The 122,322-nt window shown below is 39.6% G+C and overlaps 1 protein-coding gene and 1 long non-coding RNA gene across 4 annotated transcripts; one reads left to right on the forward strand and one right to left on the reverse strand.

The window, feature by feature from the left end:
• Window positions 1-41,924: 41,924 nt before the first annotated feature.
• CENPF (centromere protein F) lies at window positions 41,925-105,561 on the reverse strand. 3 transcript variants are annotated; one of them, XM_072831068.1, is made up of 21 exons: window positions 105,430-105,561; window positions 102,136-102,337; window positions 100,478-100,674; window positions 94,694-94,815; window positions 94,228-94,322; window positions 90,975-91,266; window positions 89,633-89,835; window positions 80,442-80,567; window positions 79,130-79,258; window positions 74,159-74,281; window positions 67,729-67,864; window positions 62,750-66,000; window positions 58,601-61,447; window positions 57,802-57,837; window positions 57,160-57,312; window positions 54,517-54,693; window positions 54,022-54,183; window positions 51,421-51,583; window positions 49,524-49,997; window positions 47,833-47,990; window positions 41,925-42,887 (listed from the first exon to the last, which is right to left on the reverse strand). In XM_072831068.1, exons 2-21 carry the CDS (start codon window positions 102,295-102,297, stop codon window positions 42,693-42,695), a joined length of 9,201 nt encoding a protein of 3,066 aa, XP_072687169.1. In that variant the 5' UTR covers window positions 102,298-102,337; window positions 105,430-105,561; the 3' UTR covers window positions 41,925-42,692. The 3 variants fall into 3 exon arrangements, with proteins under 3 accessions (XP_072687169.1, XP_072687168.1, XP_072687170.1); XM_072831067.1 differs by having other exon boundaries at window positions 47,833-48,011; XM_072831069.1 differs by lacking the exon at window positions 57,802-57,837 and having other exon boundaries at window positions 47,833-48,011.
• A 266-nt stretch (window positions 105,562-105,827) lies between these two features.
• On the forward strand, window positions 105,828-117,007 carry LOC140634762 (uncharacterized). The gene is made up of 3 exons (XR_012032144.1): window positions 105,828-105,922; window positions 116,363-116,392; window positions 116,585-117,007. It is a non-coding gene; the product is annotated as an uncharacterized lncRNA (long non-coding RNA).
• Window positions 117,008-122,322: the final 5,315 nt, after the last annotated feature.

Here is a 122,322-nt window from a genome sequence, read left to right on the forward strand (position 1 = left end):
TCCAACTTTGAAGTTCATTCCACTTCAAAAGCTTTGCCTTGAAGTGCGTTAGGGAGAGAAATGCACACCAAGACATCCTGAATTTTAAGGTTTATCGAGAATCACTTCCTGTGGTGAAAAATAAAAGCAAAATAATAAATGCAGGGGAAAGTCCGTCTGAAAGAAAACTTGAAGAGATACAGAAATCAGATTTTGCCCTTATAAAAAAAATGTTTATTTTGCAAAAGTTTTAGCACGCTTTTTCTTCATGGTTTATTCTATGAGTCACCTTCAACCAAAAGATACAAGTTGTTCTTCTAAAGAAGTAATATTGTAGGGGATCCCTGGGTGGCTCAGTGGTTTAGAGCCTGCCTTCGGCCCAGGGTGTAGTTCTGGAGTCCTGGAATCGAGTCCCACATCGGGCTCCCTGCGTGGAGCCTGCTTCTCCCTCTGCCTGTGTCTCTGCCTCTCTGTCTCTCTCTGTGTCTCTCATGAATAAATAAAGAAAAAATTTTTAAAAAAAGAAGTAATATTGTAAACGGTTTGAATTTTTTTTTAAATCCTCATAACTTTTAAAATTGTGTCAAATAGAGACCCACACATAGAGCCTAGAGTAAGAAAGAGTAATGTCTCTTGTCATGTAAAAATAATTGAAGTGCAATGAAGAACAGAAGAAAGGTGGTGTAAAAGATGCATGCCATTTGCTTATACTTAGAAGTTCTATTAAACTATAACCTAAAAAAATTAAAAAATAAAAAATAAATAAACTATAATCTGAGGACGGGGGCATCTGTCTGTTTTGTTCACTGATGTGTCTCTTTATTAATGCCAGCCACATTGTAGGTGCTCAAAAAACATTTGTTAAATAAATGAATTGATCTCTGATGAATCACTAAGAGGATACAGAGAAAAGATAGCAAAATGTTCTCAGAAATAGGACATGATTGTTTGCTACTCCCAGATCATTAAAATCTAAATCTGGAAGAAACAGTTAAAAGTTACCTGGACCTTTGCTCATCAGAGTATGGTTCCCAGATCAGCAGCATATAGTTGCACTATAGCCCTTGAATTGGATCATGGATTCAAGGCTATGAATTATATTATTATATAAGTAACCCCAAAGGCCAATGACTAAACTATACAATAAGCAGAGATAATGACTAACTCAGTACTGTACACTGGGCATCCAAATTTGGAAAAGAAAATAAAAAGGAGAGAATAATTTTTCAAGCACTAAATTTTGTTGATCAAGTTACCAAACTCAAATTTGTTGCAAAAACAATCACATCTTACCATCATATAATGTAATCAGAAACATTTTATTAAAAATCATTTGATTTGTTTTCACCCTAAGAACTAGTACATATGTGCATTTAAAACCAGAATTTTGTCAAATCTAAAATAAAATAAATTTGCTTACATAATTGTCGTTTCAATTTTAAACTTCAATCAAACTTTGTTTTTTATTTACTCTATTTTCTGTTCAAAGTGGTTTTACTTTAATTGGTCCTTTCCCAGAAACAATAATCTTTATATATATATATATATATATATATATATATATATATATATATATAAATTTATTTTTTATTGGTGTTCAATTTGCCAACATATAGAATAACACCCAGGGCTCATCCCATCAAGTGCCCCCCTCAGTGCCCGTCACCCAGTCACCCCCACCCCCCGCCTACCTCCCCTTCCACCCCCCTGGTTCGTTTCCCAGAGTTACAAGTCTCTCATGTCCAGAAATAATAATCTTAAACTAACATGACTTTTCTGTATTAAAAAGAACTTCCTTAGGTTAGTCCCAAATCTGTCCTTTGTAATTTCTCTACTGGCTCCATTTCTGTCTTCTGGGATGCTTCTCTACTTATTTGAAACCACTTTCCTTACAAAGTTCCGCCTCCTCTTTTATAAATCCTGCTCTGAGCACTCCAACACTCAATGATTACTTTTATGAATCCCTGTCTGCATCAGTAAACGGAAACTTACTCACAATACTTTAAATTTTTAATTGAATTTATTTGCTCATTCCTGGCTTCCTCGGCTACATTATAAGCTACCTCAGGGCTGCTGCCTTACATATTTTATATCTCATAATATTAGAGATTTGAAGTGTCCCACCATTCCTCCCAACCAGGCCCTTCGCAGTAGAGAATAGACACTGGAAGCTGTTTAGAGATCTAAAAATTTGTTTTGTTAATGATGATACAATATTTAAAAAAAAAAAAAAAGAAAGAAAAAGAAAACCAACACTGATAAAACTGAATTGGAGAATATAGCTGGAACTTAAGGCCAAACTGGGAACCTTTGAAAACTATTGAGTCTGCAAAACAAATGGGAACTATAAGACTTTTCCTCTGTACCTCTAGTGCCTTAAAAAGTCTCACCCAGTGGGCCTATAATGTAGAGAATAGTCATGTAGGACTATCTTGCATGAACATAGGCCACAGGCATTTCCTGAAATTTCCCATTATCAGGGAATAGCACTGACTAATAAATTTGGACCATTTAATGAGGTGAAAAGAGAAAGAAACTAAAGTGTCCACTCCATGACTGTTTCATGAATGGGAAAAGAGGATCTTCAAGAGAATTTTTGTAGAAAATTTTATAGAAATTTTGTAGAAAATTCCTCCTGTAGAAATATAAGGGGAACATGGGCATCTTCTGTTGAATGAATGAATGAATGAATGAACAAATGAATAGACTGAAAATGCTCATGGGACAAGAAGCAAATTGTGAGGAGGCATGCCTCTATACAAAGAGAATGAACACAGATATTCAGATGCAAATGACCTCCAAACTCTAACCTTTTTTTTTTTAAAGATTTTTAAATTTATTTATTCATGAGAAACACAGAGAGAGAGGTAGATATATAGGCAGAGGGAAAAGTAGACTCCCTGCAGGGAGCCCAGCGCAGGTCTCAATCCAGCACCTCGGGATCATAACCTGAGCCCAAGGCAGACACTCAACCACTGAGCCACCCAGGTGTCCCTCCAACCTCTAACCTTATGATTCATTAGACAATAGCTACAGGTCAAAATGTTATAAAGTGAGCTGTTATTCCCTGTAGGTATGATGTATCTGGAAACACATTTTATACCTAAAGAAATGAAAATAAACCACCAACATGTTTTTAAAACAACTAAATATAAGGCTACATATAAATGTTTCTTATGTGCGGGGAGGATTTTCCAGCTGATTTGGACTGAGGCTTTTTCAAATATATGTTCAAAGATATGTCTCTTTCCCAATCAATCCCCATACATCAAACAAAGACATTCTTCTTTCCTCCAAGGAACTTTGATCTGTATTCAAAATTAAGGTCTTTTCTACAATTATCATTGCCCATGTAATGTGCATGAATGGGTCCAGAAGCTTTTGAACAGTAAATGGTAAGAGGGTCATGGAGTGGAGGGGAGAAGAGATCGCTGTTTCCATAGTGACTTCTTCACTGTGACCAATAGATGCAGCAGGACAGCCATTCATCCTGGATCACATTCTTTAAGCTGTCATCCATAAATAAAAATTAGAGTCAGGACAATGAATAGCATAAAAACAGAGATGGAGGGACTGTTAGATCAAACTATTTATGAACGTCCTATGCCAGTAAGTGACTTAAGACTGTTTATTCATAGCCTAGTTTCTGTCTCGTTTTTTAATTAACTAAGAAATTTTAAAAGTGGAAATTTATACATATTAATGCCTTTCAGGGAGCCAGAAATAATGACTCTTACTCATCATTTCTAACAAAATGATAAATACCACAATCTATTTGAGGTGAAGAGAGAGAAGAGTGTCAAATATCTATAGCATATGGTAAAGGAGACATATATGTGGAGCTATGGGATATAAGGTGTTGAATCACTATGTTGCACACCTGAAACTAATGTAGCAGTGTGTGTCAACTATACTTTAGTAACAACAACAAAATACTGATGAGGAAGCAGAGAGAGAGTGTGTGTGAGAACTAAGGAGAATGCCTATCATCTTTTTTAAGATAGATTTATTTATTTATTTGTTTGTTTGTTTGTTTGTTTGTTTATGAGAGAGAGAGAGCAAGGTGGGGCAGAGGAGGAGGGAGAGGGAGAAAGAATCTCAAGCAGACTCCATGCTGAGCATGGATCCCAACGCAGAGCTCCATCTCACGACCCTGATATCATGACCTGAGCTGAAATCAAGAGTCCAACACTCAATCAACTGAGCCCCCCAGGGGCCCTGAGAATGCCTATCATTAGAGGGCAAAATGGGGGAAAGAAGTCAAAAGAGACAGTAAAAGCAAAAAGGTAGGAAAATTAGAAGGATTCAATACTATAGAAGTCCAGAGAGAGGATAATCAGTATAGGAAATAAGACAGAAGTCAGGAAGATAAAGACTGAGAAATTCCCATTGGATTTATATATTTTGTTTTGTGTTGTATTAGTTACCTGAAGGCAATTTTAGCAGACTATGGAAAGATAAGGAAATAAACATTCAATGAACATTTTTTTATGTTCTAAGCATTTTATATATATTATCTCATTTAATTTTCCCACCCTACAATGTAGATATTATTGTCACTATTTTAGAGATTAAGAAAAAACTAGCATAAACTCACACAGTGAAAAATACAACCAGGATTATTTAACTACAAAGTCCATGCTCTATGCCCAAAAATCTGCCCAGGATTTAAGAAATAAATGAATGGCTAAAGATAATTTTTAAATTCTTTCTGTGAGGATATAGTAATAGCTAGCACTTATTGAGCATATGCTACTAATAGGTCTTATTCTGATTGCTTTGCTTATATTACTTTAATCATAGCAACCCTGTGAAAGGGGTGTGTTGGATCCAGCTGGAACCGGTTCTCTAGAATCAAATGTGAGCATCTCATTCCAACTCAGAATTCAATGACATCATGCTGGTAGCTTGAAATCAGTCAGGATGGAAATATTTACACAATGGAAATTGCCACACATATAAATCAGGGCTTCAGGCGGCACCTGGGTGGCTCAGTGGTTGAGTGTCTGCCTTTGGCTCAGGTCATGATCGCAGGGCCCTAGGATCAGGTCTCGCACTGAGCTCCCCGCAGGAAGCCTGCTTCTCCCTCTGTGTCATCAATCAATCAATCAATCAGTCAATCAGTCAGTCAGGGTTTCCTCTCTCACCTGCCCCCAGAACTGGTTTAACAGAACCTACTGTTATTATTATGCCCATTTTACAGAAGGAGAGCTCTCATACAATGTCACACAGCTAAAAAGAATTCAGAACTGAAACTGGACCCAGGCAGTCCAGCTATAGATTCTAGATTTTTAACCCTTGCCCTATATTGAGATACTCAGAGCTTGAAATGGTGGCATGACCAAGGAAAAACATGTTGAACCCAAACACCTGACATGTTTGGAGAAGGAACTAGCAGAGAAGGCAAAATGAAGATATAAAAAGAGATGAGATATCTCACATGATGTGTGACCACATGTGAGGACAAGTAAAACAGAATCATGAGCTCAGATAATCAGCTTTGGATTTAGAAGGGACAAAGGACAATTTTACCTAGAAAAGAAGTGGATGAAGATCTAGTGAATATACATGGGGATTTTAGAGGTGGCAAGCAAGAAAATGAAGAAAATACATGTGGTACAGAGCTCAATTCTGTCTATAAAGTTGAAGCTAAGGTTATTTGTCACAAGACAGAGGAACAGAGATTAGTTGAAAACATTTAAAAAGTAGAAAAGTTTTGAAATCTCATTATCCACAGTGTCTCATCAGCTCTGTCTTAAATAATTGAAAATGAATTTTGTATAGAAAAATATTAAGCGAGAGGTTGAAATCCCACCGGGTGGGTAATATCCTGCAGCTTTTTAAACTGATCTTGCAAACAACCACTTCCTATATTCAGTATGTGGCATATGTACTGCAGTTTGCATACCTGCTATCTGGCCAGCAGGGTTGCATTTCCCTGTCAGACAGTGTGGACGAAGCTGGTTTTATTTACTGAGTTAGTATTGCCTAGAGAGAGAGGAGTGATTAGTTAAAATACAGTAGGATGATAAATATTTGCATTTACTTTGAGCACAAGGATGAGACCTCTGAGAAATAAACCATAAACTGCCCTCAAGGAAATGTGTTTGCAACCAATTTCATTTCATCCAAAATAATTAAAATAATGTATTTGAATCTTAGTAGTGATCACTTCTCCAAGATGTCCTGATAATATTCATATGAGTTTAACTGTTTTCTGGTAACCAAATCAGAAGCAGAGGATCTCTCGGAAATGAATGTAATATGGTTTTAGAGTTACTCAAATTGTGGAGATGGGACGCCTGGGTGGCTCAGTCAGTTAAGCACATGACTCTTGGTTTCAGCTCAGGACATGATCTCAAGGTCATGAGATCAAGCCCCACTTGGGGTTCTGCATTCAGCAAGGAGTCTGCTTGAGATCCTCTCTCTCCCTCCCCCTCTGCCCCATCCCTGCACAGCCTATAAATAAATACATAAATAAATAAAATCTTTTTAAAAACAAAAAATATTTTAAAAAGTTATCCAAATTGTGGAGAAATCAGGTTGACTCTACTTTTTTGAAGATTAGCCAAAACTTTTTTTCCTGATATTATCTTTTTACACACAGACAATATCAGCATCCCGGTGGTTGGTTTCACATTCTTTACATGATAAATACATGGGAAGGAAATGTACACAACATGTGGCAATTGAATCAGGGTCTACACACTTCAAAAGCACACTAAATGCAAAAGGATATCTTCGACCCTTCAGGAGTTCTCAGTTAGTATTGAATTGATGTTCTTTTCAAGGTTGCTTACATTTTAATATGAATGACTTCAGTAGGCAGTGAATAGTCACTTAAGGAGAAATAAGTTGAAATCTTTTAAAATCAGTTCATCTTCTTGACAAAAAAAGGAACTTTGTAGAAAGAAATGATCCATGCTTTCCACCCTCTGGACTCACTTGAGTCATTCTCCTTTTTAATAACCTCTTTCCCAATGGATGCTAATTTTCCAGCTGCTTATTGCCATCTGGGTATTCTCTTAAAAGTCAGCACCTGGCATTACCTAACAGTCACCCAGAGTCAGCCAAAGGTATAAATTCCACCCCTTTCTACAGGACACTGTGACACACGTCTTTGCAATCTATACCTGTATGTTTTTATTTTATTTACTATGTGCAGTAGTTATTCTCCATGCATGTTACCAGGTGAACAAGAACAACTCCTTGAGATTAACTCCAAAACTCTGTATAGCTCCATGTCTTTAATATTTTCCCTCTGCAATAGAGTGAACGTACACAGAGAAAATTGCTGCACATGGTACAAGAATGAATGACTGGGTTTTGTGCTGCTTTTCCTTTTATCTGCCTATTGTGTATAGTCAGTGCTCCATATTCAGGGGCATTCTGTAGTCTGTGATGTACTTCTTCTTAATAATACACCGAAGAGATCATATTTGGCAGAGAACAGCTAGCAGAAACTTAGATCCAAAAGTTTCTATGATTTTTAAAACTTACATGGGCTACTTGTGCCAGCGACTAGAACAGCTAATTCAAGAAAGCCAGCTACATTTCCAATAGAGCACTGTGGCTTTGCTCCTCACAGAAGCATGTTAGTTCATAAATCTAAATCATTTCTCAAGTGCTATGAGCACAGCACATAGATCTGACTATGAGGGAAAAAAAATACCCAGAGCTTTCTGAAGAATTCTTCTATAAAGCACCAGCTAGATACTATAGGTCACACACCAGTATAGAAATAGAAATGAGGCACTGCTCCTTTTTCTGTAGTTCTGTATCTTCCCATGATTACTTTTTCTGTATTTTCCATATTATTTATTTATGTTGCTTTGGCATCAGTTGCAGGTCCCTGTCTTGTTGGGAATGGCTGGTTCCTCTGCCACTGGACTGATCCAGACTCTCACACCCCAGTGCACCTGTTGAGGGGGTGAGGGAGGCAGTGAAGGTTTCGTAGTTGGCCTGGAAGTACAGTTCAACCTTTAAAAAATTGCTCTCCTGCTGGGCAGAAGAGCTGCCTTTCCTGTTTCCTGTGTCATGTGATCCAACATGCTACACCTGCTCTCCACAGCTTCATCCCCACTCAGTACAATGAGAAGTCTAGGATTTTGCTATTTAAAAATGTCTTGCCTGGAGGGGTGGGAGGAGGGGGGCTGGGAAAGAAAAAGAAAAAGAAAAAAAAATGTCTTGCCCAGTATGTGTGGTCTGTTTAGGCAATTTTTATAGATCAAACCATATGAAATTGGCAATATTTGACCTACAAAAATGGCAATTCCATATGATTCCAAACTAAAACCTCTATTCAAATACCACCTTCAAGTACAGTGAAATATACTGCTGGTTTAAAAAAAAAAGTTCCTTTTCAGGTTATCAAATATTGTATTACCATTACATCTCCACAGTTCAATAATTAACCACATGTCATTCTTTTATTTTATACCTACATCATGACATGAAGACATTTAATTGGTATTTCAGACTATAATTTGAGGAGAGAATTTTCTAGCCAACTGTGGCTAATTTGCTTCTCTTTGTTATTATTCCTACCCATCTTGCATATTGCATTAGCATTAACTGTCTCAGGAAATAGACAAATAAATGGCAAGTATAAATCAAACTAATTTTCCTGGTAGTTTATAGGTTCAGGTAACTTTTTATTACGGACAAGGCTGAAATGAGGCTTAGAAATTAATCCACTGCCTATGTCCCCTTTCCTTGGAGAAAATTGAATGCCAATTGCAGGTATAATGGTGAAATAGATATCTACATTAGCATCCATAAAATTTCCCAAACCTTCCAAAGTAATTTTCATCCAGTCAAATATAGGATATGTGATTATGTGAGGCCAGTAACACAAAACCAAGCGAAGTAATCCTCTAAAATACTTTTCAGAGGAAACTAGATATGCTGTGAATTCTCAAGAGCATTATGTTGCAGAATTAATACTATATACAAAAAGCACATTAGAGGCTGAAGGCATCTTGGGAAACAGGAAAAGTAGGCCATTACACTAAAAGGAAACTTATATTTGGATAATATTTCTTTCTTTATTGGGGCCTAGTAATTTGATGCACTTAGTAAATTACAGTATGGTTCTATTAAACACTTAAAAGATCCTAACCCTCTTAGAGATTATTTGTTTTACCTTTATTTGTCTTACCTAGACTGCTAAGAAGTCTACACCTTTGAAAGGAATTCTTCTCTAAATACCTCCAATAGTTGATGGGATGAGCACTGGGTGTTATACTAGAAGTTGGTAAATCGAAGTCCAATTAAAAAAACATACAAAAATAAAAATAAAAAATAAATACTTCCAGTGCTTTAATTTAATATATCTTTTGTTGATTGAACATAAATAACAGAAACAGAATAAAACAGATTCTTTACATCTCTAATTTTAGAAGAATCTCTAACATCTTTGTGATATTCCTTGTAAATTGAGTATCTTAATTTGGCTTCCAAATATTTTTTTATTTTCCTTCCTAGTGACATCACAGGAGGATGAAAAAATCTTATATAGTTTTTAAAGTTCTTTGTGAGTACAGGAAACCATGAATTGACCAATATTCCACCAAATTTTTTCATCATAACCTTTGTGTTTTGAACCTTAAAATGTAACCTTAAAACCTTACATTTGTAGCACCCCTATAATTTCACCATTGTCAAAATGAACTTGCGGATATCAAATTTCATATGCTAGTTGTTAGCCGTTCGTATTTCTTTCTGTTTTAAGTGTCTGCTTTTCTTTGACCTGTTTTTAAAAATTCTTGTCTTCTTAAAAATTCCTGTGAATGAAATGATGAAGGATTTCAAAATCAAAATTAAAAGACAAGTTACACCTGGAAGAAAATACCTGCAACACAAGTAACAGGAAAAGTATTCATATCTGCGTATTAGAAGAAATTTAAAAGTCAATGAGAAATACTTTCACATCTGGAAAGGTAAAATAAATGTGCTTTTCCCTATCCCTCTCACCAAAAACAACTGAAAACTAAAAAAGAAGGACGCCTGGGTGGCTCAGCTGTTGAGCATCTGCCTTTGGCTCAGGGCGTGATCCAGGTCCTGGGATCGAGTCCTGTATCGGGTTCCCTGCAAGGAGCCTGCTTCTCCTTCTGTCTCTCTGCCTCTCTCTCCGTGTCTCTCATGAATAAATAAAAAAATTAAATCTTCAAAAATAAATACATACATACATACATACATACATACATACTATAAAGGAAGGCAGATTGGCTAAGGACCATGGGACCCAAGGAACAACACACTGATGGAAGCTTCCTGGGCTTTCTTTTTGCCTCAGATAGCTCAGACTTCCAGCTGAAGTAGCTGCCAATCCAGCAATGCCAATAAGCACAAACCAAAGAAGTCTCAACAAAAATCTGCTGTTTCTGGTCAAAGGACCAAGAGAGGGGAAGCCCAGCAAAATGGAAACATTTTAGACAGTAATCACTCTCCTCCATCAAACACCCGAGAAAACACTGACTCCATTCCTATTCATGTCAGCAAAAAGCCAGAGAAAGGCGGTAACGAGGTATCCAGAAACTTTTCCACTGCGGTGGTATCAGAGGAGGTCTAGTGGAGACTCAGAACTTTCCCTCCCACCCAGTAGTAATAAAACTACCCTGTTGTGGTGTCTGTAGGAACCATCTGGGGAGCAGGAATTTTCACCCTCACTCAGCAAGAACAAAGAGGATTTGCTCTTACCTGTCAATGAAGGTCAGGCAGGGAAATTGGACTTCTACCTCCACCTGGCAATAATAAGGCAGGGCTCCCTGTCCAGATCAGAGTGGTGTCAGGAAAACCCAGGTAAAACAGAAGAGTTAAATAAGATTCAAAACTTTTAACATAATATTATCTGTTTCTAGTGAAAATCACATGTCATATTACAAATAAGGAAAACTGAATGAGAAAAAAAAGATCAATGGATGTCTACACCAAGATGACAAAGATGGTAAACGTGTCTGACAAAGACTTTAAAGTAGCCATGATAATAATGTTACAATGAAAAATTTGGAACATGCTTGAAACAAATGAAAAAAAGAAGGCTCTGCAAATAATAGTTTTATCAAAGGAATATAAAGATGATACAAGCAAGATTCAAGTGGAAATTTTAGAACTGAAAAATACTATAACCAATATAAAAAGCTCAGTGAATGAGATCAACAGCAGAATGGAGAGGACAGAGAACAGACAGTGAATTGGAAGATAGAAAAATATAAATTATTCAATCTGGACTGTTGTCCAGAGAAAATAGACCAAAAAAAAAAAAGAATAGTGCTCCAGGCACCTGTGAGATTCTAAGAAAATATCTAATATTCATGTCATTGTAGTCCTGGAAGGACAAGAAAAAGAGGCTGAGGCTAAAAAGTCCTCAAAGAAACAATGCGTGAAAACATCTTTGGATTGGGTTAAAAGCAAACAGTCTAATTAAAGGATGGGTGAAAGATGGGAGGTGACACTTCACCAAAGGAGAGGTACAGATAGCAAACACATACATGAAAAGATGTTCAACATCATTAGCCACTAGGGAAATGCAAATTAAAACCACAATGAGGGGCACCTGGGTGGCTCAGTCGGTTAACCATCTGCCTTCAGCTCAGGTCATGATCCCAGGGTCCTGGGATAGAGCCTCACATTGGGCTCCTTGCTCGGCGGGGACCCTGCTTCTCCCTCTCCCTCTGCTTGTGTGCGCTCTCCCTCTCTCTTTCTCTCAAATAAATAAAAAGTCTTTAAAAAAAAAACCCACAGTGAGATATCAATACACACTTATCAGATTAGTGAAATAATAGTGGAAATGCCAGTATTTGGAAAAATGCAGGGAATCTGTTGGAGATGTAAAATATTACACCTCTTTGGAAAATAGTATGGCAGTTTCTTAAAAAGTGAAACATGCAACTACCATATGACTCAGCAATTGCACTCTTGGGCATTTACCCCAGAGAAGTAAAAATTTATGTTCACACAGAAACATGTCCACCAATGCTTATGTGGAAATATTATATTTTTTCATATAATTTGAATAGCTTTATTCATAGCCAAAAACTAAAAACAACCCAGATGTCCTTCAAGGAGGAAAAGTTAAACAGATTGTGGCACGTCCATACCCCATCCATACTACTGAGCAATAAAAAAGGAATAAACTGTTAATGCACACAACAACCCAGATGAATCCCCAGAGAGTTACATGGAGTTAAAAAAATTACATTCTATATGATTCTATTTGCATAACATCCTCAAGATGAAAAATTATAGAAATGGAGAACAAATTAGTGGTTGCAAACTGTTAAGTAGAAGGTGGGGCTCACAGGAAAGTGAATATGGTCCTAAAAGGTAAGTTAGAGGCTCTTTGTGATGGTGGAAATATTACATATCTTTTTTTTTAAGATTTTATTTATTTATTCATGAGAGACATAGAGAAAGAGAGAGGCAAAGACACAGGCAGAGGGAGAAGCAGGCTCCATGCAGGGAGCCTGACATGGGACTCGATCCTTGGTCTCCAGGATCAGGCCCTGGGCTGAAGGCAGGTGCTAAACCTCTGATCTACCTGGCTGCCCAGAAATATTACATATCTTGACTGCATGGATGTCAATATCCTGGCTGTGATGTTGTACCACAGTTTTACCTTTGGGGAAAATGGGGTAAAGCATACAGGGGCTCCCTTTGCATCGTGTGTTGCAATTGCAAGTGAATCTACAATTATCTCAAAATTAAAAGTTTAATGAAAAAGAAAAAAATGAGAAATTAATTTTTAGAGTCAGCTCTGCTAATTTTTTTCCTTATAACTCTGATGTTGTGTCTGCTTGGAAGACTTCTCCCCCCTTCCAGATTATAAAAGTATCCTTCTGCATCTAATACTTCAAGAGTTTTATTTTTAAAATGTAGACCGTTTCTCTGTTTGGATGTTTTAAAAATCTGGCAAGCCACCACACCCTTCACTTTGAATCATACCACAGGTTTCTTGATAAAATATTAGGTGTTCATATGCTCTGTTCACCACATCACCACCTTATCTACATTCTCTAAGAGACAAGGGGGTGACATTAGCATATCCGTATTGTCCCTTAAATTTGGTAAACCATGTTTTTGATAGCTAAGATGGATTTTACGAGTTCTCAAAAGAAATTGCTGTTAAAATACTTAATTTTTCCAGTGTGCTAGAGATGTTTTCACAAGCAAACCTAAGCCCTTAATGAGGTAGTTGCCAACAACTAAAAGTAGGTCAGTAAATTTCAAGGTCAATTTCTGCTGCAGGGTTGCATTCTGGGTTAGGGTCACCCCATGCAGTGGTGCAGGTATGCACAACTCCAGATAGTGTGGTGAACGTGGACTCCAACCCAGCAGTCAGGTCATCCTTGGGCCCATCCATCCCCTACCCCCACCAATTTGCAACAGCCAAGTGCTCCAGACCATGACTTCCCAACAGAAAAAAAGCTTTGGGTGAAGGGAGGGGGATTTAGTGGAAAGATAACAAGAAAGGCTCATCAGGAGAGAAAAGCGACTAAGCCTCCTACTCAACACTCTGTCCAGGCACTTCACTGTACTGAGAGGTAGAAGGAAAGTCTCCTTTTCTCTACCACATCCCCCCATCTCCCAAGGTCTGGCTCTCTGAATCCTGAGTGGGACCCCCAAATGCAGAAAGAGAGGAAGGGACACACCCAGGAAATGGACCCAGGACAAAGAGGCAACCCAAGGGCTTGCCCTGCCTGAGGTCATGGGGCTTCCTCACATTTGGAACACAGTTTTTCTGACATCCTACAGCCTGCAGTTCAGAAGTGAAGCCTGGGGAGATCAAAGAAATTACAATAACCCCAGGCTTCTGGTAAGCACAGAAACACGTGATTGTCATGAGCAGACTAGTGACCACAGACTTGGAGTCCTGCTAAATGTATTACTTGGGTTTCCATAAGCACTGACCAAAAAAATCTGAACTCTCGCTTTTCGCTTTCTTGTGAAAACAAGAAAATGACATCATACCAAGTATACACGGTCAAAGAGAATAAATGCCTTAATGCCTTAAAACTCAAAATGTTGAGTCATGAAGCCTGATTATGATGGGGAGCTGCTGAGTGCTAGCTCCAATCTCTGAAGAGAGACATAATCTTGTAGGTAGAATGTCCTTTATCAACTGCATTTGCTCCCTGCTAAAAATGAACAGGCATGTAATTTTAACAAAAATATAAATGTAAATGAAATACTAAATAGAAATCTAGCTTTTTCACTCAGGTTATCAGAGAACTAACAAGAACTCTACATTTCTTTCTTTTTTTCTTTTTTGTATTTTTTTTATTGGAGTTCAATTTGCCAACATATAGTATAACACCCAGTGCTCATCCCGTCAAGTGACCCCCCCTTAGTGCCCATCACCCAGGCACCCTAAGAACTCTACATTTCTAAAGTAATCCAAACACATTTTTTCCCAGTAAATCAGACATTGAGAATCTTATGTGAATGTTTTGCAGATTTAAAACTACAAAATTGGGATTCCTGGGTGGCTCAGCGGTTTAGCGCCTGCCTTTGGCCCAGGGTGGGATCCTGGGATCCAGGGATTGAGTCTCACATTGGGCTCCCTGTATGGAGCCTGCTTCTCCCTCTGCCTGTGTCTCTGTCTCTCTCTCTCTCAGTCTCTCCCTCTGTCATGAATAAATAAATAATTAAAAAAAAGAATTAAAAAAAAATAAAACTACAAAATTGGGGCACCCCGGGGAGGGGGGGGGCTCAGCAGTTTAGCGCCATCTTCAGTCCAGGGCCTGATCCTGGAGACCCAGGATGGAGTCCCACGTCAGGGTCCCTGCATGGAGCCTGCTTCTCCCTCTGCCTCTCTCTCCCTCTCTCTCGCTCTCTCTCTCTGGGTCTTATGAATAAATAAATAAAATCTTAAAAAAAAAATAAAACTAGAAGATTGATTTAGGTAAGGAGAGAGCAACCCAGAAGCTGAATTTGTTTGAATAACACCTGCATCTTCGATTTAAATGATTCGTTCAGAGTTCAAAGTGTCATTCTCGGGGAGATGTTTCACATGCCTGTAAATCCAGAGATTATCAAGATTCAAATGATTCCTCATGCTTGCAATCTGATTTATGTTATATGCTAGAAATTACTTGCAGCAAATGTTACTTGAAATAAGCAGAGAGTAGAAAAACCTTTTATTAATTTGTAGTGAAATTTTGGGGGGACTTGGTTTTCTCATAATGGGATTATATCCAACAGCTACACACTAGTCACAACATTAATTGCAAAGAACAACAACAAAAAAAAGAACAAAAAAATTGTAAACAACACACTCTTTATGTGCAATTTCTAAAAGTTTACCTCTAAAGTACAGAATCCTTGTCCAGTGCTCTTCTATGGCTTTAGTTACTATTACTAGTAACAATACTAACAATGGCTACCTTTTTTGAGCATTTATGATATAAATAATCAGGTAATCTTCACAACAGCCCTGTGAACCAGGTGCTATTATAATGCTATTATTATCATATTGTTAGATATTATCGTTTCTTCTAAATATAAAGAAACTGAGCCTTGGAGAAATTGAACAACCTCCTAAAATCAGAGTTTATAAGTGAAAGAGACAAGATTAGATTCTCACCTCTTTGTCTCTAAAGTTAGCATGAATTGCTAAACTAGACGGTTATTCTCCATTTTGTCCCCAGATCTGTGTAATGCAGGAACTAGCTCCAGGCCATTAGGGATGCTTTCACATTCCCTGAAACATATTCCATTGCTGAGTTTTCTCTGGATTATAGTGGAAATATAACTCTTAACTGAATGTTCCCAAGAAACACTTCACCTACTACTTAGACAATGCTTTATCCATATGCAATTAATAACCATGACAAGCATTTCTAAAGTACATGCTCTATGCCAGGTGCTCTAAACACTGTATTTATATTAATTCATATATCACCTAATAGTTGGTACTATTGTTGTCCCAACCTTACAGCTGAGGAAAAGAATTTTCCTAAGAGTGCATGGCTGGTAAGCAGCAGAGCCAACATCCACACTAGGTAGTTTGGCACTAAGTTGCACTATAGGATCCCCTAACATTTCTGAGCAGAAGCTGTACGCTCAATTCTGTCCTGAGCTCCAACAAGGCTGCTATGAACCAAGCAGACTGACCTCCTGGGGCTAACAATCTGACACGGGAGACAGAAATTAATCACATCAATACATATGCCATTACAAATTGTAATAAATACATGAAGGAAATAGAAAGTTGAGAGAGAATAATAGAAGGCTGCTTTAGGCTGAGCAGGCCTCTATGGGAAGATATATCTAAGATAAACCCTGAAACGGAGGAGGAGCCAGGCACAGGAAAGCTTCAGGACCAGAAGAAGGCAGCATATGAGAGCAAGGCTGAAGCAGGGGACATCCTGACAACACCAATTCATTTCTTTATTATTTTAAAGTTATAAGAACATACTAAACTATGGCTCATTCTGTTTGTTCTCTCATAAGCTGACAACAAAATAGTAGATCCCACAGCATCCATAAAACTTTGCAAAGAGGATACGTAGACATCTACTTGTTAATTCCTAATCTATCACCAATCTTGAAGATAAAACAGGGTTCGAGTTGGAAAGGCTGAGAATAAGAATTGCTCTGGAAAATCTGTCATTTTGCTCTGCATCCACTCCCTTGCTCTGTCTCTCCCACAAGGGGGAAGAAAAAAAAGTGTTTTATCTCACACTTTGAGACCTAGTAAGGGAGTTCCTAGTGAGGGAACCACTCAATGGACCAGTGCTGACTCAGTTGAAATATCTGAAGCCATGCTAAAGAGCAGCATTCAGAGAAAGTGGTAGCACTGGATGTGAACTGCACTTTTACACAGGCAAGGATGTTGGAAAGGTTCATATGAACCATATATGGGTCTTATGGGAACCAGGCTGGAGCCATCTTCAAAGAGATCTTGCTCAAGAGGTTTACCAGAGAGTCTTGTGAAGTGGAAGACCCAATGCCCAGGGGCTGAGTGTTTGTGCTGTTAAGTGGCCAGCCATACCCCATGTCACAGAAGTGGTCATTGGAGGGTCCCAGTGAGAGAATTTCCTAGAAACCCACAAAATGTATCCCAAAGATATATTTGCCAAGCCTCATGAACACTAGGGACAGATGGTGAAAATACCAATCTCTGAATACTTTGCCTTTCATTAATCCCTTTTCATTTTAGGAGGTAGCAGGCTGGACTAGCAAACAGGGGTTGGAAAAGCAAAACAAGATGGGGATGTGGAACCGAAGCATCCATGATGTCTTTTCCCATTACAGGATCCAGGAACTGGCAAGAAGGAAACAGGGTTTTGTTTGTTTGTTTGTTTTTAAGATTATTTATGTATTTATTTACTTGGGAGAGAGAGCCAGTGAGGAGGAGGAGTAGAGGAGGAGGGAGAAAGACAAGCAGACTCCATGCTGAGCCGAAGATCATGTCCTGAGCCGAAATCAAGGTTGGATGCTTAACCAACTGAGCTCCCAGGTGCCCTGACAAGAAGGAAACACTTTACATTTAGCTGAAAGTCCAAATTACATGTATCACAAGGAACTAGCTCATTTACAGCATTTACTGTCCCCATGATAGAAAGTGTCCCACAGCCTTTCCATTATCTAACTAGAAAAGCTGTAAGACTGGATAATGAATCTATCTAGGAGCTGGGGGGACAAGTAGGTCTCCCTAAATAGGGTTGAAGACTCCTGGGTGGATTACAAAGAAAATTGTCTTTAATCATTCAGCAAGTATTTATTGAGTACCTACAATGTACCATGTATAGTTTCAATACTTGGGATGTATGAGTGAACAAACCGAATATCTGCGTTCATGTAGCTTACATTCCATTGGGGCGGGGGAGGGGCACTTTGGATGAGAAACACACAATAAACATGATGAACAAGGAAATTACATATTATGGTAAAAATGATTAGTGGTATGAGAAATTGAGCTGAGGTCATTGAGAATGCCAAGGGGGGTAGCTTGTAATTCTATACTGCATCTCAATAAAAATGACATATAGCATTGTATGTTTAAGGTGTACAAAATAATAATATATTGTGTAATGATGACCACAGTAAATTTAGTTAACATTCATCATCTCATATAGATACAAAAAAAAAAAAAAAGAAAAGAAAAAAATGTTTCAGTTCTAAAAAGAGAGAGAAAAAGAGAAACAAATGTTTTTTCCTTGTAATGAGAACTCTCGGGATCTACTCTTTTAACAACTTTAAAATATATGGTACAGGGTATCCCTGGGTGGCTCAGCGGTTTAGCACCTGCCTTCGGCTCAGGGCGTGATCCTGGGATCCCGGGATTGAGTCTCACATTGGGCTCCCTGCATAGAGCCTGCTTCTCCTTCTGCCTGTGTCTCTGTGTGTGTGTGTCTCTCTCTGTGTCTCTCATGAATAAATAAATAAAATTTAAAATAAAATAAAATATATCATACAGCAGTGTTAACTATAGTCATCATGCTGTACATTGCGTCCCTAGTATTTATTCATCCTATAACCAGGAGTTTGTACCTCTTGGCCACCTCATTCAATTTCCTTTCCCTTCCCCCTTCTTTCATAACCATAAAAATGTTCTCTTTTTCTGGGTTTAGGTTCTTTATAGTTTTAGCTTTTACACAGAAGAGAGATCACACAGTATTCATCTTTGTCCAACTTACAGCACTTAACAGTAATACCTTCAAGATCCACCCAAGCTGTTGCAAACGGCAGAATTTCTTCCTTTTTTTATGACTGCATGATACGCTCTTGCATATACAGACCACATTTTCCTTATCCATTCATTGGTCAATGGACACTTAGGTTGGCTCCATGTCTTGGTTAATGTAAATAATGCTGGTAGCTTGTCATTTAAATCGGGTGTTGACTGTAGGCCTTATTGAGTGAGTGACACTTAAGGAGGGAGATTGTTTAAAAACAGAAGTCAGATCTTTTCAGTCCTCTGCTCAGAATTCTGCAATGGGGCCTACACTCAGGCTGCTAGTCAGGAAACTATAAATAGAAAGACTGGAAGCTGAGAAACTGCTCAGAGGCTACTGCAATCATCAAAGGGGGAGATCGTGGTGGCTGATGGCAACAGTGGGGATGGTGGGATTCTGGAAATATTTTAAGAGAATCTCTTGATGGGGTAGATTTGGGGTGTGGAATAAAGAAGGTAAGGTTGACCTCAAAGGTTTTGACCTAAGCAAATGGAAATTTGAAATTACCAGATACTGACAGGGGGAAGACTATCAGTGAAATAGATCTGGGGTTGAAGGAGAGTTTTGGACACCACATCTGATACATCCATGAGACGGTCAATTTGGGAAGCTGCCCAGATGATTGGGTATGTGGGTCTGGAGTCCAAGAAAAAGATCTGGCCTGGAACTACAAATTTGGGAGTAGAGACTGAAAATTGTCTATAACTTACAATAAGAACTTTGATACATAAGAAAAAGCAGCCCATTATAATCAGGCATGAGTGAATCATGAGGTGTCCAGAAACTAGGTGGAAAAGAAAAGAAATAATTAATTTGAATAAGACTAGAACAGCGATGTCTGCCAAACCTCATTATTCAAAGAAATCCTGTGTGTTTAGAAAAATAGCTAGTATTGAGGGAAAAAGTTCCAAATTACCAAAGAATATATTCTTTCTTTTTCTCAGTACTAGCTATTTTTCTAAAGATGTTCTGAGTCCTTTTGTCCAGATTTTTGTTTGTTGAATTTCTTTCTTTTTTTTTCTTTTCTTTTAGAGCGAGGGAGAAGGAGGAGGGATAGAGTGAGAGGGAGAAAGAGAATCTTAAGCAGGCTCCACGCTTAGCACAGAGCCTGAGGTGGGGCTCAATCTCATGACCCTGAGATCATGCTCTGAGCCGAAATCAAGCGTCGGACACTTAACCTACTGAACCACCCAGGTGCCCCCGTTTGTTGAATTTCTTTAAATAAGAAATGCCATGTATCTTCCATCCCCAGGAGAAGGACAGAAACCTGGATTGAAAATGTGGTAAGTAGAATCTCTCTACTCTCAACACAGAAAATGCTCAATTAAATTTCTCTCTTATTTTATCTACCCATCTCTGCTCTCAGCTGACATAATAATCTCTCAATCACGTATTCAGATGACTGGCCTCATTAAGGTTAGTCCTTCCCTGGCAATTTATTTCAAATACGGAGCGCCACATATCTCTTAAATACAGACCAAGTGATTTTTTATAGAAGAGTGTTAATTTCTTTAAAAAAAAAAAGAAGAAGAAGAAGAAGAGTGTTAATTTCTTTAAGCCAACTAGTCAGCTAAGAATTTTTTGGAGTCTTCTCTGTCTGTAGAGTATTATTTAGTTATCCATAATTTAAGAATTCAGAGCCACATTCCAGCCATTGTTCCTTGGTGAACCCCTAACCACAATAAAAAGGGAAATTTAGCCTCTCTCTCCCTGTAGGCCAGACAAAGAAAATTGTAGCTGAGAGTTCAGAGGGGCAAATTTAATGTCACTCTGACCCAAAGGTTTGGAAAGAATGTAAAAATTCCATTATGAAAAACGAGGGGGCACAAGAAATCATGGTGGTAATGTCGAACTGCTGAGCATACTCGTGGGCTGATTACATTCACATGAAGGTTGGGACCTAGAACACACAAGATACAGACAGTCTGTTCCTTTGACTTCTGGACTGGAAGAAGAGACAAATTAGACAAACAGTCTTATGGCTCTGAGACGGTGAGTAATTAGGGTACAGAAAACAATGGAACAAACACTGACAAAGCATGGAAGTGAGCATATGCATAGGCAAACAAAGACAAATATTTGTAATATATTTAAACTCAGAGGATTTAGCTCTGATTTAGAAGGCATGGGAGAACTGGTTCCAAATCAGGCTGGGAGGGTTGTTTATTTTGTTTTGCTCAAGTCAGATCTAATGATCCTAATGACTTTAAATGTTTCTAAATTATTCCCCAGACTTGGTTAAATTTTGTATTTGGGCCATAGTTTAGACAGCAAATGCTGATTTATTTAACATTCAATCAACCCAACTCTCAATTTGCCGGCATTCTGGCCCTCTGTACAGTGAGTGTTGAAATTCATACTCCCACCTCTAAAATACTTCAAGATTAACAGCATCCCTTTTAGAACTAGCAGTCATGATCCCAGGGTCCTGGGATTGAGTCCGGCATCAGGCTCCCTGCAGGGAGCCTCCTTCTTGCCTATGTTTCTGCCTCTCTCTGTGTGTCTCTCATGAATAAATAAATAAAATCTTAAAAAAAAAAAAAAGAACCATCAGAGTACAGTTTCAGGATTCAGTTAACTGTATTGGCTTCTTTTTTCTTTCTTTTTTTTTTTTTTTAACTTTTTTTTAAGGTATTTATTTATTTATTTATTTATGATAGTCACAGAGAGAGAGAGAGGCGCAGAGGCGCAGAGACACAGGCAGAGGGAGAAGCAGGCTCCATGCACCGGGAGCCCGATGTGGGATTCGATCCGGGGTCTCCAGGATCGCGCCCTGGGCCAAAGGCAGGCGCCAAACCGCTGCGCCACCCAGGGATCCCTTCTTTTTTCTTTCTTTCTTTCCTTTTTTATTTTTATTTTTTAGGCATATGGTATCTGTTAACCAGAACATTCAACTGAGCAGTGCTGTTCAATAGACCCTCTGTAATGATGAACATGTTCTGCACTGTCTTCTGTGCATATAGCTACTAGCTACATGACTACTGAGCACTTGATATATGGTTCCTGTGTCTAAGGAACTAAATTTTTAATTTAATTAATTAAATTAAAATTTGAGTTTATTTTTTTAAATTAAATTCAATTAATATATCATGCATTATTAGTTTCAGAGGCAGAATTAAGTGATTCATCAGCCTTATGATGAATAACACCCAGTGCTCATTACATCACATGCCCTCCTTAATGTCCATCATCCAGTTACCCCATCCCCCTAATCCCCTCAGTTGGTTTCCTATGATTAAGAGTCCCTTATGATTTGTCTCCCTTTCTGATTTCCTCTTATGTTATTTTCCCCCCGTTCCCCCATGACCCTCTGCTTTGTTCCTTAAACTCCACAATATGAGTGAGATCATATGATAATTGTCCTTCTCTGATTGACTTATTTTGCTTAGCATAATACCCTCTCTGTAGTTCCATCCATGTTGTTGCAAATGGCAAGATTTCATGGTTTTTGATGGCTGGATAGTATTCCATAGTATATATATACCCATCTTCTTTATCCATTCATCTGTCGTTGGACATCTGGGCTCTTTCCATAGTTTGGCTATTGTAGACATTGCTGCTATAAACATTGGGGAGCAGGTGCCCCCTTTGGATCACTACATTTCTATTTTTGGGATAAATACTTAGTAGTGCAATTGCTGGGGTGTAGAGTAGCTCTATTTTTAACTTTTTGAGGAGCTATTTCAGAGTGCTGCACCAGCTTACATTCCCACCAACAGTGTAAGAGATTTCCCCTTTCTCTGCATCCTCGCCAACATCTGTCGTTTCCTGACTTATTAATTTCACCCACTCTTGACTGGTGTGAGGTGGTATCTCATCGTGGTTTTGATTTGTATTTCCCTGATGCCAAGTGATATTGAGCATTTTCCCATATGTCTGTTGGCTGTTTGTATGTCTTCTTTGGAAAAATGTCTGTTCATGCCTTCTGCCCATATCTTGTTTGGATTATTTGTTCTTCGGGTGTTGAGTTTGATAAGTTCTTTATAGATTTTGGATACTAGTCCTTTGTCTAATAAGACACTTGTAAATATCTTCTCCTATTCTGTAGACTAGTGGCTACTACATTATTGGACAGTGCTTTTCTAGAACAAAGAAGGTACTACATATTATTAGCTTATAGATAAACATTGCCTTTGCATGCATATGTATCTGCAAAACATAGAGATGTTTTTTTCCATGCTCTAAGCAGAAGAAAGTTATCTTTTTTTTTTTTTTATGGCCTGTGGTAAGCCTTAGGCCAGTCTGCTGTGGCATTGCTGACAAACTAAGAAGTATTCGTTTTCTAGGCCTGTCATACCAAAAACTGGGTACTCTGAAACAGTAGAAATGCATTTCTTCACATTTTGGAGGCCACAAGTCCATAACCAAGGTGTTAGCAGGACCATGCTCTCTCTGATGGCTTCTTTTAGCTCCAGGCATTTGCCAACAGTCCTTGGTGTTCCTTAGCATATAGATGCATTGCTTGAATCCTATGGCTGTCTTCTCCCTATGTGTCTACATATTGCTTTCTCTCTGTGTACCTATCTCTATGTCCAAGTTTCCCTTTTTTATGAGAACATTAGTCATATTGGATTAGGCCAATCCTAGTTACTTCATTTTAACTTGATTACCTCTGCAAAGGTTCTAAATAAGTCACATTCTGAGAAACTGGAGGTTAAGGCTTCAACATATCTTTTTGGGGGTGGTGGAGACACAATTCAACACATAATATTCGATATAGCAATAATGTTCTTCTATGGAAGTAAGGCAGATCCCTGAAAGTTAACAGGAGCCCTCTCCCACATGAATCCTTGAAAAGCAGCAGGGCCAGGTCAGTTGTCTTGGCAGGCTCCCATGTCCACATACACAGCCTTGACCATACAACTGTGAGCAGAAGATACTAAAAAGTCTCATCCACTCGTGTTTAATCTTCCCCAGTGTCTTCTCTGCTCAGCTGGGTGCAGGTTTGGTGGCAAACTGAGGAAACAGCAACTTTGAATGGGACCCAAGGCATCCAACCAGACCAGTCTCCATGGTCTGGCTTACACAGTGCTGATCTCAAAACTCACCACTCTTCAGAGCCTCTTGGAAGTTTAGATGAAGGAGGTCTTTCCTTTAAAATAAAAGGGGGAGCGGGTATCTGGATGGCTCAGTGGTTGAGCATCTGTCTTTGGCTCAGATTGTGATCCCAGGGTCCTAGGATCGAGTCCCACATCAGGCTCCCCATAGGGAACCTCCTTCTCGCTCTGCCTATGTCTCTGCCTCTCTATGTCTCTCATGAATAAATAAATAAAATATTTTTTAAAAATAAAAATAAATAAATTTTTAAAGTGCACTAAAATAAATTTTTTTAAAGTGCACTTGTCTTTCTTTCCTTCCCATCTGCTCCCCAGTTCCCTCTGCTAATTCAGTCAAATGTGTCTACTGCTCCTTTTTGTCAAGCAGCCTCCTTGTACCATACAAGTGATATTTTGCATTGCATCAAACTTCTAGGAAACTTGGTAACATTATGTAACACCATGGGCAAAGGGCACAGATATCCCCTAGATGAAGTATGATCTCAGCAGCAGCTCAAAGAGAGCCACACACCTTGATGAACTAGGGCTGCTGAAAGTCTTCCTGGTACCACTGGAGACCTGAGATGGTCATGAGGGCTCAGTAGGATGGAGAGTCTAAAAAGCCACAAAAGGAAGGGAGAAGAGTGTGAGGAGAAGACAGACCAGCTGAGATGTTGAGGAAACCACTAGGATAGCATGAGGAGTAGGGGGTGAGAAAACAAAAAAGAGAGGAGGCCATTTAATCAGCATCGCTAAGGACTAAGATGATGGCAACCAGAATCTCAATAATACTTTGTCAGTGGGTTTAGAATGTAAGCTCCTTAAGGGTAATAAGAAAAGACTCTTATAAGCCTTTTGTATCAGCACCTAGTATAGTGCCTGGTGCATGTGAGGTATCCAATAAATGTTAAATAGATAAGCAAAAAGCTAATGGATTTGGGGATTACCATAGGATGTTTAAGTATAGAAAAAGAATAGGCTCAGGTACTATTCTGGGAGCTTAGTTGGGAGATGGAGATGGAGAGCCTAAGAAAGGTATCAGGAAAGAAGTGACAAAATTTGAAGAGCAAAAGAAATCTTCAGTAATGTTTAATAAATACATGAAGGAAAGAAGAAATGAATGAATGAAGAGGTCAAAAACAACTGAGTTTCTCACCTGAGACATTGATATTATAATATGTCAGTTATTCAGATAAAAACCTGAATACAACATCCCCCATGAAGACAAATGCCCACGATCACCCTGTGGGTGTGTTTGGTTTCAGCCACACAGTGTTAAAGCATAGTTTTCAAAAAAGGAGATTCTGGGGCACCTGAGTGGCTGAGTGGTTCAGCATTTGCCTTTGGCTGAGGTCGTGACCCTGAGGTCCTGGGACCAAGTCCCACATCAGGCTCCCCACATGGAATCTGTTTCTCCCTCTGTCTATGACTCTGCCTCTCTCTGTGTCTCTCATGAATAAATAAATAAAATCTTTAACATAGTTTTGTTATAGCCCCAGTCTTACCAGCATCTATGCTCCACCTCTCAGTTTAATTCCCTTCCAATTCTCTGCACAACTGCTAGTCAATTTACATGATGTCTTCCCAGAAACCCCTCTCTGCATCATTCTATAGGCCTCCACCCACACTGTGGTGACTGTTTATTACTGAATTTGAATACTAAAATTTTGGGTACTCTTTATTTAACTACAATTTAGGCAGCATAAAGCAAGAGGAGGAAAGTTTTATTACAGAAAAAGTTACATAGATTAAAAAGTTATTGTCACTCTACCTAATGAAACTTCAATAAAGCAGCAGATAAGACAGAAAATCAAGAACATAATCTTTCTGTCCCAGTTCCTAAGTGTTTCTTAGATGTAAGCCAAGAAAATACCTAAAGTATTAAGAGCTCCATCTTAACACTGGACTCCTGTGGTGGCCAGAATCTGGCTGCATTTCAGAATAATAAGCATTTGGTTCAGAAGGCTGTTTAAAGGAAATAAAAAGGCATAAAATTTCAATCATCCAATATGGTTTGTGTTAGAATAAATTGATTACCCAAAGCCTAACGTGATCAGAGTGCTGCCAAGAGGCTGGCAAGCAATAACTGTTGACATAGTCCAAATCCTAATCAGTTATTTGTAACAAGTGATTATTTAATAACCATTCACATTCATCTTTGCTCCTTTGGCCAAATGGAGGAGAAAAAGAAAGAGAAGAAAGCTCAGAAGGAACAAAAAAGAGTTCCAGCCTTTTTTTTCCTCATTGTGAATACAAGAAAATATATCCATATGCAAAGGAATATCCAACGTTTTCAGTCACACCCAGCTGAGTGAAATTTAAGTCCTTCTTTCCATTTCCGAAGCTCTTTTTTTTCATTGTTCTTTCTTGACCTTTTTTTTTAATTAAGCTATTTTTTTAATTCTAGTGTAGTTAACCTACAGTGTTATGCTAGTTTCAGGTGTACAATATATAGTGATCCAACAATTCTGTACATTGCTCAATGCTCGTAATAAGTGTACTCTTAATCCCCTTCACTGTTTCACCCATCTCCCCAACTACCTTCCCTCTGATATGCTTTATGTTAAACAAGTACCCTCAGTTAATTTTTTTCAAAAGAACATTTTTTACTTGAAGCATACTTCAGAATACATGGCTCTAAAAGATATATATAACACATTCCATCCAAGAAAAATAGAATACACATGTTCTTCAAGTACACATAGTAGAATCCCCTGGTGAAATCACATGAAAGAAGACATAACAGGGGATCCCTGGGTGGCTCAGCAGTTTAGCGCCTGCCTTCGGCCTAGGGCGTGATCCTGGAGTCACGGGATCGAGTCCCACGTGAGGCTCCCTGAATGGAGCCTGCTTCTCCCTCTGCCTCTCTCTCTCTCTCTCTTTCTCTGGGTCTCTCATGAATAAATAAATAAAATCTTTTAAAAAAGAAAAAAAGGAAGACATCAAATCTTACAAATATAAGAAGACTAAAGTTTTACGAAGTATATTTTCCAGTCACCATGGTGCAAAACTAAAGATCAACAATAAAACAAAGCTGGAAAATCTACAATGTGTATATTAAATACCTAATCTGTAATTATTAAACAACGCAATACTGCACAAGCAATGGGCCAATAAGAAATCAAATGACAAATCAAAATGTGTCTCAAAACAAGAGAGAAAGAAAATGCAAAGTCCAAAACCTATGGGCTTTGCAGCGAAATCAGATGTTCAAGTGAAATTTGTGCTATAAATGTGTATATTAAGAAAAAAACTTCAAATAACATAACGCCACAGGAACTAGAAAAAGAAGAAACTTAGCTGAAGTTTAGTAGAGGAAGGAAATAACAAAGAAAAAAAGGAAAGAAATAAAATGGAGATCAGAATAAACAAGTGTAAGTCATGACACTCTTAATGAGCAGTTGATTTTTTTGAAAGGATCCTAAAAGATTTGGTGTCTCCTAAGGAGACTTTTTTTCTCTTGTAACATGTATAAAAGTCTAAAATTACAAAGCAAAGCATTAATTGTAAAAATATTCAATTCATTTTTTAAATTTAAATTCAATTAGCCAATATATAGTATATTATTAGTTTCAGATGTAGTTTTTAATAATTCATCAGTTGCATATAAGACCCAGTGCTCATCACATCAAATGCTTTCCTTAATGCCCATCACCCAGTTACCCCATTTCCCCACCTACCTCTGCTTCAATGATTCTCAGTTTGTTTCCCAGAGTTAAGAGTCTCTCATGTTTTGTCTCCTTCTCTGATTTTTTCTCATTCAGTTTTCCCGCCTTCCTTATGGTCCTCTGCACTATTTCTTATATTCCACATATGAGGTAAACTATATGATAATTGTATTTCTTCTATTGACTTATTCCACTTAGCATAATACCCTCCAGTTCTATCCACGTTGATGTAAATGGTATGTATTCATCCTTTCTGATGGCTGAGTAGTAGTCCATTGTATATATATATATATACCATATCTTCCTTATCCATTCACCTGTTGAAGAACATCTCAGCTCCTTCCACGGTTTGGTTATTTGCAAATGACATATCAGATAAAGAGCTAGTATCCAAGATCTACCAAAATGTTTTATTGTTTCTTAGTTGTACTTTATTGAATCATGCATCCAGTTCATCCACAAGTTTCTGAAACCCCAAAATCAAATTTTCAATCAAGTACACTGAATAGTGAGTGATAAGCATGGGAAATTTACAGAGAAAACTCGAAACATGTTTAAGACATGTTGATGGTGGGGATCCCTTGGTGGCGCAGCGGTTTGGCACCTGCCTTTGGCCCAGAGCGCGATCCTGGAGTCCCGGGATCGAATCCCACGTCGGGCTCCCGGTGCATGGAGCCTGCTTCTCCCTCTGCCTGTGTCTCTGCCTCTCTGTCTCTCTCTCTCTGTGACTATCATAAATAAATAAAAATTAAAAAAAAATTTTAAAGACATATTGATGGTATACGGATAGACAATAAACAACAAAAAAAATGTTTTTACAGGAGTCTTGAACAACAACAACAACCACCACAACAAAGCAGCGTTTCTTACTCTGTAGGGGATCACAATAAAGAATGTCATTTCTTCCTAGACCAGTCTTGGTAAGAAGATTTGAAGTTCGTCGTTTGACTTTCTAACCTTTTACATTCCTAAGACAGCCCTCAACTTTCCAAGTTCTATCCTGACATCCCGTGAGAAAAAAAATATCTTATGCAACTGTCTAAAAATGTGATAGAATTGTCAAAGCATATGGAATCAGTTATATAAGTCTTGAAATACAAATCGGTATTATTTGTTCTCTAATGGTAGAAATTATCAGCAAAACAGTTCATACAAACAAGAAAAAGCTATAAATCCTATCTGATGGAGAGACTGGACATGCCCACTCCCCTTTATCTATATAAGCACCAAAAAGGGCACCAGCGACATTATCCTAGCAGTTCAACAGCAACTTGCTCTTGAACCCAGGGAGAAGTATTGATGCAGATGGTTCCCATCCCCAGTACACATCCCTATAATGGAGAGCAAGGAGTGCAGAGTCAGCTACATCTCATCCTTTTCTACTTTGTTCTGGAATGTTGCAATAGGGATCTCTGGCTGGAGTCCAAGAGACACCCCTGAGAAGGACTCTGAGAAGGATAGATTTCTTTAAGTAATCTCTTGTGCTCCCTGAGAAGAGCCCATGTCTGAGAAAATTGCTTCCTCATCTTGGGTACCTCAGGTGTTTCTAATCCTCCAGCATTTTCCTTTTGATGCAAATGTGAAAGAGGACCTTGCTGGGATGGGAAGTCCATTCAGCCCCTACCTACCATGGCCTGTGCTAGCTAGTAAGCAAAGGTCACTTCAGCCACTTGTCAAGGCTGCTGTCAGGACCCTCTGGTGCATACTCCTGCATTAGCAGACATCTCAACCAAGATATGGGATTTGGAAGGGATAACTTTTTTCTCCTTCTTTTAATTGAGGCTCCCTCCCTTCAAAATCCTACTAAGAAATATTCTAACACATGAAGCCTCTTCCTGGCTTCTAATCAATCCCCTTGACCCAATCAGTTCATCCTGCTTTAGAGATTATGGATTTACAATGGTGAAATGAAAATATATATAACCCTATAGTCAAAATGCCACCTGTGGCTCTCCTGGGGTACATGATCTTAAGAAAGCATTTCAACTTTTGTGCCTCAGTGTTCTCAACTACAGAGTAGCTATTCTAGTATATTGGTTTTTACCTATTTATTAAGCATGTATTTCATGCCTAGGAATGAATCAATGGGAATTAACAATGACTTCATAAACCTCTTTCCTTGAGAAGTTGATAGTTTACCAGGATTACCCCCAAAGTGTCTCCATTTCTTTTCCATGGTTTCATTCCTTCAATCCATAAATATTTGACAAATTCATACCATATTCCAAGTATCATTCTGGGAATGATGGCGGGGGGGGGGGGAGAAGAGAAGGAGGAAAGGAGAGGAAAGATAACATTCCCTAATCTCATGGAATTTACTTGGGAGAGACAGTTTAAAAAAAAAAGTAGGAGGAGTTGGGGGAAGAGGAAGAAGGAGAAGACGAGAAGACGAAGGAGACAAAGATGACAAAGAAGCAGCAAACTACAAGCAGGCAATGAGCCCTGATCCTATAGATTGTATCAAGCTCTGAAGGAATTGGGAAGAGAAAGGAATGCAGCTGACAAGATTATTTTGAGCAGGGAGCAAAGCAGATGCAAAGCCCTGAGAGTGCTTGGCACCTCAGGAATAGCAAGGAGGCCAGAGAGGCCAGAACAGAATGATGAGGTGAGAATAGGAGATGAGGGCAGAAGCCCTCGGAATCCAGTTCATGAAGGTGATGTGAAGACTTTGACTTTCACTCTAAGGTAGAAGGGAGATTTTGAGAAGAAGAATGACAGAATTTTCCTTTGTTATAAAGGAAAGGCAAGGGGCACCTGGATGGCTCAGCTGGGTAAGCATCTGAATCTTGGTTTCAGCTCAGGTAGTAATCACAGGGTCATGAGATTGAGCCCCATGTAGAGCTCCACACAGTGCAGAGTCTGCCTGAGTTTCTCTCTCCCTCTCCCTCTGTCCCTCTACCCTATTGTACATGTGCACACACTCTCTCTCTCTCTCTCTCAAATAAATAAATCTTTAAAAATAAATAAATAAAAAGGAAAGACAAGCACAGAATCAGACAACTTAGTTAGGAGAGGACTTTAAAAATCCAGGTAAAAGATGACAGTCTCTTGGACCCAACTGGAAACTGTCATAATAGAGGTAGAAAAGACACTTGGGTGCTTTATGTGTTTGTGTGCTGCGATCTCTTAGTACTCTAGGCATACATCCATTGTGTCATTTACCACACTCTATGTAAACAATTGTGTTGCTTATCAGGACTGAGAGCTACCTAAGAGCATTGTGCCTAAGCAGAATGCCCTCTCTAGAAGGTGTTTAATAAACAGTATCTGAAAAATGAATAAACCTGGATCAGAATAAAGAGCTCAGAAATAAGCCCACACAAATACAGTCAGCTAATATTTGAAAAAGGAGCAAAGGTAACTTAATAAAGAAGGGATAGTCTTTTCAACAAATGGTGCTGGAATAATTGCATGTTCATATGCAAAAAATCTCCAAATCTAGACACCTTACATCTTTCTCAAAAATTAACTCAAAATGGCTCATAGACCTAAGGATAAAACACAATACTATAAAACTTCTAGAAGAAAGCATAGAGGAAAATTCTATGTCTTTGGGTTTGGCAATGAGTTTTTAGATGCAACACCAAAAGCATCATCCATGAAATAAAAAAAAAAATGTTAAACTCAACTTCAGTAAAATTAAAAACTTCTGCTCTGTTCTGTAATGACCCAAAAAATCTGATAGAAAAGTAGAAGTTAACTATTCAATGAATAATGGTAACAAGCATCGCCTCTGAGCACAGTTCTCAAGGGAGAAATTTTCCTCTGACCTCAGAATAGCCAACTTCAAGCCAAAGCATCTGTCCCAAAACCCATTAGCACTCATGCTGAGCAATGTTGAAAAGGATATTTAAATCAATTCTGTTTTTCCCACTGGGGCTTCTCCTCCCCCTACTAGGAGCAAGAAAGGTCCAGGATCTTCAGTTTCCTGGGGCTGCTGATTCTTCTAGAGTCTTGTGTTGCCCCCTCTGGGATTTGGAACGTGTCATAAGAGTGGGGCTGACTTGGATATTCCAGTTCCAAGTCATCCCCTCATTCTGAGGTGTAGGAGGACAGGGCAACACAGAACACTATTAACTCACACTTTGAAAAATGAGGATTCATGAAAAAAAAAAAGGTTTTAAGTCTTGAAGGGTTAACATCAAGACTGATAAATAGATTATTATAGAAGGGGAAATATGGTTTCCAGAACATGTCAGTAATTCAGACACCTTTGGTGGAAACTTTAAAAGGTAAAAAAATATGGATGAAAGAATTTACTTAAAATATTTTTATTGCCTCCAAACACAGAAGACAATCTACATGATTTGTGTTAGCCAGGGTCCAAACAGGAGACAGAAATGACAGCAGTTGCTTAGAGGGAATTTAATAAAGAATTATTAACTTGGTGTTGCAGAATTGAAAGAGGAAAAGAAAAAGAAGAATACAAAGGACCACAGAGGTAATAGGCAATTACCATTCCTTCGGCCAGAGGGAAAAAGGGAAGAAGTGAAAATTATTAAAATGGAAAAACCTGAGAAGGGCCTCACTGGTGCTGGTTGTGAGGGAGTACAGTGAGGTTGATGAGTGCTGGGGAACTGTAAAATGAATCCAGATGCTGCTACTGAAGTGAACTGGCACTGCCAAACTCAAGAAGTAAGGCTAAGGGAGGTGCTGAGAGGGAGCGAGCAAGAAGCGAGTTCCCTTCCTCCTTTAACTCTCCAGCACCCCCTACTCCCATTCCCAGGAAGGCCTATCCGGGAGCCAGATGGCAAAGCAGAAATACAGTCCCCAGAGTGCCAGCTGCAGCATCACAAAGCAAATTTAGAAGGTGGGTTTGGAGCGGAGAGAAAATCGCTCTATAAATGGTACTTCTACAAAGTACCATTGATGAAAGGGAGGACATTTTTTGTAAGCAAAAAAAAAAAAAAAAAAGAATGTTAAAAAATAAACTTTAACATTTAAATAGATTATCCTTCTGAGAGCTTATATAGCTTTTAAAGTTCATTCGGGAAACCTGTTCTTTGATGATGCAAGCAGATGGCCATCTAAAGTATATAAGACACTTTCACAAATTTCAAATTTATGAGGAATGGAAACATTCAGTTCTACTGTACTTTGCAGAGTCATATAAGGTACTCTTATTAAAAGAGAAAAGAAGAGCCTACCAATCTCCTGGGCCTCAGTTTCTTAACCTTTTTGTGATTAGATCCTTGAGCTAGATGCTTTGATTTCTCTCAAAGAAAGATTGACAATCAGCTGCACTGGACATAAATGGTTAGCAAACTAATGAGAGCAAAGTGCCTGTCTATGCACCATTTTCTTGAGGAATGGGGACAGCTCTGTGAATTCTGGGACAGAGAGTAATCATATGGGAATTTTGCATAAGATGTTCACCCACCCAGTCCATCAGTTGAAATGACTATAGGCGATGATCTGCTTGCTTATTAAGAAGACTTTGGTCTAGCTTTATCAAAAATAAAACTGAGAAGATGGCTTTTAATGCCACCAGGACTAAGGCTGAGAAGTCAACACATTGCTGTCAATTTCTCATCCTTCTGTGCCCTGATTAAAAAAAAAGAGAGACAGAGAAGGTGATGGTCACTTAGGCAATAATTATCAATAAGTATTTATAGTCTGGGCCTTGTGTTTGAACTGGGAGTACAAAATTGTATAGGATACTCTACTGTCCCCACATAGTCATAGAATCCAGATGAGGAAATAGGACTGTACATAAAAGTATAGTATATGTTACATTGTTGTGATTGAAGTGCTTACCGAATGAGAGGCCACTGTCACTCCCAGGAGGAGATGATACCCAAGGTGAAGCTTGCATGGGAAAGATGAAGCTTACCTTGGCTTTGGAGAATTACATAGAACTAGGGATCAGGACTCCAAGGAATGATAAAAAAAAAAAAATAGTTTGGAAGCAGGAATAGTAACGGATGAATTAGGGCATCATTAACCATCTAATTTGGTTGGAGTGAATGTTTGTTCTGAGGTATAGTGAAACAAAATGTTGAGAGGTGATAATGGCTATGACAGCCTTTTTTTTTTTTTTTTCTGACAGCCTTCAAAATAAAATTCATTTAATTTAGGAGACTTCTTTTACTGAAAATCCAAAAGACCACCATTCTTGAATCTCTGATTGGAAAAAAAAAATCTATAGTCAGACTCTGAGCAATTGTAGATCTGGCATCTTGTTTAGTTTTGTTCAAATTAATCATTCAGCCTTAAGTTGGTCAACCACTACTTATTGAAGCTTTTTCCATCTAGGACACTTGGCTAGATTCACCAAGTTTACAAAGAATTTTCTGGTAGGTTCTATTTGGAGAGAGTAAACATGAAAAAGAGAAGCAGTAAAAAAAAAAAAAAAAACATAAAGCGATGTACGAGAAACAGAAAGTGAGTGATTGAATTAATGATGCCTGCAGTGTTTTGGAGACTGAAACGTAGATAAAACATTTTTAATAATGGCAGCCAGAAACTGGAGTTCTGTAATAAAAAAGAAGAAAGGAATGAAGAAGAATGACAAAGATCACTGACAGAAGCTGTTACACAAACTATCTCTTTAAACAGGTAAACAAGGAATCCTATGAAGAAGGAAAGGAGGGTGAAAGAGTGGAATCGAAGGTGATTCTGAGGAACTCTGCCCAGAAAGGCAGTGGAGGAGTGATGCAATGAACAGAAGTAGGAAGATGAGAGAGGAAACCATTGGAGGTAAAAGAGGGAAATAATACATTTTAGCTTAAGGTGACAAAGGTTACCTGTCTCTGTCATTTGGGAATTATCTATGTCTTGTGACTTTCCTCTGAATTGTCTCTTAGCCTGGGAGAGATTGGACAGGGTAAAGAGAACTGAAGAGGGTAATAGAGGAACTTCTTTTAAAAGATTATGTAGGATTAGAGGGGGAGGAGGTGAACCAGTCCCAGTCAATCCTGGAGGCATTGCTGGTCCAAAATGTGGTGGCAAAAGCTAAAACTGTTGATGAAGTCAGAGTTGGAGTTGGAATCCACTTTTAGTTCTCTACTGGCTTCTTTAAATAGGTGGAGGCTTTCTGACTGGACCTGGACACTAGGTGGGCTTTGGTGAAAGAGCAGGGGAGACTTGGCAGGGCCTCGGGGACTTTGCAGTCCTGACATGAGGACCTTTGCTGGGAGAGTTTCCTGGCCAGAGCCAGGTCTTCTCGGGGCCTGGGATTAGCAGTCCTCCCCAAATGCCACTTCCAGTCTTCCAGCTAAAACTGCTTCCCTTTCTGTGGGATGTGACCCCGACCTTGCAATCCTTCCCCCCACCCCATCCAGGCCTCTCCCCACCTTCTGGCGGTTCCTTCTTCCCTCATTGCCCATCCCTCAGTGTTTCCTGACCCATCACCATCCATAGCATCAGTTATGGTGAGATGAGGATGGTATGTAGGCCATAATCAATCTTGAAAAGCCCCAGCGTTCATGTACTTCAACAATTAAAAAAAATTATTTTGGAGTCTAGAACCCAGTTAGAGTGGGAATTTCATCTGTGATATCAGGAAACAAAAGTCTTTTAAAAATGTTTATCTTATTCTTTAACTGTAAAAAAAATAAAGTCCAAAGGAAATTCTAATAGATAACTGTCTAAATAGGCTGCCTATGCAGTTGATAACTCTCCTTTCCTGATGTCATGAGAAGTTACATAAGAAAAAAAAAAATTTTCTCCGACTCTCTCCTACAGATAAAAAGAATAATTTCTGAGTTAGGGTGGGTGTCTAAACAATATTTCTTTCTATTTTCCAAATCCTCCATCCTTATTACATTGACTAAAAGATATTTTGCATTTCCAGTGGGCACTGCAGATATTCTTCTGTCTTTCTACTTGATCTTCAGTGGGTGTGACCCTCTTAACCTTATGATTAAATTTGTCTCCAAAACTCAGTCTCTGTCAAGTGGCTCGTTTCTCTAATGTAGTATGGCAGGGCTCCCATCCACTGTCATTTTAAGGAAATAGCTGGAAGTGATTTGAAAAAGTTAATATTCACCTTCTGATTTTGTTCTGGTTTCTGTAAGTGGATTCGAATTCAAGTAGGAGTCTGGGAGAAGAAAGGAGGAGATCTTCAAATACAACATGGTTGTACCTGACACGTTGTACCTGAATTTTTATTTTTTTCATGTGAAGACCAAAATGTGTCAAAGGCATACATGCACAGCTATGTTCAAGAACTACTTAAAGAGAAGCTCTAGGGTATATAAAGAGGCAGAGTTTTGAGTGGGCTTTGGCTTGCGGGAAAAGCCTGGTGAGGGAAGTGTTAAGGTTCTGTGGTCCTGCCACCAGAAACATTGGGCGTTCATGCCCTCTGTGTCTGTCCCAATGGCTATTCCATTAACATGCGCACACATACCTCGTTGTGCAGCTGGCAATCTAATCATAGTTTCCCTACTGGGTTCCCTTGTATCATGGCCTGGTCTTTAAGGCCACAGCAGAATGGAGGGAATATTCCATCTGCAGAGAATGCAAGATCTAATTTTCTTAATGTGATTCAAACTTGCTATTCCTTTCAGTGCCATGAATGAGCACTTTTAGAAAAAAAAAACAAAACAAAACTGTAAATATCTATTCACATTGACTGGCCGCATGCTCAATTTTTGAAAAGCACCATCTGAGTAGTTAGAATCTAGGTTTTAGGACATAGTGTGGGTTGCAGAGAAAAAAAAAAAAAACTGTTTCTTCTTTGGGACCTCAATGTCTTCATCTTCAAAGAGATAAAGAAAATCCAGATAACGAAACCATGTTGTTATAATAGAAGTTATGGATACTCCACGATTCCTTTGATTTTGGGCTTCTAGCTATTATAGATCACCTGATGTTTAGGAAAACCACCTTAAGTAGAATAGTGAATAAAGATTTGCATCAAGAGGTATTAGAAAGTTATGCGGTTTCTTCACATCGTTTCATATATGACATAGGCTTCAAACAAGTGTCCTGGGCCAATTTAGCAGAATTGCTTTTCATGACAGGCCTGGTGAAAGGAAGACCATTAAGCAAATGAGCTTCAAAGGGCTGTCTCCTGCTCAGATAGAAGCAGGCCAAACTCAAAGAAAGTATGAGTGTAGAGGTCGACTAACCAAAAAATTAGAAAACAGGCTTTGCAATGATATCAGGCTGCTTGTGGGTGAAGTAAAAGAATTTCCTATTGGAAGTTGCTTTAAAGAGAAATGGTGTTTTTTTGTTTTGTTTTGTTTTTTGTTTTTGTTTTTTGTTTTTTGTTTTCTGACATGACAAGAAGTCCAAGGTTTGTTCAGAGGCTTAACACAGTTATCAAGGACCCATCTTTCTGATCTGACATCTTGTGTTTTGGAAATGCTTTATTTCTGGCCTCAGGATTGGTTACTGCTGAGTGGTTATCATAACAGTCACTGGCAAAAGACTGTGGCAGGACCATAATTGACTTATGCTAATTACATTCCTTTCCTGGGAGCAGGGCCTCAGGTGAGCAAAGGCTGCCAACACCTGAACAAAAGTGGGGTTCTCCAGGCAAGAAAGTAGAACTAACAGTTGGGTAAGCAATCAACTGTCTCTGCCACAGCAACAAAAAATTTCTGTCTTGGGATTAAAAAAAACCTTGGCCGATGGTGGTCTAAAAAATAACTCTTCATTGACTACAACCTAAGCCACATTTGGGAAATCAGTGTGAGACTCTTCCAAACCAACATATTCTCTTCTTAAACGAGTTTATGACAACCTCAAGGGGGAAAAAATCTAATTTTGTTATACATGTTGGAACAAGATTTAGGTTGCTAATTTGGGCTTCTGGCTCTCATAACAACAGATTGGTAAGTGGAATCTGCAGTAAATCTCAATAAGAATACTTGTTTTAAATTCTAGGAATGAGGGATATCCTCCATTTATTAGTTCTGCCATTAAAATATGATACTTGCAAGTCCATGAACATGTGGTGTTTCCACATGGAGGGAGACCCTGATTGTCTCATAAATTGAATAATCAACCTCTGAAAAAACTAGTTGGGCAGAACCAAGATGGAACTCACCTCTTCGCTTTGAGCTGTGGCTGTTTCAGAAGGAAAATGGTCTCCACACTTAATACACCTGTTTACAAACCAGAGCAGGGGCACTTGGTTCCTTCCCCACACGTCTATGATTCCAAGTGACCACCAGCCTGCTGTGCAGCCATAAGATGAAGGCTGCCCATAAATAGCACAAAAGGGACAAAACGTTGTGGGGTAGCACAGGGCACCCTCGTGAACCTCTGCTGGCCTAGGTCCAAGAATATGGCCATTAAACTGACAAGCAGCTGGCATTCAGGACAAATAACACCCTCATGTGGACTGCCCAAGGTCTAGCGGGAAGGAGAGGGCATGAGCCCAGCAAATGCTCTGTGAGATAACGCAGCTGTGATTTCAACACCAAGAGAATCTGTTCACATTTAAAATTCAGGAATATCCTAGTGTTGCACTAAAAAGTCTGTAACTGTGGAAAGCTGCCATTTCCTACCTCCTTGCAAAAGCACCACTGGGGGAAAAGGAAAAGTGGAAGAAGAGAAATCCCCTATTACGACAACAGTGTAATTTTTGCTGGAAACCCCAATGCCAAGTCCCTGACTACCTCAAAGGGTTAAATGAAGTTAAAGAAAGCACACTCCTTAGGTGCTGAGTTGTCTGGAGCTGTAAAAGAAGGAAACTTACCCCCTATTGGGTTTCTGAATTGGATTCTAAAAAGAACTTGTCAGGCCAGCATCAGGCTTCTGGCCTCCTGAAATCTACTTACTCTCCTTACTCTCTATCACACGCCTTGGACTGGGAATCAAGACCAGAGCCTCAGTTTTGTTTTGCCATAAACTTAATAACCTCTTTAGGTCTCTTCTTCAGTGGGTAAAATAGGACCTACTTCACTAGATTATTGACTATCAAAGGATATGAAGCATTTGAAACTGCAAGGATTCCATTTGGCATATATGGTATTTTTATGCAGATAAAAAAAATTAAAAAAATTAAAAAAATTACCCTCTGAGCAACGTCAAGGTGCCCTAGAGGAGAGGGGAATAAGAAAGTACAGTAATCTTATTCATTAGCCACGTTCTTTGCTTTGAGGGGATGGGGGCTGTGAGAATTTTGTGGGCTGGAACTCCCATCTGCAAGTGAACAAAAATGTATGAAGTCTGAGGATATGTCTCCTTGTGATTTTCAGAAACATCAATAGAACAAATCACTTATATTCACTCACATAAATACATCAGCATTACACAGGACGGACCTTGCCTGCAGCATCAGAGCCAACATAAAAGCCATCACTTTTCCTTTCATACCAGGAGCAGCTGCTGTTAGAAATGTGGTGGACAGGAATCTATGCACCCATTACTCTCTGCTGGGATCACTAGACAATTCCTGTCCAGCACCACAAATTTTGGGGGAAGAGAATGGGTCACACTGGACAATGGCCAACAGGTAGAAAAATTAGTTTCTGGCCACCCAATGCTTAAAATATTAAAAAAAAAAAACAAACCAACAATGTTGAGAGTTGTAGGTTCTGCATAACTGAAACAAATCTAATTGCCATTTAACATACCATGAGCTCAGTGGACTACCTGAGCTTATATTTAGGCACAATCTGTAATGTTGTTCCAAGTTCCAAACAACTAATTTATATATAACCGTCAGCAACACAACTCTTTAATTGCAGTAATTGTTTTCTTTGGGTATTTTTAATGAGCCAAAGAAAAAACAAAACCAGTGGATGATTAATTTGCAAGACCAGTAATTGAATGATATGTACAAACCAATAGCGATTACATTCATTTGCAATATAAGCATTGGTGATATTGAAAATAGTGAGAATTTTGTAGGGCAGAACTTAATCTGAAATTAATGTGTAGATAAATCTAACAGATTTATCTAACAATTTTAAGCTGTATTATTTTTAAAAATTATCCGTGAAATTATCTGTATATAGAATAACCATTTTGTTATTTGCAAATCATATGTACAGTTAAATATTAACTAATTTAATCATCATGACAATTTCAAAAGGTATTATTATTCCAATTTTACCAGAGGAAACTGAGGCATATTATTATTTGCCAAAGGCCATATGCAGAGCCCAAGCATTCTGACACTTCTCACTAGTATAATGATTTATTTATTTATTTGAAGGAAAGAGAGAATGCAAGCAGGGGGAGGGGGAGGGACAAGCCAGCTCCACACTGAGCATAGAGCCCCATGTGGGGCTCCATCTCACAACCCTGAGATCATAACCTGATGCCATCATCTTAAGACTTAAGGACATCTTCATTGCCCAGAAAAGGTGGAAAGCTCCTTCTATCTCTTGAATATCTGTGCTATCAGAATTATCCTGGCACAGCCTGCCTCTAGACAAGCACAATACACACAAGAGATTGGGCTCTACAGTTACGTAACTGAAGTTGAAATACCTCGACTCCCTGAGACTATTTCATCTTTTATCCAATGAGGATAATCCCCACTTTGCAAGGTTGTTGTGAGACTCATTGTCATTATTATAAACAAGATCTCCTCCAATGAAGGAGTCAGTAGTTCTACCCAGGTCTCTTAATCCCAGCCTATAAAGTGGAGATCCTAATGTCTACCTCGCAAAGGTGTTAAGGTTTGAGCAAACGTGTAAAAACACTGTAAAATGCATGTAATTTCCACATGATGTTCCAGTAGTTGAGCCATAGCTCATGTATCTAATCATAACATAAGATACATGGCGCCACCTGAAGGTGGGATTCTAGTTTTTGGTCCTTGGGCTTTTCCAAGTAGAAATGTCTGGTTCTTCTGAAGCACTCCAATTCTCTTCTGAGTGTTCTCTCTTGTCAGTGAACCAAGATAAAGCCCCTTCCTCTAAAGGAAGTTCTGCTTATAGGACAGATATCGGAGGGAGGGCACAGCTCGACTACACCAGTTGGTAACTACCAATTCCAGGCACTTAGTGTCCTCCTGAAGAAACTATTCTACTCCCTCTGTCAACCACAAATGAATGAGAAATATAAAATATATGCCAATGATTAGTTCAACTTCTGACTGTGGTGTATTAAACCAATGAATCAAAAGAATTGGTCATAGTTTATCTCCCATTTATGCTACTTTCAGAACATACTGTCATAGCCCGAATGACTTTGGAAGAACTAACTTATAAATCCTAAGACTGATGTGCTCAGTCACCCTAAGAGTAGATAGAAGTTTTTGCCCTGACTCAAACCAGTTGGGAAGTGGAACAGGGCTCCCACCTCTCCTAGTTAGGGGCCCCTGAGAAGAAGTGTTTTGACTTCTTTCCAGGTAAAGTTCATAGTTCCAACAAAATAAATAGAGTGAGGACAAATGAGAAAAACCACAAATAAATCTCAAAGGTTAATAAAGGGGTGGAGGGGTGATTCTTAGGAAATCAGGCTACAATTAAATGTTGGCTTTTATTCCCTTTTAATTAAAGATGAGGTCCCTTTGGAACTGTTGATAATTCCCAAAGGACTGAGTTTCTACAGAATATTCAAGATTCAAAAATCCTCTCCGGAAAGCCCCTCACCATACAGACTGAGAATATGACTCCTGGATCTCTGAAATTGATCTATTTCTCCATATGATTTGTCATCTGGGATCTTATCTGTGACTTAATTGGCTTATCAAGTATCTCAGAGTTAGGACTGTGGAGTATTTACTTTCCATCCTATATGCAGCTTGGCTCATGGTATAAGGGGTATTGTTAGCTTGAGGAAAAGAATACTTAAGTGTCCTGGCTGCCCATTTATAACGACTGTGAACAATTACAAAAATGGAAGGCATGCCCAGTATTCTCTGTAACAAGAGGCAGCAGCTACGGTCCACCTAGGAAAAGATGAAGGACCCCATGGAATTACTCAGCGAGTCCTACTGAGTGGAATCTTCCAATAACTGGAGACAGCCAACAAAGCTGATGGCCTGACCCTAGCGATGTCTACTCCGGGCCGTGCCCTTGAGCACATGGCAGCCTTGGGATGATTTATGATAAGGATATTGCACCAGACCACAACCCGGAGCGACTGAAGAAAGAGGAAAGTCAGGATATCACTTTCAACAGATGAATACTAAGTAGCTTAATATTATTGAAGCATTATTCAACAATAGAGGCCACCTTACAAAGGCCAATTTTAAAATATAAATGACGGTATTTGTCAAGGTTTATACATCAGTCTGAACTGAAAGCCAAGAGCAAATTATCTTACTAGCTCATGGCCTGGAAAAGTTTTTTACCCTGATTCAAGGACAAAAGGCCTTGTTCCAAAGTTTTGGGATTTGATATGGCTCATAATGCCTGCATATTTTCAAACCCTGTCATCACTAAACGAGCTGGAAAATACCACATATTTGTATCCTTGCTGATGCAATTTAATGGGTACACACAATGTGCCAGGCACTGGCTGGACATATTATTCCTAATTCCTATGCAGTCTTCATGACCCACATTCCAAATCACGTCTTCTAATATAACTTAATGTATTCACAAATATACTAGTATCATTTGTTAAAAAGTCTTTTACAAGAGCCTGTTGACGTTAGCAAGAAATCGTACCAATGCCCATAATGCATTTATATTTAGAAATCATTTTTACAGAACACAAAAGTGATTTATTTTATTAGGAAAAAAAATGTCCTATTTTAACACAAGTTCACTGTTTATGAGAACACATACTAAAAGAACAGTAACAAACTGGTCTTAGGAAGAAACAGTAAGATGACAGAAAACGATATACTACATCTTCGAGGTGCCTGCAAGCAGGCCCATTGAAAATAAACACACAACTCCCATCACCCACACACACAAATCTGCACAGGTTCAATTGGCAAACATTTAGAAAACACACTGGAAGATAAGGATGAACTCAACCCCATATGTACATCCACATGTGTATGTGTGTGCATGATTTTCCTTCATTTTACTCTCAGCTCAAAGAAATTCTTGATCTAAAATTATTTCATGCCTAGCTCTACACATAGGAAATATCATAAAGCAGAAGTTTATATCTTCCTGGGAGCTGCTCACTGGAAGTAGAGGATGTATTTTGGGTTGTCTCAGGGCAAAATCCACATACAAACACAAGTCGTTACACAGTGCCTGCCACGTAAGTGCAACATTACCAAAAAGCTTTATACAGCGCCATTTATGCTAAGTGACGAGTTGTTGATCAGTGCTTCCAAACTTTTCCAATACTTAGATATGGGGGAGCCAAAGGGTACAATATATTTAGATTTATAAGGAAATGTTTTCTTCCCACTGATAACGTGCTCCCTGAGGAAACAACAGCCCCTACAGGCACATGGTCTTCTGGTTAAATACTGCCACCTTCCAGGGTCCTGACACACAGGGTCGCTTCTATTGGACCCTACAATTCTCGCTGCTCTTGGACTCAGGGACAGCTTCTGGGCTGGGGGCGAGCCGGCTTCGCTTGGCCCTCAGGCCCTCCCTGGGGCTGTCGGCCGAACTCCTCTCAGGAAGGCTACTGACCCGCGTGGTGGGTTCTCGGAATGCAGTGCTTGAATCCGCTGGGCTTTGTTGAGCAACCTTGACCTGTAACAAAGCACCTTTGTTAGAAGTTTGAATCACACTCACATCTCTACAGTGTGAAAATAAAGTACTTATATGGCCAAATTTTAGGTTAAGTCCTTCTTCTGCAGATGTTGTACAGTTTTACCATTTCCTCTTCACTCCTAACAGAAGCTAGGAGGGTGTCAGACCTGAACTCTGATGTGTCACCTTGCAAGCTTTCCTCAACACCTCTGATGGCCAAAAAAAAGGCGAGTATGACATTCTCAGATCAGAAGATAGGCTTTTTTGAGGGCAAAGATGATGTCCTCTTTATCATTACATCCCTAGTGCCCAAAATATGCTTGACTACCTGGCAAATGTTCAAGATATGCCTGAGTGAGAACCCAAACCAGCCTTCATTTGGCCTAAGTGGGCCCTTGCTGTCACCCAAATGAATGTAATTCAGATGCCTAAGACTTCCTTTTTAGGGTGGAAACATTACTCACAACGTTTAAAAGACCTAGAACCTATTCCTCATACAGCGTCATGTTAAACATCCCAGTTACATTTTTGTTTCCATACTGAACTTAGATTATAGCCGAATAAACAATAAAAGTCCAAAAAAGAGTAAATCCCCTTTCTGATGCCCTGCCTTTCAAGAGAAAGAGGGATCTCAGAAAATGTGAGACATTAAGAAGCAGGCATGAGGGCAGGGTACCTGGTAGAGAGTCAAGATTTCTTGAGGTTTCCACAGTCGTGACAAAGAATACGGGATCAGGAAAGAAAAAGAGGAGCAAGATGGATGAAGGCTAGAAAAGCTTCATTTAATCCAAGTTAAAGGCCGGAGTGGAGGATTCCAGCAGGAAGATCTTTAAAAGGTAAAGAGGAAGGACATTCCTCACAAGGGCGACTCGTAGTCTGTCCCAACAGTGGGGAGGGGCTATGTGACAGTGGAGGACCCTGGTGACCTCCTTCTGGAGCAGCAGGAGAAGGGAATGGAAATGACTTCCCCATTTATATTTTCTCCATAGGAAGTACGTGGTTGTAAAAGGCAGCTAAATACTTTTCGTTACAGAAAACATGGTCAATCTGGCCAACAGATCAAATCCCTGGAAAGCCTGCCTCTAACTCAGATTATGTGCAGGACGCTTAAAAAGAGCAGCCTCTAAGGATCGGGACTTAGTGGAAAATTACCATCCATGGAAAGTTGAAGGAAAAAAAAAAAAAAACAGAGTTTTACTGGCATTCTTTTTTTTTTTTTTTAAGTAGAAAGTGAGACAAAAGACAGGCATTTCCCGTGAACCCATCGGATGCAGGAAAGTCAGATCTTTGGGTTCACTATTTTAAAAAAGACATGGAGATAGAGATCATTCACGTTGGGAAAAGAATATTTGAGCCAGTAAAACTTTCTTAATTCCAATTAAATAGCCAAAGCCCACTGGTCAGCTTCTGCCTCTAGACTCTAATTTCTCTGATACTGAACTGAGGAAATTATAGTTTGTGATCAGCTTAAACTGAATTTGATCATCATGTGGGTTAGTAGGCCTCAGATCTGTCTATATAAGTAGATGAGGTCACCAAGTATTTAAACTATTAAGTGTACCCCTACCCTGACTGTCTCACAAACTCTGTCTGCAGCCACAGCGGCCAGGGCCCAAGCACATGGATGGCTCAGTGAAAATGAACCTCATTCATAGTAAGAAACACAAGGCCCCACTAGACTGCTGACCGATGCTGTGGTGACGGCATCACCATCATCCTCCACAATTTAGTGGCAGGTCCTCTGGCACTGACCACCAACCCAAGGTTCAGATCAAGTCTACAATCATGACTTGCTTGTCCCCACCAAACCATGAGCTCCTGGGCTTATTCATTCTGGAGACATAACAGAGAATGATCCTCACCTACTTTGCATCTTCCCCCCTTGAATCTGACAGATGTCACTAAAGGTCCTGCTAAATGACCAAGGGAAATGTCTCTCTCCGACCTCAGCCAGTCACTTCAGGCGAGGGCTCATAATCCTGAGTTTCTAAGCAACTGCTTTAGGAAAGAAACAATACCTTGGCTCTGTATTTTTCAAACTGAATGAGGAAATTTGCTTAACCAATGAGGCAAGCATTTTATAAGGCGACTCAGAAAATGCTGAATTAAATTAAAAATCAATAGGCTGGGTTTTGAAGAGTTTGCATCTAACCATGAAGTCTCCCGTGACCTCCTCTCAAGAGGAACCACCCCCATTCATTTGCAGAAGTGCACAAAAACTGCTTAGCAATTCATAACCGCGGGTGCCGGCTGCAGTCTGTAGCCGAAGCACGGAACACAAATCTGCAGGAAACCATGGTTACGACTCTGTACTCGACAGACTCCACAGCAGCGTGGAAAGCAGGCCACCTAGTGTGCAAAGCTCTTGTTCCTAGCTACTAAGTCTGAGCACCACATGGAGACTGCTTTTCCATCGAGTCCTCATAAAAGAAGAAAAAGAAATGACCCATGTGGCGATTTCATGAGATGGCTGCCTAAGATGCCTTTAAACACCTATTATTGTAATCACTTTAAGGACAACATTAGCAGCTTCGGTTATTCGACAAATAATCAGTTGAATTATCTGACATTGTATGAGACATGAAGCATAATCAGAACCTTAGAGTACTCACACTGCAACTCAGGAGGCAGGTATCTAAGCAAGGAATTACAATAAGTGAGCCACCCGAACAGGATGGAGGCACAGAGTACTATGTGTGCGTCAAGATTTTGTTTGAAGAGAGCTAAACAAGGTGCCTGGGTGGCTCAGTTAGGCATCTGCCTTCGGCTCAGGTCATGAGCTCAGGGTCCTAGGATTGAGCCCCACATTGGGTTCCCTGCTCAGCAGGGAGTCAGCCTCTCCCTCTGCTCCTCCCCCTGCTTGTGCTCCCTCTCTCTCCCCCAAATAAATAAAAACAACTTTAAAAAAAGAGAAAGAGAGAGAGAGAACCAAACAAATACTTCGTTTGATCCCCCAAAGTGTGAGACAAGCGGGAACAGATATTAGCATGTATCAAGGAGTGAGGAGTGGGTCCAAGTCAGTCACCCATCCAAGGGCACGGCGGCCTCCACCAGAACCTGAACCTGTACTACAGGTCAGGACTTATCTGGTGGTTGATAGCTTTGGTCAAGCTTGGAAGCTTCCCTCTTTAGGGACACTGGTTGCTTTATGGAAAAGCAGCTGTTCTTATGGCCATTGGAAAGTCAAGGACTCCTCTAAGATACTCTTAGTGTTTTGTTGTTACCGGCATTCAAAAGGTAGATCCAAATGTGAATGACTGAGAAAAAGAAAGGAAGAAAGAGGAGGTGACAGGGAGGATTTGCACAAAACGGGTCAATATTTCTAATACGAGTAATGGATGGGCCCATTTTAAGGAGTGAAAGAAAACCTCAGACCCTTCTTCTTTACCACTGAATTAATAAAAATTTTCTTAGAATGAAAGTTTTGAAAAACCTTAATACTAGGTATACATTCCTTAATGCTTACATCTCTCAGACAATAATATCACAAACATTTATAGATATATTCTTGTTTTGATGCAGCTACTCACCAATGTCTTTGTATTTCGGCATCTAAACTCCTAATGAGGACCACACCCACTCACTTAAAGAATTATTAAGTTACACAAATAGTGGTTACTACACTTTCAAAGCTTTGTCTGCTGGGTCAAGCCACTCACACTGCATTGTTACGCAAACTCTAACAAGTAAGCAATCAAAATATCCCTGGGTGGCTCAGCGGTTTGGCGCCTGCCTTTGGCCTAGGGCGATCCTGGAGATCCGGGATCGAATCCCACATCGGGCTCCCGGTGCACGGAGCCTGCTTCTCCCTCTGCCTATGTCTCTGCCTCTCTCTCTCTCTCTCTCTCTCTGTGACTATCATAAATAAATAAAAATTTTAAAAAAATAAAAATAAAAATCACAAGACTTTTAGAATTCTTAAACTTATTCCAGCAACTTCAATGTTCCTGTGACCCTTTGAGAAACACTGGACAGAAAAGTGGAGGTGAGAGACAGTAAGTGTTAACTCTGGGCAGGTCAGATCTCTATAAACCTTACTTTCTTCTTTCTTCTCTAATACTACCTACCACGAGGGTAGGCATATACTTCGCATACATAACGCTCATATGCCTCATAGTATAATGGAACAAAGATCTGCAAAGCAAACATTCTGTATGATTTTTTTTTAATTTTTATTTATTTATGATAGTCACACAGAGAGAGAGAGAGAGGCAGAGACACAGGCAGTCACACAGAGAGAGAGAGAGAGGCAGAGGGAGAAGCAGGCTCCATGCACCGGGAGCCCAACGCGGGACTCGATCCCGGGCCTCCAGGATCGCGCCCTGTGCCAAAGGCAGGCGCTAAACCGCTGCGCCACCCAGGGATCCCTCTGTATGCTTTAAATAACATTTGCTGGGCCATTTGCACGGTGCATAGAGGTCACTGAGATCGTAGCCCTGCCATCAACAATCAAGACAGAGAAATGTGTCAACAGAGCTCCTTTCTTTGGATCTGTACAGAAATATTTGCTTTCTGTAAAGTAAAGGAGTAAAAAAGAAAGAAATAAGAAAAAAAGAATTAGCAGCTATTGGGGGGCAGTGGGGAGAGGGCAACAGGTTAGAGGGAAAAGCGTGGAACAAGCAATGCAGTGAGCAAGGCCTGTGGTCAGAAGAAAGACGACCTCTTCAGCTCCTTCAACACACTGCTTAAACATGCTTACAAACCCTTTGAGTTCTGATCTACAATTTCTCCTCTTTTAACATTTTCCATCAAACCCTACGTGGCCTGTTGGATCAAGGAGGAGATTGTTGCTGCAGGGTAAAGTTTATCCTCAGGTCTGCTCACTACTGTCTTCGGGACTGGCTCACTTATGCTGCATGGAGAAGGGCGCAGTGTCAAACCCTTGCCCAGGCAGCACTGTCATTTCCTGGATTTGGAACGGCGGGTACAGGTTCATAGGAGTTACCTTCTGTGATCTGCTGCCACCAGCTGTTGGTTGGGAGGTCTCAGCATGATTTTCTTTGTTGAGACTTAGGGGGGACAGTGCTAACTTCTGTGCAGCCAGACGGGGGCTGGTCCGAGTCGGCATGGTTGTTCTCCGCAGGACATACGGGCTTGTCTTTCCTGTTGGGATATCAGCAAACCCTCGGGGCAAAAAACACTCACTGTCAGCATTGCTAGGTCCGATTTTATCCACAGTGGAAACAAGATGTAGCAGGTAAAGTTTCCACAAATATGAGAGTAACTCCAGGAACATTTTCTGCTAGCCACAGCAGACGAGGGATTAACTTCACAGTTGACAAATCAAACAACTAACCAGTGGGTTTTCTCTTACCAGACACACAAGTAAACACAATGGCAAAAGACGGGAAAATAACATTAAACAGAAATTTTTTTCCCTGCTTCTTCTTCTACGTGGATGTCTTAATTCTCATTTTTCTAAGATCTGAAGAACATACCAGCAAGATTTCGCATCAAATTTGGATGGGAGCTAAATAAAACAGAGGATCAAATGGGAAGGGAAAGCACACACACAAAAAGGCCAGCTCTCATTTAAAACAAGAAAAGGTAAAACGGTAACAGCCTTTGCCACTCAGGTGAGCACTCTCAGGCAGAGACGAGGTGGGGGCAGACAGCTGACCCCATAAAAGAGAAATTTCACCTTCTGCTCACACAGTCTCCCTCCACAGTGGAAATGAACATGATGCGCATAAGAGGAGAGAGTCAATCCCAATGATGCTAACAGTGGGCATGTCACACACCCTCTAGAGTCGGGTTGGTGGCTAACTAAAGTAGCACTTGTTTTTGTGATTAACCCTTTAATTATAAATAAAGTAATAAATATACTTTATTATAAATAAAGCAACGAGAAAGAAATAGCTAACTATTTGGGGGTTTCTAAGGGCCAGAGTTACTCAGAACAGGGCTCCTCAAATCATCTATAGCAAAGAATAAGTGTTGGTATTTTTTTGAGCAAAAGGGGGAGGGAGAAGGGGTGAGTTCCAACCGGCTGTGGACTGATACTTCTGTATAACACAACAGGAATGAACCAAAAGAAAACTCAGGACGTGCTTGCATGTTGCTACAATGTCAAATCAGTATGAAAATTTCTCAATCTTTACTCTTGATTTCTGAACATGACTTTTTTTTGTTGTTGTTGTTGCAAACCAGTAATAAACTGTACCTAGACCAGCCCCAGTCCCTGGGCCACACTCTAAGGATCACTGGAATCAAATTAAAAAAACAAAAAGTGGTAAGTGGCTCCAGCCAAGGGGACCCATCCCCTAGCTCACCTCCTACCCCAGTGAGATTTGGACTAAAGGTGAAAAAGCTTTTTTTTTTTTTTTTTTAAAAGGTGAAAAAGCTTAAAGAGTGTCCTTGATCTGGGGATTTTTCAGCACAGAAACATCATATTCCAAACAGGTCTTGAAATCTCCTAGCACGTTTTGTGCTGTAACATGAGTAACAAGATCCTTTCCCTTTTCTCATGCAGAAAGCTAAATAGAAATACCAATTTAAAGGTTGACTTAGACTTAGGACTCACTTAGTACTGTTGCACAATCGCCTAAAACATAAATGCTCCCGTCTCTTTGTATGTGGCTTTTTATAGGGAATTTCAAAAGAACACAAATAATTCTGCTTTTAAATGATGCATACCTTTCTTTACAACTTCTGGAAGTCCCTCTGGCTCAAACTCAGTGTCTTTGGCCTCCTCTGCAGGGTGAATACCACTTCTGACTGCTTTCCTACTCTTTTTAGAAAATGTCTCTGGGGTAGAAGACGCTGTGCCTCCCCCATCTTCCCGAATTCCAGTGGACCTTTGTCTTTTGCCTGAAGCTGTATTTTGGCCGGATGATAACTTCTTTTCAGTAGCAGAAGGGGCTAGAGATGCTTCTGGAACCACTGAATTTAGCAAAGGAGAATTCTGGAGGTGAGGTTTAGACCGTGAACTCAAACGAGCAACCTGTGTCTCCAACATTTCTTTAGCTTTCTCTAATTTCTCATGGCTTATAAGCAGGGAACAGTACTTGTCCAGGTATTCGTCTGCCTCCTTGGTTTTTTCCTCCAGAGTTTCTTTCAGTTCTTTCATCTCAGCCATTAGTTCCTCTGCATTAGAATCCACAACAGTACCTGTCAAGAATAGAATGGCACACTGTATGTCACTTGACACTTCTCTAACACCAGGCATTGTAAAGCAGAAAACCTTAGTTTTTTTCTTTGAGGGCAGCCTGGGTGGCTCAGTGGTTTAGCGTCACCTTCAGCCCAGGGCGTGATGCTGGAGACCCGGGATGGAGTCCCACATCGGGTTCCCTGCTTGGAGCCTGCTTTTCCCTCTGCCTGTGTCTCTGCCTCTCTCTTTCTCTGTGTCTCTCATGAATAAATAAATAAAATATTACAAAAAAAAAAAAAAAAAAGAAGAAGAAGATTTGTTCTTTGATTTTCTCTTAGAGACGTGAGGGAGATATATCTCTATGTATTCTTATAGATTAAACAACTCCTGTTTGGGAGGGATCCTATCAAGGCATATACCCTAGTAGATTACATGACTTTCATTAAGATCGCTTAAATAAAATCCATCAAAATCTCAAATTATATTCCAGCTAACCCATCAAACTTCCTTGCAGTTCATATGAGATCGGATGAATTAATAGATCATATCCCCAATTTCTCCTGTCCATTCTTTCCATTGTAAGTGAATGAACAATAAAATTTGGTAAAGAACATGAAGTCTATTGGAATAGCTTTGGGAAACGGAAGAGGGCTAATCACAAGTCAAAAACAGCTCTGAAAACCATTTTTAAGCAATGGAAGAGCTGATGGACAAGTCCTTGGGGGATGCTTCAAAGGTGGGAGTCTTGGTCAACTTGTCACTGCCATGTTTGGCAATGAATCTACTGGAAAAACTCCCTTGATCCACAAAATACTCCAAGTACTCTTCTCAGCAGGGAAGATCCCTGCCCCACAGTGTGAAGCTGTGATCCAGAAGAGCCCCTCATCCTATACTTGCCATCAGCTTTCCACACAGTTAAGAGCATTCTATTCCAAAGATGTAAGTGGAAAAAAGTGCGAAGGACAGATGCTATTTCTTTTTTATTTTACCTCCATATCCAAACATACGGCCCCTAAGCCTTCCATTTAGTTGACCCACGAGGATGGGCCAAAGACAACCAGAATCAGTTGCTGATAAATTACCAATGCCAGCTCAGAATGTCAATCTGCCTTTGACGTAGGAACTATGTAAGTGGACATCCACACGAAAAACTCTTCTTGGAATAGCTCATTAGCAAAAAGTGCTGCCAGTTTTTTGTATGTTTTATAAAACAGAAGATGCAATAATTCTATTTTCAAAATGCAGACCTCATTCTGAATCCTATTAATCCTATGACCCCAAGCGGAGCATAAAATTTAAAACTGGAAAATGGAGAACCGCTGGAAATCAACACACAGTAGCAGAACAGAGCACTAAAAACGTTTCTGGGCCTCCACACCATTTGTGTATGACTTCACTAGTGGAAAAGAGCTCTGGCTCATGGCTGTGCCCAGTTAGTCCTACCTGTTTTCTGGTTCTCCTGTGTAGCTTCAAGGTGAGACAGCTCTTTCTGCAACATCTCTTTTTCCTCTTCCAGCTGTTTACAAGATTTGATCAACAGTTTTATTTTCCCTTGGGCACGTTCATTTTCCTTCTTCAACTGATTGGTATATTTTACGTGGTCTGCCTACAAGACAAAACCCTGAATTTAAGACCCTGAATTTCTTTTTATGAGCATGTGGGAAAATAACCATGAGATGTCATTAAGAATCATATATTATAAATTTAAGAATTATGACATTCAAAATAAAACAATTCATCTTCTCTACTTGGTTTCCTATGTCTTTCCAGCAGACACTGTAGTTTTGTCACTTTCTGAATCTCGGCAAGCATAAATCTTGGTTCCTAAGATAGTGTTCTGTTAAGGAGCCCACCGTGTCTGGGTTTGTCCAATGGGAATCACACTTGGGGAGTTAGGGCGGGAGATACGTGGGCATATTCTTGGTGGGTCAAAACTTCTCGATTATAGGGGCACTGGGGTGGTGCAGTCAGTTGAGCATCAGACTCGTGGTTTCTGCTTGGGTCCTGATTTCCGGGTCGTAAGACGGGAGTCTTAAGATGAGCTCCCTACTCAATGCAGAGTCTGCTGGAGACTGTCTCCCTCTGCCCCTCCCCTCTGCATGCTCACTCTCTCTCTCAAATAAATAAGTAAATCTTAAGGGGAAAAAAAAAAAAAACCTTCTCGATGATAGAATTGTGTTTCCATTTATAGTCTGTGCTGTTGCATAATTTCAATACCCAAGATGGCATTTGTTTTGGTGACACCAAGTGAAGGCCAAATAATATTATGGCTTGCAATACAAACTTCAATTCTGCAGTTGTTCAAATAGAAAGTGGATAGAATGGTGGGAGAATGATAGCATCATACACTTCTCAGGAATACAAGTTCACAATTCCTTATCCACATCTGCAAATTCCAAAAACAGCTCAGACGATGATTTAGAGGAAAAACCTGACCTGAACAGATACAGAGGTATTTATATATAGTCCTAATTTATTCCGCCTTGTGAGGATAGTCATACATTTTGTTGCAGAAATATGAATTTGATTATGAAGTATTACCCCATACCTTGCTGGGATATTATGTAATATATGGCACATGCATTTTATTATGCAATATCTAAAAAATGCAGACTTCTAAAATAAGCTAGCTCCAAGAGTTTCCAATAAGAGATCATGAACATACAAAGGCAGACCAAAATATTAAAAAAAAGAAAAAAAAGAAAAAGAACCTGAGCATCACATTCATGTTGCAGGAAGATTTCATTCTTTGTACATAATTTCATCTTGAAATAATATTAGCAGTGTTGTGGTAAATCTACACTTTCAGAATTTTTATTTCTGACTCCAACCATAATTGGATTAGAGATCCATTTAATTCCATTTCAACAGTGCTTATTAACTGGACCTCATTAAAATTATATGCAATCTGAATAGGCTCAACTAACAATGAGCTGTTTTGTACACTACACACACACACACACACATACACACACACACACACACACACACACACATATACATACAGACATTCTCCACGGTAGAATTGTCAAAGATCAGACAAGCAGAAAGCACACCTAAAACTAAAATATCATTATATACCAATTTTACATCAATTTTTTTAAAAGGCAAAAAGTGAGTAAATAAAAAAGTAGACCTAGAGCTCTCCTTTCTGTTATTAAACCTAGTGTGTCTCATTTTGTAGCAGCAGAACATTATTGATCATGAATGTTATTTTGACCTTCCTTAGTTCGTATTTTTTTTTATCAGTATATTTCCTTCATCTTGAGAATTATTTAAAAGCTACAGACAAAAGAAGTTTACCCCTACTTTTCTGTTTGAATGTATCAGATAAATGGCATCAAAACGTTTACAGTTTAAACCACCTTTAAGTAAAGACCTTTGTAGATATTTATCCTCCAGGTTCATTATTATACAACCAGGATGGTATTCATCTTATGAAAAATATCGTAGGGATCAAAAAGCCTCCCTTTCTAAGAAGTAGAATTACTACAGCATCACCTTTAATTGAACAATCCTAAGACTACTGTTCACCTCTTTTTTTTTTTTTTTTTTTTGGAAAAGAGAACGTTTATGAATCTTGCATGGAGAGAAAGATGGAGAGAAAGGAGAATGTACACGACCAAGTGCTCTGGCACAGCTTGACCTCTCCATGACCCATGGGAAAAGTGGGTTTGGCAGTGAACCTGGAGACCAATCAAGCAAGACTTTGGAATTACCCACAAAATTATTATCTACAGCTGGAGAGGCCTGCCTTAATCTGCTATCACTTTGATCTTCATGTCCCTCTCAAAAAAGTCTTTTACCATCATCTAATTTGAGAAGATTCACTGAGCAATGCATAAGGTTTATCCTAGCTGTGAGACCACAGATCGTCCACTGATTTTTAAAAATAACTCAGCAGAGAACTGTTGCTTTTATTTTTGACTACCCCGAAAAAAAATCTACATAACAATTTAAATGAAAGCATTAAGTCCACATGAAAAAACCACCATTACCTGTATGAATCATTCTAAGTTATGAAGTAATGAAAAATGAACATACCTTGGTTTTCTTCAATTCTTCTAAAAGCTGAGTGGTAGCTTTCAAAGAATTATTGAGTTCTTCTTTACTGGACTTTAAGAGATCAATCTCTGCCTTCTGTGAGCTGAGACATTCTTCTTTAGAAGACAGTTTCTCTTGGTATGTCTGGATTTCCATTTCGTACTAGGGTGGAAAAACATTACCTTAGCCGGGAAGCTCAACTAAAAAAATTGCAAGGAAAACAAACAAGAAAACTGCTGTCCCAAGGACCATTTCAAATAGTCTTCAGGATTCCGCTATTATTCCCTTCCAAGATGGAAATGATATTTTAAAAGCTCACATCATAAAATAAGACCTGTGTGGTAACTGGCAAAGACAGGGCAGGTAATACGATGGGACCCTTCAGAAGACTGTACTGTGTAATAATGTAGAATGTTGACCTTCTTACAAAAACTGTCTCATTAGGTCAACACACCACTTTCTGGCTCCTCCAGGAACCAAACCCCATGTTTTTACCTGTTTGTTTGTATCCAGAAGCAAAGCCTGATGTTTCTTTTCAGCTTCCTGAAGTTGTAGCTGATAGTTAGCTATTTCTTCTCGAACTTTCTCTTCCTTTTCCATCTGGTCCTTGTGTATGCAATCCAAACTATTCTTCAACTCGCTATTTTCTAGCATGAGCTCCTTCAATTGACCCTAATGAGAAAAGTAAAACAATTATGGGAAAATAATTAGGAACCCGGATATATAGCTTTAGGAAATACTGAGTACTGAAATGAGAAAGAGAAGAAAAAAGAATTACAGATAAGACAAAAACTATCTAGAATAGTGCTATAACCCTTAGTGATGCACTCACCTGAAACTTGACTTCACCTCCAATGACAATTTCTTCTGCTCCAGCCCAATCACCCCCAAGGTCACATCCACTGGGACCACATACTCCGAGAAATCTTTAGCCAAACTGCTCTGGATCATACCCTCGTAGGCTTCCAGGCTCACTTATTAAAGTGCTTGCACTGCAGTAATTCCTTGACCTCGTCCACAGCACTCCTACCATCCCTACCTTCAAACTCAAGCCCCTCCAGACTTATGTTTTCTTCCTTGACCAGTTTCGGTTCCATGTTCTATCACCGTGAGAGTTTTCCTCCAAATGCCCTCACCTCTTTTGCCACTCTCTCACTCTTCACTGTGTGACCGAGGTAAAACCAGTGCCGGAGGCACCTGTGTTCTCCAGGCCTGGTCCCAAAGGATGGTTTGTACATGTGTTTCTACACACACAGTGTCCACTTCCTCATCTCCGCTGACTCAACCCCTCCAACCTGGCTTTAGCCCACATCCTCTTCAGATAGTTTTCCACGGCCTCAGCAACCTCCACGTTGCAAATCCAAGGAGCACCCTTCACCATGTCCAAGCTCTGACTGGTATGTGAGGCTGCTGACCACTGCTCCTTCCTTGAGACAGCCTCCACTCCTGGCTCAGAGGAAGCGACACTGCTGGCTAGCCACTCACGCCTTCTCGTTCTCTTTGCTGGCTCCTCCCCCCTCCATCTTACCTTGCATGCTGAGGTCTCTGCACCTAACTACCTTCTCTTCTCCAACTGTATTTTCGACCATTCCCCTCATTTCTAACTACTACCTATATTCCAAACCAGCCACCCTAAGTCTTCCCTTTAAACTCCAGCCTCATGTATTTTGGCATTCCTTTAGATTTTACCATGACCCTCCTTCCTCTCCAATCTATTCTCATGTCATTTTCTTTCTCACCATGGCTTCCTTTCAACTTCAAAAAATAAAAATAAAAAATAAAAAATACTTTAAAAACTAAGATTTTTCAAATCTCAGAGATATTGCCACTCTGCTCTCTAGACCTAGAAGCTTCCTTTCTCTGCGCTGTTCCTCGCATGGCTGACTGCTCATCCTGCGTGTGACATTCTCTGACCTCCCTACCTAAATTAGGTTGGTCTCTACCCCTACACACCCCACTTCCCAATTAGTCTGCAGTTAAGAATCTGGTCTGATTCATTTATAGCACTTGATAGATTATGATCATCTTATACATCTCCTATTTAATGATTTATTGTGTGTCTAGACTGCAAGCTCTATGACTACAGGAACTACAGCACAGCTCTATGGACTTGAGGCCAAACACCTAGCGTTTCCTTTTAGTAGAGCCTATAAACCAGATTCAAGTAACAGTAGAGTTGGGATACTCCCAAGCTACTCGGTACCAAAGGAAACTCCAGCAGGTGCAGGACTCAAATATCATTCGTACGAACTCCTTCCCCATGCGGCGTTGCCAGAAAATTCCTCAAGTCAACTGCCGAGATTAGATGCCAAACCTTTTTGATTTTCCTAAGATTAAATACTGCATTTAAAGTACAGATTTCCCCAACTCCTTACACAGGCTATTACAAATAGCATTTCAACCTTCCGTGATTGTTCGGGGTCACCATCACAACTCCGTCTTGTTACCCTTTCCTAAGTGCTACCCGGGGATGAATGTGCACAAGGATGTCAGGGATATACGAGTGTTCACTGCTTAACTAGGCTTGGCAAACAGGTTTCGCTGCACCTGCCAGCCCTGCGTGCATGGTAGCTGCTATGTGGGACTCAGTGTGAAGAGATTCAGGAGGAACGGAGGGCATGAATCAGCAATGTCTGCTCTGGAAACAGCAGTGAGGGGTGGCGGCCCAGATGCTGTAGATTGGCCACATGAACCCTATCCTAAAATAACATCCCAAGACTGCTCCAATTTTACATTTCTCTGTGACTTCCCGTTACTTTCCAGTTCTTAGCGAGATCAGGGCATCTGTCTCTGGCAGCGTTCTGGCTCTTAATCCGAGGCAGGCTAGAAAAGCAGATAAACCTGTTGGAAGCTGCACAAAATCCATCTCTGATGTGAGGTACTGTAGTACCAGACTCGCCTGTTATGAAAAAAATATTTGGGCTCCATGATAGGAATTCTCTCAGGGCTGCTTCTGGGCTCCCAACAGGGCTGGAGGGTGAAGATGGGTGCAGGTCTCATCACGCCCTAAGTGCGGGGCTACTTTTTTCAAAAGCTAAAAAGAGGTTTGGCACATTCCAGGTCTGACGAGAACAAACAGGGGAGTGTGCACACTGCATCATCAGGGGGTCATGAGCGCCTCTCAGTTCAGGAACTTACCCTGCTGCTATTTATTTCCTCCGACATTGTATTTAATTCTTCAGTTAGCCTATTTTTCTCTCCAATAAATTCTTCTTTCAGCTCCGATGTCTTCTGTGCCATCTCGTGCATTTCCCTCTGTAGCTCAGTCTCCTTCCCGGTCATCGTGTTTACCTGAAATTTCATCTTTCATTAGGATCTGCCTTGGGTCGCCTGTTTTGTGCAAATTAATCACTTCGATACAGCCCACTCCACTTCCCTTTCACCTTCAGTCATAAGGTGGGACCGGGCTAATCCTCCCTGTACTAATCTACTCAATTACCATCCTCAAAACCTACTGGCAAGCTCACCTTTTCTTCACAGCCAAGATTGAATAAAAGACAGCAATGAGGAAAGCAATGACAAGGAACGATAGTATTACTAAGTCTTAGGATCCTTCATAAAGGTATTAATTTATATTAAATATAAACACCATAGACTATTGTCTGAGGTGGCGTCTTATATTTTTTATCAATTCTGGGATCTCTACTAATCCTCTGATGCCATGCTAATCTGCAAGAAACATGCCTAGGATTAGTTAAAACCAGCTAAAGCCCTATCGTTTGCATTTGCCCCTGACGTTGAAAGAGCTTGCCAGAAGTTGCCAAGTTATCTCTATCCTACCTGCCATCTCTTGCAAGCTGTCAAAACTTGAAATTCCTGGAAAAAAAAAAAAAAAAGAAATTCCTGGAAAATATTATAGAGCATGATTGATCCCGTTTTCTGGACGTTCTTTTTTTTTAGTATTTGTCCAGTAAAAACTGAATTCGAAGCAATCCTTTCCCAAGATCAATATGTAGGCCTGGAAAGCAAAATCTTAACTTCTCAATAACCGAGCCCCTTGATGGCAGGTTTTCCCTTTAACCTCCAGCTAATAAAACAAGGTTGCACAAAGAGAAGGTATAAAATGGGCTGAAAGCAGAAAATCCCCAAGACATACCCTGGGAGGCATGAGGGTTCTCTTGGTCACTATTATATCAGAACCTTTGAAAGTACTTTCTCCTAAAGGCAAAAAGGTAGGGCAGGGGCAGTGGGGTCCCCTCCTGATCCTCACTCGTATCTGTTATAGTCTCCTTGGCAGCAGCTCCCAACTGGGTATTGGGAAGCTGCTACTCTAATGTACTATAAGAAAGAGAACTATAATTAGAACCAAGAACTATGCCTAACCCAAAGCTTCTCCCACGTTCAGATGCCATACCAAAAACTCGGGCTAATCCACACAAGTGTCTCATGTGTGTCAAAGCCAAGAGACACTGGTGTTGGAGCCAACTCAAATGTTCACAAAGTTCAAGGCCCCACAAACCTAAAACCTTTACAGGGTTTGGTCCCATACTGCAAACACCATCCAGAAGCAAATAAAATTGACACAGGGGTTTCCCTCCCTAAAGACTACCTATTCAAGTGCAGAGAGTAAGCCACTTACTTTTTCAATGAAGGATACGTTTTCCATTTTTGTCAATTCGAGCTCTTTCTCCAGGTCCTTGTGGGATTTCTGCAGTGCTTCCAAGGTGTCCTGCAATGTGTCATTTTTGGATTGCAGCACTTGGATCTTCTGCTCCAATTCCACCATCAGATTTTCCAGTTCTACTTTTTGCTTCTTCCAAAGTTGCTGCTCTCCTTCCACCTGGGACAGTTTGGAGGCAAGCTGCTCTCGGTCGTGAATTTGACTCTTCAGCATGTTGATTTCTTCATCCTTCTTCTTTAGCTTCTGTTTGTCATCTTCTACTTGTTGATGGAGGCTGTTTGCAGAAGACTGCACATTAATGTAATTATTCTTGGCCTCTTCAAGGCCTTGTAGCAACTGAGCCTTCTCGTGTTCAAGAGCATCCACCTGACTACGCAAATTCTGTTCCTGGGCCTTCCAGGTGTCTTGGTCATGACACAAGGCTGCCATTTCCTCATTTAGCTCCTTTAATTGTGTCTGAAGCATCCCCACTGCAGTTTTAGATTCTTCACTCATCTGTACTTTTTCTTGCTCTTTTTCTTGCAAGAGATTTTCAAAGGAAGAATTTAAGAGTTCTAACTCAGATACCCGTTCTTGCTCTTTTTGTAATTCTTTTATCATATTCTCTTTTTCTGACCTTATGTGGACAAGATTTAATTCCAAATCTCTAAGATTTTGGGCCATCTCTTCTATTTTTACTTTTAGAGTCCCTACCTCTGCTTTGGAATTCTCGGCCTCAAGAACCACGCACTCTTGGTTTTTCCCTGATATCTCTAGTTCTCTCTCAAGGCTCTCCACTCTATCCTTAAGCAAGCTGGCCTGATGTTCAGTTTCCTTCAGTTTTCCTAAGACCCGGAGCTGCTCCTTTTCATCAGCTTCTAGGCGGGCTTTCAGCTTTTCAGTGTTGTTTCTCAGCTGATGTATTTCCTGCACCAAGGGGTCCAGACTCTGTTCCTTGACCTTCTGGATTTCTTGGTCATGACACAATGCTGCTATTTCCTCATTTAACTCTTTCAACTGTGTTCGGAGCATCTCCAAGGCAGCTCTAGATTCTTCTTTCATCTCTATTTTTTCTCTCTCCTTTTCTTCTAACTGACCTTTGAATGAGGAGAGCAATGTATCTAATTCAGACACTTGACCTTGTTTGTCTTGTAGCTGTTTTATCAGATTTTCTTTTTCGAACCTTACCGTGACAAGGTCGGATTCTAAATCTTTCAGGCTTTTGGTAGTCAATTCCATTTGTGTTTTTAGGGTCTCCACCTCTGCTTTGGAATTCTCAGCATCAAGAATCACCAGCTCTTGGTTCTCCTCTGACATCTGCAGTTCTCGTTCAAGGTTCTCAATTTTATCCTGAAGCGCATCTGCCTTTCGCTCGCTCTCCCTCAGTTTCTCTAAAACGTGGAGCTGCTTCTTTTCATCAGCCTCAATGCGGATCCTCAGCTTCTCAATGCCTTTTCTTAGCTGATGCACTTCCTCCTGAGTGGAGCTCAGCCTCACTGCCACCTCACCCTTCTCCATCAGCGCGCCCTCCAAAGCCTTGGCGACGGTCAGCTTCTCGTGTTCTGATTCATGCAGTCTGGCCTGTAGGCTTTCAGATTCCCTTGAAAGTGATTCTTTCTCTTTATTCAACTGTTCAATTTGGATCTCCAACTCACTTTTTACCAAAGACAGGGCCTGTGAGTCCTTTTCCAAACTCTGTAGCTGCTCCTGGAGCCGAGTGTTATCTTCCAAGAGCTGGGTTACATCAGAGGACAATCTCTGAACGAGCTGCATTTTGTCCTTTACCTCAGCTCCAGCCATGTCACTGGGATGTAGACATTCATCTTCACGAGATTCGAGCTCTTGTATTTTCTGCTTCATCTTTTCAGACATGAGATCCAGTTCTTTCTTTTCTTTTGACAAAGTATCTAATTGTCCATGAAGCTGGTTTCTCTCACTGGTGACCACAGAGAGCTCTTCTTCAAGGCAAGTTATAGCTTTCTGCTTATTTTCATTATCTTTTACTAAGTACAGCTTCTCGGTCTGAACTGTCTCTAACTCCGCTTCCACAGAGAGGGCGTGATGCTCGATGCTACCTTTCTCAGATTTGATCCTCTTTAGCTCATTTTCCATATCAAGAAACCGCTCTCTCCAGTTGTCATTCACCTTGGCCACATTATCTTCAATAACTGCATGTGACAATTTATCTGCACCTATTTCTAAATGAGAATTGAAGCCCTCCAAACTTTCTGTTCTCTGGTGTAACTCCTGGTTGTCACGAGAAGAGGATTCCAATCTTTCACTTAAATTTGACTTTTCTTTCTTGAGTTCCTCAACTATTTTTTCTAATTCTACACATGCTTCCATTTTGGTGGTTATTTGTGCTTCCTGTAAACCCAGTTTTGAGTCCAAGTCTCTTATTTCATCTAGTAAACTTTCAATTTTTTTGTCACGTTCCTCTATGACGTGGAGCAACCTCAAATTCTCATTTGATGACTCTTTCACCTGCAATTGAAGATTCTCAATGGTGACTTGAGTCTCCAGAAAATCAATAGGTACTAGAGCATTAGGACCAGAAAGTGACAATTCAGAAATGTCTAAACAGCCCTGTGTTTTGTCTTGCACTAGGGTCTCGTAACTGGTTTCTGGGGACTGTTTGCTAGACCATTCGCCTGTGAATCTGACTGGACTGGTCTTGGTTATTTTTTCCATCTCTAGATTGAGGTCCTGCTGAACACCTTCTTCACAGATCTGATGAATGTCACGCTTTGGTGTTCTCTCTTTAGTTTCCAAAGTATATTCTTCTGATTCTTTTACATCACAGCTAGTGTTTCCACCCCGAAGAGCCTGTAGTTGTAATATATGAGAATTCATTTTATTTTTCAAAAGTAACCAAAACAGAATAAGTAGGCTTAATTATTACTGTATAGTAACTGGCTTCTTGCCTCTGCTAAACACATCTCTTTTTTTTTTTTTAAATGGCTTATTTCCCACCCCGTCTCTTCTCTCCATCCAAATATCCAACACAAGTAAATAAACGTTCGGTAAGTGTTCTCCACAAGGCAAGGCACTGGGTAAGGTATTTATTATGAAGACAAACCCTTCAGACCAGTTATTTGATCATCTGAATTGTAACATATTTAAATTGCATAATTTTTTCTTGTTAGAAATATTCTTGGTAGCCTAAATATAAAGTTTATTTAAGGGATTATCAAGTAAGAAGCTAAGAAAAGTCCACATAAAATGTTCAGATTCCATCTTCAGCATTTACGATATTCTTCACTCAGAGAAGGTTTCATGACCAGATCCCCAGTCCAAGGACTTAATCACAGAACCAGCACTATCTATATCCTTGGATAAATTACACATCTGGACCTCACCTTCTTCTCATCTGTAAAATGGGGATCTACTGCTGTGACTACAACGACTGTCCAGTCACCACCTAACCCGCCTACCTTACTGAGGCAGACAGAGTGAATCAAGTGAAGTCATCGACTTTACAGCACTACTACTTTAGCTGGTAGACTAGAAAGGACAAAGTTATGACTAAACAATTTTATAGTCCATAAAGAAAGAGATGTCTCTTTAAATGACTGGTAACAAATCATAGATTTGTATCAGAGCAAATTGGTAAGAAAACTATTCAGTAATATGTAATAAACTCCTCCATTTAGTTTCATGACTTTAACTCTGTAATATTAAAATGGTCTGAAAAGAGCAAGGATACTTAAAATTTGATCACATTGTCATCCATAAGCTCTAATTTAATACTTAACTATGGAGTTTTTTAATTCACAAAGAGTGAAAACAAATACAGGTCCTGAAAATGACTTTCAGACTATAATTTTCTCCAGGAGACTTTAAAAAAACACCTTTTAGTAATTTCCCATATAATAAAGTATGAGCGGAATCATTAAAGAAATTTACAACCCCCTCTCCCCCAATCTGAATCAGGTTTACTCATTTTTCTAAAGTTGTGCTTTGTTTAGAAAACAACAGCAACAAAAAACTTTGGTGTATTTTGTTTGTATACCTTTGAATTCTAAAAATTTTTTAAGTCTGATTTAATGTAGATTTCAACTCAAACATTTATCAAGTGCCTCCCGGGAATGTAACTAGAGAAACAGCATGTAAATCCCATATACTTACATCTTCTAGGTCAGTGCCAAGCAAAGACCGAGAACTTAAGTCCAGACCTTGTAGCTGGAGGCGTGCTACTTCGAGCTCAAATGAGAGGTGTTCAGTCTGTTTCTTTTCTGCTGCCAGCTTGGACTCCATCTCCATGGTCACACTTGTCAGCTTCTGTTGCCACTGTTCATTTTCTGACAAATACTGCTTTCGGAGAGAGTCGAGCTCTTCCCTTTCAGAACTTAATAACTGTTCAAGCTCTTTAATCTCCTTATTTTTCAGAATCTCCTGACTTTCGATTTTGTCTTCTAGTTTTTTGAGGGATTGCAGGTACATCTGACATTGGGTCTCAAGGTCTTCCACGCTCCTCCCTGGCGCAGATAGAATTTCTCTTTTGGTCAGATTCTCTTCCTCCAGACTACAGCAAGACCCTTCTTCTAGATTAGACTGGTTTGCTGCAATAGTCCCATCTAAATTATTCAAAAGCGAGGCTTCCCCCGTCTGGTCCAAGAGGTCTTTGCAAAAAGAAGATTCTCCCAAACTTGTAAGACTAGGGCTGTCAGTAACACAAGAGAATGACAAGGACAGAAAATGCCCTGCCTGAGGTTCTGGCATCTCCTCCTTTACCAAGTCACCTTGGAAGTTTCTCAGACTTGTTGACAACATGGAATTTTCAGCCTTTAATGCATCCACATAAGACTGTAGCTCTGACATCTTAGAGCTCACTTGACAGTGCTGATCATGTAAAATTTTGTGTTCACTTTGTAAAGATAAGAATTTCTCCTGTAATTCAGCAAAGTGCATTTGGACTTCTTTGTTTGACAATGTCAAGTGCTCATAGCAATTACGGTCATCCAAAGGATTTAAGGACGCACCTTTCTGCTCATTCTGTTGTTCGCCAGATTCACCTTCTGCCATTTCTTTCTCTAACTCACCTTGGAGAAGGCCACTTTCATCATTTAGTATTTTAACTTCGTTTACTAGTTTCTCCATCACCTCTGTCATTTTACTAGTTGCGGTGATACATTCTGATCTTGAATCATTCAGCTCTGACATTAGCTCAAGCTTTTCGACCTGCAGCATCTCACACATCTTCTCCAGCTCACTCAGCTTGCTCATTGCTGCCTGTAGAGAGCACTGCAGATGTGCATTGTCATTTTGACTTGTTGACAACTCATGAAGCACTGAAATATATTTTTCTTCCGTACCTATGTCACAATCTTTAGGGCTACTAAGTTCTTGTGACTGAGCGTCTTGTTGCAAATTTCCAGGTTCTAAATCCATTGGAAGTTGAACATGACATTTCTTTATCTCACTCTCCCCTTTCACAGAGTCACTAACTGGTTCTGCTTCTAGAATTTGATGCTCTTGTTTCGTCTCCATTAACATCAGGTGCTCCTTCTCTTGTATTAAGGAATTAAGTTCTTTTTGTATATTACCTTGTTCTTCCTTTAAGGTCATGATTTGTTTTAGACCATCCACCTCACTCTTGGAATTGATATGGATATCTGCCATCTCTGATCTCAGATCTTGCTGCATTGCCCCCAATTCTAGAACTAGATTCTGGTTTGTTTCCTCAGCTAATGCTAATTTTGTTACAAGTGCTTGGTGCTCCCTTGCAAATGTTTCCTTTAAATGTTCCAGTTCCTTTTGCCTATTTTCACAAGCACTAGTGCATTCATTTAACAAGCATTCTAACTCAGAGTTCTTTTCTTGAGTTGCTTTATACTTTTCACTAAGATCCTCAAATGCACGTCCTGTTTCTTCACATCTTTGTTGTAAAAGAAGTCTTTCTTCCTTATACTGATTGGATAACTCTAAAATGCTTTTGTCTCTTTCATCTATACAGTTTGAAAAACTCTCACTTTTTTGGAGTAAGGTAATCTTCTCTTGATTTAAGGTTGCATTAATTTCCTTGAGGGTCTCATTCTCTTGGGCCAGATCTTCAATTTCCTTCCTGTTTAAAGAAATAGTTGAACTCATTTCTTTTTTCTCTGAGCTCAGGGTTTCAGACAAAAGTTGTAGCTCCTTTAGAGATTCTTGAAGTAAATGGTTGCTCTTTTTTAATTCCTGAATCTCTGCTTGCTCAGTTTCTAATTTTTCATTCAAAAGCTGGAACTCTCTTTCCTTGTTCTCCAGGGCAACTAAAGTTTCAGCAAAAGCATTCTGATGAACGGAAGAGTCTTCTTGTAGCTTACTAATGCGTTGACTTGTTTCGGCCACAAAGCTTTGATGCATCTGCTCTGCCTTAATGAGATTTTCTTCTATTTCTCCTCTAATTTGCACCAACTCTTGACACTGCTTTTGTAGATCAGAGTTCATCTGCTTTTGAGACTCTAATGAAAATTCAAGAGATGTGACTCGATTTTGTAAGACAGCTGAACTTCTTGGACTTTGGTCTGCTTCTAGATGGCATTTGCTCCTTTCTGAAGGCATGCTTCCTTGTTCTCCAATTATATTTGCAAAGGAATTATTCATTGCAGATGACTGTTCAAAAGCCAAGAGACTTCTGTGATGAGCCTCATTTGTCACGAGAGAAGAATCTTTGGGTTTTAGCAGATCCTGGAGACTCTCATACTCAGCTTGTAAGTCTTGGTAACGATGGTCTTTGTCAATTACTTCACTAGACAGTAACTGAAGCTTGTGTTCTAGATCTTCGACTTGCCCAGTAAGCTCAGAAATCTTCAAGCACATATTCTCCATCTCCTTCTTATGTTTCTGATCGGAGAACTCAGCTTTCTGTTGTAGATCTACGTAAGCTTGCTTCTGTGTCTCTACCTCCACAGTCTTGCTGTCTATCACATTGTGAAGGTTTCTGATCTCAACATTCAGATTTTCACTTTCTATCTCCAGGGTTCTTACTTTCTCATTGTATTCGTGACTTTTTATTTGTTGTGTCTTGAGACAAGTTTCCAAGTGATTCACTTTACTCTGTAAACTCCCCTTTTCTGATTCTAGCTGACGTAGAAGTTGTTCGTTTTCACTTTTCCAATGAGCAAAGAGAGTTTTCTCTTCTTTCAATTCTTCATATTCTTTCTTTTTTAACTCCAAAGCAATCAGTAAAGCTTCGGATTCTTTCTCTAGTTTGCTTAACTTATCATTCAGTTGTTCAATGTGATGCTCCCTTTTCTTCAAAAGGTCTTGAGAGCAATCTCGCTGCTTTTCCAGGTCAGCCAAGGCAAGCTTTAGCTTTTCTAAAGTCAAGGAATTCTCTTGCTGATTAATTTTGTCTTGAAGATCTCTTAACATGGTTTCCTGAAAGGCGTTCTTAGCTACAAAAAAAAAAAAAAAAAATTAGTTATCATGGTTTTAACAAATACTTATTCTACAAGAATTCTTAACTCTTAAAAAAAAATCCAAACAAACTAACAGCTTCTCAGGCTCTATAAGAATCAGGCATGATTGCCTGGGTACCTCCTGGAAAGCAGATCACCCGATAATCATCTCAGCTTACATAAAGACAATGAGGAAATGGTCCTTATAAGGATTGTAAGACATTTGTTCATCATCTTTCTAAGCAGCTAATAAAGTGTTCTGCATAGAACAGTAAGGAGTTAGTTATTTTCCTAAGCACTTGAAACTTTTTTCTTTTATATGTTTACAGATATGTGTATTTTTCCCCTTCTGAAATACTTATTCAGAGAAAGAAAACTGTGAGAAGAACAGCATTGAGATGGAAATATTCTATTTCACTACAAAGTAATTCTGATTTCCCAGAAAAGTGAGCAACCATTCTACCATTTCAGCCAAAAATCCACAGGATTGGGCTTAAGTACAAAATAGGAAATGATGCTGTGTCTGAGGAACTCTAGGCCTATATGTACTATTAAGGAACAATGTCGCCCACATCCCGGCCTCTCACATAAGTGCCTATGTGAGTGTCTATGAATCAGAGAATCAAAAGGAAGATTTTCCAGACTCCACTGCCACCTTGTTTTCTGCCTCATGTCTACCCACGGGCCTCTCCTGGTTGGAAATAACAGCAGTGCTTTCATTCAACAGTGATGGGAAATGTTCCTCAAGTAGGTTGGGGGAAGAATAAATGTTGAGAATCTCAAGAGAAAATGCAAACGCTAGCATGTATGATAGACTCAGTTGTTACACTAAAGGGAAAACAATTCCTAGCTTTAACCTGTTAATCTCAGTCTACCTACTTCAAGTTGACGGCCCTGGTGGTGCTGTCTTCACATACTATCATTCCACTTCACTTGTGAGGACCTCACACAATAAAACTGGTAACCAACACCAAAAAAAAAACGCCCTTACCTTTCCTTTTCTTAGAGTTTTCTTTCAGGAAAGCTGAAGATTAACATTTTTACCCACTGCTTGTAGAAGAACTGAAAGCCGTCTTAGGAAGATCAGGATTTAAGAGAAAGGAGTCACAGAGAAGTGTGGCACATATTCCACAGGGCAGGTTAAAAGAAATGTTAGAGGTGCAAATATTCTGAGAAGATTAATGTAAGTAAAGACATCTGGTACACACAAATAAATGTGAAATGGTGGGCTCGTGTGATGCAAGCAGCATAATCCAGTGTCTGTATGGAAAGTAAGGAAATAAAATCACTCAGTCAAGGAAGTCATCAAAAAAACAATGGTCATTAAGGGCTGGGAAAACATGCATTTAATACAGGGTTTTTCCATCATCCCAGGAAATGATAACAAGCAAGGAGATGAGCTGTCTGGATAAAGCGAACAAACACACTTGAGACACAAAGAATGGCCATCTAGGGTAAGAGCACCGACAATTTACTTTCGTGTGGAGAATATTTACCCTTCTGGTTTCAAAGGCAGTTTGGGACTCAGTGTGTTCCAATTAAAAAAAAAAATGTCCAACTATCACTCTGAAACTAAAAAGTGAAAGAGAGAAAACTTTCTCCACGTCAACTGCAGACATCTTTCTGGGAGAATATACAGGAAAACTGAAAAACATCTCTAAGGCCATCCATCTGCCCTCATGGGACATCAGCTTAGAAAAATAACTCCAAACACTATTTACTTACCCCTCATTTCTTCTGCAAAATTCTGGCTCTGACTCAAACTCTGTTTGGCCTTCCTCAGTTCTTCCTCCAGGTGGCAGACTTCTCTGGCCTGTTGCTCAGACTGACTCTTAAGGAGGCTGTATTCCTTCTTCGCTTCCTAAAGCAAACATTTAATAGGTTATATTCAAAAATCACTCAAGCTAGTTATGACTTCTTGCCTGATAAGGGTCCCTAATGGGATTATTTGTATATCTCACTAGTAAAGGAAGGGAGGAATCTCACTTTCTGTTTGAGCACTTCATGAAGTTAGACATTCTTACTTCTATCAGATGATTTTATGGGGAGAGCTCAAAATAAAAGCACAAAACCCCAAAATGACAATAATCTTTTTCCTTCAAGAAACAGACTTCTTTGAACTTTCTGGATGTCCTTATGCTTGTTAAAGAGCTAACTCATAAATCTTTAAAAAAAAAAAAAAAAAAAAAAAAAGGCAGGGGGACGACTAGGTGGCTCAGCAGTGGAGCATGTCTTCAGCTCAGGGTGTGATCCTTAGTCCAGGGATCAAGTCCTGCATTAGGGAGACTGCTTGTCCCTCTGCCTATGTCTCTGCCTCTCTCTTTGTGTCTCTCATGAATACATAAATCTTAAAAAAAAAAAAAAAAAAAGAAATAAAAGAGTTAACTCATAAGAAAAATCCTATTTATAAGATCCTCAAAGACATAGGCTCCAAGGTCCTATCACATCTGAATGATCAACTATATCTTTGCAAAGATCTGATGTGCTAATAAACCAAAACCCACTACCAATTTTCTTTTTTTTTTTTACTTTTCATTGTAAAACCATTTTAAGGCTCACTGTAATGAGGATGTCTTTAGGAGTATGAAGTTTTTATTAAGAAAATCTACAGGACAGCCCAGGTGGCTTAGTGGTTTAGTGCTGCCTTCAGCTCAGGGCATGATCTTGGAGACCCAGGATCGAGTCCCAAGTTGGGCTCCCTGCATGGAGCCTGCCTGTGTCTGTCTGTCTGTCTGTCTGTCTCTCTGTGTCTCTCATGAATAAATTAATAAAAATCTTTAAAAAAAAATCTATATCGTGCAAGATGGTCGGAAGGGTGTTATGAAAGATGCAAATATAAATAAGACTAGAATCTTCTGCTCTTGGGCCAGGTCTCCCATTCCAGTGGGGGAGGATTTGATACTAATCACTTAGTTCACACCAGGATGTGCTAAATACTAGAGAGGTGGAGTATGCTATGGAAAACCAGAGGGCAGATACATAGAAGGAAGGATTCATTCTAGATGGGGGAATCTGGGTTTCACAGTGAAAACAGGTTCTTTAGGTACCTGATTAGGTGAAGTAGCCACACAAAAAAGCACCAGAGACTCCTATGCTTGTCCATTCTATGACTATGGAGACGAGCCTCTTTTTGAATCTTAAAAACCAAGCAATGTTTATTTATATGTCAAATAAAAACACTATTGCCTCTCAACCACATAAGACTTGCATAATAAAGAAATCCTCCATATTCCTCAGTCTGTTTTTCAACCTTCAATGACAGTATAGGTGAGAAGTATCTCGAACTATATTATATGCCACTCTCTGGACCATAGGGGATTGGCATATAGTTATAAATTGGCAGAACCAAGCTTCTCACATCCTTAGGGGGAGAATATTTCATAAGGCCAACTTTTTTTAAAACTGCACTTCAAAAAACCCCCCCTGAGAAGAAGAGGAAATTTTTGAATCTTAAAGAAACAATTAAGACCCGTCCTCCAAAACCCTACAGCACCGTTAGAAAACAGATGGCCCTGGCAAAGCTGTGCTGGAAGGATGCCTTCAATTATCAGTCTGGTTACTACCAGCAGATGGGTACCCACGCAGCAAAGCCAAATTCAAGAAGACGGAGGATCTGGCTTAGGAGAAAGGACTTGAAAACTTACTGGCAGCTGCTGTGTTCATGCATATATGTTCATTTCATCTTCAGAATAAGACAGAGCCTGTTGTAGTTAGACTCCTCTGGCTCCTTTGTCCCAATCCCACCTCTCTTCCCTGAGCTAATGGACAGTCTATCAAATTAAGAGATCGCTCAGGACTGACCTGCCTCTCTCACTGATCTCAAGACTAAGAGGCGGACATTCATGCCAGTCGTGTTAAGTGCTGCAAAAAGTGACCATCAAGGTGCATGGATGCTGCCGATTTGAACAGGCATCATTAAACTATGGAAACTATGATCGCTTGTTTGCTCTCCGGGCTCAGAATGATCACCACTCAAATGAGATCACAGATGTGAATGGCAAACTACCCTACAGCACTTTAACAAGAGTAATGGAGCATCATTATTAGCATTTCTTCCCAAAATTGGACAGCAGCCAAGACTGCATGATTCATGCTAGATAGGATCAGCTGAAGGAGTTCAATATAAAACAATAACTGTCATTTAACCACCTGGGTTGACTCCCCATTTTTATTGTGCAACGTATGACATTTTCGTACCCTAAAAAAGTAATCAAATCGAGTGGCATCTGCATCTGGGAAAGGGGCAACTGAGCTGAGAAGACACTGTGTTCAAAGCTGGATGCATCCCAACAGAAAGGAAGCAAGGTAAAAAGGAAGAGAAGAGAGGGAAAGGGGCAACTCCTGTTTGTTTGTACATCTGTTGGTCTCTATCCATCTCTGTCCATAACTGGGGGCATTTAAATGAATAGTAAGCTCAATGGAAAGATTAACATGTATTTCTCTATTCTGGCATTAGCTCCGTAAATATTTGTTTCTAACAAAATGTTCAGCCAATCCTGGGACCCAGCAGGCTTATAATACTATGGCTACGACCAACCCAAGAATTTTACAAGGCCAAAATTTGGAAAACGAACATCTGAAAATGGATCTGTAGGCTGCCATCCATCAGCAATTAGTTTTCTGTGAGGCCACGGCCACTTAAGATTTGATTGGGTAGCTCATTAGCGGCAATGAGTTAAGCATACAAGGATGTATTCTCCTAGGCATCTCATGTATCCTCAAATGATATGCAAAATTGGACACTAGTCTAGAAAAACACAACAAAAATCCCTATCACCACAAGCCAGCATGAGGGCTTAGCAAGCAATTCCACCCAGATCAACTTCAGTTTAGGAGCAGCAAGGGAAGCATCATTTTCTAGGGCCAGACAAAACAAATTTCGGTTACTGTGTGGCATTTCATGATCCCATCCATGAATGGAGCATCATACGTCCCCTGCTGGGACAAAGTCTATACCATGAACAAGGGATGGATGCAGAGGGTGTATGGGCCCTCTTCCACCTCATCGTTCTTGCCTGCGAGGCCAAGCTCCTTAGAGAACCTAACCTGGTATACTACAGATCCCCACGCTCAGAAAGGTCCCCAGGCAAGTGTTCCCTCATCTTGGCTATCAAATGATGGTATTTTATTGCCTGCCCTCAATGCTAGGGGGCTGGCACTGGTTGTGGGGTGAGCAGCTTACCTACAGCCTCCCTTTACTTTGATACTGCATGTCAGTTTTACCATCAATTGGGCCATTAAATCACATTTCTGGTACTGATATTTTCTCATTGTGAGCAGCATATCTGTTTACTAAATGCAGACAAGGAAAATTTTCAGTCCAACTGTCGCATTATTTCAGCATCCAAAACCTATAAGCGTGCCAGGCTTGTTTGTACTTAGAATTCGATACAGAAAGATACCAGAGTGAGAGAAGAGTGGAACAGGCAAAATTGTTAATGTGAAAAATCTCAAACGCACTGTCCCCTGCTCATCATGTTCTGTGCCTACAGGGGATAGCAAGTGGTGAGACCATTGTGGAGACCAGGACAATGAGCAGGGAGCCTGCAATATTTTACTAATAAACAAACACTCATGTGCTGGGCACTGGTCTAAGCACCTTACATACAGTATTTAATTTAATCATCAATACGGCTTGGAAAAGGGAAGGGTTTTATTGGTGCCTAGATGCAGATAAGTCGAGTCAGACTCAGAAAGGCTAGGTCATTGTCCTAAGGTCACACAGCAGGGAGGTGGCAAAAAAAAAGTTGCAATCTCAGGTCTCTCTTACTCTAAAGCTACCATTCTGCTACTGAGCTATACCACCACTCTAACCAAGTAAATCACTTTTCTAATGCCAATCTCAATTCAAAATGCAAGAGCCAGCTAAACCCTTTGAGCTCTTGAAATCCTCCAAAGAAGACACATTATCCATAAACATCAACTAAGGCAAACGATACATGAATCCCTTAGCCCTGTGAGAGGCTCTTTCACAGGACACAGAAATCAATGAAATCTAAGTGCAACAGGATACGCATTTAATGTACAGGCTAGAGTTCATGGTGGACAAGCTCTACAGCTGGCAAAGCAGACCCTGTGGGGGTGCATAAGTCTCCAGAAACACCTGCAAAACAATGTCCAGCCCACCACTGTGACTTGGCCAAGCAAACAGTGTTTGGACCCTCTTAACCAGACAATTGCTTCTACAAAATGTTTCCACCAGGCAGCCAGTGAAGTCGCAGGAGAGTTTTCTGGCTGGAAGGAAAGCTCACAGGGGGAAGAGTTCGGTGCCAGTCTGCCTGTGGAAATGTTAGCAGAAGCATCTGTTGGTTGGTCCCCACTGGCCAAAAGGCAAACATTTGTTTTGCTGAAACAAACACTCCCATTTGAAAACGTTTGCTGATGAAACCATCATCTGACATGAAGTTTGCTTCCACTTGGGTTGTTGGAGCTGTGGCCTCCCATCCCCAGCAGCATTACCCCTCTGAGGCCTGCTGCTTTAGTGATCACCTCCTTGCTACCGACAGATGTTCTGATTTTACAATCATGATACACTCTTCAAAGCTGTGGGGATAAATACATTTAGACTTTCCTCATCTGATAAATAACTGTTCCTTATACAGAATTCTTTTTTTTTTTTTCAGAATTCTTTTTTTAAAAAAAGAATCTTTAGTCTAAAAAGTGATTGCAAAAGATTTAAAGAAGTGGGAAAAATTCTTTCCTGTGACATTTGATAGAAAAAAAAAAAAAACAACTACCGTTCTGCTGTGCTTCTTTGTAAAATTACAGTGCTGATTTATGGTTCTAGTCAAGCTGTTTCAATCTACCAAATGTTCCTAAATGGTTCTCAAATAAGCCTTTTAAGATAAACTCCAGGCCAGGGCCCCTGGGTGGCTCAGTTATGCATCCAACTCCTGATTTCAGCTCAGGTCATGATTCAGGGTTGTGGGATTGAGCCCTAAGTCAAGCTCCATTATGGGCACAGAGTCTGCTTAAGATTCTCTCTCTCTCTCCCTCTGCCCCCCAATGTCTCCTTTCCTCTCTTAAAAAATAAATAAATAAACTCCAGGCCATTAAATAAAGAGAGAAGCCAAATTAAATAAAGTATGGATAAAAATCCCATAACATCAGGACACTCTCCTCGTATCCAAGCCACTGGAGAAACTTCATTCACCATTTTGTGTAAAAAGCATGAATCTCAAAAAAAAAAGAAAAAAAAAAGATAATCAGCCTTGCTCATGCCAACATGACTTTGGATGTTAGGGCAACAAATGACATTTACTTCTTGTTTGGGGTTTTTTTGGTTCTTTTTTTTGTTTTGTTTTTGTTTTGAGAGAGAGAGAGCATGAACAAGCACACAACTGGGGATGGAGCAGAGGGGAGAGAAGCTCAAACAGACTCCATGCCTACTGCAGAGCCCAATGTGGGGCTCAATCTCACCAACCTGAGACCTGAGCTGAAATCAAGAGTCTGAGGCTTACCAAACTGAGCCACCCAGGAGCCCCTTATAGGAATTTTAAATCTAAAAATCCTTCAACTGTCCTTGCTTTTGTTAATTCAAATCTATGACTTTCCACAAGGTTTCTAATATGTGTTGACTCAAAAGCCAGCCTTAGAAAGGGGATTTAAATTATACTTCCCATTACTAATTTTGTTTCTTTCCACTTCTTTCCATCTCTCAGGTAATCTAAAATAATAGCTTTTTAAAAAATTTTTATTTATTTATTCATGAGAGACACAGACAGGCAGAGACATAGGCAAAGAGAGACATAGGCAAAGGTAGAAGCAGACTCTGAGGGAAGCCCAATGCAGGACTCGATCCCAGGACCCCAGGATCACAACCTGAGCTGAAGGCAGACACTGAACCACTGAGCCACCCAGATGCTCCTAAAATAACCTTTAAAAAATAAAAAACAATTACTACATGATCTTAATACAAGCCATGTTTACCTATAACTGCTAGATGCATATTCATAATCATAAACAAATGGAAAGTGAAAAAAAGCATAGATGTTTATGTCATAGATTATATACAAATGCTTTGTAATAACTGTGACAAATAAAAAGGAAAATTATGTACAGTCACGATAAACTATGAAGAAATAGTGTTTGAGTGCTCCCTCCCACTTCATCCTACACAGAAGTTGAAAAATTCTCATCTCTGTTCCTCACTTACTTCATTGCTTTTCCTCAGCTCGCTTTCCTTGACCTGACTGGCCTGTAATGCCTGTTCAGCTCTGCAGAACTTTTGCTTAAACTCTTCCAATGTTTTTTCTAGCTGGTACTTTCCTGATGTGACCTGCAAAGAGAAAACCAGGCAAAGTTTCATATTTATGTTACTTTTTAAATAGATTATTTATTTTTAAATAAAACAGTCATAGAATATAAGAACTGATGCCATCTATTTTGGGTGAGACGATATACCTCACAGCTAAATACAGCATTATAGGTTTAACTAAGATACCATCAGAACAGTTTGGGTGACAGCAGATAGGAGATGAAAAAAGGCTGGGTTTGCAGAAGAAGCCACAGAGAAAAAAACAAATTTCACAAAAAATTAAACCATGAAACAGTAATGAACCAAAACAAAAAGTTGAGTTAAGAAACAGAGAGAATATATTTGCTAAACAACAGATTAAAAATTATATACCCATGATATGACCAACAAAGCACATCTATGGCTCAATTTAGAAAAAGGTAAACAGGGACGCCTGGGTGGCTCAGCGGTTGGGCATCTGCCTTCAGCCCAGGGTGTGATCCTGGAGTCCGGGGGATCGAGTCCCACATTGGGCTCCCTGCCTGGAGCCTGCTTCTCCCTCTGCCTAATGTCTCTGCCTCTTGCTCTCGCTCTCCCTCTGTCTCTCTCACGAATAAATAAATGAAATCTTAAAAAAAAAAAAAAAAAAGAAAGAAAGAAAAAAAGAAAAAGGTAAACAGATTTTTTAAGAAAAAAAAGTATAAACAATTTTATACAAAAAAATACAAACTGCAAATCAACTTCTGAAAGAAACATCCTCAGTGGAAATCAAGGAAGAAATGAAATGAAACAAGAATAAGATGCTTTTTCGCTCCTCAGCTGGCAAAATTTATAAAACAAAAACTATCTCCTATTAACAAGGATGGGCGAAAACAGGAAACAGGAAAACACCTGGTCTTACACTGACCAGGTGAGGAGATACATTACAATTTTTTGGAGACCAATTTGTCAGAATCAATCACAAGGGAGAATGCACATGCCCTTGAGACTGCCCATTGCACATGTGGAAACCTGTCCTGCAAAAACACCAACACAGATACACACATGATGTTGCCACCGGGGCTACAATGAACAAGAAAATGTTGAGAACCTAAACCTCCACCCATAGAATAATTAAGTAAACTACAAAACATCTAATAAAAGCTAGGCTCAGAAAACAAAACCAAAACAGGCCTTTTTTTTAAAAGGCCTTGGAGGAAGCCCATTAAACAGTAACAATTTATCCTGGGAAGGGAGGTTTTTTTGTTCAACTAACCTTGGATAGCCAGATAGAGAGGACTCCTAGCACATAACAGATGTCAGGGAGTCCCTTCTCCCATTGTGGCTATATCCCCATCTCTGGTTCCTCTAAGAGAGGTCAACATGTCCCACTTGGTTATATCCTGAATTTGAGAATTAACCTCTATTTTCCATTAAAGGAGACTCTACCTAAGAGGTAGAGCCTTAATTTTAGAAAATAAAGAAGCAAGCACTAAGAAAATGGATGGCAGGCACTCTGACAACAGATGAGTACCTGATATATTCAGAGTAAACTCTAGAATGTGTCACCCTGTCAAGCCACAGGGGTCAAGTCAAGAAAAGAATGAACAACTACAATCCACCTGCCATTTTTGAGCTGTGGTATTCAGTGCTTGAGTGTTGCAGGTAGAGCTGGGAACTAAACAGACAAAAGCCCCTCCTCATGGAAAGACTTAAGTGATTGGAAGGAAAACATAAAAAAACAAATAACTGTATCATACATCACATGATATGCCCTACGTAGAAAAATTAAGCAAAGTAAAGGAAACAGAAAGTACTTGAGGGTAAGAGTCTACGGGATGACCAGAGTAGATGTCATTGATAAAGCGACACTAGAAGAGAGAAAGCTCAAGCAACTGAAGGTGTATGCCCTACAGAACTTTCTGGACACAGCACATCCCCAAAGAGCATAAGTGGAGTGTGTTCAACCAACAGCGAGGTGGTGGGAGGGCCGTCAGGGTCTTATAGGCCTTTGGAAGGACGTGGCTCCTACTATGAGAGAGAGGAGAAGTGATTGCAATTGTGAGTAGAGGAGTGACATAATCCGGACTTCTACTTTAATTTTTTTTTTTTTTTTTTTTTTTTTTTTTTTTTAATTTATGATAGTCACAGAGAGAGAGAGAAGAGGCAGAGACACAGGCAGAGGGAGAAGCAGGCTCCATGCAGGGAGCCCGACGTGGGATTCGATCCCGGGTCTCCAGGATCGCGCCCTGGGCCAAAGGCCGGCGCCAAACCGCTGCGCCACCCAGGGATCCCCCGGACTTCTACTTTAAAAAGACTTACACTCGGGCTGATGGTTGAAAATAGATTTTAAGGAGCAAGTCCAGAAGGATGGAGGGCAGTAAGGAGGCTCATACAGTAACCCAGGTGAGAAATGACAGTGTCTCACACCACACAGAGGAGCACAGATAGTTAGAAGTAGCCATATTCAGTATAAGATAGAAAGTTAGACAATAACTTTCATTAGACAGAAATTCAGGGAGGGAACAGAATCAGAGGGAAGGGATGTTAGAGCTTACTACCAATTTCCTAAAATACGAGTCTTAACATTTCAGTTGTTGCTGGCAATTTAATACTCATTTTATCTATAAAGCATATTACATAGGAACACTTGGAAAAATTAATAATAGGCAAAAGCCAAAATAAAACAAAATTGCCTAACTGTATAGTCCAGAGAGAAGCAAACTCATGTTTGGTATAGCTTTTGTAAAACTATGTATTGGACATAATCATGTGTTCATAATTATGCAGTGCCATTGTTTAAAATGATTATAGTAGTAATCTAAATGCATGACAAAAAACAACAGTATAGAACGGTAGGAAATAAAAAACCAATTTCTATCCAACACTATACCCCTTTTTATGTATAGTTTTTCACAATTTCTATTTTTATTCCTTTGATGGTTACTTTCATTATTCTAAATAATAATCTTATAACATTATGGATTTATCAGTGGATTCTCACATACAGTAAGACCTACCTCCCTTCCAATTTACAAATTTTAGTAAAAAGTATTATGTATTATTGACTTCTTCCATTGCCTTAACATTATAGTTTTAAATAATAAACTTAAGTCTTGGGCAGCCCAGATGGCTCAGCAGTTTAGCGCCACCTTCAGCCCAGGGCTTGATCCTGGAGACCTGGGAGCGAGTCCCACATCAGGCTCCCTGCATGGAGCCTGCTTCACCCTCTGCCTGTGTCTCTGCCTCTCTCTCTGTGTCTTTCATGAATAAATAAATAAAATCTTTAAAAATAAATAAATAAAAAATAAACTTAAGTCTCTTTTTCTTGATCCAATAACTTTCAATATATATCTGACTCCTTATTAGGTAAAATGTATAAACATGCATTTCTAGCCATATTTTTCTCTCCTCTCTATTCTTCAAGTTGTGTGTTCCTTTACCCAGGGCCTGAGTTTATAGTTCTGCAGGCAACTCCAAAGGGCACCATTCATTCATAGTCTTCATAGGTTTGTATGGTTATCAGTGTCTTGAGGTGGGGGCGGGGCACCTTTTTGTAATTCACACAAATATACCAATTGGCTTAGAAAAGACAAGATTGGTAAATTCTGTGCATTATATCCCATAATATATACATTATATTCTGTAACTATGTTTAAGTGTTTTGTTCATACCTCTACTCTAAAACCTAAAAACCAGGGATGCCTGGGTGGCTCAGTGGCTCAGCATCTGCCTTTGGCTCAGGGCATGATCCTGGGGTCCTGGGATCGAGTTCCATATCGAGTTCCCCACAGGGAACCTGCTTCTCCCTCTGCCTATGTTTTTGTCTCTCTGTGTGTCTCTCATGAGTGAATAAATAAGATCTTAAAAATAAGTAAATAAATAAATGTTATTTTTTATTATCAGGTTTTATTTAACCTGGATACCAGTAAAACATAACTTATATTTACTTACTTTTTAAAAAGTCAAACAAATCAGGCTTATTCTTAGCAGGGAAGTCGGAAGCACGTGGGAGGGTTTCTGGGGTAGGTGACAAGATTCTATGCTCCGACACAGATAATGGTCCTAAGAGAGCATTCCTAATAATAATTTATTGAATTGTAAATCTGTTCTATATAGATTTTGTCTATTAACTCGAAAAGGTTTAAATGTAGTTATAATACTCATGCATATGCAAATATAGGCACATACAGACACACACAAATATAGACACGTGTGTGTAAATAAAGGTAGAGTCAGAAGAATCCTAATGGAAGACTCTGAGCTGTGAGAGAAAAAGCAGAGTTGAAGATGACACAGTGATTTGGCCTCAGTGATGTCAAGACTGGAACTGCTATTTACTGGGATAAGGAAGATTATGGGAGGAGCACATTTGAAACAAATAGCTGGAGTTCAGCTATTACCATGCTAAGTGTGAGGTGCCTGTTGGACAGGCAAGTGGAAATATCAGGTGCACACCCACCAGCCTGGAATTCAGAACATGCATCCTGGCTAAAAATTATATAGGGTTGTCATCATATAGATGAGAGGCAAGCCCATAAGACTGGATGAGATCATTTTTGGAGTAAGTGTTAAATAAGTAAACTGACTTTAGGTTTCAGCACTTTGGCTATTTGCGGGAGGCATAAATTACTCGGGATGGCTCCCACCTGCTGACGCAGCGGAGAACCACCGGACTATCACACCCTTCCACCCACCTTCAGATCTGAGATCCTCACTCACTCCTCTCTTTCTGTAAATCAGCAAACCCAGACTCAGAAAGATCCCATTTGCTCTCTCCTTTGATAAATAAGGAAAGGGAGGTTAGAGCAGCTCTTTAGAAGCATCACAAGGCCAGCTGCAGTTAGAGAAAATGCATGAATTAGGAAAAGGGGGACTAAATGAGGAGAGAGAACTAAGCCAGCTCCCTACTTTATCCAGGTCAGCCTGCAGGATATTGTGAGTGTTCTTGGCTTGCTGTAACTCCTGCGTGAGTCTGCCTTTCATCTGTGTGCTCTCCTGGTCCAGGGCTTGGAAGGCACGCTGTTGACGGGAGAGCTCCTGAAACAGCAAAGGCACAGGCGTCAGTGGGGTTGGGGACGGTTAACGAGGAGACTCTAGGGTGAGCGGCAACCCTCCTGCGGGCGGGCCATGCCATGCTCAAAGAGCAGGAGGCGCTGGGGAGCCAGGCTGACCACTCACTTAATGATCAACATAAACCATCCTTAGCTCTAGTCCTGGGGATCAAACGCAGGCCTTTGAGGGGAAGGGGAAGGAGTCTGCCCGTTGACCTCATGGAAACCAGACAGCTTCCATCCCATCCCCAATATTAAAATATTCATGTCCCTTTCGACAAGTCCAGGGACAAAAGGGAGGAGAGCTGAGCTGCCAGGGTCACAACTTGACTAGGAAATCAAAGATTCTCAAAAATGGGGTTTAAGATATCAAACATCCTGGGGAACCTGGGTGGCTCAGTGGTTGAGCGTCTGCCTTTGGCTCAGGTCATGATCCCAGGGTCCTGGGATTGAGTGTCCCATTGGGCTCCCTGCATGGAGCCTACTTCTCCCTCTGCCTATGTCTCTGCTTCTGTGTGTCTCTCGTGAATAAATAAAATCTTAAAAAAAAAAAAAAAAGACCTCAAACATCCTAACACCACTTACAATTTTGAATGACAGCAGGATATGCCACCATTCAACTTTTGATAACCATACCAGGATACCAGATTTCCATTTCCAGGCACCCTTACTGAAAGACCAGAGAGTCTCCCTGCACACGACACACTCTGCCAAGCTAAGTCACTGGCACCAGCAGCAATGCTTCTGGAAGGGCATCTTCAGCCCTAATTCACCTGCCAGCCTCTTGTCCCATTGCAACAATTACCTTTCTAATATATCTGCCAACAAGAGGCTTTCAAAATAGGGAGAGAACAGGATACAACTTCCTTCACAACTGAGAGTTGTTTCAAAGAAGAGATATGATTCTTTCCAACTCTCAGTATCAGACCTCAAAGATATCAGAGGACACAGATAAAAAAGAACATTCTGGCTATCAGTCGCTTCTCCAATCGAAAACTGAAAGATGGAAGTGTGGTGGAAAACACGGGAAACCTCTTCCTCACAAAGTAGTTCCCCTATCAAAGGACACCCCAAGAGATAACATTCGGCAGCTCTTCTCAAATGACAAAACCATGAAATGCCCGACAAGAGCCTTCAGGGCAAACTCCTCATGAATCTATTTACCTTACCTCTTGAAATTCCTTTTCTTTCTCCTTGATTTTCTGTTCCAGAGAACATTTGGCACTTTCTGCATTTTGTCGCTGACAACTCAAATCTTCAGACAATCTTCTCAGTTTTTGTTCCAACGCAGTACACTAAACAAATAAAAAGGGTCAATACAAAATTATCCGAGATGAGAAGCAAATTATTTTGAATTTTAGAAAAATTAGTCCTGAGACTTCCAAGTTCATCTTTATATTTTGATATTTTTGTTTCATTAAAAGTTGGATTTTAGGGGCACCTGGGTAGCTCAGTGGTTGAGCATCTGTCTTTGGCTCAGGTCATGATCCTGGGATCCGGGATTTAGACCCACATCAGTCTCCCTGCAAGGAGCCTGCTTCTCCCTCTGCCTGTGTCTCTGCCTCTCTCTCTCTGTCTCTCATGAATAAATAAATAAAATCTTAAAAAAAAAAAAATAAAGTTGGATTTTAAATGATCAGTGGGGGCACCTCGCTGGCTCAGCCAGTAGAGTGTGTGACTGTTGGGGTTGTGAGTTCAAATCCCACTTTGGGTGTAGAGATTATTTACATAAAACTTCAAAAAAAAATAAACTAATAAGTAAATAGAATAAAACGATCAACAAATATTAAAACCACTATAATTATTTTAGCATATGTAAAGCTTATATTTGGGAAATATTAGAAGGGATGTAAACTATTAGACCATTTAGATGAATACTTCATAATTTGCACTAGGAAAAAAGAAATCAGCATTTCTGATAAAGATTCATCTAATATTTTGTTGCATGGAAATGAGAGGTTCAAATGCAATGATGCTGACCTGTGTAATTTAGAAGCTGTGAAATAATCAGTGGGTACCCATTACTCTCATATGATAGTTTCTTTCAACTAACCAAAGACAAGTTTGTTTCTATTTTGTGGTAAATTTTAAATATTAAAATGCCTCTTTCCACAATGCTCCCACTGCACCATTTTAAATTTCTGAAGGCCAACAGGCACATGAAATGCTGCTCCATATCACTTGTCATCAGGAAAATACAAATCAAAATCACAATAAGATATCATTTTACACTGATGAGAATGGCTAAAATTAATAAGACAGGAAACAACAAATGTTGGTGAGGATGTGGAGAAGGGGAAACATCTTGCACTGTTGATGGGAATGCAAGCTGGTGCAGCTGCTCTCGAAAACAGTGTGGAGTTTCCTCAAGAAGTTAAAAATAGAGCTACCCTACAATCCTGCAACTGCACTACTGGGTATTTATCCCAGATACAGATGTAGTGAAACAACAGGACACCTGCACCCCAATGTTCATAGCAGCAATGTCCACAATAGCCAAACTGTGGAAGGAGCCATGATGTCCTTCGACAGATGAATGGATAAAGAAGATGTGGTCTACATATACAATGGAGTATTACTCAGCCATCAGAAAGGACAAATACCTACCATTTACATCGACATGGATGGGACTAGAGGGTATTATGCTGAGTGAAATAAGTCAATCGGAGAAAGACAATTATATGGTCTCACTCATGTGGAACATAAGAAATAGGAAAAGGACCATAAGGCAGGGAAGGGAAACTGAGTGGGGAAAAATCGGAGAGGAAGACAAACCATGAGAGACTCTTAATCTTAAAAAACAGAGGGTTGTTGGAGGGAAGGGGGATAGGAGGATGGGGTAACTAGGTGATGGGTATTTAAGGAAGGCATGATGTCATGAGCATGGAGTGTTATACTATATGCTGGCAAATTGAATTTAAATAAAAATACTAGGGACGCCTGGATGGCTCAGCGGTTGAGCATCTGCCTTAGGCTCAGGGCATGATCCTGACATCCAGGGATCAAGTACTGCATCGGGTTCCATACGTGAGGAGCCTGCTTCTCCCTCTGCCTGGTCTGCGCCTCTCTCTCTGTAACGCTCATGAATAAGTAAAAATAAAATATTTTTTTTAATTTAAAAAATAAAAATAAATAAATAAATAAATAAATAAATAAATAAGTAAATTTTAACCAGAAAAAAAAAATTTCTGAAGGTTCACAGCACCCCAGAGATTATCATAACTGGTTTTTAACCAAGCTGCCCTAAGCAACAGAAAGAACATTCTTTTGCCTTTGTACCTCGCCAATACCTTAAAATAAGTTTTAAAATATGAAATAATCATAACTTAGGATGCCTTTCTAAAATTAAATTGGAGCAAAATTGTCTTAAATCAAGGGCTAAAAAAAAAAAAATCAAGTGCTGAAACCCATTCCTCTGAATCTTCCCTATGTAGGATATGAATTTTCAAATCCTTAAAATGCCCTACAAAACAACTCTCAAGTTTCCAGGAAGAATAAGAACACTTTATATCCGTGGGGGAGTATCCCTGATCTAAAAGAAATGTGCCCCAATTTGGCAAATCTCTCTTCTAAAGTATTTCTCTGAGACTCACTATAGTCTCATTTTGAACTATTAGAAATACTAGAAATTTAATAGAAAAATTGGAGGAAAATAAAATACTATGTAATACTTTGCCAGAAGACCAGTCAGAGACCAATGATTAACCAAAGACAAGAAAAACAAAGCTGGTCATTAATGATTAAATGATTTTCCAACTATCAGAACTTTAAATATACCAAATTCAAAAAGAAAAATAATTGAGCCAGTGGTCAAATTAATCCATGGCCTTGGACATTAAGATACATTTTGTTATCTTTACTCTTCTTAAATTTTTAAATCCCCAAGAAAAAGCATTACAGAAATTGTTTATAATAATAATCAATATGAATCTAACAAATATTTATCGAGAGCCTGCTATGTGTCAAGCATTGTGCCAGGCACCTGGGATGCAGCGGTAAACAACCCAGATAAAAAAAATCACCGCCCAAATGATGGTCCAAATTTCGGTGGTTGACAATTCTCAGGGAAAAAAAAAAAAAAAAAAAAAACCCATGCCATACAGAGACGAATGAACCCTTGGTGCCCTCTGCTGGTCCTCCTTCAAACTGCAACATATTCCACTAACAGCTCTCAGAATCCAGAATTCTTTGTTAGTACAAAATAGTTTTAAAAAGAGCCTTTAGAAAACATCTACCTTTTATTTAAATTTTGTACAATGACATTCTGATACTGATGATGCATAATCCACATAAGAGTAGATGACCAGTAGGTGTCATGAATGTTCCATAATATTCTAAAAATGTGTCCAGAGCTGAAATCCTTGAAAACATGTAGTATATGACTCTGGGCACTCACTTAGCACCGTGGGCCTTAGTTTTCATCTGTGAAACGTGGGTGCTGAACTCTAGGTGTGCTGCCAGACTCAATGCTTCTACATGAGTTCATATTTTGTATCCCACACAGTTTGTAAATACTTAGAAAAGAAGTATATTAGAAACAGCGTATGTTCACAAAAGAACATGGTAGGGCACCTGGGTGGCTCAGTGGTTGAGTGTCTGCCTTTGGCTCAGGTCATGATCCCAGGGTCCTAGGATCAAGTCCCACATTCGGTTCCCCGCAGGGAGCCTGCTTCTCCCTCTGCCTATGTCTCTGCTTCTCTGTGTCTCTCATGAATAAATAAATAAAATCGTGGGGGGGAAAAAAAAGAAACATAGTATTGATTTTGATTGAATTAGTTCCATTTTACTTAATGGGTAATTCTAATGGTAGGTCAGGGAACAGCATAAACAAGGCATAATTTGATTTCAGCAACACATTTGACCAGGTCCTATTATCCTAAGAGGCAAGAGGGAGAAAGACAGACTGAATTTTCAGTTAGGTAGATTTGTAGCTCTCTGGAAAAAAAGGAATCCAGAAAGCATTGAACAAATGAGTCTTAAGAACCTGGGACGGGGGATGGCTTCTAATAGAAACCCAGAGCTGTCTTCTCAGCACTGTTCTAGTCAAAAGTTTTCATTCATGATATGGTAAGAAGAAACCTTATCAAATATGTTAGATAAAACAAAGATTCAGTGATCCTTTCACACCAAAACCAGTAAGATAAAGTATAATAGGATAAGTTAATTCTTATATATAAGAAGGCTTGAGTTGGCAGAAATGCAACTGAAAATAAACTTGAATAACAAGGAACTCAACACAATAATAACTAATATATTATTATAAATTCACCATGTGCCAGGCACTATGCTAAAGCCTTTACAAAAGTTATCTTTATCTTTACAACAAACTTATGACAAAGACACTATTAACACCATTTTATTGATTAGACAGTGGAGGCTCAGAATTCAAAAACAAAACAATTGAGATGTGTCAGAACCAGGGCTCAAATCCAAGTCTTTTTAACTTAGAAAAACAACCTACAAACTCAGACTGCACAAAGTGAATAAATATGTATGTCAAGGTAGGTCATGGTCCCATTGACCCTCCATTGCACCCTCATACACTGAATTAGTATTTATCAGCAGATCTCTACGCAAAGCATTGCACTAGGAGAATGTCTGAAAAATAAACCTAGACTAACACTTCCAGGAAGATAGAATAAACATACATTTCCCTATTCCTGCCATCAAGAACAATTCAAAACCTGCACAAATGTTAAGAAAGCTCTGAAAGGAGAAGAAGACTGAGTGACTAGGGACTTTGGGACTCAAGGTAAATACATGATAGTGCTGAAAGAAGATAAGAGTCAGCCTAGAATCCCTGTATCCTGAGGAAATACCTGCCAGGATAAAGTATCAAGAGAAATGAAAACTAAGGGAGTATGTGGCCAGTAGATCAACCCTAAAAAAAAAAGGCTAAAAGAAGTTCTCTAAACAAAAAGGAAATGATGAAAGAAGGAACCTTGGAAGAGATTGGGAAAGAAGAAAACAAAGTAAGCAACGATATTGGTATAAATGATAGAAAAATGGAGAAGAGAAAGAAAGTCTAAGTTATGTTTGACAGCTAAAGCAAAAATTCTAAGACTGTCTGAAGTAGTTCTAAATGTAGGTAGGGAAAACACTTAAGAAAATGGGATTATAAATAGGGGAAAGTAAAAGGATGAAAAGAATAGTAAGTTTTCTGTAATCCATTAGAGCTGCTTACATGACAACCAGCAGACAGATAAATGGTATGTATATGTAATGTATTATCTAGAGCACTCACTATAAAAGCTCTACAAGGAAATACATCCAGAAACACTAGATAAATTAAAATGAAATTCTATAAAATGTTTGAGTAACCTACAGGAAACAATAAAATGAAAAACAAAAAGAAATAGAAAACAATAAATAAGATAGCAGTTTTAAGCCATGCCCTATCAGTGATTACAATAAATGTAAATGGCCTAAATATGCTAATTAAAAGACAGATGGTGGAAGAGTAGATTAAATAATAAATAATAATAATAAAAAAACAAATCTAACTATATATTGTCTATGCAAAACTCACTTCAAATATAATAATAAAAGGATAGGCTGAAAGCCCAAAGACAGAAAGAAATACATCATGCAAACATTAAAGGAAACGTGGAGTGGCTATGTTAATATCAGAATGAGTAGACTTCAGAATGAAGAAAATTTCCAGAGACAATGAAGGCTATAATACAATGAGAAAGGTCAATCAGCCAATAAGACATAGCAATCCCAAATGCATATGCTACAGAGCTATAAAATATGTGAAGCGAGAGCAGCCCTGGTAGCTTAGCGGTTTAGTGCCGCCTTCAGCCCTGGTCCTGGAGACCCAGGATTGAGTCCCACATCCAGCTCCCTGCATGGAGCCTGCTTCTCCCTCTTCCTGTGTCTCTGCCTCTCTCTCTGTGTGTCTCTCATGAATAAATAAATAAAATCTTAAAAAAATATATGTGAAGTGAAAACTATAGAAGAAATAGATAAATCAACAATTACAGAAGACTCTCACCATCCTTCTTTCAAAAACTGATAGACAGGAAACCAGTAAATATATAGGAGAATTCAACAACACCAACAACCAATCGATAATTTGGGGCTAAGGATAATTTTAGAACACTCCATTCAACAAGAGAATACTTTTTTCCCCCAAGTGCCCATGAAATATACCAAGATAGGCCATTGTCAGGCCATAAAACAAGCCTCAACAAACTTAGAATTGAAATCATTAAGTATGTTCTCTGAACACAATGGAAATCAATAATAGAAAGAAGAAAACCTCCAAACGCGTGGAAATGTAACAAGGTATTTCTATGTAATCCATGAGGCAAAGAGGAAGTCTCAAGAAAAATGTTTTAAAAATACACTGAATGGAATAAAAAATACAATATATCAAAATTTGTAGGACACAGTTAAAGCAGTACTGAGGGAAATTTATACTTTGAAATGCCTACACTGGAAAAGAAAAGTTTCAAATCGGGATCCCTGGGTGGCGCAGCGGTTTGGCGCCTGCCTTTGGCCCAGGGCGCGATCCTGGAGACCCGGGATCGAATCCCACGTCGGGCTCCCGGTGCATGGAGCCTGCTTCTCCCTCTGCCTGTGTCTCTGCCTCTCTCTCTCTCTCTCTCTCTCTCTCTCTGTGACTATCATAAATAAATAAAAATTAAAAAAAATAAATAAAAATCTTATAAAAAAAAAAAAAAAAGAAAAGAAAAGTTTCAAATCAATTATTTAAGCTCCCCATCTCAATAACCTAGAAAAAAGAGCAGAATAAGGCCAAAGTAAGCAGAGGAAAATAAGAGAGCAAAAACAGATAAAGTTGGAAAAAGAAAATAATAGACAATAAACGAACAAAAGAGCTGATTCTTTGGAAAGAATAACAAATTGACAAATTTTATTGTTATTACTGACAAAAATTGACATATCTCTAGCAAGACTGACAAAGAGAAAACAAGACAGAAATATCAAAAACAGAGAATATTATCTAACAATATCAAAAGAATAAGAATTACTACAAATTAACTACATTTTTAAGTTTAAAAATTTGGATAAAAAGGACCATTTCCTCTAAAAACACAAGGTATCCCAACTCATTCAGTATGAAATACTTTTTTTTTTTAAGATTTTATTTATTTATTCATGAGAGACACAGAATGTAAGAGAGGCAGAGACACAGGCAGAGGGAGAAGCAAGCTCCATGCAAGGAGCATGACGTGGGACTTGATCCCAGGTCTCCAGGATCAGGCCCTGGGCTGAAGGCGGCACTAAACGGCTGAGCCACCCAGGCTGCCCATGAAATAATTTTAATAGCCCTATATCTATTTTAAAAGTTAAATTTGCAATTTTTTAAAAGATCTATTCATTTTAGAGAGAGAGAAAGAGAGAGCACAGCGGGAGGGGCAGAGGGAGAGGGAGAAAATCTCAAGCAGACTCCACACTGAGTACAAAGCCCATCGTGGAGCTTGATCTCATAACCCATAAAATCATGACCTGAGCTGAAATCAAGAGTCAGACACTCAACTGACTGTGCCACCCAGGTGCCCCTTAAATTGGTTATTTTAAAACTCCCAAAAAAGAAATCTCCAGGCCCAGATGGTTTCATGGAGAATTCTATCAAACATAAAGAAGAAATAACACCAATTCTACACAATGTCTTCCAAAAACAGAATAGGAGAGAACACTTCCCAATTCATTTTATGAAACTAGTATGACTTCTCATACAAATACCAAGGACAAAACAAAAATAGGAAACAGCTGACTAAAATCCCTCATAAATATAGACACAAAAATCCTCAACAAATGGTTAGCAAATAAAATCCAGAAATATATAAAAAGAATTACATACCATGGCTATGTTGGGCTTATTCTAAGGACATAAGGCTTGTTCAAATATTTGAAAAGCCATCAACGTAACACACCATATTAAAAGCTATTATTTTATACAACTACATGTGAATCTACAATTACCTTAAAATAATTTTTAAAGAAAGAAAAGAAAAGAGGGAAGAGTGAACTAACGAACCTGCCTTCAGGAGGCAAATAGAACACAGAGGTCTACCTACTACAGTGGTTCTTATCTACTGCCTTGGAAATATCTAGAGTTGATTAAAAGTAAATTCCTTAAGCCCACATCAGACAAAGGTCTAACAGGATTAGTTTTGCCAGGTTCTCAGTGATTCTGACAATTAGCCAAGTGTGGGAACCCACAGGGCCAGGACACAAGTGATGACAATAAAAAGGTCATTAAGAGAGATGCCAGGAGAAAAGATCTCACTGCATAAGAGATGAAGGAGCTCACAGGTTGAGGAAAATATCAAGAGTATTCCAAGAAAAGAGTATGCCACGCAGAAAGGCAAATGTGAGCAAAACACTGGACCCAGATCGGGGCACCTGCGTGACTCAGTTGGTTGAGCATCCAACTTCTGATTTTGGCTCAAGTCATTTCAAGGTCATTAGATCGAGCCCCTCGATCAAGCCCACATCAGGCTCCTCATTCAGCAGGGAGTCTGAGTGAGATTCTCTCTCACCCTCTGCCCCCCACTGCATGTACACATGCTGTCTCTAAAATAAATAATTAAAAAAGAATTAGAAGAAGAAAGAAACACTGGACCCAGATGAAGACTGGGTTCAGGAAACACCAAATAATCAGTTGGTCCTAGAAGATAATTCACCTTTCTCTACACTTATTACCATACGCCATATTATCTACACAACTATATATTTATGCTACATCCACCATTACGATGAAGCTCTCCAAAAGCAATAGTTTTTGTCTATTTTCTCACTGCTTCACCCCAGGTCTAGAACAGTGCCTGACAAACAGTAGACAGTCAACAAATATTTGTCAAATGAGTCTGAATAAATGAATAGAAAAAAAGGAATAAAACATTAGAGGTAGGTTGGGGGCCAAGCAACAACAAAACACCCTCAAACACGCTAAGAAGCTTGGCCTTAATTGGAGCATTAAGCTTAAATTTTGGGAGTACACACATTGGATCCAAAAGTCGATCAATTAAATTTTATCTTAAGTCCTAAACCGCTTTGAAAGTTCCATCACTTAGTCACCTCTTGCATATGTCAAGTGCAATATATACATAATCTTAATCTTCCCCACCCTCTTGGATGGACAAGAGATCAGTGACTTGCCCAAGTCACTTGGCTGGGAAAACATGCAATCTGGATTTGACCCCACATCTACCCAATTCTAAAAGAACTTACTAGTTCAATTGTACCAATACTGCCTAGTGTGTATTAATGAGGTTCATTACTAACATTTATTTCATAACTTTAGGTGTTAAAATTTTGTATGGAAAGAATTTCCAAAGAACTCGATGACAAAATGTAGGTTTTCAACAATGCACGAAAAGTCCAGTACCTTGGATGATGCCTGGTCATACTGTGCTGTTGTTCTCATGAGTTCATCCCTACTTTTATTCAAAATTTTCTCTTTTTCAATTAATTCCGCTTTGGCTTTCTCCAGGTGGAGTTGGAGTTCGTGACATTTATTCACTTGGCCTTTCATCTCTTTTTCTTGTCCTTGCAGATGTAGTTCCAAATCACTTATCTTGTTCCTTAGCTCTTAAATCACAAACAAAACCCACACTTTAGTTAATATCTATTTTTCACAAAAAATTTACAACTAAAGGCAGAATGTATCATTTATGTTATTACCCTGCTCGGAAGTCTTTGGTGGGACAGATATAAGTCAATTGGCACTAAACATGGAAACTACTTTAATTGGATTTAATTTCAATGGTTAGTCTCTATCACTTGTATTCAAATACCCCATAGGAAGCAGAAGAAACAAATTTTCTAATGCTTTCAGAGAAAGTTGGGAAAGAAAATGGTTTTCTAAAATCACGAAGAGTATTTTTTTGTGGCTACAAAAAGCGCATCCCATATGATACCCTACGTTAAAATTACCACTTGGTTTGATACACTGGCAAACTAATATTTGTTCTGTGCCCATATCAATACAAATGAGCTCAAAGCAGTACAAAATTCACCCTCCCATATCCTCTGGTAGCTTTACCTCCAGGAAAGATCAAGACAGTGTGAACCTCCTATACTGCCAAAATTAACAATAATTTTTAATTTTTTTTCCTACATACACACAACAGTGGTTCCAATGGCATTGGCAGTGTGACAATTCTCACCAGTGAACATTGATGGTGATTTTCAATATATCATACCACTGGAAATTATCATAGTCTGCAGAGTAGATTCCAAAACACCACCTGGTCCCCTTGGCTGTCAGCTGCAGTGTGGTACCCCGGCCAAGGTTACAGGTTTGTTCCCATATGGACAACCTGGCAGTACAGAGCAAAGATGCTCTGTAGGCACATGCCACACCCCTGGCCAAAGATGTACAGACCACAGGTTTATTCCATGGGCCACAATATTAGCCAGGGGAAAAGTATAAGGAGTGCCAACTATAACTGACCTGTACTCCCTACTTCTAGAAAGAGAAAGCCACTCATCCTACTTTTGAAGGCTTTAGGGCACCAGCTTTTTAGTACAAAAAAAAAAAAAAAAAAGTACATCCCAAAACCGTTTCTCTCCCCAAACACTATTTCCTATCACCAGATTGAGATGTTGACCTCTAATGTGTCTAACAAAATACACGAGGATCTCATAGGGCTAAAAACATCTAGGATTACCTCTGAAATTACTTCAGGAAAAATTTAATTTCAATTCAATTTAGCTCAAAAAGTTACCTTGATTCTGGGCTTTTAATTGGTCCAAAAGATGAGAATTGTTCGAATTATCACAGAAACTGCCATTAGCATCTCTTTTCCCTGTTTGCAAAGTTGATCTACTTGGAGTCACCTCTTGTTCCCCAGATAAGTGAGCTGCAGACAAATCTCTTCTCATGGGAGTTTTTAGTGCACTCGATGAAAGCCGACTTGGGGTCTTTTCTTGTTGCCATGAGAACACAGATGAAGAGGCCTGATGCCGTGCAATGTCCCGGTGATTCATTGTGCTTTGGGGAATAGCCTGACTCACTTTCTGTAAAGATAGAAACTCTTTAGAACACGTTACACATCTCAATATTCAAGGCTATTTATTTTCAGACAGAACATAAAGACATAATGCCAAGAAGTTAACACTTCTGCTGTGTGCCAAGAATGAATGTTCAAGTTAAGGGAACCATTAGCTCCCAATATCCAGGGCGAGAACATTCTAATGGTTAGACTTTAGCATTGAAGGGTTAAGCCAATACCATCTGAGTCCCATCTATTAACATGGGTTCAGTTTTTATATTTATTCTGCAGCCCTCATATACTCCATTAAATATAAGTGAGTATTCACCACCATTTTGAATTCTGAAATTTGGTTTTCCTTTGCCTGTCCTTGGTGGCCTCCCCTCATAACTTTGCACATAGAGAATCAAAACTAAATATTAACCTAAAGAACTCTTTCAAGAATCTCACTTTCCACCATACCACTCCCAAAAGATGTCATATAAGGTGTTTTATGTTATATAATACACAGTTGTGGATTTGCTACTGCCTTGAATTCTTTTTTTTTTTTAATTCAAGTATAGTTAACATACAGTATCATATTAGTTTTAGGTGTACAATGATTCAACAATTCTATATATTTCTCAGGGCTCATCAAATAAATCCCCTTTATCTCTTTCTTTTGTTCTTCTCTTTCTCTTTTTTTTTTTTAAGATTTTATTTATTTATTTGAGAGAGAGTATGAGTGGGAGGATGGGGGGTGGGGGCAGAGGAAGAGGGAGAAACTCAGAACCTCTTGCTGAGCAGGGAGCCTGACACAGGACTCAATCCCAGGACCCTAGGATCAAGACCTCAGCCGAAGAAAGGCACTTAACTGAGCCACCCAGGCTTCTCTTTTGTTCTTCTCTCTACCTCCATTCTGGCAAATATCAAGACATGGCTATAGATACTGCATTGAATTTTTTATAGCAAAAGCTCTTCTTGCCAAAGGATTCATGTTCATAGAGATTCAAACTCCTCCAGAAAAAAACAAAAAACAAAAAACAAAAAAAACCTCTAGGAATCAATGTCAAGAGCACCAATGGTGGGATGCCTGGGTGGCTCAGTGGTTGAGCATCTGCCTTCAGCTCAGGGTGTGATCCTGGAGTTCCAGGATCGAGTCCCACATAGGCCTCTCTGCAAGGAGCCTGCTTCTCCCTCTGCCTATGTCTCTGCCTTCTGTGCCTCTCATGAATAAATAAATAAAATCCTAAAAAAAAAAAAAAAGCACCAATGGGCACCAATGACTGAACTGGATCACAAAGCACATGATATTTCTAAGACAAATCAGAGAACAACTGTTTAATTTTTATGCACCATGAGAAGCGATACCTGTGCTACGTATCAGAATCCTGGGGACCTCCAAACAAGGGTTAAAGCATGCAAATAATTTCAAGTGTTAAAGCTGTAACAAGTACTTTGTGATGCTCAGTATTTATTTTTTTTATTTATTTATTTTTTTGGTGATGCTCAGTATTTAAAGTATCTACTTCTATATCCAGCCTTAAACTGTTTGCTGAATTGTCCCATCTCACCCAGTTCTTATGGTTATCAGAAATACATTAAGTGCAAAACTGGGAATTCTTTGTTTCTTTTTCTTCTTTTTCTTTCTTTCTTTTCTGTTCCTTTTTTTTTTTTTCTAGCAAATAACATCACACAAACAGAAATGGCAAAGGGAAATTCTATAGATATCACATATATTTAGGGTCAGTCCCTAAACTAAAAGCAGGGGTTTTTCTGAAACCCGCATTTTGTTTCTTTTGTTGGTATTAAACAAACATCTTCGCCCAGATCTCTCATTTACCCACACCAAAATGGAGTTTAAAACCCTATCCAGCAACTTATTTAACATAAATGAGGAGATTATCTTGATTGCATTCTCCTCTAAATAAGCATTTCAGGGACACCTGGATGGCTCAGCAGTTAAGCGCCTGCCTTCGGCTCAGGATGTGATCCTCGAGTCCCAGGATCGAGTCCCACATCAGGCTCCCTGTATGAGGCTTGCTTCTCCCTCTGCCTATGTGCCCCTCTCCCTCTCTCTCATGAATAAATAAATTTAAAAAAATTTTTAAATAAAAAATATAAGCATTTCATATAAATAATGACCCTCAAACCCCATGTACCTGGCAGCAATCAGCACATCCCATAAGGATTGAATGGGAAGCAATCGATGGCCTAAAGCCAGCCAGTGAGTGTCTGCAATGGCCCTGGTCCTACCCTTTCCTTACCATTAGATCTCAATGGGTAAATAATTATATGGCTACAGCTTCTGTAGAATTTGATGAACATCTAGTATCTAGGGATAAACTGATCTCCCCACACTATTTTTTTTACTCCAACTTGTTTGTTTTTTTTAAAGATTTTATTTATTAAAAAAAAAAAAAGATTTTATTTATTTATTCATGATAGTCACACACACGGAGAGAGAGAGAGAGGCAGAGACACAGGCAGAGGGAGAAGCAGGCTCCATGCACCGGGAGCCCGACGTGGGATTCGATCCCGGGTCTCCAGGATTGCGCCCTGGGCCAAAGGCAGGTGCTAAACCACTGTGCCACCCAGGGATCCCCCCAACTTGTTTTTAAAACCAAAAAAGTGGGATCCCTGGGTGGCTCAGCAGTTGAGTGCCTGCCTTCGGCCTAGGGCCTGATTCTGGAGTCTCAGGATCAATTCCCACATCAGGCTCCCTGCATGGAGCCTGCTTCTCACTCTGCCTGTGTCTCTGCCTCTCTCTCTCTGTGTCTCTCATGAATAAATAAATAAAATATTTAAAAATAATTAATTAATTGATTGATTAAAATAAAACCAAAAAAGTAATTATAACTAACGTAATCGGCCAGGAACTTTCTATTCTCAATGTAAGAAAAATGTGTCAAGCTCTCCATGAACCAGATTTCTTCTCCAACCTTGTACTCCTAATACCGAGGGACTTCAACTGCATGCTCTATCATTAGGCCCACAATTAACTTACTGTAGTAGCCTGCAAAGCTTTAACCTCTGCCTCTAATCTTTTTCGTTCTTCAACTTCTTTATTATATTTTTCTTTTAAATCTTCATACTTGGAACCTAAACAAAGATAATGATATACAGTTTTACTTTGGTCACTGATCTCATAAAGGAGTTCACAGATCAACAATCATTACAATAATCTAGGAACGAATATCGTGGTACCCTACGTAAACAGATGCTGGGTTTGGATATTCCAAACCAGAATTATTTTTAAAATACACTACAGGATAAAATGAAAAGTTTAAAGGCTTAATTAACCTGGTAGCTTAACAGATACACAAATGGATATGGAGCCCATTTAATGCCCAAATTAAAAGGGTTCCTTTTTTAATGCCCAAGTTAAAAGTTAAATTCAAAGATGAATTAATTGATTTCTTTGGCCACATTAAAATCCCAGTAAAAGAGCTATGAAGGAAAAAAATCCTTACCACTATAATATTGACTTGGTGTTAGTGGAGTTGCAAAAATTTTTTGTGGTGTCGTACATGAATGCAGAGAGACATCTGCAGCCTGTGCGGTTTGTTGGCTTCTTTCAAGTTCAGATTTACACCTGTTAGAAAAAGGACCCAAGAGGACACCAAATCAGAGCAAACGCTACAGAACGCCAGCATCACATGTTCCCTAAGGGTAATAAACTGACAAAAACCCCACCCTCTAAGAATTCTTATCATTTCATCCATCCAACAGATTTTAATAAGAATTCACTTATGTGACAGACCTAAACTCAGTTCCCCCCCCTTCAAAGGAACTCACTCTGGTTAGAGAAACAGAAATATAAACCAATAATTACAATGTTATAAAGGTTACAGTGAAGATCTGAAATGACCACACTGTAGTAGAGTTGAGAGGCTGGGGATTTATTCTGAGCAAATTGTATACTCTAAGCCAAAGGGAATATTTAAAGAGAATATTTAAAGACAGGAATATTTAAAACAAACAAATAAACAAAACCCCCAGAACTTCAGAAACATAGAAACTGGGCAGCCCGGGTGGCTCAGCGGTTTAGTGCCGCCTTCAGCCCAGGGCCTGATCCTAGAGACCCGGGATCGAGTCCCACATCGGGCTCCCTGCATGGAGCCTGCTTCTCCCTCTGCCTGTGTCTCTGCCTCTCTCTCTCTCTCTCGGATAAATAAACAAAATCTTAAAAAAAAAAAAAAAAGGAAAGAAAGAAACCTAGAAACTGGTGTCCCTGAAGCATGGGCTCAAATCACAAAACTGAGTATCACTTGTGATATTAAATAATTACAAAAACATAGGCCTGTCACGCATTTTGACATTTAAAAACACAGACACAAACATCAAGTTAACATAGTGCATGTAGAGAAGACAGGGCTGGCAACAGTCCCAATGGGATGGGAAAAGTAAGCTATATACTGTATATATGTACAGAATATTCCCATACATGTATACAGAAAAGCTTTCAGACTCAAACTACCTAAGTTAAGAGGACTCAATTCTCACAAGTCTACAATGTCTCTGATTTTAGCTCAACACAAGAAATGAAACGAACATCTACAAACAGCTAATAATGGGCAGCAGTCTCTTTCTCATGGACGTGTTGCTCAAAACGAGTAAAGACGACGCCTGGGTAGCTCAGTTGGTTAAGCCTCTGCCTTCGGCTCAGGTCATGATCTCAGAGTCCAGGGATCAGGTCCCACACTGGCGAGGGGGGAAGGGGTTCCCTACTCAGCAGGGAGCCTGCTCCTTCCCTCTCCCTCTGCAGCCCCCCCAGCTTATGCTCTCTTCCTCTCTCACTCACTCTCTCATCAATAAAATGTTTAATTTAAAAACAAAACAAGGGCAGCCCGGGTGGCTCAGCGGTTTAGTGCCACCTTCAGCCCAGGGCATGATCCTGGAGTCCCGGGATCGAATCCCACATCAGGCTCCCTGCATGGAGCAGCCTGCTTCTCCCTCTGCCTGTGTCTCTGCCTCTCTCTCTCTCTCTCTGTGTGTGTGTGTGTGTGTGTGTGTGTGTGTGTGTGTGTGTCTCATGAATAAATAAATAAAATCTTAAAAAAAAAAAATAGTGAAGAAAGTGTCCCAGTGCCCTAGCTCCACTCAGATCCAAATTCAATCTGGGAAGGAAAAAAGCAATGTTTGGGCTGAAAAGAACTGTGCTCTGCAAATCAAAACATCACATTCAATTTTATGGTAGGTAACAGTACTGTACAATAGGAAGGTTCTACTAATATGTAAAAAGTAACAAGAAACAACTGAATTTAATCTTAGTATTTTTTAACTCGATATTTTCAAAATACTATCATTTCAACTTATAGTCAATACTAAAATTATTGAAATAGTTACATTTTTTTGTATAGAACCTTCAGAATTTGGTATGCATTGCATACTTACAGCACATTTCAATTTGTAATAGCCACATTTCAAGCAATTAATAGGCATATGTAGCCAGTAGCTACCATGATGAATAGGTCAGGTCTACAGTCTAGCAAAGGTGTAGTAAGTTTGGTGACTCTAGAGATGAATTTTAAAGAACCTTATAAAATCAGTGTTTCTTTTGCCTCTCAAATCCACATGTCATCCCCCTCTGCCTATTCTTTCATTAGAAAAAAGTTTATTCGTTTTAAACTATACCCTATTTTTTCTATAAATCTTTACTTCTCCTATTTCCTATGAAGAAAAACACAGTGCCACCAAAAAAACACTAATTTAAGCTGTTCTCTACTAGGTTTAACTCTGAGATTGTCAATACTCAACCGTTTTTGACCATTTCAAATAGTTCAACCTAATTTGTTGAAGACCTTCCAGAAACCTAATCAGAGCCCACTGATGGAGAAGATAAGTTTCTGCCCTGTACTTGAAGGTTACTGGTGTGAATTTGAATATACTCAATAGTTTCTGTAGTTTATAGTTTTTATGTTCTAGAAAACTGTACTCTTAATAGTTTTTACAGTCTGAGGTTTATACCATTTATAAATATCTATATCTACATCATAGGTAATAAGAATACTTTTAAACTAAGTGTACTATCCTAATCTCAACTATAACAACCAATAATAATGATGCTAACACTTTCCAAGTTGCTAGGTATCACACACAACTCAGCACTTTATATCTGCAAATGTTGCTACCAAATGTCACTTTGCAATAAAATACAGATATGTATACAAAAGTATGTTTGCCTAAAATGTTAAAAATACAAACAGGGATCCCTGGTTGGTGCAGCGGTTTGGCGCCTGCCTTTGGCCCAGGGCGCAATCCTGGAGACCCGGGATTGAGTCCCACGTCGGGCTCCCTGCGTGGAGCCTGCTTCTCCCTCTGCCTGTGTCTCTGCCTCTCTCTCTCTCTCTCTCTCTGTGTGTGACTATCATAAATAAATAAAATAAAATAAAAAAACATTTGTTTAAATTATTAAAACCAGTATCTCTGGGGTGCCTACATGGCTCAGCCGGTTAAGTAACTGAGTCTTGGTTTCCGCTCAGGTCATGACCCCAGAGTCACGGGACCCATGCTTGCACGGGACTCCATACTCAGTAGGGAGTCGGCTTGGGATTCTTTCTTTCTCCCTCCCCTTTTGCCTTTCCCTCAACTTGTGCCCTCTCTCTCTCTGTCTCAAATAAATAAATAACATCTTTAAAAATAAAAACAATACCAGTATTTCTATAACCAGCAGCCAAAATGTGCTTTCAAAGAAAACTATTCTGGCATTCTGAAAGTAAGTTTCCACTTCCCTAGCTTCTGTTTTCCAAAAACTGCCTATCTTTCATTTATTCATTCGACAAATATGCGAAGGCCTACAACTGGCAGTTGCACGGGTATACCAATAAGACAGACAAGGTCCCTGTTCTCATGGAGTCTAATATGGCATAAAATAAACAAGACAACAAAAAAAGACTCGATGAGATAGAAGTTATTTTTCATTCTAACATGCAACTTATAGATAGCCACCTTCCCCCATGGATAGGAAACAAAATTAGGAAAAGTTTTATGTGTACCTAAATTATCTTCACAGGAAGATAAGAGTACTTTTAAAATGTCTTAACTTTGAAAAATATGTTTGATAGGTAGAATTAAGATTATTGGAGCTAGGGACGCCTGCGTGGCTCAGAGGTTGAGCATCTGCCTTTGGCTCAGGGTGTGATCCTGGGGTTCCAGGATAGAGTCCCACACCCGGCTCCCTGAAGGGAGCCTGCTTCGCCCTCTGCCTGTGTGTGTCTCTGCCTCTCTTTCTCTGTCTCTCATGAATAAATAAAATCTTAAAAAAAAAAAAAAAAAGAGGGAAACCTGAGTGGTGCAGCGGTTTAGCGCCTGCCTTTGGCCCAGGGCGTGATCCTAGAGACCCGGGATCGAATCCCACGTCGGGCTCCCGGTGCATGGAGCCTGCTTCTCCCTCTGCCTGTGTCTCTGCCTCTCTCTCTCTGTGTGACTATCATAAATAAATAAAAATTTAAAAAAAAAAAAAAAGATGACTAGAGTTATGTTAAGAAAAAAAATTTCTTGGTTTCAAGATACTTATTAATTACAAAGGGAAAAATAGTAACTTCACAATGGAGAAACCCAGACAACACCTTAACCAGGCCATCAAGGTAAAAGTCATATTAGGTCATGTACCCTCTGATAGGAGACACTGAGAAAGGCACAGCACTACTACTGTGTATTCTCACCCAAAATTTATAACCTCAATCTGTCTCAGTGGTTCTCAATCCACGATGATTCTACACTCCCAAAAAACATTTGGCAATGCCTAGAGACATTTTTGATTATCAAAACTTGCAACTGGGGTAGTTGCCACTGGCATGTAGTGGGGTAGAGGCCAGAAATGTTGGGTAAGTATCCTACAACGACAGGACGGCCTTCTACAACAAACAACCATCTAGTCTAAAATGTGAACTGTGCCACTTTGAAAAACCCTGATCTAATCATTAAAAAAAAAAACAAAAAAAAACAGCAGACGAACTGAAATTGAGGACTATTCTACACAAGAGTGACTAGTACTCTTCAACAATTTCAAGGACACAAGAAACAAGAAACTGTCACAGCTTAGAAAGAGACTAAGAAAATAACCAAATGTACTGTGGAATCCTGGATCAGATCCTGGAATGGAGAAAGCACATGACCAGAAAAACTGGTGAAATTCTAATAAGGTCCATAGTTTAGTTCATAGTATTGAGTCAGTGTTTATTTCTGGTTTGGTCATTGCACTTTCGTTATATAAAATGTTAACAACTCTCTCTGTTAATCTAAAGTTATTTCAAAAAAATTTTTTTTTTAATTTCTGGGTATAGATTAGTAGAATCCACATGGGCAATCTGCTATAGTCCACTTTGCTTTCCGCCTGTATTTACTCCTCATTATTTTGACCAAACTCCACTATTAGAACAAGAAGATACCATCTATAAGCTAGCAATTTTGCTCCCACTAGATTTATTTTGACTAATGTCTCAAGTTGTTTGGGGATTTTTTTTAATGGAAAAGAAGTCATAAACACTGTTTTTTATTGCTTAAACTGGCAAATTGGTTATGTAATGCTAAAGATGTGGATCTCATAGGAACCTCTTCTTAAATATGCTTCCTTCCTTCTCCAGCTTAGACTCCACAGCACACAGTTTTAACCACCCTTTCCCCAGCATCCTCAATTATTCCACCGTCTTCCATCCCATTACCCTGGACAAAAACAACCCTAGTCAATCCTCCTGTTCACATGCTCACCATTTATATTCCAGATGCTAAAAAGGAAAAATGGGAGGGGGAAAAAAAAAAAAAAAAGGCATACAACTCTGTAGATGGGTCCCAGTATAAATTATAAATTCCTGGTCTCCAACCTCAACTGGGCCCTCAGTGCTCCTAGGTACTTTTGAAATTCCCTAGTTCTCTTCCAATGGAAGGAAACCTAAGTCATCAGTATTAGCCATGCTCAGCTCCCCTCCATCTTCTAGTAACCACTGTTGAGAGATTTGGTATTATTTACCATTACATCATCCAGTAACAAATACAACATCTGCCCCATGAAGCAGCTTAATGAATACATCTTGAATGAATTAATAAGTGAGTAAGCCATTTAATGAACTGACGAAGTACTGAGCCATGCAATGATAAGACTGAAGCACAGAAGAATTAATTTTCCTCAAGTCACTGTCTATTTCACTGGGAAAATGACTGCAACGTTTAATAACATCATTAAAGGAAAAGACAAAAGCATCCAATGCACACATATAAAGGACATTCATAGAAATACCATTCAAAAAAAAAATTACCTTTTCAGTTCCTGTTCCAGTTTTTCTATTTGTTTTTTGCTGGAGTTCAGTTGCCCTTCTTGGAAATTCACCTGTGACTCCTTGACTTGAAGTTCATGGGACATTTTCTGCTTGGTCTTCTCCAGATTCTCACATATTTCCATCAAGCTTTGGTTCTCCCTTTTTAGGTTTGCACCCTCCGTTTTCTCATTCTCAACCTAATGGAGATCATGCAGAAAGAAGGAGGTCTCTTACTTCATGAATTTACCACAAATTGTAAATCTGAGTGTTAACACTGATGACTAATTACTGAGATGTGGTTGCTGTGATCCACATGTCAATGCTTCATGAACACAGAATTTTTTTTTTTATTTGAGAGAGAGAGAGAGAGAGAGAGAGCAGGACCACAGGGTGGAAGGGCAGAAGGAGAGGGAGAGAAAGTCCAAGTGGACTCCATGGTGAGCTTGGAACCTGACCTGGGCTCGATCTCATAACTCGAGGTTACAACCTGAGCCAAACCCAAGAGTCAGATGCTTAACCGACTGCATCATCCAGGTGCCCCCAGGCACACAGCAATTTTACATGATCTCACTCTGAAGCTGGTATATAGAAAAGTTCTACGAAGTCATGGATTACATGGTCTTTGGTCAGGGCTATACATACCCTTCCTGGAAAAGGAGGCTTTAATGTCCTTTCAAGTACAACAAAGTCAAAAATAAACCCTCTCAATCTCCCTTAGCAGTTCATTTTAAAGTCTCACTACTGGGACACCTAGATGACTCAGTCGGTAAGCAACTGACTTTGGCTCAGGTCATGATCTCAGGGTCCTAGGACAGAGCCCCAGGTTGGGCTCCCTGCTCAGCAGGGAGTTTGCTTGTCCCTCTGCTCCTCCCCCACTCATGCTCTTTCTCCCTCCTCTCTCAAATAAATAAAATCTTAAAGAAAGTCTGGCCGTTGAAGCCAATTATTGTAAAATTCTCCCACTAGCAAAGCCATGTTAAAAGCAGTGACTGTACCACTACCTTGTTGGCTAATGCAGAAGGAAGGAAGAAGCACTGTTTTAGTTTTTCATTTCCTAGCCCAGAAGAGAAGAAGTCTGGGAATACCAAGGTGAAAAGCCCACCCTCAGAGAGCAATATCCATTTGGACTGCAAAGTGCCCTAATACTGGCTCCAAGCCAGAGAATTCTGGCCATGTTGGTACAGAATATAAAAGTAATTTCCAATGTGTGGTCCCAAACAGAATTAAAATAGAAGTCAGGAGGGGCGCCTGGGTGGCTCAGTCAGTTAAGTGTCTGCCTTCAGCTCAGGTCATGATCCTAGGGTCCTGGAATCGAGTCTCACATTGGGCTCAGCAGAAAGCCTGCTTCTCCTTCTCCCTCTGCCATTCCTCCTGCTTCTGCTCCCTGGCTCTATCTCTCTGTCAAATAAATTAATTAAAAATTTTAAAAACAAAAAATAAAAAAATAAAATGGAAAAAAATAAAAATAAATAAATAAATAATAAATAAATAAAATGGAACTCAGCAACCCTCAATATTAGCAGATAAGCAGAAATGAGGGGCAAAGGAGCAGATAACCACCTGAAGATAGCATAATCATTTTTCTCAAAATTTCAGACCAAGATCAATTCATCCAAATACTGAATGAACAGTTTTAAATGGCAGCGTTTCAGCGATACCTTCTGTTTCTGCTTCTGCAGGGCAGCCTCCAGAGTTTCCAGCTGGAACTGCCTTTGTTGCCTTTCTTTCTTCAGTTTGTCCAGCTGGCCTTCCAGCTCCTGAATTTTCTGAAGAGCTCTCGTAGGCAGGCCCTCTTTCCATTCTTCCAAAGCCCAGCTCATCTTGCTCTCCTTCTTTACTATTCACACATTTATAAATCAACTGGAAGGAATAAGCAGACTGTCAGTCTTACTATGGTAAAAAGAGACCTAAACGTTGAAGAGACTAAGGAGTCTCCAAGGAGTTTCAAAGCCTCACATTTCGAAAGATAAGGAAGCACACCATCTTGCTTCTCTACTCCCTGAAAGGTGACTACCAATACTCTGGTTGTGAGGTACACAAGATGAGTGGCTTCCCGGGCTCTCAGTTTTTCCTATTTCTCAGGTTTGACTTCTTGGCTACTTGCTTTCTACAGCTCACTCTGTTTTCATTATACAAAACATGAACACCTTGCTCTGAGGTTTCAGGCGAAAAGTAGATCCTATAAACAAACAAAACCCAAGATAAGTCATTTTGCAAATGCTCTTTTCATCTTCACATCATTACCACTTTGTCCCTCCTTCTCTGTGAAGCCTCCCTGGTGAGATCCCTAACCTGGCTGTAACTCCTGGTCATAGTCTGTAATGGCACAGACTCTCTCCTTTCAAGCAGTTCTCATGTGTTGAATTAATGCATGGATGAACAAAGATCGAACGCCAGATTAGTGCTAAAATCATTGCAAAATGCAGTAAAGCCATGCTCCAGATAGACCTGGTCAGGCAACTGGCATATAGCCTCAGTGATTCAAATCCCAGCTCACTCACCTACAAGACGTGTGACCTCGGGCATGTTATTTAACTGCTCTGTGCCTCAGTTTCCTCATTTGTAAAGTGAGGAAAATAGTGGTGGTGACTTCCCAAAGCCTTATCAGGAAGCCTATATTTCCTGATAAGCATTCTGTACTTATTAGTTATAATATTAATCCTGGAAAACACTTCATTTGTGTATTTCAGCCTATGGTACCAAGAGGGAAGTGGCCTACCTCATTCTCAGGCATATCTGAGGAAATTTAAATCATCTGGGAGAAAAGTATGGAAATTATTCTGTATTCACTACCCTCTGGAACTTAAATGAAAGGAAAGCATTCATTTTCCAGTATTTGGGCAAGGTGAGAATCTGCTTTTTTACTAAATGAAGTCCATAAACATTTTAGTGTCTTGTTTCAATTGGCTGTATCAAACTTTTTATCAGACCAACTAATTAGCAGTTGATCAAAGTACAGACTCGGGATCGAGTCCCACATCGGGCTCCCTGCATTGAGCCTGCTTTCCCTCTGCCTGTGTCTCCACCTCTCTCTCTCTAATAAATAAATAAAATCTTGAAAATAAAAAAAGAGAGAGAGAGAGAGAGCGCACGCGTGCGCAAAGTTCTTGGAAAACACAGTTTAGATATTAAGCTTTGGAAAGCCATGTTTTCTCTGACAGCTTAATTTTCTTTTTCCAGATCTCAGATCTTTGAACACAGCATCTCAAAGTCCATTTGCCCAAAAACTGCTGAAAGAAATCTCATGCCTCTCCACCAACAAAGGACAATTTACACTGTCGCAACAGGCTTCTCTTTCTGTTCCAATCTAGCTTGCTCACTTAGGGGTAGGCGTACAGTACCAGTGGCACACGAGGATTAACAGTCCTAAACAGTTCTTCCAGCCACTGAAATCATTACATCAGAGACGCAATCACCAACAAAACATTACAAGGAGCAATTTAGAAAGATGATACAGATGAGGAATATAAACAGAAGGAAAACTGGCAAGTTGAATGCTTTTCCATTTCAAAGTCTAAGATACAACTGTAAGGAAGTGGTTAAAACAATCACCAGACCCAAGGGCACTTTGATTAGAGCATACTTTGAAAGGTTCAGGCATCAACAGTTTGCATGGAGCCACTGAGGCAAAACACACAGAAAAATGTAAATTTCCAGATGGAGGTGTAAGGAGCAACAGATGTAAGGGAGGGTGGGTAGTTGAAGAAAAGTCCTGAATGTCAAGGTTCCTGCTAGGAGGATTTTGCAGAAAAAGTTCTTTTTGTCCTAAATATGAAGAGAGAACTCCTTAGGCCTGAATCACCCACCCCCAGCACTGGAGGCCCACCTGCACGTTTTCCGTTTTTTTGTTGTTGTTGGTTTTTGTTTTTGTTTTTTTGCATGTATTTTTTTTATTGGAGTTCGATTTGCCAACATATAGCATATCACCCAGTGCTCATCAAGTGCCCCCCTCAGTGCCCATCCCCAGTCACCCCATCCCCCCACCCACCTCCCTTTCCACCACCCCTTGCCCGTTTCCCAGAGTTAGAAGTCTCTCATGTACTTTTAAAAAGATTCCCCACCTCTCATGCTTTGTCACCCTCACTGATATTTTCACTCATTTTCTCTCCTTTCCCTTTACAAAACATGAGAGACACCTAACTCTGGGAAATGAAGGAGGGGTAGTGGAAGGGGAGGTGGGCGGGGGTGGGGGGTGGGGGGACTGGGTGACGGGCACTGGAGGGGAGCACTTGGCGGGATGAGCACTGGGTGTTATGCTATATGTTGGCAACTGAACTCCAATAAAAAAATTTTTTTTTTTTTAAAAAGATCCCCCACCTCCACCAAGCCCCCCGAGTCCCCGGCTGGAGCGCCACGCTGAGCGTTAAGAGTGAAAACTTGCCTGCTCCTCTGGACCTGGCTCAAGGAGGAGACGCAGATCATTTATTTATTTACTTCTGGGTCTTCATAACATGGCAGAGCCCGGCCCCCAAGTGTGCCCAAATAAATGTGGAAGGCGGGAGAAATGCTCTCGCAGCTGACAAGGGGCACACCGACGCGCAGCACACATCAAACCCCAAGCTTGCATCTCCTCCATGCAACGAGGGACCCATGTTTAAAGGTCGAAACGGAGCCGCTGGCCCGGGCCCTAGACGGCCGCTAGAAAAATACCTGCTCATCTCCAATTCACGTGTCTTACAAAGGGGGGAAACTGAGGCTCCAAAGCGCGAGCTCGTGCCCGAGCGGGGTCCGCGGACGCCGGTGCCAGCAGCTCCCCCAGGAGCAGGGGGTTCGCCGACAGCCCTAAGAACCGCCCCCGGGGCGGGGGGCATCTCCCAGCCCCATCGGGTGGCCGGGGGCGGGCCGCTGCAGCCACCCGGCCCGGGAGCGCCATCCCACGGGCGTCCCCGCCGAGGACCCGCGGCAGAAAGCCGGCCGCCCCCACGCCACCCCACCCCACGCGGGACACTCACCTGCCTAGCGGGGAGGGAAAGCCGAGCCCTCCGGGGCGGACGCCGGCGCAGCCTCCGCGGGCTTCAGCCCAGAATCCAATTCAAACTGCCCGCGGCCGGCAGCGGTTTCGGATTCGCCCGCTTCCGGGACGGGCCAAACTCACCCTGCAAGCCTATTGGTCGCCGCGCGTGGCTGTGGACCAATCGGCTCCCGCGCCCTCACGCTGCCGGCTCTGATTGGCTCTTTCGGATCGATTTAAAAATCAAGCCCTCACCCCGTGGGGCCCCCGGAGAGTTACGGGGTTTTTTGTTGTTGTTGTTGTGGGAGGGCGGGGACCACGTGCTCCTCCCGCGGCTGCGGGCCCCGCGCACCTGCTCCTGCCGCCGCGCAGCCGGCCCCGCCCGCCGGTTAGGGCCGCGGGGTCCGTCGCCCTCCGCCCGCCGCGCTGTGCTGCCGGCCGGGCCCTCCAGGGATCCCCTTACTAAGACCCAGGACTCAGGGCGTAGATGCGAGGTACTGCGAGCGCCCTGCGTTCTTCAGCCCGTGTCATTCTTAACGATTCTTTGAGGAAGGCGTTTCCGTTTTATCTAGGAGTTAACTGAGGCACATGGTAGCTCCCTAATTTGAAATTGAACCTAGGACACAGAGGATCTCACTCTTATTGACCATATTCTAAAGAGGGGATCCTGAACACTTGTTAGCTGCATTCAAGGGCGTTATGCCGAGTGAAACAAGTCAATAGGAGAAGGACAAACCTTATATGGTCTCATTCATTTGGGGAATATAAATAATAGTGAAAGGGAATAAAGGGGAAAGGAGAGAAAATGAGTGGGAAATATCAGAAAGGGAGACTGAACATGAAAGACTCGTAACTCTGGGAAACGAACTAGGGGTGGTGGAAGGGGAGGTGGGTGGGGGCGGGGGGTGGGGGTGACTGGGTGACGAGCTCTGAGGGGGGCACTTGACGGGATGAGCACTGGGGGTTATTCTATATGTGGGCAAATTGAACACCAATAAAAAATAAATTTATATTTTAAAAGAAAAGGGTGGGGGGATGACATCGCGGCCGGAAGAATCGCCAAAACTGGATGTAATCTCCCCTTTCTATGAAGCCCACTGGTTTTTTGTGTGTATTTATGTACCTGTTCTCTTTCCCTATTCAATTAAAAATAAGCTTCTAAAGACAGGAGCAAAACAATGAATTATTAACTTACTATATCTGTCAATATGTCTCTGATGCTCTTGTCCTCCAGAGATGCCAAGCTTTCTGTAACCCAATGTATACCTTTCCTTAGGTTACCGCATTCTAGACGGTCCCTTACTTTTTTTCTGCTCATCCTTCAAGACCCAATCCAAATGCTACTTTCTTCATAAAACCTCCCTATTCTCACTCACTCCTTAGAAATAAGTATTTTCTACAGCTTTCCTAGAAAAGTGTATACATTATATTTATGTCTGTCTGTCTCTCCTAGGAGTCTCGAAGACTCCTGTGGCGTAAAATCTGTTTTAATTCATTTTTGTAGCTCTAATGACTCCCTAGTAACTTTGCACATGAAAAATAAGACCGCCTTGAAACTTAAAACTGCCATCCGGAGAAAGGCTTCGTTCCCCCGAAAGCTTTGAATTCCCCCCCAAAAAAGGGGAGTGAGCCAGTAGGTCAGTAGAACTTTTACTGGGCATTGCCATGATCAGTTTAGCATCTGGTTGTTCTGGGATTTCAACCAAATTCTGACTCCAAGACTAATCACAACTCCATTGCTTCCCAGGGGTAATTATTCAACTATTAGCTGCCTAAGGAAAACAGAACTAGAAAGACCTGTAACAGGACTTTCAAGAATTGCATTTGCTATTTATTCATTCATTCATTCATTCATTTCTCTTTTTTTAAGATTTATTTATTTATTTATTTGGGGGTGGGAGAGCATGAGCAGGGGAAGCAGCAGGCAGAGGGAAAGGGAGAAAGAAGCAGGCTGAACGGGGAGCCTGACATAGGCCTCAATCCCAGGACCCTGGGATCATCATGACCTGAGCCCAAGGCAGCCACTTAACCAACTGAGCCACCCAGGCACTCCCATTTATTCATTTCTTAATAGTTATCTATTGAGTGATCACTATATAGCCAAGCCTTGTAGTACATTTATCTATAATAATCAGTAAAGACATACATTGATTTCTTGAACAGGGGAATCATGTGATGGAGACTATTCTATGACTTCAATCATGATTTCCTTCCCCTACCTGTCTGTTTAGGGGCTGAAGGAGATGAATCCCACCTAACCAAACGTAGATGTCTTCTGAGAGTCATTTTCAATTCCCTCACTTCTCTTTTTAAAGCCACTGCCTCATTGATCCTGTCTACTCTCTCTGGACTATTCATCTACCATCTCTCCTTTCTGCCTGTGAATATTTTGCCTACATTTTTATTGAGTTGTTGGTCTTCTTCCTATGATTTCTCATATATTCTGGACACAAAGCTTCTGTCAGATACCTGTTTTGCAAACATTTTCTCAAATGTGCTCTCTTTTCAGCTTCTTAATGATTCCTTTCAAAAAAGCAGGCATTTTTTATTTTAAAATTAATTTTAATTTTCTCTTTCATAGGTCATGGTTTTTTGAATCTTATCTAAGAAATGTTCACATATCTTCTAGAAATTTTATAATTTGAGCTTTTACACTCAAGTCTATGATCTGTTTTGAATTTATTTTTTGGATAGCATGAAATAAGGGTTGAGGTGTACATTTTTCCATATAAAGATCCAGTTGTTCTAACACCATTTGTTGTCCTTTTCTATTATTACCTTAGTACTTTTGTTGAAAATTAATTGAACATACAAACATGGATATATTTCTGCCTCTTTGTTCTACTGATCTATATGTCTATCTTTACCACTGTATCATAGTGTTTTAATGATTGTAGCTTTATAATAAGTCATGAAATTAAGTACTGTACATCCTCTAGCTAGTATCTTTTTATATTGTCTATTCTAGGGACTTTATTTTCCATAAACATTTTGGAATAAGAATATTCATTTTTCCAGAATCCTCCTGGAATTTTGACTGGGATTACATTGAACCTATAGATTAATTTGAAGAATTTAAGGATGTTCTGGTTCATAAGCCTTGTGTATCTCTTCAGTGATTTGGGTTTTCTAAATGACACTTCTCTTAGCAGTATTTTATAATTTTCAGGGTACATATGAATTTGTTATATTCATTCATAAGTATTTCCTCTTCTGTATGCTGTTGTAACTGGATTTTTAAAATGCTTAGCTTCTAGTATTTTGTTGCTTGTATAAAGAAATCAATCTATTTTTATAAAATGACCTTGTATCTTGCAGACTTGCTAAACTGTCTTGTGTCTTGTGTTGGCCAGGACTGCTAGAACAAAATATCATGAACTGGAGAGCTTAAACAACAGAAACTTCTTGAAGGCCAGAAGTCCAAAATCAATGTGTTGTCTGGATTAATTCCCTCTAAAGGCTCTAAGGGAAGGATCTGTTCCAAGCCTTTCTCTTTGGCTTGTCTTCATGCTTACATGGCATTCTCCCTATATGTATGGCAACTCCAGATTCTCCCTTTCTATGAAGACTTTAGTCAGATTAGAACCTGCCTTACTTCAGGTTGCTGTAATAAATTACCGTAGACTGGGCGGCTTAAATGACAAATTCATTCCTCGCAATTCTGAAGCCTAGGCAATCTAGAATGAGACGTACCAGCATGTTTGGGTTCTAGTGAGAGCCCTCTTCCTCACCAGATGGCCTTCTTCTTGCCATGTCCTTACAAAGCAGAGCACAGAGAGAAAGAGGAAGTTTTCTGTGTCTCTTTGTATAGGGGCACTAATACCATTCATGAAGCTTCCACCCTCATGACCTAATTAGCTCCCCAAATCCTCACCTCCTGATACCATCACACTGAAGGGTTAGGATGTCAACATATGAATTTGGGAGGACATAAACGTTCAGGCTTTAACAGGGTCCAACCTGATGACCCCAAATTAACTGTAAAAACATGGTTTTACTTCTTCATTTCCAAACTATATGCTTTCTATTTCTTTTTCTTCCCTTCCTTATTCCACTGGTTAGGACATCAAGTATGATGTCAAATGGATATGAAAGTGGACATCTTTTCTGTCTTTCTTTCCTCAGGGAAAAACATTCAGTCTTTTACTATTAAGTATGACAGCCATACATTTTTATAGATGCCCTCTATCAGACTGAGAAAGTTTCTTTCTGTTTCAGTTTGTGGACTGTTTTTATCATGGTTATGTGTTAGATTTTATCAAATTCTTTTGCTGCACTTATTAAGATGATCCTTTGGTAATTCTCTGTTATTCAGGTATCATGGGGATTGCATTGTTTGGTTTTCAAATGTTAAAGCAACCTTGTTTTTCTGTTACATGTGCCACTTGTTTGTAGTATATTATCCTTTTTATATATTGATGAATATTGCTAATATTTCTCAAAGATTTTTGCATCTATGTCTAGGAGAGATATTGGTTCATAGTTTTCCATCTTGTTATATCATTTTTTTAAGATTTTATTTTTAAGTAATTTCTACACCCTGTGTGGGACCCGAACTATATTATAACCTCAAGATCAAGAGCATCACCTGAGCCAGCCAGGTGCCCCTATCTTGCCATATCATTTAAGTATGATTAAACCTGGCTTGGTTTTGGTAACAGGTTCAATCTGTCCTCATAAAATTAGTTAGGAAGCATTTCCTCCTCATCTCTTTCAGGAAGAGTTTACATAGAATTGGTGTCATTTATTCCTAAATGCTTGGGCCTGGAGTTTTCTCTATGCAGGTGTCTAATCAGGAATTAAAAAAAAAAAAAAGGTTTTTAAAGTGTTCCATTTTTACTTTATTCAATTTCAGTAGTTTGTGTCTTTCAAGGAATTTTTCTGTTTCATCTAGGTTATCAAAATTATTAGAACATAGTTTTTCAAAAATTCCTATTATCATCCTTTTAGAGGCCTTATTGTATGTAATTATCTGTTTTCCTTTCATTTCAGATGCTAATAATTTGTGTTCTCTCCACCACCCTCTCATCAATCCAGCTCGAATTTTATTAACATTATTGATCTTTTCAAAGAAGCAGCTTTTGATTTTGTTGACTTTTTTCCTCTACTATTTGTCCATTTTCTGTTTCATCTATTTCTGCTCTTTATACTTAAGTCTAATTTTCTTTTATTAGCTGCTTAAAGTGGAAGTTTAGATAACTGATTTTAGAGCTTTCTTCTTTTGCTAACATAAGCATTTAAACTTTATATTAACTTTACCTGATGGCACAAATTTTTAATTTAAATTCAGTAATCAACATATAGTGTATTATTAGTTTTGGAGGTAGAGTTCAGTGATTCATCAGTCTTATATAAATCTCAGTGCTCATTATATCATGTGCCCTCCTTAATGCCCATCACCCAGTTACTTCATCCCCTAACCCCTCCCCTCCAGCAACCCTCAGTTTGTTTCCTATGATTAAGACTCTCATTGTTTGTCTCCCTCTCTGATCTTGTCTTGTATTATTTTCCCCTCCTTTCCCCTATGATCCTATTTTGTTTCTTCAGTTCCACATATGAGTGAAATCATATGATAATTGTCTTTCTCTGATTGACTTATTTCACTTAGCATAATACCCTCTAGTTCCATCCACATCATTGCTAGTGGCAAGATTTTATTTTTGATGGCTGAGTAATATTCCGTTCTATCTATATACCACATTTTTATCCATTCATCAGTCAATGGATGTCTGGGCTCTTCCCAGAGTTTGGCTATTGTGGGCATTGCTGCTATAAACATTGGGGTGCAGGTGCCCCTTTGGACCACTACATTTGTATCTTTGGAGTAAATACCTAGTAGTGCAATTGCTGGGATGTAGGATAGCTCTATTTTCAACATTTTGAGGAACCTCATACTGTTTTCCAGAGCGGCTATACCAGCTTACATTCCCAATAGCAGTGTAAAAGGGTTCCCCTTTCTCCACATTTTTGCCAACATTTGTTGTTTCCTGACTTGTTCATTTTAGCCACCTAACTGGTGTAAGATAGTATCTCATTGTGGTTTTGATTTGTATTTCCCTGGTGCCAAGTGATGTCGAGCATTTTTTCACATGTCTGTTGGCCATTTGTATGTCTTCTTTGGAGAAATGGATGACACAAATTTTGTCTTTCCATTTTCACTCAGTTCAAGTATTTTCTAATTTCCTTTATGATTTTATGTTTCATTTGTGGGTTATTTAGAAGTATATTGTTTATTGAATATTTGTAGATTTTCTAGATATCTTTCCATTACAGATATGGAAACAACCAGCCTCTTGGGTGGCAAGTCAATTTTGCATTGGATCTTTTCCACCTCCACTCTGAAGGAATCAATACCTACACCAGATGTGGGTTTTTCTTTTCTCTCTACAGAGCCTCTGCCAACTTTCCTTTCTGAGGGCTTACAGAATACCAGACTTACAGTTATGGGATCTTGCCTAAAATTGTCTTAGACCACAGGACCCATTGAGAAACATGTGCATGACTATAGGATTACTGGTTCTACCATATATCCTGCCTATTTCCTGGAAATGGCTGGCCTGATGGTGCTATAAGTTGAATAGCATCCCCCATAATTTCACATGTTGAAGTCCTATCCCCTAGCATCTCAGGATGCAATATTGATTGGAAACAGAGTTGTTTCAGATGTAATCAATTAACACGAGGTTGTTAGGGTAAGCTCTAACCCAATAGGACAATGTCCTTATAAAAGGGGGATATTTGGACACAGAAAAGAGATACAAGGGAATGCCAAGAAAAGAATGCAGTTGCTACAAGCCAAGGGACACCAAGGAGTGCTGGCCAACTACATGAAACTGAGAGAGAGGAAGAGAACAAGTTCTCCCTCACAACCCTCAGAAGGAACCAATCCTGTCAACACTGTGATCTCAGACTGCTAGCCTACAGAGCTGAGAGAAATGGCTATTGTGTGAAGCCACTTGGTTTTGGTATTTTGTTACAGCATCCTTAACTAACACAGATATCGCTTTGGAATAGCCTATTAAGGTGCTAGTTATGGCATAACCTCCGATGGGGTTAGGGAAACATCCTCCATGATGCCCCATCTGTATTGTGCCAGTATATAGCAAGTTGTGTCCTCAGTACCTAGAATATCCAGGTCCAGATTCTAAGAAATGGAACAAAAATTAGCCCTTCTCATTACCACTCCCAATAACCCATATGTGCTTCCCATTCTACTTTGGGCTCTACTGATAAAGTGGGAGTGGGGAACACTACTCCTAGTGACAGGAAAGGGTCCCACAAACCCTAAGGCTACAAATGGGCTTTGGTTTTGTTATGCAATTGAACCAGCAGGCAAAGAAAGGAGTTACAATACTGATGAGGCTAATCAACCCAGATTATGGTGAGAAACTAGGGTTGTTGTTGTTACATAAAAGGGGCAGAAAGAATATGTCTGGAACTCAGGAATCACTGGAGGCACTCCTCTGTGCCTTTATGTCTGCTAATAAGAGTGAACAAGTAATTGCAGCCACCACAGTCCAATAAGGGCAGGCAATCAAAGGCCTGACCACTCTGAGATGAAGTTCTGGAATACCCCACCAGGCAAAAAAAATTAGGTCAGTTGATGCTGACCAATGATGGAGAGATCTAGAATGGATGGAGCACAGAGTTGATGAATATGTCATAGCCTTGGGACTAGCTGTAATAGCAAGAACCACCGTGGCTTATTCTACTAATTCCTCTATACTAATACTTGTATAAAAGTCTTTAGAGATCGTGGCCACCATTTTGAAGGCACAATGACAGAGTAAACTTCATATGAGGACAAGTGGATCTCAGCAGGGTAAGGTGTGGTCATAGCAAGTGCTGTTAGGACATCCCCTTGGCCCACGTGTCACGGGTAGAACTGTAGTAGACTGTTCTTGTACGCTCAGACTCATTCCACCTCAAGCGCAAACCACGGGTCACTCCATTTCTCTGATCCAGGGATTTTTCTGGAGCTAAGAAAGCCTGATAACCCACCACACAGGCACAGCCTGGAAATACAGGAATAATTATAGTTTCCAGGGACAATCTTCAATGAATGTGGTTGGAGCCAGTGGATAGATGGCTCAGCATTCCATCTTTCATGTGTGCAATTGTGAGAGATGGCAGAAAAATTAAGCCCTTGCTGCCTGTAGGGATAACTGGGAAATAGCACCCTTCCCCTGGTTTTTCCTCTTTTCCTGTCTCACTTCCCATGGTCCCCACTTTGCTTCCTGGAATTAGCACCCAAATAAACTCCTTCCATCCTAGTTTTTATCTTAGCCTTTGCTTTGGGGAGAACCCAAACTAAATGGAAGGTGTCATATACATATGATTTATTATCTTCGACAAGTGAAAAATCCATCTCAGTTTCTCAAATGTTTCAAAAAGCTTCCCTTATGTAGATGGAACCTCAGCTACCTCATCTGTGAAATTAGAAGTGTAAATCATAATAGATTTGCATGATCCTGATAGTTTTAGACCAGGCGTTTCTAGGAGATAAGGGTCATGCTTTTATGCTTGTTTTGTGCATATCTAGATTTCTTTTAACTACAGAACCATGAATTTAACACGTTCATTGAGATAAGAATTAATTTTCAAGGATTGATATGAGGGGATTTTTCCATCCCTCTAGGAAAGAAAGACTTGAGGGCAAATATTACATATTCAAAATAATATTTTAAAAGTTGATTTTAAAAGTTGATTACAAAAAAATAAATATTCAACATCTTGGAATGCTTTAAGTACATTGATTACCTACCACATGGGCACTATGCAGTGCTCTGAACTGAATTAAAGCACAAGAAAAGGGATCCTAAGCTTTTAAAAAGCATTTTCTATTTTCACCACTAGGTGATTCCCTATACCTTAGAAAATCTTTAACAATAACTACTGTCCCACATACCCTGACTCACTATGTTCTCTTTTCTAACTCCATTCCCTCAATGTATCTAATGTTCTTGCTTACTACTCCCTTTTTAAGCTAACATTTGCTTGTTTAAAGTAAAGTAACAGAAAAAATAATGGCCCATAATTTACAGAATGATCAAGTGATAACACATGCACATGATATGAAATTCCAAACACTCAAAAAAAGTTGTGAAAGATGAATTTAAGAAACTAGAATGAACATTGGACATCCACTAGACTAAAATCTCATTTCGTAGCTGAAGACAGTGAGATAAGATGGTTCTAAAAATTCACACAAGTTACTGGCAAAAAAATTACAAATACAGAAAATAGTTTAAACAGGTAAACCTTCATCATTCTGGAATCAGTTATCTTACAGAAATTAGAAACACATTATTACGGCTCTTGCAATAGCAATTATTATAAAAGAAGTGAAATAATCTACATATTTTAAAAATTTCAGTGGCATTTCATTGAAAAAATGCTTACCTGGTGCTTATTTCTTTCAAACGTTGATTAAAATCAATGTTCACTATATTTCCTATTCCTTGGCTGGAAACTTGATCCTCAAAGAAAAAAATGTGGCTGTTACTACAAGTCCAAGTTTCCAAAAAGACAATGATACAGCCAAAAATAAATCTCCCAACTTGCAAGTCAAGTTTGCTGAAGGAGATGACAGTATTTATCATCACGTGACTGAATTTAAGTTCAATTTGTCTCTAGCTCACTTTCAATAACGAGTTTTGATCCAGGTGTTAGGTTAACCATGTAGTAAAGTGCATGATTCTCCTGATCTCTATAATCATTGGGTTTGACACCTTGAAATAAAAGGTGAAGGCATTTTCTAAACCAGAAATAAAACTTTAGTGCCCCTAAGAAGATCACGGAAATCTCTTCTAAAATGCAAATTTGGAAGCTATATCTAGTTCTGAATTAGTAGGTTTAAGAGGCAGTACAGAAATTCATTTTATGAAGCACTCCTATGGTCAAAAGATAAAGTGAATATACTTCATGGTTTACTTCTATTGTGCCGGCATCCCTCTGGTTTAACATGTGTCTCAGAGTTGTTGTTGTTATTTTTGCTGCTTTTAACAAAATATTATTTTAGAATAAACCAACCTGAGTTGGGTAGGTCAGTTTGTACTACCATATTCTATCATGGTCTTCTCTAGGAGTGTGTGATGTATATGTGCAATAAACAGGGTTCAACATGTAACTACAGGTTAAATCTGAACTATCAGTTATAACTCCTCTCACTTTTTCGAAAATCTTCTTGACGCAGTTAATCAACTCCACCGCTTTAAAGGATGGGGCTGATGAAGAGTGCATACAGGTGGCATTGGCTGGCTTTGGGTTCGGTGACTGGGAGAAGTGTTTGTTGCTGCTGCCCCTAGTGGCCATCTGGGGTATGAGTCAGTTGTGCCTTAGTTGGGAGTCAGGCCTGGGAGATGATGAAGCCTTTAGGCTGCATAGGCCAGTGGGTGGGATCCCTGTGAAATGTGAGAAATGAGAAATTTGATGAATGTGAGATAGATGTGGTGGGGGTTAAGCATGCCCGCCAAAGGGCTTATATATAGTGGTGTGAACAATCCTGCTAAAATGATTTTGTCATTTACTAGATGGTGTAAATCTACGAGTCTTTACTTTTTGTTTGGTAATGCTTCTTAAAGATTTTGCGATGAACCCTCACAGCAGCAATGAATTCAAGAAACAAGACAAAGCAAATGCGTATTTAGTGGAAAAAATTAAGTACAGAATTCTCATTTCTCAGTGACATTGGTGAGGAATATATCATGTACCTAAAAATGTTTGTCCATTTACTATCCACCATGAGAGCTGTAGTAATGAAAACTAGAAAAAAATGAATGTGCTTTGGAGGTCCCAGGATTTACTTTAAACATGAAACATTATTTTAAGATTTTCCTGGACAAGTATGAAATATGAAGCAATAGCTGTTAATATGTTTGGTTTAATTAGAACTCTGCAGACAGCTAAATGACTCCTTTCTTATTTGTCAACAGATGCTTCAAATTACAAATTGATTAATTTCAGTAAGTGTTCGATATTTTTCATAAAATCATGGAATCAAAGTAAAAAAAAGTTCATTTGGCCATATTGTAAATACTACTGTAAATTCAATTAAAAAGTTGAACTTTGAAGACAAAAGTATTTGTATTATGAGTTTCATAAATACAAATTCTACATCAACTCTAACTTTTATCAATAAATTTCATGTTAAATAGGATGTCGACAGAGCAGAAATGTTCCGTGAAGCTTTTAGAGAATTGCAGTTATTAAAAACAAAATTTGGAAACAAGGAAATATTGAAATTTATCCTATAAAAGCAAGGAAAGAATTGAATAAACAATGACAGCCTCATCAATTTACAAGATTTAATTTTGAAATTCTACAGTTGTGCCTTGGAATACCAAGACTTGTGGAATAATCTTTTGATGCAGTTTCTTGTTTTATTTCATAAATGTATATTCTGTGCTAGAATGGAATGAAATCATAAAAGTTAACAATTTTGAAGCATTGGCATTATATAAAATGTTTTAAAGTACAAATAGAACTTACTGACAAGTTTTGTCTTATAAAAGTGCTTGTTAAATCTAGTCTGAAAAGAAACAAACAGAAATCATCTGTGAAAATATCTTGGCTGAAATACCTACACATTTCAGAATAAAAAGAATAGAATTGAGAATTTCCTCCATTTAGCAGAATTTGTTCTGAGCTTACTATGACCCTCACCACTGGGGGAATAATTTCTCAGTTAAAAATACTGTGGACTATAGAGAGGAGTCAACTGATAAGGAATGTGGCAAATTTATTTTTAAAATACATATATAATAAGATCATACTGAAAAAATACATTCTTCAGAAATATCTCAATAACAGAGTATTAACAAATGATAGAGCTAAGAAACTGGATAAAGTATATGAATATATACCAACAACAATTATTCTGCTTAGACTATTTTTAATATTCAGATAATCAACATGTTTCACATGTTTTATTTTAATATACATGGGTATATATATTTTTAAGAATCATTTTTTTAAGATTTTATTCTATTTATTTATTTGAGAGAGAGACAGAGATAGTGACAGAGAGCAGGAACGAGGAGGAAAGGGAGAAGCAGGCTCCCCGATGAGCAGGGAGCCCGACATGGGGCTGGATCCCAGGACCCCAGGACTATGACCTGAGCCAAAGGCAGATGCTTAACTGGCTGAGCTACCCAGGCACCCCTGAAAGAATTCTTTTTTTGAAAATGTTTTTTATTGGCACTATTTTATAGATCCAACAATATAAAAAAAACCAATTTGTTGGTAAATAAATATATTATGATTATACATTTTAAATATTTTTTAAAAATTTATTCATGAGAGACACAGAGACCTAGGGAGAGGGAGAAAGAGATTCCTTGTGGGGAGCTCCATGCGGGACTCCATCCCAAGACCCTGGGATCACAACCTGAGCCGAATGCAGATGCTCAACCACTGAGCCACCCAGGTACCCCCATTTTATTCTATTTTATTTATTTATTTTTGGTACCCCCATTTTAAATAATTTTAATCTCCATTTTGCTCTCAAAATATCTTAATTGGGCAGCTAAATTGTATAGTCACTGTATTTTAAGCCTAAACTGGAGAACAGTTAAATCATTCATGCCCTAAATTGGTGAGAATATTTCTAAATGAATTTGGATGGAGGTTCTTTTGTTTTTATTTTAAGGTATAGGACATTGAAAAAAATGCCTGATGATATAATATTTTAAAATTGTCCCAGTTGATTCTCCGCAAGATATAACCCTGCATATGAAGGTCACATAGGTTTAGCTTGCTGAATTTCAAGGAGCAGTTAGGATGACAGCATGACCTAGGAGGGAGGGGTTTCAGGGCGGTGTGACTTTCAGCGCTAAAACCATGGGAGTCTCAGCCAAACCTACCTTGGTGGTCTCCCAACAGCTATTACATGAATTCAGGCCCCTGTGTGTTTAGGTGAGGCCTGGTGGCATGGAGAGAAGGAAAATCATCAATACTGAGCCTCTAAGCTATAGTTTTAGAAAATATATCTTTATTTATCACAAAAATAAATAGCACAAAATAATATATCACAAAATAAAGAGACAGCAACTTTTGTGGCTCCATTATCTATCAGAGAATAAATAGACAACAACTTTTGTGGCCTCCTTATATTCCAATCCTCCCTTCTCAAACCAGAAAAGCCCTAGATAAATACCTTATGATGATTCCCTTTCACTTTCTCCCCAGGGGAGCCCTGACTTCTTCAGGCTGCTAACCCTCCCTAATTCCTAATACCTTCCACACTTCACAACCCTAAAACTACTACTACTTTTGAGAGTGAAGGCAATATTTGAACAGCATCTGAGGTCTGCCTGACTTTAACAGAATCCAATTCCCTCAGTAGCCAGAAAAAAAAAAAAAAAAAAGCTGAGTACTGAATGCATTCATGCCTACTTCCTTGCTGGGTGCATAGTAAGTTTTCAATAAAAAATGTAGAATTTGTGAATGATAGATCCAAGGGCCCCTGTTCAAATAGTGGAAACTCCTCAAACTCTACTCTCCCAGCTGTCTGGTGAAAGAAAGACATCAGGAGAAGAGGGAAGAGAAACAGCTGGAGAGTAACCACCTTGCTTTGCTTCATCTAAAAGCTCAGTGCGTGAGGCAGAGTGCCAGCGAAGCACAAGCAAACGGAGTAAAAACTGTTCATTCCTGTCTCCTTTGCCTCCTAGAAGTTGCAGAAGGAGTAGCTGCTGAAGAGACCTAACTTTTCCCTCTTGTCTAGTATTGGCTAAGCAGATATTTGAGAGACAAAGTGTATCTAAAATTACCCTTATGGGGCACCTGAGTGGCTCAGTGGTTGAGCGTCTGCATTTGGCTCAGGTTGTGATTCCAGGGTCCTGGGATCAAGTCCCTCATCAGACTCCCCACAGGGAGCCTGCTTCTTCCTCTGCCTGTGTCTCTGCCTCTCTCTCTCTCTCTCTCTCTCTCTGTCTCTGTGTCTCTCATGAATAAAGAAATAAAATCTTTAAATATAAATAAATAAATAACCCTTATATTTTCCCTTCCAGGAGAATTTACTTCTGAGATCTTAGAACCAGAAAAATGGGAACACTTGACTATTAAAAAAACAAAAAACAAAAAAAACAGGAAACACTTTTCAGATTTGCATCTGGTTCTTTAATTACCAAGAGAAAGGGTATTATTTCATGAAAAAAAATCAAATTTGACAGAATACATATTCTGCATGACCCATTGACCTCAGCAACTGGAGAGTGTGATCCTTGTCTGGATCCCTCTGCTGTGTGATAACAAGGAGATAGCCCAGTGCAGAGGTGTACGTGGCAGATAGAAAAACACGTCCAGGCCTCACCACTAGGGCTGTGAGACATTGGGCAAATTTCTCTCTTCACCCTTATCCACCTACTAGGGTTCTTATGAGAATTTAGTGAATCATCTTTGTAAAGCTCTTAGCAGCATGCCACATGGTGAGTTTTCAAAAGATAGCCATTGGTGGGGCACCTGGGTGGCTCAGAGGTTAAGCATCTGCCTTTGGCTCAGGTCATGATCTCAGGGTCCAGGGATTAAGCCCCTGAGTCAGGCTCCCTGCTCAGTGGGGAGTCTGCTTCTCCCTCTCTCTGCCCCTCCTCACCCCACTCATGTTCTCTCTCTCTCTCTCTCTCAAATAAACCAATAAAGACTTTTTTAAAAAAAGATAATTATTGACACCCACTATTCTGAATAGGTTGTCACCTAATCATCTTTAATTTCTACAGGAAGAATGAAGGTGATTTTTACACTCAATACTAAGTTTATAAGGTGTATTAATCACAAGGTTATCTGTGTATGGCTCTTAAGCCAGGAAATATAGTATTAAATTGAGTTGAAAGGCTTTTATCTCCCAAGCCCATCTGAATGAAAGTATTTAGAAACCCAGAACACCCCAATTCTTTGGCTGAATTTGATAGACAATTTATGCTTGTGGATGGCTACACAGGATCAGAGCTCATGACTTCATTTGTGTCAGGGAAGGCTGTGCTGCGGAGGATGCATTTGATGGGAATCTTGAGGATGACTAGGAACACCCAAGGTGGTCTTCCTACTAAGACGAGCTAATCTAAAGAATTGCTTTAATCGGCTTCTGAGGTGCTAATGATCATGCAGTCCTAAGGTAGTGTGATCTAACTAGAAAGGTGAATCGCCTATGTCATTACCACTAAGTGGCATTACTTTAACAAAACTGGCAGATCTTCACTTTCCCAGTGTTCTCCTTGGTGCAAGAAACCGGGTGCTGGCTTACTAACCTGAGGCCATAAAGTACTATAACATGTTAGCTCATGCTGGGTGGCAACAGGTTTGTTTTTCATGATTATGTAATCTGAATTCCTTTTCCAAGAAAGGATTTGGAAATGAGCTATTAAATTGGATTGCCAGCGAACATAGAGTCTAAATGCACATATATGTGAACCACGACAAACTCAGATCCTGCTCAAACAGCCCTCTCACCCCATACAAATCTGTAAACTATAACTCAAGGATGACCCATGAGAAAGGTTGTCCAATAGCTAGCTGAGGTTTCCATAAGGCATTAAAATGCCTACTAAGGATTTTTAGGGAGGGCATTTGATCTGCTAGGTCTTAAATAGCAACCTAATCAGGCAGGCAGTCTGGGTACTTGGTACACGAGTACCCATATTAAATTTGCTTTAAAGACTAATACGGTGTTGAAATATCATGTAAAGAGTGACTTCTAGAATAGGTTCAAAGACTTTAGGTGCTAGTTGGGTATTTATTGACTACAGTGTTATTTAGAAGAGCACTCACATTGTTCTTAACTTTCAGGACAAAGCTTAAAACCACAGCAAGTAACTGCTTGGGGTTTTGCATTCCACAGTCTTGGACTCACAGCAAGCTTCCTGTTCCCTCTTGGCTGGCAGACCCGAAGGCCAGACGATGAATGGTTTGATTCTTATAGCTGGAGAATCTGCTCTGGCTTTTGGCCCTTAAGGTTCTGGGTGCCAGACCAGGTGTTATTTTTTTTTTTTTTTAAGTTCCTCCTAGAGATTTGGATTTCACTTGAAGATAATAGCAAGAAAACAGACTGAGTTAGGCATTTGGGCAAAGACCATATCTAATAAAGATCCACACATCTGTGTATATCCCAAAAAGGAGTGTTTCAGAATAACCAAGAAGCAAACTTGGAAACTCTATTCATTCCCTGGGATCTTCATGGTAGGTTTCAGGAATTAAGAGAAAAAGAAAAGAAGAAGAATACAAAATTCTTGGGCCAAACGTTTTTTTCTTCTTGGAGGAAATGGCTAATTTTTTTTTTCAAGTAGTATGATAATTCTGTGCTTTCCTACACAACTTGCATGTATAGCTGTATGTTTATGATGCGCTGAATGTCAAATGCTAAGATTTCCTTTACTGTCTTCACCACTTAAAAGGTGAAGGGCACCAGGTCAGAATGTATTAGAAACTGAAGGAGGGGGCAGCCCAGGTGGCTCAGCGGTTTAGCGCTGCCTTCAGCCCGGGGCCTGACCTTGGAGACCCCTGATCGAGTCCCACGTCATGCTCCCTGGATGGAGCCTGCTTCTCCCTCTGTCTGCCTGTGTCTCTGCCTCCCTCTCTCTCTCTCTCTCTCTCTCTCTGTGTCTCTCATGAATAAATAAATAAAATCTTTAAGAAAAAAAAAAAGAAACTGAAGGAGGGAGATAAATTGTAACTCTGGAGTGTGTATGTGTGTGTGTATAACTATATAATTTATCTATATAGGTGACAGGAAACTCCAGAACTTGTTCTCATATGGAGTAGTTATGAGTCTGCTTTGAATTTTAAGTGGAAAGCAAAATAAGAGGATACTAGAACATTAGTTATTCAAATAGCAGGCCCAAATTAATTGCTTAGGGAAAACCATTAATCTTTTCTTCTCTGCCCCATTATTCCAGCAATTTTA

This window comes from Canis lupus, chromosome 6, assembly GCF_048164855.1.
Source record: "Canis lupus baileyi chromosome 6, mCanLup2.hap1, whole genome shotgun sequence".
Lineage (NCBI taxonomy): Eukaryota > Metazoa > Chordata > Mammalia > Carnivora > Canidae > Canis > Canis lupus.

Bases quoted from the DNA above. Each gene is read 5' to 3' on its own strand.
- CENPF (XM_072831067.1), bottom strand. From the start codon at position 102,297: ATGAGCTGGGCTTTGGAAGAATGGAAAGAGGGCCTGCCTACGAGAGCT. The intron at 48,012-49,523 runs GTATGCATCATT...TTTTGCCCCGAG, and splicing joins TCCAGAAGTTGTAAAGAAAG to GGTTTGCTGATATCCCAACA. The intron at 42,888-47,832 runs GTAACTCCTATG...GCTTTGTTACAG, and splicing joins GTGGCAGCAGATCACAGAAG to GTCAAGGTTGCTCAACAAAG.